Genomic DNA, 144,179 nt, shown 5'->3' on the forward strand with positions numbered 1-144,179 from the left:
AATGAGTGTCAAGGAAAGCAGGACCTATACACTTCCACATTTTTCCCTGTGTTTGCAATAGGAATGAAACCGTAGATACCACCTGCACCATCTACAACTTGACTTCAAGTCCTTGACAGACACAACCACCACTTGCGCTTCGCTTTTCCCATCACCATTTTTCGTTCTTAACCAAGTCACTCTGCTCCAAGATTATTTCGTTAGGCCACACATTCAGTCTTCGAAACCCACTCCTCTCACTCTGCCTTGAAATTACCAAATCTTGTCCCTGACCCCAAAACCACACTGGCACTGCTCAACTTCTCAGTTTTCACCCTGCTGTGCACAGGGAAATGAGTTTGCAGCTTTGGTGTTGCCTAGACCTAGTTATACACATTAACATGAAACATTTCTTATTTCAATGCTTTTCCAGTAGTTAAAAAAGGTAGCCTAAACCATGCAACATTCAAGGAAGCCCAACAGGGCCTGATTCTACTTGTGGAATGGTAAAACATCAGTAATTCCTCTCAACTCAACTAATCAAGACATGCTACTTGCCACACCTAAAGTGCCATCAACTCACAATGGTGACAGGGAGTTCAGGGTATTAAACATTTGAGGGACTATGCAGTAAACAGAAATCTCCCCAAAGTCATAGTACCTCCTTACAATGGTAATTCTGTAAATTCAGAAAGGAAAAATAGACACCCAGTTAATTGTTTCAGATTTTTCCTGAAATTTGTTATTAGTAACTGAAGGTCCATTTTCTAATGGTTGGGAACAAAAGTCTTATCTTGCTAAGCCAAATTCTCCAGTGTAACTACCAGAGAGTAGGTGGGTGTGAAGTTGGTCAGACAATTTGTTAGCAGTTGGAAATGTGATGTGATGGTGGAAATGCTGGGAGGGAGCATAAGCATAACAGAACACATCTAGATAAGTCTGTAGAGCTCTGAACCCTCAAAGGGAAGCCTAAGGTGAATGCACACTGAAGTAAGTACACTTAGAAAAGAGTAAACGTTGGACAGCGTTCCTGTAAATACTCATTAGCAGGAGAATCTTGGAGCTGCAACTGTATGACAAGTAAAGTGAGCTTCTGTTTGAGGAAAATATATTTGAAGACATGTTTTTTAGCATGGTGAGGAAAAAATTCCTCATGAAAAAATGAGGATGTGAAAAAAAATCTGCAACCACTGGCCTCCTCCAGTTACGAGCTGAAAAAAGCAGTAGTAATTTGTCTTGTTCTTTTAATATTAACTAATAAAGTGATTTCATTTGCTAGAAATGATAATGAATTATAAATAACAGATATTACAAAGCATGAGATGTTTTGGATGAAGAGATGTTATTCTTTCACCAGGAAGGTGCCTGTTACACTGATTTCCTCTGTAGTGGATCCTGCAGCCTTGACTGCTATGATCAAGCCAATAGAAAACAAAGGGCTACTTATTTGAATAGCGCCAGCAGCAGCAGGCACCAGGTTTGGCAGTTTTGCTTTATCCCTTTCTAAACTCACTCAGCTTTTTAAACTCAGCACATAAATTTTATTTCCATGATTTAGCTTTAAAAAAGGGGCAGGGAGTGGGTGGGGTGGGACAGAAATCCAATCAAGTAGAAAAAAAGGAGGACCACAGAACCAGGGTCCTTGTTTCCATTTAGTGGGGTGGGCAACAGTAAGAATAAATAAGAATACAAAGACAGGATAAATCGACTATGCTACAGATGTGGCAATACACTTTATTTTACTCACTCGTTATCAAGACGACATGCAGTCTAGAATTTCATGGCAAACACACTGGCAAAAGCCATAAACCATGAGAATAACAAGGCTCGAAGGGACTAGGCTTACAAAAACAACCCCAAGGGTGACTTTCTTAGATACCAGTAAATAAATCCCTAAAGGCAAGGAACTAAAGTACAGCAACCCTAGCAACCACACTAGCACCCGAATTGAGGTCTGGAAGAGCAAAGATGTGCAGTTCCACACTGTCCAGTTGTGGGACACAGTTGCAACAGAGTCAAAACTTGAAGGCCTGTAAAATTCCACCACGGGGGTTGAGTTCAGAGTCTGGGGACTTTCTCTTTGTACTTCCATGATTGTTATAACCAGACAATTAGAAGAGGTGTGAGAAGGGCTAACCAGAGATGCCAACCTTTTGGGAGTCAGCAACAGTTCCGTTGGGTTGTCTGGTAGGCACTTCTTACCCTTTCCTCCACAAGCTAAATTCAGAAGGATGTTGTTGTCATCAGGAAGACTACTAACCTCATTGTCTGGCAAGCATGTTTCAAACCTGCAGAACGGGCACACTATGACTCCTTGAGGGGAATCACCGAAGTCTATGATCTTGCAGAGGCATTTAGCACATACCCTGTGACAACATTCCAGCACTTTGGGTTTTCTCTGTCGCAGATTGTAGCGGTTGTAACAGATCTTGCACTCAAGCTCATCTGAGCTCTGGGTCTCCACAGACTCCTCTGGCAGTTGACTGGTCATATCTTCTGATGGTTTATAGACTTGCAGAAAGAGGAGTCAAGGAACAAAGAGGTCACTCAGGCTTATATTAGAACTTTTCCCTGATGTTTGTATCACCCATCTCAATCAGGAAAAGAAACGATGCTGTCAAAAAGCATCAGTAGACATCATCCATTTCCAGCTTCTGCTAGGGACTGTGCACTGCATATCCCTTCATCTGAGCCAGGCATCCATCTGAAAGAGACAATGTGAAAAATTTGTGGAAGGAAAAAAAGAAAGAAAAAAAAAAGTAGCAGGTGAAATATGAAAGTTCCACTTTTTACAAGCTGAGTTTCCTTTGCTAAAATTACCTCTATGGTATTCTTTTTTCCTGTGGCATATGGGGTCAATATAGCAGTCATGCTGATAAGACCTAGCATCACACTGCACACATTTGTGTTAGACTTGGATCTTTCCCTGGCTAAGCCCATGAAGTTCTCAGCAGAAGCTGCAATCGAACCACTGATCTGTGATCATTTCTATAAACCCTGGTTTCTGACGGTAATGAAACCTGATTCCTGGAGCTTTTCGTCTCTCTTGATAACTTGTGAAGCTGCTGTCCAATTTCAAACAAACTAGCAGAAGGAAAGTACTACTGAAGTTAACTAAATTCCTAGAAAAGTGGCAGAAGGACAGAAGAGAGGGAGAGGTATTTATAACAACTACCATTTATCCAGGATGGCAATGGTCAGTGACCTTGCACCCAGGCACTGCTCCAACAGGTGGCATGTAGCCTCTTGCTCAGCCTGAGAGAAGGGCAGGACAAGGAGAAGCTGTTGATAGTCTGGGGAAATAAGGAGTTCTGGGGAGTGGGGTAGGTATGGAAGAGGGCTGGGGTTCCTATAAAGAGTTAAATGGTGACTTAGGTCAAATTTGGAAAAGATCAGGCTTTATTAATTTTGGTGCTTGAGGAACAGCTCAATTCTCTGTCTCCACCTCACTGCTGAACACAGATGATGAAGATAAGAATACTTTAGCTTGCAATGGGTGTCTCCTTTAATGTGTGTATGCCAGCGTGAAGGCCAGCATGCCTCTCAAGGGCATCTGCCAGATGCACTGGCTTTCAAGTGTTTCATGGCTGTGACAGCTGTGTCACACCTCGGCTAAGGAGAGGCCCATGTCACACTTGCACTGCTGCACTCCCAGTCTGTGTAGCTTTTTTGCCACCAGACCAATCAGCCTCTTTCAACAAATGTATTGTTGTATTTTGTAACTCTGCATTTTCACCACTGCAGGCAACAGTCCATATAGTATAAACAAAACATTAACTAGGACTGTGTACTCTGGGGACTAATAACTACCAGCATTTACAAAACCAGCTCAGTCTGCCAAAAGATAAAATCTTCCTGATTTGGGCACATGCTTGTTCACAGAGACGGGCGTGCCATTGCATTTTGCAGGCTTTCAAACAATCCCTTCACTGCTAGAGTAACAAAGACCTTGCTGCAGCCAAGTGAGGGGGGGTCAGCATTATCAATAAATATCAGGCACACAGAATATGAAAAGCATAGCCTATTTCAATAAACTTGATTCTCTACTATCAGTTATAGGAAACATTTGATTCCTTTTCCTTGGGGATTTCTTTACCCACCCCCAGCATTCAGATCTTTGTCCTTTTTTTGAGAACAAGGCAGGAAGTTCTCTCTTTTAAGCAGCGTGCTCCTTTCTATCAATACATTTTACCTGCCAGCCATCATGGACAGTAAAGCCTCTTTCACAGGCCTCTTGTTCCTACTGTGCTTTAAGGATGTTCCGTTCTCTTAACTTTCTGCACAATTTAGCTTCCATAAGTAACGATTTCTAAAATCCACAACCTGGATTTTAAAACAAAGATGTTCTACTTCAGACAATGCAATAGTGCACAAAAAACCCCATGACAACACAGTGAAGAAAAACACCCTTATTTCTCTAAGAATTTGTAACAAACATGACCCCCTCTCCGTTCAATTTTCTTAACTTTTTTCCTGCCTGTTCCAACTTACATCTTTAGAGCTTCAGAAGTCCTCATCTTTGCCTTACTTAGGCTTTTAGTATTTGTACTGTGACTATATTTGTGACGTGCTCCATTTCAGGCAAGGCAAACACAAGAAGGCTGATCTGTAATTTTTAGAGTACACAAGCTAAATATCTTATAAGAGACAAAAAGTACACCCTTTACAGATCTTACAAACTATCATTTATCCTTTGTTACACTGCTACTTTTTCTGTTTCATTCCAAGTAGCCTCCAGATGACTTTTAGGCATGTAAAAACGTCATGAGATGCCAGTCTACAGGAAGGCAAAGCAGTGCTAAGAAGGTAAGAAGTCAAACAAAAATGCAGTGGTTGTGAACCTTCACCTCTAGAGTATCATTCATCTTCTCTGCCTGAGGCGAATTAGGATTACTAACATGTTTGTGCCTCACAGCTAGGGCTGGAAGATGATGTCCTATGACATGAAGCTAGACTTCCAAATTAACCAAAAATCTTCCAGGAAATGTGTCTCCTTCTCATGGAAAATTGTACACCAACTAGGAAACCTTTGTATTTTACTGTTTATCTTTCTAATGAATATTTCCATGTTTTCACAGAAACAGCTCACTTTCCAATCAGTTCTATTCAGACAAGGATCGCTTCTGCCTGAATCCATTTTCGTGTTGGAAGTGTTTTCCTGATTCTACCTCCTTTAAGTGGCCAAATTTAGCATTAATACAAGGAGTAACAAAGCCCTGGGACTAGTAATGTTCCAATTGCTAAATTGGGACCATTAGCTTCATTTCCAGAACACAACGATCCCCTCTTGTAGTTTCTGTCATGAGTTAGTCTACTAATTATCTTCTAACTTAAAAAAACCCAAACCTATTTTTTTAATATACTGTACGAAAAACAGCTACTTTCAGCATCTTTCTCTCTTGACAAAGTCTCTTTAAAAGAATGGGCTGCCCAGGGAGGTGGTGGAGTCACCATCCCTGGAGGTGTTCAAGAGGGGATTGGACGTGGCACTTGGTGCCATGGTCTAGTCATGAGGTCTGTGGTGACAGGTTGGACTCGATGATCTTTGAGGTCTCTTCCAACCTTGGTGATACTGTAGATATCCATCAGTAATAAAACATAGGTTGTTTTTTCTTTGGCTAGGCTTAGACACTGACTTTCTCCCTGTGTTCTAGTGTGATTAGTGCTTACTACTACCTTTGAAAATGAAAATTTAATCACTAAGTCCTATTAATGCTGTTCATACATATTTTACCTTCTCATCTCTATGGTGGCTTTAGATGCTTCCTCTGTCCTTTCTTTGTTTTCCTGATTTCTTAGGGAAATTTCTATTTTTCCTTCTTGATACCCTCTCTCCTGCTCATTTTTTCTCTGCTGAGAACTGACAACCTTTTCAGTTTAATTAATGCTGCCCTGCTATTGTATATGCTACCTATGCTAAAATAGTTCTCTGCTCAAAGACATAAAAAAATACAGGAAACTGGAGAAATTGAATGAAATTTTACTTCAGATCAGCCCTATTTCTTGAGAAAATGAGAAATTTCTTCAGAAGTTTGACCAGCTACTCCTTCAAGCAACTTCTACTCTGTATCAAAGGTTTTCTAGCTTGTCTTGTGCCTGACTCCCGGGTGGCTATTTACTGGAAGCAGATGGAATAAGGAATTAAAGTAGGGAACTGATTTACTGCTGCCCTCTGAATCCTGGTTCCCTACCAAAAAGGTGGAAAGTCCCACACTGCTGCTTTCTGTGTGTTGAAAATGAGAGAAGCTGCAATACTATGTAGAAAAAAAAGGGATTGTTCCTATGTGTTCACATTTTATCCATCTCTTTGAGCCACTTGTCTATGCCATGAGAATCTACGTCCCTATTATATGCTTCAATACTCCATTAATATCTAGGTTTTCTAAAATACTGGGGTGCCATCTACATGTTCTTTCTGACCTTGACATCCAAAGGGCAGTCACATAAAAAGAAGTGTACATCCTATCATGAGACTAACTTCTTTTGCTTTTGCACTTTAGTACAAAATTGAGATTGACTTGGGATCAAAGTGAGGTCCCATGTCTGTTTTTAAAGCACTGTGTTTATTTTTATGAATTAAGATATTTTAATGGCTTTAAATTCCTCCTTATGTCCAGTTTTCCACTTGAACCTATCTATTTTTATGTAGAGGTGTTTCACGTGCTTGTTCGATGCCAACAGACACTAGTTATTATCACAGGACATTTCAGTTAGTTATTAGGGAAAAAAGAATTCACAAGGTGTTCAAACCCTGGAACAGGTGCCCAGAGAAGCAGAAATGAAATCTCCAACCTTACAGATATGGAAAACTTGACAAAACAGTCAGGCCACTCTGCACTGGTATTTGGTCCTGCTCTGAGCAAAGGTGGCTAGACCCTTGCTGGAGATTCCTTCCAACCCAGATTATTCTATGATTTTGTGTTTCAGTATCCTGAGCTCACTTTATGTGGTTTGTTTAAGAAGCTTTGCTCATTGTCCATTTGTCCTCTCCTCCCAGGCAACTTGTGACAAGACGAGAGGGCATGGCCTGAAGCTGCACTGGGGAGGGTTAGGTTGGATGTCAGGAAGCACTTCCTCATGGAAAGGGCACTGGAATGGACTGCTCTGGGAAGTGGTGGAGTCGCCGTCCCTGGAGGTGTTTAAGGAAACATTGGATGTGGCACTTAGTGACATGGTCTAGTCAATGTGGTGGTGTTAGGTCATAGGCTGGACTTGATGATCTCAGAAGTCTATTCCAGCCTTGATAATTCTGTGATTACTGAATAAGGAGCTAGGCTGACAGTTGCTTGTGTAGCTAAACATCTAACCCAGATAATAACTCTTTTCATTTAATATATGAATTCCATGTACGAGAAAGCCTAGACACCTGCTATTCTGTCTTCCACAGAATCTGTTGGATGAAACTGATAACAATCCAATTGCAGAACTTTTCATCCCTGTATTATGCAGCACATAGCTGCTTTCTGAACAAAGTACAAATGACTGGACATGTACAATGATAACAGCATACACTGCAGTTTTTACAAGAACAAGCACGTCAGTTATTCTGTGACAAGGATTTGCCTTTTGTAAGATACTCTGCCTAAGCACTGCAGGACTGAATCCATCATTCTCGTTCACATCATGTTTCTGCTGCTGCTTGAGCTCTGACTGCCTCTCTTCCCCTTTCTGGGGAAGACTCTGAGGTCTGTACCTTAGAGTACCTCTTCCCCTTCCAGGAGGTACAGACCTCAGAGACTCCTCTACCTGACCCTTTGACTAGGAAGGGAGAAAAGCTGAAGACAGAGAGGCATCCTCTGCATGGCAAAAGTTTTGCAGCAGTCCCCACACTGCTCCAGCTAACTGCTGGAGGGCACTCTCAGAATCAAGGGGAACATCACCCCAAGAGCAAGCAAAAGCCACCACAGAACCAGACTGAATAAGTAACAGCAAGCTCTTGTGTGTGACCCCAGGCATGGCTGGACAGAGTGCAAGGAACTACAAGAGCCTGAACAGGCCACTGCCCATCGATCACTGATCACTGCTGGGTTGCAGCAGAATGCAGATCACAGGCTTTCAACCCAGGCAAGGAAAGAAAGGTGAATGGGTTGCACAACATGTAATGGCCTCTTTTTGCACTCATCTATCAAAACCACTGCATAGACAAAGTGTTCTTACGAGAGGCCAGAAGCAATTATTTGTAGATGAAACTCTCAATATTGGAGTTCAGTCATGCTGACAGGGCAAAGCAGATGGGAAATTTGTGCTTCTCCTCCCTAATGAAAGACCATCCTTGCCCAACCTTTTATCATTCATCTCCCTCACTTCTTTTTCTGTGAAGGGAATTTGGCAGTATTTAATATATAACCTAAAATGAATACATGAGATCAATAATTAACTTGCACAAGCTATCATCCATGGAGCTACCCAACATGCACTATTTTAAAAGGTTTTAAAACTTTTCCTCTAATTGCAAGTCAAGTGTATTTAGGGAATAAGAGAAGGAAAAATGTATATAGAGATAAATGAATGAAACTTAATAAATAAATGAAACTTACTTTCCAAGAAAAAGAACTTCTTGCAACGGTTCACTTGCAGAGAACACAAGAAATGCCTGTTCTTCTCAATACAGGCAAAAACTAGTGGAAAGGAGGGAAACAGAATTAGTAGAGCAGGAATACAACTGGGAGACTTTTCAGACTGTTTTCTCTGAAAGAGAGGATGTAGTCCAACTTCTCTAGTTTGGCTAGAAATACCTGTATGTTAAGATTTCTGTTTAGAGAAATATATTGGGCAAGCCCCATTTACTGAAACTCTGTGTAATAGTCCAGAGTTAGCTTTACAGCTCTGTCGTCGATTTTAAGCCTCCTTCAATATTATGTGCTAAACACTCTGAAGCGCTATGCCATATAGCAACCACATCTTTGCAAATATTAGCAGTTCGCTCAAAAGCACCCAAAACTCCAAAAGAAAAGCAGCAAAAGAGATAAATTGTGCTTTGAAAGAAGAGTTTTAAAGACATGACAAAATACTTTCCTTCACAAATCTCATGGAAGCCCTTTGATCACTTCTATTTTTCCAAACAAACTGCAGTCTCTTCTCCAGCACAGACCAGAAAGCAACCATCTCCTGTGGACCACTGCGTTCACATACGAGCAGCTTTGCTGCACTCTGACTCAGCAGGAAATGACCATCGCAGTAGATTTTTCCAGCTTGTGCTAAACACAATGCAAAAAACCCCACCCTGAACCCCTAACTGCTTTACTAATCTGACATTTGAATAGACTGCGTTCAAAGTGCCAGCAGCTATCACATGCTCAACCTGTTTCATGCCACATTTTTGCTAACACTGGATGGGTTTTAACAATGGGCATTTCCCTGTCAAATCAATGTGAGACTTTGCACAAGTGCTACAGAATGTGGTGTACTGATCCATGCTCAGCTTCTGGTCAGTCGTATAAACTGCTATGAAATATGCCTCAGTTCTTTTGACAAAAGCCATCATTCTCAATGGGATGGGTAATGAGGTGATTTCTCAGGTATCCAAGCACAGAAGTGAAATCCTGCAACATACACAGCAAACACTTGTGCATTATTGACTGAAGTTACTGTTACAGTATCTACTGTCCTTGCCTGATCCTTCCCAAATCTTCCACAATACTATAACAAAAAAACCCCAAAATACATAAAATCATAGCTTTTCATATTCCAAGCAGAGTCTCTGATCATTTAGAATGGAAGTCATGTAATATTAATGTGACACCATATATTTAAAACAATAAATAAAATCAACAGTTTGGGTTTTTTTTTTCATTATTATCACCCCCACACACTTATCAGGAGCAGGAATATTTTCATCTAACACAGGGCTCACTTTATTCACACTGTGACAATGGGTCTTAGGGTACTTTCAGCATCCTTTTGTATGTGCACATTCAGTATCACCAGACTCCATTTCCTCTTAACATATAATTTGCAATGCTCTTTTGTTATTGCAGTAACTCACATGATGTGCCAGGTAATAGTGTCAAATAGTATGAATAAACAGTGAATGCCTTATTGGAACTGTGCTCTCCTCAATGACTTTCTTTCCAGCCAGAGGCTACTACAGTATTGATATGAATCTTAAATCTGACCATGATGTAAAAAACCACAGTTTTATTAGTTAAGCTTGTAGACATAAGCAACATCTCTTCCAATATTTCTTAAGGAGGATTTTTTTCCTTCATATATAATTCATGAGCTATTTATATAGCAATATGCTGAATGACTACTTAATGTGACATATGGTTGTGGGTTGCTTTGTAGATGTTTTAAGAATAAAATTCATAAAGGACAAAGGAACTGATCATAACAGCTGTCTTGATTTAAACAGACTATTAGTTACACTACATCTATAACTTAAAGAGAGGTGGCTTGAAAATTGTGTCTAATATGGTAACATTTAATTTTGGCAAGGCTCCTGTTAAAGAGAGCTTGCTCCTTTAAAAATGATTATTAATTAATTCACAACCTGCATATTTGGGCTGTTTCAGCATTTTCTCTTGTACAATTTTCTCACTGCCAATGGCTTTTCCATTAAGACTCTGAAATTAGAATAGAATAGAATAGAATAGAATAGAATAGAATAGAAATAGAATAAATCAGGTTGGAAGAGACCTTCGAGATCATCTACTCCAGTAAGAATATATTCCATGGCAGAACTCACAACCTTGCTGTTACTTTAGGGAAAGGTTAGGCATTCTCCTCTTTGGTAGTGGGGGTGGGTTCTATCAGCTTCCTCATATAAAATGGAGTTCTCTTTCTCTGCTTTGCTGTTTGTGTCCTTTAGAAGCTCTTCTGGGAATTGAACAGACTGTAGGACACTGATCCTAGAATCTGACTTGAAAAGATACAAAATTCTAAATAAACAAAAGCTTCTGAGTAGGTCTTGATATAGACATAAATATGACACACAGATATGTCTAGCATTTACCTTTAAATTAGGATTTTTTAAAAGCCACTATGAATTTGTGTTAGGTTTCAGAATCCAGAAAGGTAACAGTAAAAATTACCTCCTTTTTTTGCTTGCTATTGTATGCTTGAATGTAAGTAATTAATGTAAGTCTAGAAATATAAGCTAATAATACTAATTATTTTTTTAAACAAGAATGGCTGCTGTACTGGTAGCTATTGAGTGACATACAGAAAATGTAAAAACCCCAAAATATGACAGAATTGTCTTTTTTCAGAACATTTTTTTCTACATTATATAATTTGGGAGAGACCAGGTACAACAAAATTACAGAAAATTAATCTTGATTACATCACTCAGTGAGAAATTCCTCTTCACACAGGGGAGTCATTTTAATGTATTATAATAAGTTCCAATTAACCTTCAAAATAAGATTTAAATAGAGTGTGTTGCATTAGCTTTATCCTAATGGGGCTGAAAATAATCCCAGAACAGACTAGAAATGAAGCTGTACTTCTTGAGTTTTCTATTGTCATTAAGAGCAATCCATCTCTTACTTAAGTATGTTTAACTTGGTTCACTCTGGTTCAGACATTTCTGAGGATATGACTAGACATGATTATTTTAATGTATTATCTATTTTATCTCATAGGTTAGGGCAAACAGAAAATAAAAAGTGTGGAGGATTTTACAAGGCAGTACTGAGACCAGAATTTGCATGTTATCCTGTTAAGGGATTGGAGCACTGCCTTATGAGGAAAGGTTGAGAGACGTGGATCTTTTTAGTCTGGAGAGGACAAGACTGAGAGGGGATCTAATAAATGTATATAAATGTCTGAGGGCTGGGTGTCAAGAAGGAAGGGACAGTCTCTTCTCAGTTGCATCCTGTGACAGGACAAGGGGCAATGGATGTAAACCACAGCACAGAAGTTCCACCTCATCATGAGGAAGAATTGCTTTAAGGGTCACAGAGCACTAGAACAGGCTCCCCAGAGAGGTTGTGGAGTCTCTTCCTCTGGAGACTTTCAAGACCCATCTGTATGCGTTCCTGTACGACCTGTGATAGATTCTATGGGCCTGCTCTGGCACAGGGGTTGGACTCAAGATCTCCAGAGGTCCCTTCCAATCCCTAACATCCTGTGATCCTGTGCAGAAATGAAAATAGTGAAAAGGAACTGCAGTTACTTCAGTCACAGAATGTTTGAAAACCATGTTGAAATAACCCAAATCCAATAGTGATTTCCACTTATAAACAACTGTTTCAGACCTGTTTTTCTACCAGCATATCCTTTTTGAAAAGCTGGCTGATATTGCAGATAGTAACAATATGGGCTGGAGAAACAATACTTTAACCTGGATATACTAAACTGTAACTTGAGTATTTGATTTGGTTCACACAAAGCACACATCTGAACTCAGCTACTGCTGGGATAAAATATAATTTTATTTTTACAACATACAAATAGTTGGCCTATGTTCCCTCTTCACCCTGACGTTTGTATAGAGGTGCAATGATGGAACTGAGAAATTGGTGTAAAAGTCATCTGATGTATTTAAGAGTAAATGTAACAAAAGCTGTACGTTATGAAAATGAAAAGATTAGTAGTTCTAGCTGACATGTGGTGAAGCTAAGTTTTATGCTATCAGCTGCATTCATGGGAACTCAATGATCCCAAGGGACAAGTGTCAATGAGGCATTAACTTTGACTGTAATGTATGTTGTCCCTCTAAAGAATTTTGGCAGGACAGAAGTTCATTTGATCTGACTTACACACAAATACAAATATCTAAAGGGTGGCTGGCAGGAGAACGAAGCCAGTCTCTTTTCAGTGATACCCAGTGATAGGATGAGGGCCAATGGATGTAAACACTATCACAGGAAATTCCATCTCAACATGAGAAAAAATTTGTTTTAATGTGAGAGTGATGGAGCACTCACTGGAACAGGATGCCCAGAGAGGTTATGGAGTGTCCTTGGGAGGCCTTCAAAACCCACCTGGACACATTCCTGTGTGACCTACCCTATGTGGTCCTGCTTTGCAGGGGGTTTGGACTTGATCTCTGTAGGTCCCTTCCATCCTCTAGAATTTTGTGATTCTAAGGGAAATAATTTTAGCAGCTGTTTCAAGCTCCAATGAACCTGGCTCTCCCACCTTTAGCCACTAACCTTCACAATGTGCTGTATTAGTGCTCAAAAGAAGCCTAGCTTCAAATCCAAAAATGTCCAGCTACTGATCCCTCGGAGAAAGTGCCGGCATTGAATGCCGTTGTTGGTCCTCACATTCCTTGGCAGCCATTTCACAGCCCAAACAAACCTGGATTTCCCACCTCTACTCTAGACACTAAGTCCCTAGCCTTCACAATAAGTGTACCAAACTTGGTTTTATGTGTGGATTTATTTTCCCAAGCTTTTGTTATTACTCTGCACCAAACCACCTTATTTTTAGCTAATTTTTAGAAAGATTTTTCTTTGGCAATGAAAGTTCTCTCAAATAATGTAACAGAAAATTTTATTGATAGCTTTTTATACTATTGGTAAATTACACTCTCTGATCTCTGTGGTCTGAAGAAAATACAGCAGAAAATTATCTCTTAATAGCTCTCTTAGAGCCTAGACCAGAAGGACAGGTCTACACTCAAGCAAGAAATCTCCATGTGCCTATGTATGAAAAAGAGGGGTGTTCAAGAGGGGATTGGATATGGCACTTGGTGCCATGGTCTAGTAGTCATGAGGTCTTGGGTGACAGGTTGGACTTGATGATCTTTGAGGTCTTTTCCAACCTTATTGATTCTATGATTCTAAATTATATGCAATGCTTTTATTTTATTCCATTAGGGAATGCAGGAAACCTCTTAAACATGAGAAGCTTCTAAGTATTTGGATGTATTTTTGTAACTACTGTGTATGATCTGGGCATGTCAGGGCTCCATCAAGTGCTATACCGCTGGTCTCAGAATTGCTGACATGTTCTACTGCTGAGTTTTGCTTAACTCAGATTAATGCCTACAAAATACATTAACTTCAGGGACACTCATATGAATTGCTCTGCTTTTAACATGTTCTTCAGCAGTGAAAAGAGGGAATTAATTTATCCATTGTGAACTGTCAGTGAAAGAGCTCAAGTGCTACAGGATGGAGTATTTCACCGAATCACAGAATGGTTTGGGTTGGAAGTCACCTTGAGAAGTCACCAAGCGAAGAACAGAATCCTTATGGGCTGAGACTATATATAGCAATAATAGACACTACACTGTAAGGAACTACCTCAGTAGGATTGATGTCCCAAGAAAAATCCTCTCCACTGGTACTCTCAATTTCTCCTTGAGACTCAGCTTTGAAGAGTTAGCTCTTACCAGACTTTGGGTTAAGTTTTCCTCAGTGGCCAAAAGGAAAATTTGCTTTATGATGTATGTACTATCCCATCCTACATCATTCCTAAAGTGCACAGGAATCTGATGAGGATGGGCTGAATATGGTATCCATTGTGTGTTCCTGAAGGCACCATGGTCATCAGCAATTTCCCTGAGACTAGTGCTAGGCCTGGAAGGATTGGAGTGCCCTTCAGACTGGACAAGAGGAGCAGAAAGGAGCAAGCAATTTGTCCCTAACCTGTATCAAAATTCAGTTAAGAATACAGTGTATCTCCTTCACATATGTTTCTCATAGAAGTACACTGTCACAATGGCAGCTAATCCAATCAAGTCTAAATCTGATCAATATGAATCTGCAAAGCAGTAGGAAAATGTGTTTCAGCAAGATTCTGTTTTGGGGTGAAGACTTTCCAAGTTTTCCATTATCCAAAAGAGACTGGCCAAGTCTCACAAACTAAGTGGAGGGTAGGAAGTTGTCTTGGCTTTAGATTAAATTGTTTGAGGTGTGTCAATTAAGCATATTTAAAACAGAAACTGCAGGAGAGGAAGGCATTGCTTCAGAAATCTTGGAAGTAATCAAGGCATATTCAGAAACACAGCTTGTATATTAAACTAATTAGAAAAAGAAAAAACAACCACCAACCACCACAAAACAGAAAGAACATAAAATAGAATTCCAAAGGTTTAAAAAGCAATACAGGCCATAGAGAGTCATTACAACGAGGCTGGTGAGATGCCTCGAGCACAAGCCCTATGAGGAGAGGCTGAGGGAGCTGGGATTGTTTAGCCTGGAGTAAAGGAGGCTCAGGGCAGACCTTATTGCTGTCTACAACTACCTGAAGGGTGGTTGTAGCCAGGAGGGGGTTGGTCTCATCTCCCAAGCAACCAGCACCAGAACAAGAAGACACAGTCTCAAGCTGCATCAGGGGAAGTTTAGACTCAAGGTGAGGAGAAAGTTCTTCACTGAGCGAGTCATTCGCCATTGGAATGGGCTGCCCAGGGAGGTGGTGGAGTCACCGTCCCTGGAGGTGTTCAAGAGGGGATTGGACGTGCCACTTGGTGCCGTGGTTTAGTCATGAGGTCTGTGGTGATGGGTTGGACTTGATGATCTCTGAGGTCTCTTCCAACCTTGGTGATTCTGTGATTACATTTGCCTATTTACCTGAGTTAGTGTAAATTAATAACTGAGACCTAGTACTGGTATTTTCTGAACTGGTAATAACAAGTGGGGATTTTAGTTTTGCAACATCGAGTACAAAGCTAGAAAAACAGAACACTAACACATTCTGGATTTCACTTAATGTAATATAAATCCCAACATCAACACAGCAGCTTTTCAAGTGGATGTTCCCAAGGATATCAGGTTTTCTATGCAGTATCTCAAATGAGCAGCTTGGCCGAGGCTTATGGAATAAAGCAGGAAATTAGAAACATTTCTTGTCTTCTACTATGAAAAGAGGGGATTTTTTTATAGAACAGAAGCACAACCAAAAGCATCTTTAAATAACAGATGTTTCAAATGGCAGTTTTCTTTAAAGTATTTTAAATAATGAATCTCCTCTGCTCTGCTGTTACTTAAGCAAGTGTGTAGGTTTCTCAATGTTCTAGATACTAGAAACGTGCATCAGTAAGTGACTTTATTAACTAGACCTTAGGAGTTAACCTTTTTCCCTGTATGTTTATTTCCAGTGTGCTGAATGCTTACAATTTGCAAAGAACTGAAGATCTAGAAAAAAAGACTACAGGCAGCTAAGAGGGCCAATGGCATCCTGGCCTGCATCAGGAACAGTGTGGCCGGCAGGAGCAGGGAGGTCATTCTGCCCCTGTACACTGCACTGGTTAGGCCGCACCTCGAGTACTGTGTCCAGTTCTGGGCCCCTCAGTTTAGGAAGGATGTTGACTTGCTGGAACGAGTCCAGAGAAGAGCAACAAAGTTGGTGAGGGGTTTGGAACATAAGCCCTACGAGGAGAGGCTGAGGGAGCTGGGGTTGCTTAGCCTGGAGAAGAGGAGACTCAGGGGTGACCTTATTGCTCTCTACAACTACCTGAAGGGAGGTTGTGGACAGACGGATGTTGGTCTCTTCTCCCAGGCAAGCAGTACCAGAACAAGAGGACACAGTCTCAGGCGGCGCCAGGGGAGGTTCAGGCTGGATGTTAGAAAAAAGTTCTATACAGAAAGAGTGATTGCCCATTGGAATGGGCTGCCTGGGGAGGTGGTGGAGTCGCCATCACTGGAGGTTTTCAGGAGAAGACTTGATGGGGTGCTTGGTGCCGTGGGTTAGTTGTTTGGGCGGTGTTGGATTGGTTGATGGGTTGGATGCGATGATCTTGAAGGTCTCTTCCAACCTGGTTTATTCTATGTATTCTATGTATTCTAAAAGTAGTATTTGGAAGCTAAGAAACATTAGTTTGTATTTATACTGTTACTTTCCCACTGAAAGCTCCATGCCTGAAGCATGTGCTGTACAGCACATGTAACAGACAGCATAGCGCTGTTACCCTGCTTTGTTTATAAACAGTGCAAAAGGTGGCACATTTCACATCTCTGCAAATACAGACCACGTCATTTGTAGTAAGTTGAAATATACCTTTTTCCATGGCCTTGGCTTCCTGGCAGAAGGAGCTCACTGTGAAACTGAAAAAAACCCAGTTCTGTCTCTTCTCTGGAGTCCCATGATTACAGCATTCCTTGAGGACTTTCGAGCTTGTATTTTTCTGGAGGGCTCTCTCAGAAAGCGCACCCTAAGAAAATGCACCCTTAGGGGGATTTCACATTAATTGTGGGGGATATATTTTGCAACTTTGAGTACATCTACACTTTAAACTGCAGTGCAGTGTTGATTTAACTGAGACAGATAGGGTATTGGAAGCAACAATATGTAGTTCCCAGCCAAACGTATGCACCATTTCCCACTCTGTCATCTTGTGCTAATAATGGTTTGGTGGTGACTTGGCAGTGCTGGGTTAACAGTTGGACTTGATGATCTTAAGGATCTCCTATAACCAAACAATTCTATGATTCTAAAATGCTGACATCTGTCTACAACCTGTGCCAATATCTTGCCTATCTGTAACCGTTCACTGCACGGCGCTAAGCTACAGAAGACTATATTTTGAAATGGGATAGGAGATACCCTAGAAGACACTAAGTTTTACCTTTCAGTCTCAGTTTCCAAACTTAGAATGTCTCAGCTTGAACTGGGCATCTCAGAGGACCAGCAACCACAGAAAACTGAGACTTTCATCCCTACTTACTCAAAACTTTATTCAAGTGTTGCTATTCACATCATGCTTGGCAATGTTTCTCCATATGGATATCCTCTAAAGTTTTCTCAAGCCCATTCATGTCTTGGATGCTTGAAGCACCAAGGCTTATTGTAAAAAAATTGAAAATTAATTTAACTTTCAGGATTTTCCCCCTGAGAGACTCCTCTTTCTGAAGGAGAAAACACAGGACACTGCTACGTGGATGGATCATTAGACAAAGGTGGACCAAGGAAGAAGCAGCTGCCAAGTGAATTTTATTTTAAGTAGATTCGCCAGACTAAATGACTGCTGCAAAAAGGCCATCACACAGCAACAACCACCATGTTCTGTTGACACCAGATCAAGTCAAACAATGAAACTGTAGCAAGGAATTCAAACAGAAGCTTGCAGATCAGAGAGTAGCTGAACATGATAATAGTTACAGCTTTGAACAAACAGTTCCACATACACATCTAAAAATGATTTCCGAGGACGAAGTTGCTTTCTTGTACCAAATGCATAGTATGTACTCAGATAAAAGAGAGCTATCAGTGTAGTTCCAGTAGACTGAATGAGAGTATCTGGGAAAGGACTGACAGAATGTGCCTACCTCTTGGTGAAATTCTTCTGACTGAATGATTCAGACTGAAATTTCTGACCTACTTCAGCCAGTCCTAGTGGCAGTTCTGCCCTGATAATGAAGCATTCTTTTTCTGGAGCAATAGATGAAAGAATATCATGCTATGCCTAAGCCTCCAGCTTTCAATGACCCCACTCAACCGCATAAATGAAAAGCTCTGTACAGCATCAAGAGCAATTCAACCAAACAAGATGCAAACACTTACAAATCTAATGTAAGCAATTCTCATTGGCTTTTGTCTTTAAAAAGCCCTTTGTTTAGGAAAAAAAGTCTTCTTCCTGTTGTTTTCCTTATAGTAGAATCATAGAATTGTTTCAATCAGAAAATACCTCTAAGACCATAGAGTCCAACTGTCATCTAAGAGCACCACGGCCATTAAACCATGCCCCAAAATGCCACGTCCACATGGTCCTTGAATGTCTCCAGAGACAGTGACTCCACCAACAACTTGGACAACCCATTCCAATCCCTGACCACTGTTTCAGTAAAGAAATGTCTCCTAATATCCAATCTAAACCTCCCCTGACACAAGTTCAGGCCAGCAGTTCTAAAGATGTGTTTAAAAACACTTGAAGGAGGGGAGACCTTATTGCTGTCTACAACTACCTGAAGGGGGGTTGTAGCCAGGTGGGGGTTGGTCTCTTCTCCCAGGCAATAAGCATCAGAACAAGAGGACACAGTCTCAAACTGCACCAGGGAAGGTTTAAGCTGGATATTAGGAGGAAGTTCTTCATAGAAAGAGTGATGGGCCATTGGAATAGGCTGCCCAGGGAGGTGTTTAGGAAGAGGCTGCATGAGGCGCTCGGTGCCATGGTTTAGTTGATTATAGTGTTGGATGATAGGTTGGACTCAATGATCTGAAAGGTCTTTTCCAACCTGGTTCGGTTCTATTCTATTCTATTCTATTCTATTCTATTCTATTCTATTCTATTCTATTCCATTCACTGAGGTCAGCTTGGAAAATGACAGCAGGAATTTTATCTTGGGTGCAAGTCTTTTCTTATGACATGTATGCAAGCCTTTCTCAGGCAGCATTCCTGTTTGGGGGGGTAGGAGGGAGAAAGGTGGTAAAATCAGGCACTAAAAGAATATGGTATACTTTTCTTGGTTTCCATTTTGTAAAATGCACCCCTTTGTAATGCTTCTAAAATTTGCTACAGCCTCATTTACTCAGTTCCTAAATCTGTAATCCTTGCTAAGGCGAAAGTCAGATTGAACTGATTAGGAGACTTGCTGGGAGACACAAACAACCATTAATTTATCTTTTTTTTTTTTCTGTTAATGGAAATATGTATTTTTTTAAAAATTGTCATATTATTAAATCTTGGAAACAACTGTGCTTCACAATACATAATTCCAACCAGGGAATATCATCAGTAAAGAATTATGATGGCAATCTAGTAATTCATAAGGACTGCACAATACTCTTCCCTAACCCAAAAAGATAAACTTATTTTAATACACTGGGTTGTGCAGAAAGGAGCAGACAGGATCTCAAGGTCAGCATTTATGAATACAAGAATTGTGGCAGCCCCACTGGCAGGATATCAAGTCTGAAAGATATACTGATAAAACGTTATGTGAATGAAGTATTTGATACACACACAGACATGGTATGATGTGCAGATGAGACATTACAGCTTCAGATGTGTTACACATTCTGTAATCATACCAGGTGGTGTCACTGGCTTCCTAAACCAGTGGCTCTGAAAGAACTTTAGTTCCCATGGAGCATCAGTAGCAATCCTTAACCATTCAAGGTGTTAGGATTTTAACTTGGTGTGGTGGGTTGAAGTTTCCCCCCCAGCATTAACGTTGCCAGACCAACTCAGTTAGAAGCAAATGAAACTATATTTACAAGCAAAATCTACACTCTATGATGGAGTGCAATGAGTATGTACAAAATATTCTGTATTTACAATATTATACAGATATTTGCAATTAATAAAGAGCACAAGGACTCCCCTGGCCAAGGACTAGGGGAAGTTACTAGCTTCCCCCCGCTCCCTTACCCTCTTGTACAAAAGGGACAAGAGAAAGGAGCAGAGAAGTTAGACTTAGCCAAAGCCAGCTGATAAGCAGGTTATCTCTCCTGAGTGAAGCAAAACAGCCAGAAATGAGAAGAGAAAAAGGAAGAACTGAGAACTGTTATAGCACAGCTCATCTTATTCCAGATATTTATCCAATGAATTTGCTCAGAATAATCTTTTGTTTTCCTTTTCACACCCAATAGTGATTTATTTATATTTTTCTACTTTTCTGCTCGAAATCTGTAACTAAATTTTAAAGGCATAGCCTATAACCACCACACTTGGCTACTCAGAAAACTGAAGTACTAAGCATTATAATTGTCTGCAATGACTGGAAGACATCGTGCAGTGACACCTTAATAACATCATTAAGTACTAAATCTAAATGAAAGACAAAAGGACCTTTGAAGTAAATGCCCACTAATTCTTCTAAGTGCTCTGCAGTAAATCTTACTCTTGCTTACACCTGTGCAAAGCCAGTGAGCTGAATTCCATTGAGTTACTGATGTTGCATGAGCATAACTGAGCACGGAATACAAGATTGCTATCCCAGAGTCTTGGTGTTCTTAAAGTTTTTGAAATGGAGGTTAAAAAAAAACAACAGCCAAACCCAGAGATATCTGGAAGAGTTTTATGCCTAGAGTTGACAGAGGGAGATAAAGTGCAAGTAAAGAAAATTTAGGAAAAATTGGTTTCTAAATTGGCATCTTAAGGAGTATTGCTGGAAGCACATACTGAGGGAGAAGGTTTGAATGTTGCTAGACAAGGTGAACTTGTGAGGTGTTTCAAAGACACAGCATTATATTTTAGCCTGGAGAAGAGGAGACTCAGGGGTGACCTTATTGCTCTCTACAACTACCTAAAGGGAGGTTGTAGACAGACGGATGTTGGTCTCTTCTCCCAGGCAGCCAGTACCAGAACAAGAGGACACAGTCTCAGGCTGCGCCAGGGGAGGTTCAGGCTAGATGTTAGGAAAAAGTTCTATACAGAAAGAGTGATTGCACATTGGAATGGGCTGCCTGGGGAGGTGGTGGAGTCACCATCATTGGAGGTTTTCAGGAGAAGACTTGATGGGGTGCTTGGTGCCGTGGGTTAGATGTTTGGGTGGTGTTGGATTGGTTGATGGGTTGGATGCGATGATCTTGAAGGTCTCTTCCAACCTGGTTTATTCTAAGTATTCTATGTATTCTACGTATATGGTTTAGGATGACAGCCAAAGCAGACATGAGGGGGTTGGGTAAGGGAAGAAATGGAAGTGTCAAGTCAGTAGGAAAAACTAGGTTACAATACCAAAACTAAGGAAGTATTAAAGCACAGGCAAAGGTAGAAGGGGAGGAAAATGTTGTGTACTATACAAGAATAGATAATAGGAAAATTTGGTATTAATTGGATTATGAAAAGAACTTACATATGGCTTCTGTTGCCCACCATGCTGATGAGAATGAATGTGAAAAATAGTAACAGAATGATAAAGCAGGTGAGGATGTAGGAACAAAGCATGGAACTCATTTTGATACTGGAAATATCAGTAAAATCACTGAAGTGAAACATTAAGAGAACCAGCCAAAGCAAAATTCAGGAGAACACTCTTTTATTTTGTTGTATAATCAAATTCCTTTGCTATCACGACCAATCACAAGTGTTCACAGAATCACAGAATGTTAGGGGTTGGAAGTGACCTCCAGAGATCAAGTTCAACCTTCCTGGCCAAAGCAGGATCACCTAGGGCAGGCCACACTGGAATGCATCCAGGCAGGTTTTGAAAGTCTCCAGAGAAGATGACTAGTGTTAGTAAGCTGGTTAAAAAAATTCCAAACAAACAAAACACAAAATTCCCAAACAATTTGAAGAAACCCAAACAACAAAGAAACCCAAACAAACAAACTACAACAGGAGAGACTGGGGAGAGAGGAGAGTGATGCAGGAAAGAGATTAATTCACAATGTTTACTCCCTGAGTTGTTGCACAACCAACATGAAAGAAAATATAGAAGAGTAAGTCAGTACATTTCTTTGAGCACTGCATCAACAAATTAACGTTTTCATCTGCAAGTAGCCTATGTGTGCAATAATATTTAGCTAGATAATTTAATCCCACATTTCAAGAAAAATATTCAGTCATAGCCATGCTCTACCATCAGTACTGTGAAAGGACACTGATGGAGGGAGAAAAACACACATACAAACACATTCCATCCTGTAAGCCTACTCCAGCTAGAGGACACAAGATGTCTCTATTAAAATACTGATTCAAGACTGAAGAAAAAAAAAAAAAAGATTTCACAGAATTATCATGGAGTTACTTAAATAAAAGAGAAGCTTCATTTACACAGTTGAAAGCTGGGACACAATGCTTCGTATTAATTATTATGTTTGCTCTTTCCGGCCTGTCACAATGATGAACAATAATGATTGCATAGTGCGAGATAGTCACCATTTAGTTAATTCACTCAGTCTAGGCAGGGGATTAAAGATGTCTCTATCCTCTTCCATTCCTTAACAATGGCCCTTTCTGGTTCCAAATGTAGCTCAGAGAAACCCTGAAACTGGTGTGACCTGTGCACATCTTGCTTGACATATCCCAGAGCCTAAAAGCCAGCTGTGAGAATACAATGTCCACAACTCTTAACATCAGCCTTTCCGGGGCAGCTGGCACAGAGCTGACATACACCGCTTCCCTTCCTCTCAGACTTCCAGCAGACCAAGGGCCATCTCTGGTGTCTGTGGCAGTGCCATTCTTTGCTTATGTCAAATAAAAACCGGGGAAAAAAACGAGTTTCATGGACATCTGGAGCTGTAGATGGGAAGTGAGCTTTGTTAGTGTCCTTGCTGGAAGCAGTGGGTTTAATGGAACAAAATCCCCAGTCTTTGTCCATTTCCTATCAACACAATTCTCTGTGGTTTCCCCACTGGAACTTTGCTCATCAGTGAATGTATGATGCTTGCTGTTTGCTGCCTGGCACACTGCATTTCTTTTTTGCAGATGGGTGAATAACCATTCATATATCTGACTAGAGTCTTTCTTTTGCTAGAGATATGGAACTGCATTTGTGTGGGGCAGCTGCTCAGTATTTGTGCGCCAGTCTGAACGGCCTAGTATGTCACAGTGGACAAATGACGTCATTTCTGGAGCAGGCTTCACAGGAACTGTGCCACTGCTTAGTGCTATGAATGCTGATGAAATCACTTTCCCAGTATTTGTTTACTCTCTCTGAACAATACAGGTCTTGCAGTATATGTGCGGTTTGAGTTTTTCAGACTCAGGCTGTTATCTGAGCACTTCACTCTCCTCCAGTGTGTTCTCTAGAAAATTTGATCTAAGCATTGCAGTGTGTATTGGCAGTGAAAAGTTAGGTACTTTAACAGAAGTTAGTTAGGTACTTTAACAGGCATACTGCCAGGATAGAAATTGATAGAAGTCTTATTCCTAATCCATGGTTTTTCCGCAAAGACCCAAATCTTCTATCTTTCCTACCATGAAAAATTATCAAAACCAACCAACCAAAACTTCAGACAAACCCCAGCAAACCATTCCAATCCAATTCAGCTCAAAGCTGATGCCAAACTAATATTAATGTCCTTCTCTGGAACATTCTGACATACTCTACCTGCTGCCCTTCCGTCTGTTTAGACCCCAAATTCTGCACAGCAAAGGCTGTATTGCATCTTGTCCATCAAAGGTATTGCTAATGTTTTAACAATCATGAATCTGATCCATCAGCTATGAGCATTACTGTAACACACACATACACACTTGACTTTTAATTTTATGCATCTACAAACATTAAAGCAAATGCTGATTGAAGCTGCCCCTCAGCAGTGCTCCAAACGTCCCAAGACAAATGCAACATGATCAAACACGATCAAAAGAGCTCTGGACCAAAAATAATGGCATAATATTAGCCTTACTCTTCAATGCAGACAGTAACATGCTGAACTCTGTTTTGGGTGGTTGTTTTTTTTCAACTCCCAGGAGTTATAATTTGTCAGAGCACTATTTCATGCTTCTTTTTGCTCTTTATCAGTGCTTTACTTAACACTTCCAGTGTGTAAGCGGCAAAATAAAACATCCAGGATAACTCTCTGAAACACCTTTTAAAAAGATTATCTGTGTTCCATTGAGGTTGGGTTTTCTGTACTCAGGTAAGATCATAAATGAAAAAAGCTGTGACAGAACTAAATATAAAGATACAGCACTGCTATTCAAAGAGGTGCAGAGTAAAGCAGTAAAATGGAGGTGACATCAAATACGCAGCAGGATTGTTTGTTACAAGTTACTATTTTGCAGTCAGTGAAGAGAGACTTCTTTTTTGGACGTTTACATAGGATTATGTCCACAGCTACTCTCTAATGATCACAGTGTGTGAAATTGTTTTTCCTCCTGGGCAACAGGCAAACCAAAGGCAATAAGGATGAACTTGTTTATATAGTAATATATAGCAGTGTATGTAGGCAATTTCCACACATGTGTATGTAATGTCTGTTTACAGCTCTGGTGTATCTGACAAATATAAACATACATGTGTGCATATCTGCATAATTTAAAATACTCTAGCTCTCTTGAGAGGGTAGCATATATAAATGTGTCTGCATGTCTCTGGGTGTGTGGACTAGAACTACAGAAAAGCTGTTATCCCCTCAAGAGACTTACAGTATTTCAAATACACACACACTCTACGAGCTGTCTATATACCTGACAGTGAGTCAAGCATCATATTGTTATTAAAACTCAAAACAAATTATGAGACTGGCACAAGTGACATTTTTTAAATGAATAATTTTACTTTACTGAAACAGAAAAATAGGCAGATGACATAATTTTTAACAGGGAACCAAGTTCAGAAGGCTGTTCAAGTTACTCATAGCCATACCTGAAATAACAAAACTGCATTAAAAAGAAGACCCCAAAAAAGTTCTTTTTGATGGGTTTTTGTGACATGCCTCCCTCCTCCTCCAGAGTCAATGAGAATTCATATATTAATGAGATTATGTCAAGAAGCATTATTGAAGTCATACACTGATAAACACACTGAAAATTATTGTAATTCCCTAACCCCCAGACTTCAGCGTGAATCAGATGTTTTGGCCGTGTTACAATAAATTCATAGAAAGAAGCTTCATAATGGCAATACCACCAGATCTGTAAGTCCAGCACACTACTGTGGGACTTGCTATCTTGGGAGATACACCAGGGAAAGGCAGGCAGACACCATTTCACTCAATGTTCCTCCATTCAGGGGCACAGCAGTCATATAAGCACATTTCATTTATTCTTAAGAAATAGGCGTTAGATTTACTGGAAACTTAGTTAATTTGGGGGTTTGGGGATCACCTCCACACCATTAATTTTCATCTCTGCCTAACTCTAGGTCTTGTAACAGTTGTTTCCTTATTTTCCCATCCAAGTAAGCATGCTTCTTCAGATCCCTACTTGAGCACATACTCAAACATACACTTGTTTACATCACACTGAAAGCAGATGTATGCTTAAGTATGATCCTATTGCCTTAAGACACTTTATATTCTAGAATATAATTTGGCAAAATACAACATGTAAAATAGAGACGTGATGCTTGAGAAAACATTTTGGTGAGCTTCCAAGAACTTACCTGCCAGCTGCCAAGCTCTGGGCCCAATCTATTCATCCATCCATCCATCTCTCCATCACCCAAGTGTCTGAATGACTGATAAGAAAAACAGATGATTCATCACTGGTGTGTTCTCTGGTCTCTCTCTGTCCTGTTGGAAACATGATATTTTATGATTAAGTTGTTAATATTTCAAGCCAAGAGAAACTTACAGTATAAAAATGACAGTTTTTATCTTATTGGATATATATTCTTTCTAATTTTTAACAGAGAGGGCCAGAAATGAAAATTTTCATTGTTAGCTGATTTTTAACAGAGCAAGTACCCGTGCTTGTCTTCTCAAGTGTCAAATACCACCTTATAGCCAATGAAGAATAACATCAGCTGTGCAGTCAGAAGGTGCTCTCTCTCTTTCGGTCTTTTTGGAGTGATCTGACTTTTAAGATCATATTTCATTTCCATTTACTTTGCAAGCATTATTCAAGGTGTTGACCTCGAACTTAATAGCACAAACATCAAGAACTTATCTCAGAGACAAATAGGGGGGATAAGAGCTTCAGATCAGTCATGGAGGTGGCACAGAACAGAGAAATACCTTAGAATACTGAAAAATGCAAAGAGCACTTGCACTCAAGCAACTTTGCTTGAGTGATACACATCAAATGAGAAAGTAACAAAAGAAAACAGCATTCCTCTTTAACATTGAAGTATGTGCTAGATGCATTGTTACTGTATCAGATTGAGGCAGAGAAAAAGGTATGACTTTTCATGTAAGATGAGTACCTAACCTACACTGTAGGTTAAAGGTTCATAGACATTTTCCCACTAAACCCTGCCAGAAGGGATCATCAAATAGGCATGTTTTGAGGGGAGGGGCTGAGGACTAGGTGAAGAAGTGTTTTCACTAGTGGACTTGAAGGAAATGTAAAATAATGTCTGATAAATTGTACAGATTACACAAGAATTTGGCAGAAGAGTAAACAATTAAGAAGACAGAATTATATGGCAAACCAAGCTCATTCAAACAAAATGCATCTGAATACAATCAGATACAGATTCTGGTGTTACCAAACCAGTCTTTGGGAATGGGGCACTGACTAACAGAAAACAAATTATCTAAAAAAACATAGAGTCATATAATAGAATCATTTGGGTTGGAAGGAACCATTAAAGGTCCAGGTTCAGCTATGTGTAGGGACATAATGCTTCACCCTCTGTGACTCTCTGAGATCTTAGTAATATGGAGTTAACAAGGTGGGATGGGTGAGGAGGGAAATACAGCTGTTTTTTTACCTCTAGATACCACTACAATTTATATTTTGGTGAGAGTCAAACTAAAGTATTTGCACAGTTCTAATGTTCACATTTTATAAAGAATATTGAAGAACTGGTTAGTTTCTAACAGAAACAGTGAGGCCAGACCCCCTCTCCCCCCCTCAAAATCATCAGAAGATGAACAAAACTCCTTCAAGTGAAGGCTATAAAGAGCTCTATCTGTTTAGCTTATCTGAGAATGAGAGTCAACTTGATTACAGGAATAAAGCAATTAAGGATCAGGTACAAAAGCACTCTTTGATTTAGTGGATACAGCAAAATTTGTGCAATATGCTGAAAGCAAACACAAGTACTAGAACATTACAAAACACCAGCTTTTCATTGACTCCATGTTACAATACAATTTTAGTCACACAATCACACATCATTTTCCTCCACAGGAAGCTTCATTTGGTGTGCAGGAGAGTTGGTGGTTATTTAATGAATGCTTTGTTTTATTCTCTTTCTTAACTTGTGGCCCCACAACGCACTCACTGTACCATTTAAACCTAGCACCAAACACTACATGTCTGTCTGTGACTTTCATTTGGCTGTCACTTTAACAGCATATGAGTGTAATTCAGTGTACTGAAAAAGCTACAGGAAGATAAAAGCCCTCCTTACACATGGATGTTACACAACACTCCACCTGGACAGAGGGTGAGCCAAATGCTACTCAAAATTTCTGCTTAAGGTGTTTATAAAATTCTAGTTAAATAAGCTAAGTATTTTCAATAGTAGCAGAGGTACTGGTAAGCCATTTCAAGCTTTTTTGAGAATTACTTGTAGGAATTGTATAGAGTGAAAGGCCAGTATCAGCTTGAGGTTTGAGTAGGTTTGTTTCCATCACAGAATACTGCTGTGGAGATACTCTAGGTCCCCTGTCATGTATTAGGAAGCAAATGGCTTCTGCAGGTTCTTGGTAAACACCTGTAGGGTAGGCTCCTCAGGAGCCAAGCCATGCTTTCACAAAGCTATTTCACAGAAGAAGATTCAAGGTCAGACAATTTTTCAAGCAGACTCTGATCAGGTCACTGCTTGTGAGTCACCAAGGGATGTGTGCTTTACTTCCTGTTCACAGGAGCACATCTCCTGCCTGAGATTTCCAGATAAGCTATCCATCATCTGAAAGATGAGTTTTCTTCTTTGCCATGAACTGCTTGCCAAGGTAAGTTCCCCTGCCTGGAACACCACCTGCCCTGAAACTATTATGGAAAGGTTTGGGTTTCCTGATCAACACCTTTTGTCACAGATACTGCTGACGAAGCCTTCATGGTTTACAAAAGGGGGCCTAAAAGAAGCCTTCAGCCCCTAACTGTGCCATACACTGGGAGGATACAGAGCACACAGTCTAATATATACAGATATTCCTAGCCAGGTCTCCACCAGCCTGTCCTAGTTCCAGTGCCACCTCAACCTGACTCCTCATACCAGCCCCAGCTAGCCCTCCCATCACGCCCCTTGACTCCAGGGCAAGCTGCACATCAAACCCCACCTTGCTTCTCACTGCAGCCACATACATCTTCATCTGAGGTTTTCACACTATTTGGACTAAACTTAAATTGCTGCTGTGTAATTTGAACTTTTACTGACTGTTTGCATAGATCTTGTTTGAAGAGTTAATAAAGGTTTCTGCCTAGAGAGTTATTAAAGACCTCCATCCACTTGGAAATTTATCCAAGTTAGGCACTCGCATGTATACCCCTCCTTTCAAAATAATTTAGCTGTGGCACCATCAGATCTGAAAAAAAATGGGTTCATCTGTTGATAGTGACGAAGATAAAATGGGAGAAGTATGTTAAATCATGGCATTTATTATGCCTAAACTGCTGCACTGCATTATCCCTACAGGAAAACCAAGCTGGATGAAACTAGAGGACTGGGGTTTAAAAATTGCAGAGCTATAGAAGGCTAAAAGCTGTACATCTTGTTCTTGTTTATGTGTCCTTGCAAATGAATCTGAAACCTAAGGTAAGTTTTCAGGAGGCCTGAGCTCTTTGCAGCTTACCACAGCAGTCTCTCACTTGCAAAGGTTTTCTTTATACTAGAAAGACACAATTATCATATGTCACACTACACTAAGGTACACATCTGCTCATACTATGTTACTATCAGAAGAGTAGTTTATATTGGATAGGAAGCACTTCAGCACACACTGTGTGCAAAGGCCACAAGAGAATTTCCCCAGCTTGCTCTCTGAGGCTTCCTAACACTCCTTAGCAACCTTGCTGGAAGGACTGAAATCACAGCCCGTATACTTGAAATAGCTGCTGGCTACAGCAAGCACACATACATCTCCACAAAAACATTGAACAGAGTCATGAAACTGAGGACATAGACAAACAGGGTAAACTCGTAACAGCATGAGGAATACTGGCAAGCAGACTTCTGCAGTGGCCTTATTTCACTGTATAAACTGCAGAGTTTTAGAGGATGCTTTTGTGACAATTTGAGAACAGACTTCCAATAAACCTAGTCTGGACTGAGGAACATTAGAAAGGTGTGAAATGAGAGTCTGTGAAAACATGATCTAAGTGCTAGAACTGCTGGGACCAGTAGATACACATCTCAGGCTGTATTATGGGGCATACTGTCTACAGTGAGCTACTGCATTCATTGCTGGTACTGCCTCAACTACTATGTTGTTTTTCCTTCTGATAAACTTCATCAATTGAAGTTTGCAATTCTTCCACATGGAACAATTTTAAGAGTGAAATGTCACAGACTAACCATGAATATTTTTGCCTACGTCTTTAGCTTTTAAGGTGATGCCGAGTTCTGATGCTTCTCCTTGTCTGCCATCAAGCGAAGAGAACAGAAGTCACAGCTGACCTTTTCCTTCCTGCTAGCTGCATTCAGTTACAGATAGCCCAGGGTTTCTTCTCGAAATGCTATTTTCTATCATGCTAAGATAGTCTGAGGTCTCCATGTTTTACACATTAAATAAACTCAAGAGTGTGCTTTTCGGTGTGGCATAAAAACCAGAGGTCATTCATAAGAAGGCTATAACTTTTTCAACCAAACAACTGTGGTGACACTTCTGAAAGAAGCAAAGGACAAACACTGATAAACACTGAGCAAAACATTGCAAATAATAGAACAAAGAAATTCTGTCTTTGTGTTTTAACAAACCAGATCTGAATTCCACTGTATTGATTGCTGTATTTCTCATTTACATGTTACACTGAGAACTGTTTTAACCTTGATTAACCCTCATGTAAAACTTGCACATCTCTTGCAAGAGAAGCCTCTCCATTTCATATGCAACTCGTTTTCATCACTGTTGAAGAGAGCTGTATCTTTTCTTTCCAACCTATTAAATATTTTCACAGTTTGCTCAAATGGTATTGATAGTGCCACTTTTCATTTAACTATTTTATATACCTCTCAATCTTCCTCCAGTCAATACTTAGCCTCTGAGTTCTGCCACCCTGATATTACTCATCTACAGTGTTTTAAATCACATAATATGATATTTAGATTACACCTTACTTTTCAGGTTTTTTGTCCACCCACTCAATAACTATGATAGCCACACTCTCTTCATCTTGCAATCTCACATTCCATTTCCTTTTTTAATTTCTTGCTCATATCCAAGACTCCAATCTAGAGCATTCTCCTGGCTGCATACATGTCACAATTTTGATTGACCTATCAACTAGTTTATTTCCTAAATCACTCAGCAATGAACCATAGTGGCTGCTCCTAAGGACCTCATCATGCAGGGTCAGCCTTCTCTTATCACTGGGAAGTCGCTCTGAATTTTAAACTTCTTCTAAAAGGGATGGTGATTCACTACAGCTCAGACAGTACTCATTGAGCCTCTACAGAGCTCAGGCAACTGTCCTGCTCGTGACCTTCTCACTGACCCTCTCATTGACCCTCTGGCATGAGCATCTCAAGAGCTAAGAGTGGCTAATTCTTGACTAAGCTTGGTTGCCCAAGATAAGCAAACACTTACCACCTCTACCATTTTACCTCAGCTGTGTCTTCTAATGTACCAGGCTGACTTTGAAAGCTACAGGCTCGTGTCACGTTAAATTATTTCGGTACACTTACTCCTAAAAACAAGCAGTAATTTCATGATTACTTTTCAATACTGTCTTTCAGATTTATTTATTTTTTTTTAAACCTACGTAGTGTATTTTAAAGCTTCTCATCCTATTCAACATTATAAAGCTGAACAAATTAAACTTCGTAGCCCCAAAATTTCCGGGCGGGCGGGAAGCATATTTTTATAACAACAACAAATTATTACAATCAAGGAATAATCCTGAGGAGGGGATGGGCTGCTCCGGGAGGAAAGGCAAAGCCAAGCCCACCGGTTGCAGCCCGGGGCGCGGAGCCGGCCGGCACTCACTCCCCACCGGCCCGCCCCTAACGACGGCGCCAGCAGGGCGAGGGGAGCTGAGCTGAGCTGCCGAGCCCACCCCGCGAGCGCCGGTTCTTCCTCAGCCGGACGCGTTGCCCTTGTGCCCTCAGCCCTGCCGAGGCAAGTCGGAAAGGGGCCGCCGCGTGCATACCTGCAGTAACCCTCCCCGCTTTCCATCTGTTGCCACAGACGCGGACTGAGGGACGAACGGACGCGTCTCCCTAGTCCCCTCTGCCTCTCCTCAGCCGCCTCTTAGGCGGCGCCCGCCGCCCATCAGCCGCCCCGAGGCGCGCCTCAGGCGACGCCCGCCGCCGCCCGGCTCCCGGAGGAGCCTCTCCCGCAGCCGTTACCCGGCGGCAGGTCCCCGAGCCCTGCCGCCCGGCTCGCGAGGGAGCCTCTCCGCCATGGCGATCACCCAGCCCCGGCCGGGGCTGGCGGGGAGCCCCTCGCTCCATACCTGTCTGGGCCGCCGCGGGCGGGGTGTCTGCGGGAGAGGGAGCCTCGTCCCCCTTCAGCCCCAGCGCGGCAGCGGGCAGCCGGCTTTGTTACTACTCGGAAGAGCCGCGGATCAGAGCTGTCGCTATAGAAACTGGCTGCGCCTCGAAGCGAGTGGCGGGAGGGAGGCGGGAGGAGTTGTGGGGTGAGGAGGGAGCCGTTCATTCAGGAATATCCTGGCCTCTTCCTCCTCCTCCTCCGCCGCCTGCAGTCAGCCCTCGGCACCGCCCAGCCCGGCAAGGGGGTGGGCAGGCGTCTCGCCGCCCTCACCTCAACCTGATTGCCCGGCCACGATGGGGAACTCAGATTACCTCTTCTGCGAGACTTCCCCCCGAAAGCGCACAGAGCGATACACTCACATGAAGGACCCCTGGGCAGCGGCCACATCATGAAATGGCCGGGCTTGACCTGGCCTCCCACTCCTGCCCCCCTGCCTTTACTAGCCCATTTGGTCCCAGAGCATCGCACAGAAAAGCCCCACAAAACCAGGTTCAAACTTTTTTAGCAATAGTGTTTAATTTTGTAAAAGTGATTAAGATCCACATCCTCTGATGAGGAGCTGCTTCGGTGTGGGAACTTGCTGCTGGGACCTATCTGAACAGCAGCTCGTGGTTGCTGAAGCACAATCCAAGGTCACGGTGGGCTTTTGGTCTGCTGCACTGCATTTTGTTTGGTGCAGCAGACTCTAAGGATGAGGAGGAGCAGGGCTCGTTGTCCTGGATGCTGTGCAGGCAGAAAACAGGAGGGGAAGATGCGGGTGGTAGTGGGAAGGATGAGGAGGGAAAGGCTGAGAATGGATTAGGGTAAAGTGGCCCGGTGGTTAGGAGATACCATTGTGTCCCATCACTTAGGAGAGTCAAGGATGACATGCTCTCCTACAGCAACAGCCTATGGTGTGTATGTCACTGACACCCATCTTCAGGTCCTTCTCCCTGCTTGGCATGACTGACAAAAGCTGAGGCAGTACCTCCTTTTTTTCCTCTCCTCGTTGTCCACTGAAGGCTTAGTGGTATTGGTTTTTTGAATCTGTTATAATTTCTTGCCCTAAAACATTCTCTCAGTAGTAGTAAAGCTGACAAAACAGCCTGTGAAGTGCAAGATGGATTGCTGCTTTTCTCTTTTCCTGGTTTACGTTGATTAAATTTGCCAAATAGAAGAAACCAAACATGCAAGGTGCAGCTCAGAAGCCGCATTATCCATCTCAGCTACTGCCACTGCTAAGCTACAGGGGATGACTATTAAGTATCAGCACTGCAAGTCACTGTGAGCTGACGAATTGGTGCCAAGAGCTGTTGGCACACTGCAGAAAACACTCTTCAGGAAGAGTTTGCCAAAGACAAGAAAGACCCCCCACAGGAGCTCTTCACAAAACAGCACAGCTTACAGCAGAACTGCTGGCAGACCTCAGCACAGCCAAATGACAATGACAGCACAAACGAGGGAGACAGAAGGTTGGGTGTGAAAGACAGGGGGTCACCACATATTTATCTATCTAATTTGCATGCTAAGTACTAGTTCTAGAGGTAAAAAAAGAGAAATAAATCCAGTTAGAGCACAGCAGGGCTGAATTAATTTTTTTCTTTTGCCTCATAGCAAATTTGCTTGCTGTGAGATGGAGAGTAACATTAGAGAGTTGAAAGATGTGCCACATACTTGTAGCATAGTTCTCATTTTTCCTATATATACTTTCATCCTTTTAATCAAATGGAGTAAGAGTATTCTTAATAGATATAGCTCCTTTAAAACAAAAAGCAAGCTGGAGAGCAATTCATATTGTAAAACCTTTTGGAAAAAGGGGGATGCTTTTTAACTTGAGGGATTTGGAAAAGAGAATGTTTAGTGCTTGGTGCTAATAGAAATGGTTATTGTTTTGACAGCAAGAAACACAATGCTGCTGCTCTAATGCCTATTCATTTCTCTTACAAAAGAATTTCATATCACTTTCTCCTGGGTGGAAGTGTAGGAAAGGCTAGAAAAATTATAGGAAAGACTTACTATCTGGTCTTCACAAAGCACCTGAGTACAGATATTATTTCACATGTTACTGGGGCTTTGAATCTTCAATGCAGTTTTACACACAGACTTAGAAACAGATTTCCCTCTCTAGGCTGAAGGGCAATTCCAGAAGGTACAACTGAGACAATTGTGTGATATCTTGAAAGACTCACAGGTAGGCACAATTGGATGTGTCTTAGCACCGTGCAGATATCTGTGCCTTCTAGATAACTTTTCCTATCAAGGTTACAATAATATTTTACTAACAGAGATAAGCCATTTTTGTAGACGGGTATCACCTGTATCCTTAAGGCAGAGGCTCAGCCAGTTCACCATTCAAGTGCTTGTAAAGTGTTTTACTGTTGCTGCATTTTTGTTCAGTCTTTGCTTGAAATATATTTAATTTTATCTAGCTTAATGTCATTTGGATCCTAACTTTTCTAACAGCATTTACAAAGTAGGGCAGTAAATGCAAATGTGCCAATGCTTGGGGGGTTTACAGTCCTGATGTTTCTATAGGTATGGTGAAGGGAATGAACACAAAAGACAGTAAATTCTTGCATTGCAGTAGCAAGTCAATATTAAATCAGCAAAATATTTTGTGACATTTTAACACTAAGCTATCTTGCCTTCTCGTTTTGATAGTGTGTCCCTATTTCTCCCAGACAACACTTTTAAAAATCTACAACTGGAATGCCTTCTGGCAACATTTTTTTCGGCGCCTATACTTCTTTGGAATAAGGGGGTGCACACACACATACAGATAATAATAATAACAAATGAAATATGTGCTGATATGACCATTGCCAGCTTCTGACTCAGCAGTGACATGTGCGTCTTTCTCAGCATGAAGGATATTTCCCAGTAACTCAGTGTACTGAAGGAGTTCTTTGTGGAACATTGAACAAATCTTAACATTCCTGTGGAGCAGGAGAACAGCTCTTGGTGGTGTCCCCTCTCTTTTTGCTCTTTGTCCTTGCTCCAAAAACCATTCATCCCACCAAAAGCTTATTCCGTTGGACATTTTGCTCCCTGTAAGCAGAGCAAAGTATCCTCAGCACAGCACTGAAACATTAAGTAAAGAATGCTTCAAATGAAGGAATCGAACACGATTAGCACATGATGTTTAAACATCTCCCAAGCAACCAGTACCAGAACAAGAGGACACAGTCTCAGGCTGCGTCAGGGGAGGTTTAGGCTGGAGGTTAGGAGGAAGTTTTACACAGAGAGAGTGATTGCCCACTGGAATGGGCTGCCTGAGGAGGTGGTGGGGTCGCCGACGCTGGGGGTGTTCAGGGCGAGGCTTGACAGGATGCTTGGTTGTATGGTTTAGTTGATTAGGTGGTGTCGGATGATAGGTTGGACATGATGATCTCGAAGGTCTCTTCCAACCTGGTTAATTCTATTCTATTCTAAAGGTGGGGAGGGACCTGTGGTAAAACTGAGGTAACAATATTTAATACTAATATTAATTGTCATTACTATTATTATTATTAGGATTGAGGTGCAGACTAAAGGCTGCACCAGTGCCAGGCATTGTTTCACTACAATACAAAAATAGAGGTAATTTCTGCCCTGAAGAGTTTTCACTTGGAATTAACTGTGTTTCCAGAGGGCCTGGAATGCCTTCAGGAATTGTTAAACAATTGGGTAGTGGCAAGCACAGTGGGACCTAATTTAATTGTGGCCTTTTAGGTGTGTGTAATATAAATTTTAAATAATGTGATAATCATCATAATTCTGCCAGGAGACAGTGCAAAAACCAATTTCTCTATGTCTGTAGGCTAGCAGTCCTTTTGGAAATTAGAGATTTTTGAATCTGGAAAATTAGTTGAAATGGGAATTGAAGGAAGCAATAAAGTATGAATCTGCTAAAACAGGGGATGAACTCCTAGGCTCTCACTTTGTGAAAGGAAAATATACTTTCCCCAGGGCTATCTATCAATTGTATTTCCTGAGACATATCCTTTTTTTTTTCCCTTGGGCAGAAATGTGTATTTTATACCTTAGCCTGAGATTTCTGGATGCCCTGTGGAGACAAAGCTGCACCAGCACAAAAGAGAGTGCCAAACAGACACAGGGTCCTCCCCAGCTTTGTCAGGTGCTTCTAACAGGTGCCTGTGGTATCTGGGGTACACACTTGGATTCCCAGCCTTCCTAGTTCTCCTTTTTGACCACATTAAGTAGATACTGGCATTAAGAAAATCAAATGTGTATAAATATATTTGGATTTGCAGCTGATCATTTAACAAAATTGTTATCATCCAGACTTGTGGTGCTGAGCATTCAAAACCATCAGAAAGGAAACATTACTATCTGGTTGGCTTTCAGCATGACCAGGTTTGTCCCTACCCTCCACCATGTAGTGCTCTATTGAAATACCACAGCGACTCAGAACAAGGCAGTGAAGCAGCCTGCTGAGAAACAGGCAATATCTGAGCTGAAGTGCAGTGCCATTGTAGACATGCTTGACTGTGTTTGTACTCCTTCTGCGAGGCAGCATTTATATATTTTGAGTGTATAAGCTTACAGCCTCCTGTGACAACATGACATCTCAAGGAAGCACACGAGTTAAAAGATCATGTTTAAAGTATTATTTATCTGGAATGGGGTAAAATGATGTGGCAACATTCTAGGTGTATAATACTGCTTACTGAAGAGGATCCTCAGAGATGGTGAAGAGAAGCCTAACCTAAGTAGCTGAATAAACACCACAGTGGCTAAGGGGATTAGCACTAGGAAAGCATAACTCTGGATGGTGTAGTTTGTGCTATTCATACAACTTACTGGGATCTTATAGAGTGCAACTGCTCAGAAAAGCATTACTGTGGAAAGCCCAGTGGACAGCAGCATTGAACAAAATGCTAGTGGGAAAGAAAATCTCAGACAGAAAATACTGTAATTCCCACAGATTTGTTATTTGCTGCATCTGAAGTACTTTGTTCAGTTCTGGGAACTCAGCTGCAAAATAGATACAGCAGCTACAAAATGCACCTGGAGACAGGCAATGTAAATGGTTAGAGGCTGAGAGAGAAGATTTTGTTATCTGGAGAAACCGAAAAGATTAGACCTGCTTAGGGATGGCATGAAGAAAGGATATGATAGATCTTCATGAAAAATAATAAATGGCATGAAGAAGATAAGTCCTGATAGGAGGGGTTTTTTTTTTCATAATTTAAGAACATGAGTTCATCCAGTGGAATGAAAAAGATACAAACTTGAAAGGGCTGAAAGGAAACATTAGCTGCTAAAGTGAATGCATTCACTGTTGGATGAGATAAAATTTAAAGAAAGGATTAGATTGTATAAAACATGTGTAAAGGGATAGAAACCTTCATACTTCAATGCATAAGCCTTTCATTAAGCCAGAGGAGCAGGGAAAGGAGCATTAACACAAACTCTTCTTTGGGCAAATTATTAAACTTAAAACTTCTTCTGAAACATCTCCTGCTGGTCATTAGTGATAGGACTACAGATGATACTCGTTCTCATCTGATACATAGCTTCACTTTCTCATCCTGGAGGGACTAACATGCCCCCACCACAGCCACCCATTTGTGCCTGAATGAATGTCTCCAGTTGCATGGTAGTGAGTGCTTCTCATTCCACAGATCACCAAGAATTACATTGCTGGGAAATCTAAACCTTTCTTTAAAAGTAATTTGCAAATCTGACTTTTAGGGACTCAGGTATCTAAAGATGCATCCATGTGACAGGCGTACTCCTGTATGTGTATGGTCAGTGCTCTAAGTAGTCCTACCAAGCACCCTCTGATTCTGGTTTGAGAACCTCTTGTGTACTGGAGCTAGTAACCCAGCGTGGTTCATACTTCACACAATCACAGAGTCATGGTATAGCAGGGGTTGTAAGGAATGTGTGGAAATCATCTAGTCCAACTCCACTGCTAAATCAGGTTCACCTAGACCAGGTTGCACAGGAATGTGTTCAGGTGGGTTTTGAAATTCTCTGGAGGAGACTCCACTGCCTCTCTGGGCAGCCTGTTCCAGTGCTCTGGTACCTTTACAGAGGAGTAAAAAAGTTTCTCCTTATGTTCAGATGAAACGTCCAGTGTTACAGTTTGTGCCAGTTACCCTTGTACTGTTGCTGGGCACCACTGGGAAGAGTCTGGCTCCATCCTCTTGACATCCACCTTTTAGATATTTATAAGCATTGATACTTTACCCAACTCAGGGCAAGACTGAATATGGGACCACTGGAATTTCTCTGAATGCATTTTAGGTAGATATGATTCATACAGTGGGAGCTCAGTACAACAACATAGTAAATATGTCTGGCAAGAAAAGCAGGGACTTTGTACATCTTGGGAAAGATAATAATCATAGAAGACCAAACTACACATATCCCAAGATGTTCAGTCAGCTGAAAACCAGTTATTCCTACTTACATATTAGCTTGAATTATGCTTGTTTGATGGTGATTTATCATGCCAGTACTGCAGTGCACTATTATACCTATTACCTTCTTACTCTCCTAAAAGCCCTCAGGCTGAAGCTATCTATTCAGTACACAGGAATCACAGTTTTTCCATGCTGTTTGTGCATTAAACTAGCCTGGGATTGTTCAAGTAGATTGGCCAGCCTGTACTACACTTTAACAGATTCAAAATGTGCCCATCTTCTCTTGCCTCACATAAAAAAACCCCAATTACTGGCTCACAGCTGGAGTCAGCACAGCAATTTGGTACCAGAAATGGCTGTTTCCCCTTGCAGTTCACATCCACATCATGAAACATGATGGCACAGCTAAAGCAACAGAAGAAAAGTCTAGCAATTGCATTTCAGTAGTCGTTTGTCATCAACACTATCTTTACAATGCTGTGTCTGGTTTTGTTTCTTTGTTTTTTTAAGCTAGGATTAATTTCCAGTGAAACTGTTCATGAACTGTCGCGTCTCCAACCCCTGCCCCGCACGACAATAAGGAAGAAAGCCACTGATCTAACAGGAGTTCAGCTTTCCCTGGGATGTGATTCTGTGTCCATCAGTGGCATGACATTGGTAGAGTTCACATTATGCGTTACTGTCTTAGTTTCCTTGAGGTATACTAGTTCCCAGAGGAAGTGCATATTCTGTGGAATACAAAGGAGTAGGAAGGTTAATATCAATTGTGTTGTGCAAGAATATCAGAAGCCCTAATGCTTACAGTCTATCACATCACAGCTTGCTGCTTATTAAGCTTTAAAGAAATGAATCCAAGAAAACCAAACACTTGAGTTTTGAAGTTTAAAAACCTAAACCCAAGAAACCAAAGGAAGACACTATGGCTGTTTGTGTCAACTTCCTTTTTTACTTTGAATTTATTCTCTTCTTGTTTGTTGGTTAACTTCACATAAAGGAGTTAATGATGCGTATAGTGAGAAGGCCACTGCAGGCAAAATTATGTTGAATAAATGCTCCTGCATCACTACCATCTGCAAGCCCCAATAGTAATTTCAGTGTCTGAATCAATGATTTGTCATTAATTAATGATTTCTGTCCTAAAACCAGTTTGCATATAACAATTTTTAACTCTTGTGTTAAATGTTGCTTGCCTTGTGGAAAACCTTAAATTGTCTGTAGGTAAAACTAAATCGAAGGACCAAAGTGAAAAGTGAACACAGGACAAAAGTTTTGAAGAGGCATTAACTCCAGCATTTGAAATTAATTTCAGTATAAGGAAAGAGTTTCAGAAAGGCTTTGGTTACATAAAACCCCCCCAAACCAAAACAAAATAAAACAAAAAGCAAGCAAACCACCAAAACAATCCCCTCCTCTCACAAACCCAAACAAAAACAACTGAAGTTACAGTATAAACAGGGAATGGTGTGACTTCCTTTAGGTGAGTAAAAATGTTTGTCACCCTAACAGTGACAAATTGTTTCATTGCAAACATGAGCCAGTTTCATCTGGAAGATAATATGATTACAAAATAATGCCTGACCCTGTCTGAGAAAAAAAACCCAAACCAAAACTGGTAGCTGAGTGTTCTGAAAATTATTTTACTACGTGATACCTCATCTTAAAACATAACTTTGAGGCATCTGATGTGTCACTTGTGGTTTTCATGTTTCAGTGGCTGACTGAATAGACAAGACTATTTCTTAGAACTTCATGCCACTTTCAGCTTAAATGTGATGCAGTAGACTTTGATTACAGGACTGAATCAGAAGTTTCAGGGAACTTTTCTATTATTGATAGGAAAAAACTTTACTGAGGTGGATGAAAATAGGGGTGAGGAATGGCCAAAGAGTGAAGACTCCCACAGAGTTATACTGAAGAGTTAAAGAATGTATGAAGTTATCAATCTGTACAACTTTAATTCTCACTGCCTGTAGTCACATTGATTTTCCCCTTGTCAATACTGGATAAGACTGTGTTGAGCTGCTAGCACATGCCCTACCCAGCTGTATCTGGAAACCAGCTGGGCTTGCGGCAGGCAACATGTTTCCCCAGCTTTGCAGTAGGGACAGCTAGAATTTGTAATGCACTACTAAACTCCTGTTTTTCAAAGAGCTAGCTGGTAGCAGAAAAGTGTGTTAGTCTCAATACATTACTCATTTGGGTCCTATAACCCAATGGACTTCAAAATTGTTGGCAACTTGAAAGAGAAGGAAGAGAAAAGAATAAGAAATAGGAGGAGGGACAAACATTAGAACAGACATGCAAAACTTCTGGCATAGCATCATAGAATGTGCTGAGTTGCAAGGGACCTCTAAGAGTGATCTAATCCAACCCCTGTGCAGTAAGCAGGGATATCCCCAATTAGATGGATGGGACAAAATGTGAATTTCTAGTGTGGAGTTCTGCAGTGCAACACAGATCTGGCATGAAGGAGAAAGAAAACCACAACATGTGAAAGCACGAGAAGCATGGGTATGGAGAAGGGAGAAAGGCTTCATGTAGAAGCCTAATAGGAGAAATCTGACTAGGTAAAAAAACAGTGCAGAGGCTATTGGTACAGGCTAAGCTTTTGGGGAAAAGATGTGGAATGTGGCATGAAAATACTGGATCTAAGGAACCTGAGATGAGCCTACTCTGATGTGAGAATGGGGAGAATGGCACACTTTGTATAGGAAGGATAAAGACAATGATAAGCATGCAGGGTATATGATGATACTGATACGTGATACAGGATGATACTTTATCAAGAGACTCCTCAAGCTGTGCAGGAGATGAGTTGAGAAGGATCTCAGGGCATGTCCAAAATGAGTCTTTGGTGATGGTGTACTCAACCCTCAGCTTTCACGGGGGTATACATGTCTCCAAGTAAGGGACCTTGATACAAAGTATGGATGGCTCAGAATACAACTGAAAACATCTGTCCCATTTAGCAGCATTGTTTTTACACAAATATGCCTGTTTAACATAGGGGAATTTGAAACCCAACATATTACTTGTATTTGGACAAGATGTCACAGACATAACTGATTTTTCCATGAGTGTTTCCATTATTTTTGCCATTGTGTTCCAACATCTTGAAAGTCATATAGTAAAACTTCTGCTTAACTCAAAGAGAGGAAAACTCCCAAAATGTAAGTGTTAAACAAGGTATCTTGACATAAAGTACCTTAAAAGGTTACTGACTTTTATTATTCCTTTTTAGGGCACTTTCATCCCAGATAGGTTTACATATCTCTGGCAGGGATAAATCCTGATTAATTTATACATATTTTAAAAAATTAAAATCAGTCTATGGGATTTATAGAGAATTACAAGATACTGATTTAGAATACTATAAATCTGGAAACCTGACTCAGTCTTGTTGAAAGGGAAATGCCACACTTTGTAGGAAAGGAATAAATTGCTTTCAGGTGACACATTTTTACACTTTAAAGGACAGTTCTTCCTTTGAAAGCAGCTTAGAGGTTTGAAATACTGGAAATAGCCCCAGAGGAGATAAAGTGACAGCATGCAGGTGAATGGGTCAATTATACAAAGCAGCTGATTTAATCACAGGGTTTCACAACATTGTCACTTTGACAGAGTAATAAAGAAGTTTGTCATATCCTGTAGATGCTATCAGACACTTTGGCCTGCTAGAGACATAATGTCATCACACTTGAAAGATTTCTCTGTGGTGATTATTAGTATGTAGTATGGTTACAATGACAGTTCCTTGCTGCACAGAGTAATCAAAACTTGTGTTTTTTCCCCTTTGCTTCCTCCCTATGCCTGTGAACTCATCAATAACAGATTTAAGCATTTCAAGGGTCAGTGGACTTGAAAGAAAACTGACTTCTGAGAAAAATGTGAAAATGATGCAGTTCATCGTACTTTTAAACGTTTTTGTGTCATGCAGCCTGGATAGGTAGTAAAGAGGGAATGAAGTCACACATTACAAATCTCTTGGCAGATGGTAGTGTTTCACACAGAAGATCTGGCAAGCATTTCTTAGGTATGTGTGCAGCTGTTTTTTTTGATGAGGTGGTCAAGTGACATTTCAAGACCGTCTTTGGCAAATGTTACAGAGCTGCAATGGTTATGTACCCATCTGTGCACTTTTACAGGCATCATTACAAATCAGGATTATACACGAGCTTCTTAAGATTGCCATTCAAGCAGGATAACCAAAAGAGAACAATGTTCTACTTTTCCTCTGCCCACCTGCAGTATTATGCCTAAAAAAAATGAAAAACACACAGCATTGTCATCCAAATATGTGTTGAGAACCAGGTCCTCTATTACAATAAAAAGTGACAGAATCTGGAAATGTTTCTAGCAGTCCTGAAAATGCTTCCCCCCCTCTCCCCCCCTTCTGAGTGAGTGGGGAGCACTGAGCAGCCTGCTCGCCCAGCCTCCGGCGAGGCTCCACAGCGTGTTGTTGCCACCTAGCGTCGGTTCCTAGAAATGCTTCATGTCGGGTTTTTTCCACAGAATCGCAGAATGTTAAGGGTTGGGAGGGACCTCGAAAGATCATCTAGTCCATGCCCCCTGCCAGAGCAGGTTCACCTATAGCAGATCACACGGGAAAACGCATCCGGGCGGGTTTTGAATATCTCCAGAGAAGGAGACTGCACAATTCCCCCGGGCAGCCTGTCCCAGTGAATTTTTTTATGTCACCCACAGTGAATTTCCCCCCCCCTCAGTTTCCATGGAACTTCCTGTGCCTTAACTTCCACCCATTGCTCTTTGTCCTGTCATTGGGCATCACCGAGAAGAGTCGTGCTCCATCCCCTTGTCACTCACCCTTTTATATATTTACAAACACTAATGAGGTCACCCCTTAGGCTTCTCCTCTCCACGCTAAAGGGACCCAGCTCCCTCAGTCTCTCCTCATAAGGCAGATGTTTCACTCCCTTAACCATTTTTGTGGCTGTGCACTGGACTCTTCGAAGCAGTTCCCTGAGGTCCTTCTTGAACTGAGGGGCCCAGAACTGGACATGGTATTCCAGATGTGGCCTCAACAGGGCAGAGTAGAGAGGGAGGAGTACCTGTGGGAAAATAAGATCCTATTGAAGATTGAACAACCAGTGCAATTTCACAACTCCTTTGTATAGATGGAGTATCCAGTTCTACACTGGACAGTAAAACACTTGTAATAATTGTATCCACATTTTTTTAATTGTGTTTTTCCTACCCAGAGTAAGTGAAAAACAGAAGCTGAACAGAATTCGGACTAAGATCCCAATAAGGTTCTCACTGCTGTCTCTTGCATCAATTTCTATAAACATTTAGAATTTTGTACTCAAATATCAGCAAGGAAAGAAAAAAAAATATTTATCTGCAATACTCATTGTGAAGTGCAGTCATTCCTAAGACAGAGGACAAAGGTGATTCGAGGAGATAAGAGATGCTTTGCTCCTTTTCACTGACTACGTGGTCCCTCTCACCTCCCATTTCTACCAGATAAAGAGCTCCAAACATGAGCTTTTATAACTGACCAGACATTTCATAGAATCAGTCAGGGTTGGAAGGGACCACAAGGATCATCTAGTTCCAACCCCCCTGCCGTGGGCAGGGACACCCCACACTAGATCAGTCTGGCCAGAGCCTCATCCAGCCTGGTCTTAAACACCTCCAGGGATGGGGCCTCAACCACCTCCCTGGACAACCCATTCCAGGGCTTCACCAGTCTCATGGTGAAGAACTTCCTCCTCACGTTCAGCCTGATTCTCCCCACCTCCAGCTTCATTCCATTCCCCCTAGTCCTATCACTACCTGCTATCCTGAGAAGTCCCTCCCCAGCCTTCTTCATTTCATGAAGATAACTCCACGATTCAAAGCTTTAGCAAGGTAAAATAGCAGAACAGGTAGGTAAAGAGAGCGAAGGGTGAAGAGGTGGGTGAAGAAGTTAGGAAGTCATCTCAGGAGGAATTCAGGCCTGCCAGATGTGTTGGAAAAACTTTATAGATCTGCATTTAGAAACTGTAGATGAAAGCAGAAAACCAAAGGCTTCTGAAAAATAACAGTTCCATCAATTTCTTCAGGTTGAATAAGCATCTTCAAAGCAGATTGGAACTAGAATAGATTTCCTTCTATGATCATTTATTTTGACATTTATCATTCAGAGCCATCAAGAATAATTTATAATATAAATATTCTGCTTCCACTATCAGTAAGAAATGTCTCAGTCTCCATGGCATATGTAGCTACATACTGAAATGTTTGTGAGATTTTTAAATTCATCTGATTCTGCTTTTTTTTTGGCTGGAGGAAGCTGCCATTTTGGTTGGCCGCTTTAGACAGATTGGAGACAAATGTTATGTTCTCTCCTGGAAACATGGCCAAGCATCCTGTGACTTGTAATCCCCCATCTTCATTTAAGAAAATCACTCAGACTGACCAGCTAAAAATGGCTCTGTCTTTGAATGAACAGCAGTAAAAGGCTTTTCCTGAAAAAAAAAGAAAAAGAAGTATTACTTTGTCCCTTCATGCCTCTCCTGAAAACTGCCCAGGCCCTGTCTGAAAATGATCAAACTAGAGTTTTATCTTAAGATACAGTTTACAGAATAACCCGTGGACATAATCACAAACAAATGATGCCTCCACTGCTTGTTTGGTTAGCTTTGACATGTTAAACCCTCATGAAACACTGATTTCTCTTTTGCTTTTGAAATGCATTACCTGTAATACCTGGACTGATTCAGAGGGCAAAGAGGGAATGCAATGAACTTTTCAGTAATTCCTCCCAGCCATACATGGCAACAGATCACAGCTTTTATGTCACCAACCTGTTTTTACTACTCTGCTTAGGAGAGAGCTTTGAAGAGATTATTTTTCCCTAACAAAATTGGCACAACTCTCTGAGGTAATCAAGCCTCCCATAGAAGAAACAGAATGCTTGTCCTGGGCATGAACATTAACATTTTGAAGCCAACAGCAGTGAGATGAGTTGAACGAGGTGCTTCACAATCAGAGTACAGCGGTGCACAGATGTGACAAGGCCATTTCAGACTTTAATTGGAAAGAAGCTGAAGTCTTGTGAGAAATATACTTCTCAGAAGGGCAGAACTGTAGGCATGGGCGGTAGTGGAAACCACTCAGCTTGTAATTCTGCTGTGAAAGCTGCCAGACCAATGTATTGCAAGACCTGGAATTCTCCAAATTAAATAGTACTGTAGGTAGAAACCCAGATGCTATTCTCTGCAGGCCAGGAAAGCAACAGTTTTCAAAATGTATTTCAGTAGTTTGCAGAAGTTTAAATAAAACCAAATGCTTTACAATCTTCTTTGTAAGCCTTCATTACCAAAACTGGGAAACCATGCAGTAGTTTGTCTCTGGCTGGCTTGCTGAGTAAGATTGACCCTTGGCTCAGGTGTGCTCTCTAGAATGTGTTTAATCTGCCTTACAGGAAACATTCAAGCAGCATCTGTTCTTTTTTCAAAAATACAGGAATGAGTAAACAAAAGCTCACATCAATAGGAAGTGTAGATTTCGTCGTATTTTAAATAGTCCTAAGGAGAAACTACTTACAAATGTTTGTATCTACGACTTGAACAGCCCTGAGAAACAAATACTCACATGAAGCAATAAGACGTTTGAGCTATTAAGAAGCTCAGCATCAGCAAAAGCATCAACCTCCAGTCCCTCAAGTCTCAAGGTACAAGAAGGAAAAGTCTATCATGTGAAATATGATAACTGCACCTTTGAGAGACATGGAGTTTGGATATTTTCATCACTTAGCCTGTACTCAAGCACTAAACTATAGCAGTTGCTCTATCACCTGATGGCCCCTCCCCAGCAGAGAAAGGGAACTAGATCCATGGATTGAAATAAAAATGGTTTTGATGAAATAGCCAAGCTAATACCAATGCCAATATAAGGTATAATAAATAATAATCAGTGCAGCAAACATGCAGTTGCCACAATAAATGGGAAAGCAGTCTTCAGGAGTAGAACAGAGAATGAACCCCTCCAGAGATGGGAAGAACCAGGAGGAGAAAGACTAGGAAGAACCTACAACCTCAGCAAAGTTCTCCCTTTCTGCTGAGTATGGAATATACCTGCCCGGGCTGACTCCAACTTGCTAATGACCTGCAGCTTCTAGCTTGCCTAGGATTCTGTTCCAGCATATCCAGGACAGATACAAAAGAAACATTTTTAGTCTTTGATAGCATTTTTGCAAGCCCTCCTCACATGTCCTGACTGTGCAATTACTCCTTCCCGGAGAAAACCATCAAGGTATGAAGTATAAGCAGTGGCCACTTAGTGAGCTTCTTTTAGCTTCTCAGACTGTCAATGAGGCAGATGTGTAGAAATTAAACATAATCCTCATACCAGTAGCTATTTGCTGGCTATTAATGTGATTTAAAAATCTGCATTGCTATAAACTTGAGTGCTTTCTAAAGACAATAATGCTTTGTGTCTGCCTCTGTCAACATCGCTACAACCATCTAGCTGTTCCTAATAACTTTTGAATCTATTCAGCAAAGATCAATAGAGGAAGCATGGTTTCAAAAATACTAAACTATTACCAGTTTTGTGGAAATGAGTGGCTAAGGAGAGAGAGGAAAAATGATGCATTAATACTTCCCACAGAAGGGAAGAATAGAATAGAATAGAATAGAATAGAATAGAATAGAATAGAATAGAATAGAATAGAATTAACCAGGTTGGAAAAGACCTTCGAGATCTTCGAGTCCAACCTATCATCTAACACTGTCATCTCACCCTTTATAAAACAGCTGATTACCTAACTGAGCAGGAGCCACAAGTCATGATTGTCATTGAGAGTACTTGCCATTTATTAGCAGCTTCTGCTAGCACACACACTGATTGCTGTACTCAGAGCTAAACCAACTCTCCAGAAGCAGTGCAAAGCTGGCTTCAAGAGTCAGCCTGGCATTTCTTTGGTTCTGTGGTTTTCAGAGCATGTGACCAAGGTAACATTAATTTTTATTACAGTGGATTAAGCTTAGTTTTGTAATTCATTTGCTGGAGAAGGTTTTTCTCTGTGGTTCTTTAATATAAGCAGAGATGATCAAAAGTGTTGGTCTTGGTCAATGGCATTGTCAGGGCCCTGAGGGCTCTACCAGCCCTGTTTGTACCTGACCCAGCTGCCCGAGGGCTCCCCCAACTGTATGAAGGGACCAGAGCACCCATTTCAACCACCCAGGGCTCCCCACCTCTACCCTGACCAGAGCACAGGATCCCATTTCAGAATCTCTGCCCCAGTGCCATAACTGGGCTGGTCTCCAGCTCCCCACACCCCTGCCCTACCTGCCATGGACCCATTCTTGTGGAGATGCTGCATGCCTGGGGCTGAAGTTTCCTCTGCCCAGGCTGCCCTGACCAGGGTAGTGGGATGGGCACTGGCTGCCAGGTCCTGCCCTGACACTCTGGGATTTCTTCTGGAGCCTTGTTGCACCCTGACAACCATGCTAGATGACTATTAGTGCTCTTCTCTGAATCATGCAAGGGATTAAACCTTGCCTGGAACTCAGCTCCCTAGAGGAAAGATAACAGACCAAAAGAACAGCTTACAGTGCTTTTGTAAACCTTCTCTAATGCTTTCTGCAAGCTAATGCAACAAAGGAGTTTGTGAAACACAGAGAAAAGGACATCTAAAGGCAACCAAGTGGCTAAAATGGTATCAAGTCTCAATGACTTCTTGGCAGGTCTTGATGCATGGCAAGTTAGGCTATGATGGATCAGGAGGTTTCTGGTTTAATAAGATGGTCACTTATTAAACTAAACTTGATAGGGATCAAGAATGAAATCCCTTGACCCCACAGTCCACATCCTAGTGAACTGAATTAGCCACAGTCACCTCAGTTTATGTCAATGTATCAGTCTTGTGCCTATGGTATGTTCAGATGGTTATTTCAGACAAAGTCAGTGATGAGGCAATAGCCTGTGTCAGTGGGCGGGCAACTTGGACCTGCAGCTTCTCAAAATTATCTCAGTGTGAACCCCCAGAGCTTGAGCTATAGGTCAGTTTAATATCTTCACGTATTCGTCACTCCTTCCTCTTTTAAAAGGCCACCAAGTTGCCTCTGCCCACTCTGCCGTCTCGTTCCATTACACTTAGGAAAGCTTTGTCAAAGCCCTAGTGAAAACTTTCTATTTTTCATTTCTCCTTTTCTCACTGCACATCCTCCCACCACTTGTCACCTGTTTCCTTATCCTCCCCCTCAAGAAACAGTTGTTCCCCTTTCCATCTCTTACGAACATCAGCAAGGTTACTAAAGGCTTTGCTGACAAGAGCTTGTGTGCAGAGTCCTGGGCTGAAGGAATGTGGAGGCTGAGGTCTGGGAGAGCCTGGTATCCTACTGTTTTGAAGAAAGTATTTCCCAGGGACTTGATGGAAATTCAGATAAGCATGCTCTCTTGTCTAGTTGTCCTGATCTTTTGTCTCTAGGCAGGTTGAGCTCCATCCTAGGCTACCTCCTATGCAATTGCTGTTCCAGTGGCCATTTCACTACACACTTGGTGCTTCACTGTCCTCGTTGGGTGTTGCTGCTCTCTGTTTTGCTATTGCCTCTTAAGCCACAAAGTGTTCTGTGCCTGTGGAGCTCTCAGGCAGTAGATATTTGCTTTGAAACTTATGGGCAAATGAGAGTCCATCTGTCAGTATAGAGATGTAACCAAAGAGGCTGAACATGTCTCAATCCCAACACTGATTTTAGTGCAAGGTTTTTTGTTTCCAAGTCACCATTTCTGACTCCCTTGGAATGCCTCTGCTCAGGGCAATTGAACTGAATTTTTTGTAAAATGTCCTACCGGTTTACAAAAAGGAAGATCCAAAGTGTATCTGAGCACAAAGCAATGTAATAGTATACAGTTACCAACAGTGATTTATTTCAGTGTCCCTTATACTGTGGTTTTTTTCCTCACTTACCCTCCCTGGATGTGGGTGACAAGTAGTAAGACAGAAACCAAAAACTCACTGTGGGATCACAGCAGACCCAAACAGGTGGTAGTGGGTGATGTAGAACACCTGCCAGAGGGGGAGTTTGCCTGTCTCCTTGTTTTAGCATCCAAATGGGTCTACTTTCAAGGATCTGTGCTTGCAATGGGACAGAACCCATCAGAACCTTCCTAATCATAATCAAACTAAAGCAGCAGCTGGCTGTTTAAATAGTAAGTGGGTAAGCAGTGCTCAGTTTGCTCCTCTGAGCCCTGTAAATCATTATCTACTCATTTCATAGGTAATGACTATGCATATCCATTGCAATTGGCCCAGTATCCAATTCCTTGAGGCCATGAAATCTGAACTAAAAGATTTCAGGGCAACAGACAGATGACATATACACTGACAGTCTCTTTGCGATCATCACTGAGCAGTCCAACCTCCAGGCTTATACAGAGCCAATGCTGCTGAGGTGGGGGAAGGCTTTGCAGCTTGGAGTCTTGTCCTGGGAGCATGGGATAATGCATGGTGATTAGACTGCTGGATGCACTATCTACTTGCTGAATAGTGTGGAATATCTGGGCAGACTCCTGGGGAAAGCTTCAGGGAGCCTTTGGACACAGTGTTATGAAGCAGTAACCTTGGGAAGAGGGGAGAGGATTTCTGGAGGCAAAAATCAGGCAGTCATATGGTAAGCTGGAGGCCAGGAGCTCCACAGTAGTGTCAGCTGCCATGCTTCCAATAGCAATAATTTGGTGAAACTTAAAAAGAAAGAAAGAAGAAGAATAAACCAAGAAGAATCCTGTACCATCTAGAGAAATAAACAAAATATGCTACTTTTTAAATACTAGAAGTCTAACAAACAAGATGGGGAAGCAAGGATTCCTGACTTGAAAAAGGGATGTTCTCCTACTGTGTGTATCAGAAACTTGAAGGGAAGAAGGCAATTGATCAGGGTGCAAAGTATAAAATAAGACAGAGGAGACAGCAGCAGTAGAGAAGTGGTAATATGTGTCAGAGAAAGCTTTGTGCCTAGTCAAAGAAACAAGCTAACTGTGTTTACAAGCAGCTCAAAACCTAGTTAGCCTGACATTCCTGGCCCAAGTCAGAAATAATCCATATCAGGATTGGATCAAATGTCTATATCTTTTTCATGCTGAGGGAGATCAGAGTTGCTGACAGGGCAACAAGTGCAACAGCAACAGGAGATATCATTTCCCCATATGCATATTGGGCAAATGTCACATCAGGCAGGGACTGATGCTGCAGAAAAAGAAAATAGTGTTGCTGCATCAAAGAGCCTACAAGTGGAGAAGAAACTTTTATATAAGCCCTGAGAAGCATGCAGAACCTGGTTCAGAATGCCCCTGCTCAACATTCTTGCCTAGAAAACAAAAGCAAAACAAAAAATCCCCAACTACAATAAAATTGCATAGGAACAAGGAACTTTTTTGAAAGTATCTAAAATGGATTCTTTAAGGCTAAAACGTTTGCATGGTGGCTATTTAAACATAATGTGCAGGAGTACATTTGCTCTAAGCTGCTGCGTATGGACAAAGACTTTGGAAAGTCCAAAAGGAAAGCTGACATGACTAACAGCAGGACAAAGACATTTATTAGAAGCAGAAGACTTTCTTCAGAAAATAGAAGTTGTATCCAAGAATGGAAAATAGAAAGGATCATAGCAAGTGAAATGAAAACCACAAGGTCAACCATATAGATTCCCAGCAACAATTTCCAGAGACCTAAAGGTCCATCAGTGATGTTTCTGAAAGAAATTAAGGCACCACAGGACAAGAGAAAAATTCTTCATGTGAATGACCTATGAAAAGACTTGGTGAAAGCCAAATGATCATAGGGTACTCAAAGGAGAGAAGAGAGGAAGATCAAGGTCAAGGGGTCAGGAAAGTACAAACAGGTAGGGAATCAGAAGGGGACTCAGGACATGCCACCCTGAAGGCATCTGAGGAGCATTGGACAGTACCCACTGGTGCTGTGCCTGGAGACCTAAGAGGAAAAGGGAATGAATATAGGATCCTGCAGTGACCAGAACCCCATCACCAGGCTTCCTCTTTCGGCTGCTGGGGATGGTAGAGGAAGTTGGTCTGGAAGTCCCATGACTCAGTGGGACCTCAGATGGGGAAGGTGTAAGAAAACCACTCCACAGCAAGAGGTCTTGGAGAGGGGCTGCAACTTGGGACAGTTGGTCTCTGTATGGCCAGGTCCTGAAGTGGTACACAATGGTCAGAACACCCTGTAAGACCTGCTGTTAGCACAGGCTGCTTCCAGGAGCAGGACTTACATTCCTGGTAGGCCATTGGATCAGATAGGAGTACAAGGTGACCTACTGGGATGCTTCATTCTCTTCCAATGCAAAAAGTCCCATAGCGTGTGTGCCTAGAGAGGATATATAGGTACTATGAGGAATAAGTATTTCTACAGCATGATCTGGGGGCAGACTAGTTGAGCATTAGCTCTCTACTAAAACAGTGCCTTGCCAGGTGTGGTACAGAGATGTCCAAGAAGGATCTCTGCAAGGATGGGATTATGTAGGGACTACTGCTGCAGAATTCAGTAAAGACTGCAGGCAATAATCTGCTTCTTACATTCTTGAGAAGAATGACCCCACATGGAGGGTGGGAGACCGTCCACTGAAATCTGCAGATCTTAGTCCAAAACGAAACCAGCACCATCTAGCACACTGATAAAAGAAGAACCAGTTAAAAATGAGATTTCCATGTGCACCTCCAGCAGACACTGCAGTTTGAATGCAGGACCTTGGCCTGCTTGGCTGCTTGGTATGTCACTGCCCACTGTTGGAGGCAAGATGCTGGACTAGATGGAACTTCAGCACAGCCTTATTCCGATTCTTACAGACACATGTGTAGATGTGGGGTAAGTTCTTGCTCCCCTTTAATTAAAGACAACTCCTAAACTCCCAGGCCAACAGTTTCTAAAGAGGCTTCTAGTTTTGGATACCTCCACTTTGGATCTGTATTTTGGGTTTCATTTCAATTTCTATGTGAGTATGCTTAATCACTGCTTTGACAAACAGGGCTGGCATGTCTCAAACAGCTCACTCTTAAATCCAGGTGTTTCCGAGGAGTGGCCATTTGTGCTCAGTTAGTTGGGTGTTATTTGCTGAGCTGGCAGTAGGAGACAGTCTGTAGCACAAAACTCTGTGGCACCCAGCACATCCAGATTCACAGTGTTGCTGGATTGCCACTGTTTAAACAGTAAAGGCAGACACTGACCCAACATCTGCCATGAAGAGAACTTTGTCCATAAACTTTCATAACTCCAGTCTGTGAGCAATCTATATCCCTCTCATTAGCTGCAATCTGGAAACTTTCAGTTGGTTTTAATTGTTGGTTGGTGAGCATCAAGGTCCTAGCATGACAGGAAAGTAAATACTGTGGCTGCAGTTCTCCTGGGCCCCTCAAAATACGTGGCGACGCTGCATTTGTGACTGTGGATTCTTCTGTCACCATTCCTTTGGCTAGCAGTTCCACATTACACATGGCATATTCTTTAGAAAACAGTTGTCTACTGAAACATAAGACAAAAGACATCCTGGCTTTGCCAGCTGAGCTGAAGCAGACAGAGTTTATTGATCCACAGGAAATGAATAATAATAAAAATAAATAAGCAGCTCCCCTTGCCAGTGGATTCACTACAGACATGAGGCACATGGGTGCAACTTATTCGAAGCAGGAACCTAACTGGGGTGGACGAGTGGATATTTGATAGTCATATCCCGATGCAGAAAAATCTGTGCCTTGTTAGAAATTCAGTGTTGAAATCCCAGCACTGTTTTGACACCTCTGTGATTCTTCATTGTGAAGGGTATTGTACTCCTTGTGGAGACCTGAAGTTCGTTGGTTTAAAAAACACACACCTCTGTGCTTCCTGAAGAGCACTGGCAAATATATGAAATCAGAAGGAGTCTTACTTATCTTTTTTCAGCCACACACTGCAATAAAAAAATGAGAAAAATCCACTACTGGAGTATCTGAGGGAGCCAGTACCTACCTGGTGTTCAAGGAAAAGTGATACAGTTCCATGAACAGCATTCTCAAGGCTTTACCAACACTGAAAAAAAAAAATATACAGTCTTGACTTTTTAACCTTATTCCATTAATCCATCCCACATCCCTGTGCTTCTAGCCTCATTTCCCACAGAGAATGAAATTTCTGTGATCATGCCATCTGGCTGTCTATCAGCCAGTATGTTCTGAACCTGCTTTCTATCAAACTGACAGAGAGACCGAGGCTCAAAGAGAATTAAGTGCCTATGAAATTCATGAAAATCAGCAGCTGGGTCAAAGATGGAGATCCAAATGAATGCCCTTGCTAAGGGAAAGGTAGGCAGAATGCAGCCGCTCTACATGCTGCTTGCTAATGTCAGTCATCACGTGTGTGGCTCTGGACTCACCAGAGCAGATGGTGCTTCCTACTCAGTGAGACTGAGGGCTTATGGTTTTGGTGTAGTGAGTGAAAGAAAGGAAGAGGCAATAGGACACTCTTGTAGGAAAGCAGGTCTCCTTAGGTACACAGAACAAAGCTTTAAATGATAGATTTTTACTTATTCACATAACCATGCAGCTCCTGTGGTTCCTGAGGGCCCTGCAAAGATGTAGATCTGTTTCTCACTGAGAAGGCTGACAGGCAATCACTGCCTCTTCATTCCCACACTCAGACCTGTCCCACTGAGCTTCCACTGCTCAGGACCGGAGTGAAACTGGAAGCAGCTTCCCGGGCTCAGGAGAAAATAGCCTTGCTCTTTGAAACCATATAAAGGGTTTTAACAGTTAGGATGGAAAGTACAGCCTGGTTCAAAGTTTCCCTAAAGAAAAATTCCCAGGCAGGGAAGTTTAAAAGCAAAATGATTTCTCCTCCCCCAGCAAAGGGAGTTTCAGTTTTTGTTTTCATATCTTGCTCTCTTCCTTCACATACTGTGCTGTGGAAGGGCAGCTGAGCTTGCAAACACTTCTGGAGGAAAAGGGCTGCTTTGCTTGAGGCTTTGCTTGTCCTAGAGGAAAACCCTGTGCAATTTTAAGAGTCCTAACTCCTGTATTTTAAACAACTGAGGGAGAATGCTGTTTAACATTAGCTTGGCAAGTGTGTGTAGTATATACATTTCCCAGATCAAACTGGGGCCTGACCCTTCACGCTTTACTTTGAGTGCACTTCTGTGTGGGCAAACTTGTGACCTCAGCCTTAGACATGCCACAGCCCCTCCAGACTACATCTGCTCAAGCCATTTTGGGGAAGATTGCTGCAGACTGACCCACAGCAGGGGCAGGAGCTTGCTGTGGTTTGCTCGCTGTGGGTTTTCTCACAATGAAAGGGGAGGTAGAGAAGGTTTTAGCCTCTGGATTGGTTTATGAAAGGTAAATACGTAGCTCTGTGGGACTCACAGAAAGAGGCACTTGTGCGAATGCTCAGTGCCCTTCTTGGAGGTGGGCTGCTTGTGTGACTGACTCATAGGGGCAGAAGGGCCATCATTTTAGTGAAGAACAGATGTGAAATGTATTAACTGGAGCTCTCTTCTCTCCAAGATTTCTTTCAGCAACATCCCGCTCACTTCAGTCTTCTCAAGGACCCTATTATTTCACACAGAAGAAAGAAGTGAAAGTTCAGGATTTTCTCTCCCTCTAGAGAGATGCACTGGGATTTACATTTTACTTGTACTTGCTTTCTAAATTGTGGATTGAGGTCCTTGAAACTGGGAAACACAAAGAAAAAAATAAAGCTCAGAGTCTTTTGTATTTGCTCTACTAGTCAATGAAGACAGCAGCAAAGAGCTTTAAAATAAGTAGGCTAGTTCAATAGTGAGACTCCTGGTGAAACTGATGTCTGACTTCCTTCACAGAACAGACTGGAGTTTCCAAAAGCGTTGCCCACCCACAGCATTTTACCCATCTGAGTTGGACTTTTGCATGCTGAGAACTTGGCAAACTGTCTTCTCTTCACAAAACTTTCTAGAGGTACTTTGGCTTTAGGGCGCCCGGACTGATGCGGCTCCCAGGAACCTGATTTTCAAAGCAGCTGACCATACACACTTCACCCATCAAACCTTAGACAAACTTCCTCCTAAATGGCTTCTCTCAATTGTGATCTCAGTAGCCTAAAGACAGCAGACAGAACTGTTTTTCAAAAATAACATGTCAGCAGCTTTCAGAGTTTCATGATTCATAAATGCTCCTGTAATCAACCTCATACTTCCTCAAAAATTCTCCACAAAGAAGCAGCACTTACAGATCGCAAAGAAAGGACTCGCCTTTCCCCACTTTTTTTTATCTTTCTTTAGTTTTCAGATCTCCAGGGGGGATGTCCAAATGATTCTTCTTCCAGGAGTTCCCTTTATTTTATTTTAATGTATTTTATTTTATGATTACATTTTGCTGTATATTATTTGGCAGCATTATGTCACTGTAGCTACCTTAGCTTGTCTTGAAAATACAAAAGTACATTAAGAAGAGATGCTGCTTCTACACCATGAGTACCTGCATGGGGAGCTACACATGTTAACACTGCAGAAATATCATTTGTGTTGGTCAACAATACTGTGAATTCCTACCCTAGACCTAAATTGCAGTGTCCTTGTGGTATTACAACCCAAAGGCTTCAGTGTGGTTTCGGAACCATCGCTCCATATGGCCAGCATTAGCACGGACAGTGTTCTGTTAGAGCTGTAGAGAAAAGGTTGAGAGGGGATTTTGGAAGGGTGACAACCCTGTTCACCTGCCATTTTGTCACTCCAGAGAGAGGTTCTTTCAGTGCTGATTTTTATATCTTTCACATTGACCTACTGTGCCCCACAGTCAACCTCATTTCTGTTCAGATCCAAACGGAGGTGGGGAGGGGGACAAAATAAAAAAAGGGAGGTGAGATCCTACCAATGCAGGCAGTTACAGAAGTGGGAGTGCCCTAATAGATTTAATGGGAGGAGCACTGGCTTCTAAACGTAGGGATTTTCCCTGTGATGCAGAATGTCAAGATAAGCTGTCTGGGGGATTCCCCAGTGTGTCTCCAGAAATACCACTCCAGAAGCAGTAGCAGTTTCACTCTGCTCTCGCATCCATCCTGCAAAGAGACACACTTGCTGTTCTGTGATTTGCAGCAGTAAAAGCCATGTCTCTGGTAGTCCACACTCTGCTTATCATCCTCTGCAATGGTAAGTGGGGAGCCTTGCATTTCTCCTTTCTGGTCTTCCACGTTTATTTTGTTGTGATATGTTTTGGAAAGCTAGGAACGTTTACTTAGGCAATGTCTTTTAAGTCATGTGTACCTTTGCTTTGCAGTTTGGTGCTTGATCCATGGAGCTTCTGTGGTTGTCCCAGACATGGCTGTGAGATGTGCTGAAGAAGCGCTGCTGCCCTGTACAGTTCTTCATGACTCCTCAGTCACCTACCAGACAGTGTCCTGGTATAAAGTAAGAAAAAAGTCCAAGTTACTTGAGCAGTCTTCTTTCCTTTCCTACCTGATAGTGGCTTGTCTTATACAAAATGGTTTATTTTATGAAGAGGCATCCTCCTGTCAGTGCAACAGATATAAGGCAGCAGTGGAAGCATCTGAGTTAATCACAGAGGGTCTTGCAATGTGAATGATATTGCTCCTGGGCTCCCCTCAAACAGAAGCTAATTTTTCCTTTGAAATAGAGCTAAACAACTACTTGCTATTCTAGGCTAGTGGAACTGAGCATGAAGGCAGGGTATGCAGAAGGCAGATAGAGAGCTAATTCTGAGTTCTCTATTCAGAAAGGAAATGTCATATCTTGACTGCCCTGATTCAGAATTCTTGTCTCCAAAGCAGGAGAGCCCTGCTGACCACCTATTTGGAGGAGGGTCTACAAGGATCATTGGGTTAATGAGCAGAAAATTCTTCCTGAACACTTTCAAGATTAAATTTATCATATAAAGAGAGGCAAAGTTGCCCAGTGGTTGAAGAAGTGACTGCTGACTTGCTGTATGGCACCATGTATTTGTGATGGGATAGTGGAAGGGAAAACACCCTGGTTTTGGTTGGTGAAAACTGTTAATTTATCTCTGCCTGAACATAAAGCCACAGCCTTGGTTTCCCCAGTAGTCTGGTCAGATATAGGTTTAAAATTATTCCCTACAGTAAACCAACAAGCAGTGTTGTTAGATAGGGCTTCTGTGGTTGAAACTTGCAGAGTATCTCAGTTTCAGTGCTGCTACAAGCATCTGTCTACTGACTGGATGACAACTGCAACCCAAAAGTACCTAACTCTGATAGAGCTGTTTGGAACATCTGGCTATGAGCCCATCAGTAAGTGCAGTATCTATCATCACCTCTTTCTTCCAAAATGCTGAACTAAGCATGTGTGAGGGACAGAGAGGAGAAAATGAGGCATTTAGTTGAACACTAGTATGGGAACTAGGATAGGTATCAACTTATTATTTTTCACTTTCTGCTTTAAAAGCTGAATAAGGATATGTATTTTCCATACAGATACAAAGCCCCTATGTTTCCCACAGAGCCTAGGCAGGGCAGAGATCTCACTGCAGGCAAACCAGGCAGTGTGGTAGACCTGGAGGAGTTGAACATAAGTGATAAGGGGTGTAGGAGGCAGAAACAGAGACTGACTAGACTCCTGAAAATTCTTCCCCAAACCAGTGTTCAACAAATATGAAAATAATTTCACCAGGCTGAAGTTTGAGGAACCTCCAGAAGCATGTTGTCCTGATTTCAGTGGCAGCTGGGAGGGCCAAGCAGCAAATAGAAGCCAAAGGCCATTGCTTTGAAGGAGCGTAAGGAAGAGTGTAAGGTGAGGGGTCTGGAGCACAGGCCCTAATGAAGAGTGGCTGAGGGAGCTGGGGTTGTTTAGCCTGGAGAAGAGGAGGCTCAGGGGAGACCTCATTGCTGTCTACAACTACCTGAAGGGTGATTGTAGCGAGGTGGGGGTTGGTCTCTTCTTTCAAGCAACCAGCAACAGAACAAGAGTCTCAGGCTGTGCAGGGGAAGGTTTAGGCTTGATCTTAGAAGGAAGCTCTTCACAGAAAGAGTGATTGGCCATTGGAATGGGCTATCCAGGGAGGTGGTGGGGTCGATGTCTCTGGAGGTGTTTAAGAAAAGACTGGATGAAGCACTTGGCACCGTGGTCTAGTTGATTAGTTAGGGTTGGATGATTGGTTGGACTTGAAGATCTTGAAGGTGTCTTCCAACCTGGTTGGTTCTGTGATTCTGTGAAACCCTGTAGACTCAATTCTGCGTTGTCTTGTAGCTCTTTACAGTTCCATCCTGGCACAGAATGCCTACACATGCAAGGAAGGGTGATATTTTATGATACTCCTTGTGTGTGCCTCTTCCTCAGTAGCCCTCATTAGTGCTGCTTTGCTTTGCAGCAAGTCAAGCTGTTACAGTCAAGACTGCTACTGCATCTCCCCTGCCCTGTACCACCAATCTCTTCTCCCTCCATGGTCTCCTTCCTCTTCCTGCTTGATCCATTTCACTCAGGAAAAGACCATTTTTCCAGTGCCCAGTATGATAGGACTTTTCCCCCCCCACTCTGTTGGCACTGCCAAATCTACAAAGAGTAACAAAATATAGCTATCTTCAGCTCTTGCCACCATCTTCAGGGGCTGATGATGCTGACCATGATACATCAGTCTTCTGATTACTTGTCCCAGGAGAGAGGTGGTAAGCGGAGACAGGCAGTTAATGCACTCTTGGTGCTGCTGGCCCAAGCGGCAGTCACAGCCATATTAGCAGAAGCACAGCACCAAAGCTAAAAAGCCTGATTGTAGGCCAGTAATTTAGGCTCAGTGCTTTATACTGAGTAAGCAACATTCCTGATTGTGGGACTAGCTAAATAGGCAGCAGCTTGCAGCTCTCTTCTTGTTGCTTTGTCTGTGTGCTGCCATCCCCACCCTGCACAAGGAGGGTGGGGAAAAGGTGGAGCATGACTGGACTACCCAAAGCAGAGAATTAATCTGTTATTTAAAAACCAGCTCCTGAAGGATTAATCAATAAACACCACGTATTCCCCCAAGGGGCTAATTAAAAGGTAATTCCAACAAATGATATGAAATTCCATACTGTAAAGTTCAAGCAGCTGTTAGGCAAAATCTTTTGTATGAGGTCACTTTGAACTGTGCAGTAAATACAAGCAATTAACCTTTGCTTCTGCTGCTGTACAGCGATGGTGGCGGTGCTGCCTGTGTAGCTGTTGGCAGAGGGTGAGCGCTCAGCGAGCAGACCCCTCCTTCCCACCGGCATCGCTGCCTGCTCTGACCAGCTGAGGGGTACTTCCAAATTGTTCAGCATATTTTGCTTAAAAATAAGTGAAAACATCCCATTTATTTTCCAATTCTATATGGAGAAATGTTTAAAGGAGTTAATACTCTGGTGGCAAAATCCAACTGGATGTGAAAAAAAAGAAGGACTGCATTCAACATTTCCTTCGTGTGGCCCTGGTGAGACCACATCTGAAATACCGTGTCCAGTTCTGGGCCCCTCAGTTCAAGAAGGACAGGGAGCTACTTGAAAGAGTCCTGCACAGAGCCACAGAAATGATTAAGGGTGTGGAACATCTGCCTTAAGAGGAGAGACTGAGGGACCTGGGGCCCTTCCGCTTGGAGAAGAGGAGACTAAGGGGTGACCTCATTAATGTTTATAAATATGTAAAGGGTGAGTGCCAAGAGGATGGAGCCAGGCTCTTCTTGGCAATGCCTGATGACAGGGCAATGGGCAATAGGTGGAAGTTGAGGCATAGGAAGTTCCATGGAAACAGGAGGAAGAATTATTTCACTGTGAGGGTGATGGAACACTGGAACAGGTTCCCCAGGGGGGTTGTGGAGTCTCTCTCTCTCTGGAGATATTCAAGACCCACCTGATCAAGTTCCTGTGTGATCTGGTATAGGTGAACCTGCTCTGGCAGGGTGGGTGGACTAGATGATCTCTTGGGGTCCCTTCCAGCCCCTAACATTCTGTGATTCTGTGACTTGCTAAAGCTGTGTGCCCAATATCCTTGGAGCTAATTGGATTATTTGTGTGCATGAAGTCATGCAGGCAAGCAGTTATGTGCAGACTCAGGAACACCGTCAGTCAGCCCAGACAGAATGATTTTTACTTAGAAACACCTGAAGCAGTGATAGGACAAGAGGAGGTGGCCTCAAATTGTGCCAAGGGAGGTTTAATTTGGATATTAAGAAAAATTTCTTTGCTGAAAGAGCTGTGAGGCGTGGGAGCAGGCTGCCCAGGGAGGTGGTGAATCCCCATCCTTGGAGGTACTTAAAAGGTGTGGGAATGTGGTACTTAGTGGCATGGTTTAGTGGTGGACTTGACACTGCAGGACTAATGGTTGGACTTGATGATTTTAAGGGTCTCTTCCACCCAAAACAATTTTAAGTAGGCAGGCCTTGCACACTGGGGAGACTAGAGAACCAAGCCCTCTTCCAGCCTAGTGCAGTTCTCATTCTATTTGCCATATGGTCATGAGTAAGTTAGAGTTCATAATGATGGTACTCTGTAAGTGTGGTTCATTTTTAGGACCTACATGCCATAAAACCATATATGAGCAGCATGGAAGTTTGCCAGCTGAGAGGTGAAAACTAGGCCCTTTTTCATAAGCATCCAGGCACTGGAAAATGTATATGGAAATACTGGTTTGTACCTGGCCCACCTATGAAACAAGAATCTGTGTAATGAAACTTTACTTACCTTTCTGCCTTGTAGAGCTATTGAAAACTGAACAGAGGACCACTTCATAAAACCTCATAATTATCACTTTATATCCAGTTTGAACACCAAGTTTAAACACACACAAATGAAGTCCCAGTGGATATTTAGCTATTTTTTTTTCATGTGATAGCCAGAAAAGTCTTAATCTAAAACAAATCTCGAGGAAGAGGAGAGAAGTCTGTACTTCAGTGGAGAGAAGTCTGTTAACTTTATAGCAACACTTCCCTGAAAAATCCAAAATTGGGGTGGAATTAGAGGGGGAAGTTATGCTACAAAATAAGAGTAAGCCTTATTGGAATTTAAAGTTGATTTAATATTAATTGCACCTTTGTTCAAAGGAAATTACTTTTGCTAAATGTGCATAGCCATTTCCTATTAGCATAGGTAAACAGTTGCTAAGTTACTTCAGTCTGATGTCTAACATATCCAAAGAAATGCAGTCAAAAGCTCTTCAGACATCCTGTCCCTCTAAGAAGTTGGACACCAGGGGAAGTCTATGCTTCAGGTGAGGAAAAAGTTCTTCACAGAGAGAGTGGTTAGCCATTGGAATGGGCTGCCCAGGGAGGTGGTGGAGTAACCATCCCTGGAGGTGTTCAAGAGGGGATTGGACGAGGCACTTGGTGCCATGGTTTAGTCAAGGGGGTCTGTGGTGATAGGTTGGACTTGATGATCTTTGAGGTCTCTTCCAACCTTGGTGATTCTGTGATTTGGTGATTCTGTGATCTATTCAGTTCCAGGTAGTTCCAACACATTGACAAGAAGGAAGCAGTAGAAATGGTTTCTTGACCAAAACAATTTTTTTGCCTGACATGAGCTAGTGCTGGATGCCCTTAACTGAAAAAAACCCCAAACAACAAAAAGGTTATGTGACTGAGTCAGAAGGCTTTTCCAGCTGTCCCATGTGTCACATGTAGTTCCTTTGCTGCTGCTTTGTTTTGGGGTTGGGTGTGGGTTTTCTTTTCTTCTTCTTTTTTTGTTGTTGTTTCCCTTCTAAAGCACAGTCAGAGTTCATTCACATGTGCCCACAATTTATGTCTGTTTTTCTTCTAATTTAACACTGGTAGCTCTACATGACACTGTATAGGAACCATATGGATGCACCTTCAGCACTAATCAAATGTGAAAGTGCCTTTGTGCTGAAAAATACACCTATTAAGCGGTTTCAGCTCAGTTGTGATTCATTACATGTTGGCTGTCAGGCATTGCCAGAATTGTAGATATTTTGCTTCAGAAAATGAATTCCTTCTGGCTGTATATAGGTTTTAGATCTCTTTAGCAGTTAGAAATTTCAGCTTGGCCATTATTCCTGGTGTTATTTTAAACAAACCCGTTTTTACAATCATCCCACCCTCAGAAGAAAATAAATGAATGTTAATACATTCCAGTTTTAAACTGACATGAATTTTGGATCTGAACTGTTTTGTTGGATATAAAAAAAATGCTTTTTGAGGGAGAAGTGGATTATATTAGCACTTTGATTTACCTGGGTACCACCTTAGTCTGTGGAAAGTATGATAAGATATTTAATGAGAGCAGAGAACGTGAGCTAACAACTGCTTGGTCTTTGATGTACATGATAGTTGTACATTACTTGGGTGTAAGTACTACAATGTGGGTGAATTGCCTTTGTTTAGTAGCACTATTGTGTAATGCTGCAACACTTTTCAAACTGTAAATGATAAAATAAGGTTTTAATTCATTACTTGGGTGTAAGTACTACAATGTGGGTGAATTGCCTTTGTTTAGTAGCACTATTGTGTAATGCTGCAACAGTTTTCAAACTGCAGCTAAGATCCAGCTACTTAGGACTGAGACAAGTGTTCCTCCCCCTCCTTACACTTTGTTTTAAATTCTCTGAAAAAGGAATATTTGCTGAAAAGCATTCAAATTTTGGGAGCCTAATAATTTCTCATAATTCAGCCAGTCAGAGAGCAAAAATGTATCAGCTCAGCAGTATTTTCAATTAAACTTATCCCATTTTAATATCCACTCTATCACCACCACTATTCTTACCCAGAAGCTCCAGGCTATGAGAAACTTAACAGGAATCAGTCAGTTGATTAGAGAATACATGTGGGAGAATTACAGCCTCTTTAGACCAACTGTTGCCAAGCTTTTGGGAACTAGAATAGCTTTCAATTAAACTCACTGAAATAAGGGATCTAGAGCTTGTTGCTGAGGGCTATGTCCAGTCAGGATTTGAACATCTCCAAGGGTATATCCCCTCCCTCTCTGGGCAGGCTGTTTCAGTGTTCAGCCACCCCCACTCTAAAAGCGTTTTTCTTATGTTTAAATGGAATATCCCAAATTGCAGTTTGTGCTCATTCCCTCTCCAGAGGCCACTGAGAAGAGCCTGGTTTCAGCATCTTTATCCCTTTGCAATCAGGTACACATTGATACCTGTGAGCCTTGTCTCCCCCAGGCTGAGCAATTTCAGCTCTCACAGCCTCACCTCATGTGTCAAAATGCTCCAAATCTCTAATCATCTTCGTGATGCTTTGCTAGAGTCTCTTCAGTAAGTCCATGTCTCTTTTGTACTGAGGAACTCATTTCTGGAACCAACATGCCATATGGGTCTCACTAGGACTGAGCAGAGGGGAAGGATTCTTCTCCTCCCATTTGCTGAACATGTTCTGTCTAGTGCAGCCCAGGAAGCTCTTGATCTGCTTGGCCACAAAAGCTCATCACTGGCCCGTAGTCATCTTAGTGTTCACAAGGACCCTTAGGGCCTTTCCAGCTGGTCAGCCCTATCCTGGTCTAGTGCCTGGGTTATTCCTCCTCAGGGAAAGGATTTGGCATTTCCACTTGCTGAACTTCAGGAGGGCCCTATCAGCCCATGTCCCTAGATTTATGGAAAATAAAGTTATTTTTAAACCCCCTTCTTTCACCACCACCTCCCCTTTCCCACCATATATGCTGCTTTTCTGCCCCACCCTTTTCCCCCCCTCAAATCCCAGAGCACCTGGGCTCTGATGGAGTCTCCTCCCACCCCAGGTGCGGCCACTTGGCCCTCCCTGCCCACTCCCCTTTTTAATCCCCCCAGGAAAGGCAGAAGCCCTAAGCTGAGCCCATCTGGGCTGAGGGATCCTCCTCTCATCATTGGTGAGCACCCACGGTGCACACTGGGTGATGGTGGTGGTGACAACAAAGGCCGGGGGGCCTGGTGGCCCCCCGGTTAGATAGGAAGAATTTTGGTGGCTCCTCCAATATCCTTCACGGGTGCTGGCTGGGCTTTCTTGCTGGGGCTGAGCTCCTCTGTGTGGTATCTTGGCTGGTTGAGGGTCTTGCCCCTAGCGCTGGGGTGGTGGAGGAGCAGGAGCTTTTAGGCAGGATGGAGGATGCTGTAGATGCTTTGGGAAGATGAAGGGGAAGTTAAGCTAGTATTGTAGAAACATAAAAATAAAATCATAGAATCAACCAGGTTGGAACAGACCTCAGGGATCATTAAGTCCACCCTATGTTGGACAGTACCAACCCGTGGGGGTAGCGTTTCCTCTCATTGCTATGGAAGTAGTGGAGAACAACAGACTTAGGCCCCCAGCTGGTTCCTGAGAAAGCTTGTCACAGACATTGCCACTGGCCAATGTATATGTAACACTAAACACGAACTGACACTTCTGTTGCTTAATTTTCTTGATGGTTCATTTTATGCAGATAGGCAGAATGATGCTGCCAGCCTGTGGGTCCCTGTTTCCCAGCAAAATTCCTGCTTCAGTAACTCCCAGCAGCCAGCATGGCAACAAGACCCTTTTTATGCAAATGGAACCAGTAGCATTTCTGCATGTCCCTGCACGAGTCATGAATTGCCTTTTGAATTTTGTAAAGCCATTAACAGCAAACAGGGGAGCAGGAAAAGACCACCTTCCTTTCTTCCTCCCGTTGGTGGTGGGGAGCCAGGGGAGTCACTGTGCTGCAGCTCACTCACCAGCACGGCAGAAGGGAAATGAAATGCAAACGAAATGCAGGCGGAAAATACTTTGTCACTGATTAAAGAAAAGCATGGTCCCTACACAAGTGAATTGCTGACACCAACAACATTCACTTCCCTCCCTCTAAGCTTGTGTGGAATTAATTAGGTAAACCCCCTAGCATTTACCTTGGGCTGTGGTATCACCTGGAGGACACTTGGCATGAATTAGCACTGGATTATCATAGGAGCTTGAGCTGCAAAATGATCTGTCTAGTGAGAGTCTGCCAAGTAATTCACAGGAGGTGGCAAACAAAGTGGCACTTTTGTAATTTTAATTAGGTTTGGGGGGGAAAAGAGGTTAGCTTGATTAGAGCAAAAAGCAGAATGATGACCTTACTGAATATCTCATGGACTTCCTTTACAGAGATCGCATATAGAGATACACTCTCTGCATTTGCTCAGATGTTTCCTTGCCACCTAGAGAATTTAAAAAGGGAGGGGTTGACTTCATTTTTCATAAGATAACAGGAAATGAGATTGCAATGGAAAAGGCTTGGTTCAGACATCAGAGAAAGGGTTGCTGTGACCTCCGAGTGGGGATGAATTGTGCTGCATGTAGAGACTGGAGAAGTGCCACCAGATGTCTCTGTAGCCTAAAAAATGCAGAGACGCCCCTGCACCACCCAAACTGCTGGTCTTCTGTGAAGTGGGGTGATTCGATGGAGAGAGGCATGCAAACCCCAAGTTAGACCCACACATCTGAACTGTTCCTCGCCCTCCCCAAATGCGAGGGTTTGCTACTCCCATCCAGATCATGACTGGTTTCTCCACAAGTGAAGCAGAGAGGCCACAATATGACTTTTTCCTCTGTTTTGGGGAAAGCCACGTTGCTAGTGCAGCTTCGTGGGCACTGCTTTGCCTTACACAGAATGGCTCTGTCTTAATGCAAAGTTCTGATGTGCTGTCAAAAGTACAGTGACAATGGCCCTGGAGACAAGCAGCTGAGAAGCTTGAACATCTATGGAGGCAACAATTAATCCTATTTTTCGAAGTCCCCATAAAATAGGGAAGTTAAATCATTTACCAAAAATCCCACTGGGAATTAAGCACATGGTCAGGCACAGGATGCACAGGCTTGATCGACTTCTTCCTTACGCTAGCAGTGGTAATTACAATTGCACACAGAATGATCAAAGTGTTTTCTGGTTCTCAGGTGCCTCTGACAAAAATAACAGCACCATTTATTGGCCAAGATAACAATAATTTATGCTACCAACGAATTTAAAAAAAAGAAAAGAAAAAGGATTATTTTCTGTATATAGCTCAGAACTCCTGTCTGCCTTTTAGGGCAATGAGAAGGTCAGGGAGCCAGGCTGATTCTCTTTATTGCCCTGTGGGCAGTTTTAAATTTCACTGAGGAAGGGGGTGGGAAGGGAAGGGAGAGTGGCAAAAATTAGATCTGAGGGAGGTCAACTCTATCCACTTAACTGCTATTGACCCACTTGTAACCAGAGCTGAGCCCAGCCTTTCTATTGGAATTCCTCTGGCTGCATCTCCGACAGTGTGCAGGGCCCAAAAATAACTAAATCTCTGTAGCACAGTGAAGTCCTTACAGAGTGAAACCCACCACAGATACTGATTGTTTTGTAGCAGCTTGGGGCTGAGCAGAGTAAGAAAAAGAAATGTTGGGGGGGATTAAGAGGAAGAAGGTACTCTCTTCCTTCTTTCTGGGCAAAGTGTGGAAAGCCCCAGGGAATTACTGCTCTTTGTTTCATCTGATGCACTGAAATTCCCCAGGCCTTTCTGAGAAAGGATCTTTACAACGATGAAAACTTTGTGCTTTAGTCCAGTTCCCCAGTTCATGAAAAGCTTGTTTGACACCATTTTAGGTCTGCAAAAGTAGCAAAGTATAATGGAGCATAAGACCCATATTTTGCTCCAGGCTTGTGAGTACAATTACCTTGTGCAATGTATGAACGGGAAACCTGATACTCCCAGCCTCAATATGAGAAAATTATGTTAATTTTGATAAGTTGGAGTGAAGCTGTTATACCCTGATGCAGCAGCTGTGCAGAAAGTAAGCACTAACTTGCAACCCAAAAATGTGTCTATTAAAATAAAAAAGTAATAATAAAAGCGCCTTGGCTTACATTAGTGATAGCTTTGGCTGAAAAGCTGAGCCTTGGACTCTATGAATTTGCTCTGGCACTGCTGGTCCACAGAAAGCCTGAATTCATTACTCAGGAAAGCTTCACGGAGGGCACGCTGCCTCAAATCCCAGGGAACAATGTCGATGAATAAGAATGGACACGGGCTAATTCAAACCCTTCTCTCATCTTTCAAATCAAGTTAGTGATTTCTCTCTTTGTGGTTCCCAGCCAATTGTCATTTTCAGTGCATCCTATCGTCCTGCAGTGCAGACTGTTCTGGGAATACACTTAATTCCTTCAGCAGCCTCTCAGCAATGTGAAGGAATGTAGCTCTTCTGGTTACAATTAAGGAATTCAACATACAAGTGCTCCCCAAGTGCACCAGAACCTGCTTGTGACCTTCACACAACCCAGTCTGAAGGAGCTGAAGCTATGTTTTGTTCTTTGGTTCCTATAAAAGGTGGAGTGGAGGGAGGGGAAACCCTCACTCCTCCAGAAAGGCTCTGTGGTTTCAGGGGTCAGCTGCACAGAAACTGGCACAGGGAAGTGCAGTTTCCAGGGCTGTGTTCCCACAAGGAGCTCTGGGCTGCGGAGTTGCTGGGGGGATGCCAGACCATGCTGGCAGAGCCAGTGTGCTGTGGCATGCCAGCCTGGTAGGCAGGCTTAATTCCCACCACATTGTAGAATGTGTGCTGTCAGGGTGATCACAAGCAGCAGTGGAGCCTACCTGCTTGCTACCATGCTCTCCTGGGGACATCTGGTCTGCAGAGCCACCAATAAGTAACTGGGTAGGGCTGCCTCAGCTCCATCCCCATGGACTCTCTCTCTGAACTCTGCATAGACACTTTGAGAATGAACTCTACTGCTGCTTTTTGTCATGTTACACCTCTACCAGGATTATGTCTGTGTGAGGCAAATTAAGACCCATGTGTTGAAATGTAAACAGATTTAATTGAACAGCCAACCCAGTGTCAGTATAAAGCATACAAAGTTATACTCAGCCTAGTGAATGTGTGGTGGTCACAATACATAGGAAGGCAGTCCACAGAAGCAGAATAAGTAAGTCACTCCAGGGATAAGGAGAAGCAGCAGGAGCAAGATCAGGAGAAGCCTCCATCCTCATCAAATTTACCCCTGTATACTGTGTGATCTTTATGACCCGGGATACACCTGTAGCTGGCCTGGCTGACTCCAAATTCCTAACAGCCTACAAACCATGGCTAGCCTGAGATTCTGTTTCAGAGAAACCAAGACAATGTATTAGATGTTTCGAGGGGTGTCATCCCCCCCACCTCTCTTCAGCTTCTGCATTTTCAGCTATAGGGTGGCTTTAGAGCTCTTTCCCCTGAAACTAAGGATGACACTGTTCCCCAAGATGAGAAATATATTTGTGATTTCCAGATGGATGGAAAAGGTGAAGGAATATCATGGAAAGTCCTGGAAGTGGAATCTCATTATCCAAAAGAACTTGGAGGGTCTCTGGAGCTCTCCAACAACGCCACCTTTTCACTGAGGATCAAAAATGCAACCAGCCAGAACAGTGGGACATATAAGTGCATTTTGGAGGAGCAGAGTGGAAAACACAATCTGAGCAGCACTGTCACATTAAAAGTAACAGGTACAGTAGAGACTCAACTGCTCCATGCTCTATGTGGCATTTCATGCACTTAACAGTTTAAAAACCCTGCACAACAGCAGAACAGTGTAACATCTTGCTTTACATTTTAGGTTGCCCTGGAACAGAAGTTGAAAAATTGAAAAAATACAAAGCTGAACTTTTCATGCTGACTTGCCTTGGAATTTTTTATTTACTGCTCATCTTTTTTACCTGTGTGAGTAATTCTCTTTCTCATTATCAAATTAACCGAAACCAAAAGAAAACCAACCCGTTCGTTTTCTTTGCTAGCACCATGATAACACAGCTGGCTCCCCAGAAAGGTGGTGGAGTCTCCTTCTCTGGAGACTTTCAAGACCCATCTGGATGTGTTCCTGTACAACCTGTGCTAGATTCTATGGTCCTGCTCTGGCAGGGGCATTGGACTCAACGATCTTTGGAGGTCCCTTCCAACCCCTAACATCCTCTGATCCTGTGAAAAGTCAGTGTTCATTCTTAATTTCTGATCAAATCCATTAAGTACACACACTATTTTCAAAGTCAGAGGAAACTTGGGTGCACAAGGAACGCAGGGTGGAGTCCCAGAGAGATTAAACATTTCACTGCACCCTGATCTAACCAAACGAGATGGTTATTTTTCTGCACCCCCTGCCCATTTCAGACTCAAGTCACTCTGAGTGCAAACTACCCTTCAGTTTAAGGGCACATCAACAGCTCTTCTGGTTTGGTACTTGGAAACAACATTTGCCTGAGGTGAAGGCCTAAGCCCCTGGGATCTCTTCCCCACCTATGCTGTTACTTTGTGTGGTGGTTTGATGGACAAGTTCAAGCTCACCTATTTTTTGCCCTAGTTTCCACACCTGTAAATTGATGACAGACCTATTAAATGGGCATTTCTGTGAAGCTTTCCTGTTAAACAGACATTTAAAGATCCTTGGAAGATAACCTCTCTGGGGTTTTATCCATACCCTTAATGCTGGCTGTAATTCTGGGAAAGGTGGGGAGAGCAGGTAATTGTGAAGCTTGCTTGACGAAAGCAAACCCAGGCTTTGTCTGTGGTAGCGGTGAAGTTACCCCCTCATGCAGAGGTCTGAGTTTCTTGTTTTGCGGCAGCAGGAGCCTTTGGTGTCAGTGTGGTGCAACACTGGCTGCATTTCTAATTAAAATGAAAACAAAACCTACCCCAGCATTTTGGGAGGTCAGATTTAACACTTGCTGCCTATTTAATATTTCTTCTTGTTTTGTTCCTCAGCAGATGAATCATAACTGTTGATTGGAGAATATCTAATTAGATGCAGCTAAATGTAGCTTTTCATGTATCTTCAGGGAACAATTAAATTTATGCCTGTCTCTTCTTTGGATTGACAATTCTTCCAGTAATTTGTGCCATTCAGACTAAAGTTTGACAAGATGAGTCTTGTAGGAATTTGTTAGGATGAAAGTATGAAAGCAAGGATATCACTCAGAAGAGACAGATGCCCCTGTTCTGCTCAGTGTCCTGAAAGAATGTCAGAGCTCTAACGAAATCTCTCCTTCCCTTATGTAAAAAAAAGTCTCAGTTATAGTGGTGCAGTTAAACAAAAGCAGAGCCATGTAGTGAAGATAACCACACTGATGGAATATGTGTATCTTACTCCTGAGGAAGGTGCAGTCTCAGGCATCAACCTAGCTTTCATTGAAGTTTAATATTGCCCTGATCTCACAAGTGAGCTTCATTATTCAGAATGCCTGTTAAGTTCTTACAGGTTGCCTTGTCCTCATCTCCAGTGGAGATTGTTTCTAATCCCTGCTAGACTCAAGAGTGACGTTAAGTTTAAGACTGGTGTCAGGACTAGGGTTTTACTTTGACAACTTGATGAAATATTTTGAGCACTGACCTGTCTTGAAGGCAGGTGGAGAAACACTTGATGCAAAGCCTGTACATATGAAAACTTAAATTAAATACAAATTCCCTTCTGTGACTAAGTCTTTTGTCCTAGAGGGCCCCTTGACTGAGTAGGGAACAACAGGGTTTTTTTGTAGCAGGGCCTTTCACTGACTAACAAATGGAAAAGGTGTCATGTATGGTTAGCAAGAGGAAGACCAACTTGCAAACATAAAAAAATTTGCCTTTCATAGGAACCCTCATTTTTAAGCTTTACCTTTTTGTTTTTAATTTTAGACATGTCTGAGAAAAGAGAACATGTCTCCCAGTTATCAAAAAAGCAGATCAAGTATGAAACACATGATCACTCTCATCAATGTACGTGAAATGGCAACTTTCCGGGATTTTAACAGTGACAACACTTGCAAAAATGGACTGACTTTAAGTTCTGTCTAGGCTGGGCTCATCAGTAAACACCACACAAGCTGGATAGCTGAGTAGTGTGGAGAAGAAATAAATGATAACATATGGACTCTTGAGAACAGTCTGGAAGTATAGGCAACCTGACAGTGATCTGCTTGCACTGGACAAATATTCATAAAGCACTGTTACACACTACAGTCACTTTGGGGAATTAGCATGCTAAGAAATACCACTACAGCTACACAGTGGTGTTACGATGATGTTGTGAAACTTGATTTCACTCTGCCGTGCAGCCCTTTTGTTCTCAGCAAGAATACTCCTGTGATACGAAGACCAGGTGATGAAGAGGCTATGGCAGTGCAAAGCTGGGTAATTAACTCTTTGCTGAACTAATAGGGCTCATTTTTCAATAGCAAACACAATCAGTGATGCAGTATGGAAAGAAAAGTGTGCGGGGCTGTCTCTGCTCTGAGCCTGGATGGAGTTCTTTTACTGCAAGTGGGATGTAACTTGTCATGTGATGTTCAAGTAAGCTCTTGTCTAGCATTCACTTTTAAATCTCAGAGTGACAGATGGGCTTTAACCTAAGATGAGTGAAAATATTTTGGAAGTCTTTCTGCAGTGAAAAGAACTTTCTTTCTCTGCAAGAGAAGGAAGGACAGAATTAAGGATGCCCTAGAGGCATCCCTAAACAGGTCAGTCCATAAGAAGTTCCACTGAGGTTCCAATTTGTTGCTCTCACAGCAACAAAAATGAGAATGAAGCGGCCAGTGATATTAAGGACATATGACTTATTTTGTAGTTAATAAAACAAGAAGCTAAATGTATGTGACACCTATGTCAGTCCAGTTACACAAATGGTAACCACAGCCGTGGCTTGGAAGAAATCAGTCACTGTGTCTCTGGGATTTACCGAGTCAGCTGTGAGGTGAGACATGAGCACCTGCTTTTGGTGTTGGCAGCATGTAGGATGTCTAGAACATGAATGTGAGAAAAGCTGAACTCAGGCACACATTAAGAACATGAGAAGACTCATCCTCTTGGACCAAAGAAAGCAAGAGAGACTCTGGAGTCTGGAATCAAGGAACCTCCCTTATTGGGCAGCTGGTGCAGAAGGTGAAGAAAGAGGAGTGACTGTGGGTGTTTATGTCCCAACATAAGAATTTGAGCCAAAATGTAAATTTGCAAACACTGAAGAACACAATCTTAACAGTAAAATGAAATAATTAAATCCTTCAGGAATTAAACAGTAGGATTTTTAAAGCAGTTTGAAATTCCAAGTTGTGAGAAGGAGGCTCGCTCTATCATCCTTTGACTTATTTTGAAGCACTGGTGGGAGGAAAGCGCTGTGCATCACTCGGTAGTATTTCCATGAGCAGGGTCAATCGATGTCTCCATTGATAGAGTCCAAGGGGCTCCCAGCTAGAAGAATTGTTACAAGAGAGATGCAATTCACTTAGAGAATGGTAAATTAAGGCCACATTTGCTTTTTTGTAATCAATTTTTACATGTAAATGTGTGTAACATACTCAAAATAAAAAATCAGAGGTGACTTACCATTTATCTTTGCGTGTCATACATGGCAAATAAACCCAGAAATACTCCGTATCAATTGCATTTTATGTTACAACCAACATAATTGCAACAAATAATGTAGATACCTGATCCAGCCTCTTCTGTGGGAGAGGGCTTGTGTGTGTGTAATTGATTAAGCAATGGATAATTTTATGCATTTCTAAGGAATGAAGACAATTTAAATTTTCCTCAACATTTCACTTGGTGTCCAAAGTATGTGCCAGCACCTGCTCCCTGCTGACAGACAAGTCATTAGGGAAAATAAAAGGGTGTTTCAGTTTACCCATTCCTAAATATGGTGCCCCAGCATGGGTGACCTGTGCGTTTCAGATGGTAGTAATAGGAACTGAATGTGCATGTATAATAATTGGCCCTAGGGTGCATGAAGTTTCTCTACATGGCCAGGAAGACTTAATACCTGACAGTCATAGCTTTTTGTTTATTTTCAAATGGTTATTTTTTATTATTATTTTTTTTTAACAGAGAGGAAAAGAGGAAGAGAAAATTCAGTTGAAAGGCATTGATGATTAAACATCAGCAAAGGTTGAAACATTTTTGTAATTATTTCTTCAGCTGTAGAGAGAACAGGATGAAAAAAAGGGACTTTGCTTAAGCCACTCTACCTGTTAATTTTTCCCCAAGTCAGGCTCATGAAATTCAACAAGACCAAGTGCAGGGTCCTATATTTGGGTCAGGGCAATCCTAAGCACTGATATAGGCTGGGCAGTAACTGGCTTGAGAGCAGCCCTGAAAAAAAAACGACTTGGGGTGCTGGTGGATGAGAAGGTCCCTCAACCAACACAAAACAAATGAACTAACCAACCACAACCCCCCCAACCCAACAACAACTAACGAAAATCCAACCAAAAAACCAAACCCCAACACCTGGAAACTGGAAAGCTCCCAAAGAAGTCTGGATCAGAACTTGAAAGAGAACAGTAGTTTCCTGACTGTCCTCTGAGTACCTTAATCACAGGAGCTTCCTTGGTAATGTCTCTTGTGAGTTTTGTAACTCTTTAGTTGAATTTTTCCCCCCCTCTGAAACCTGAATTTCTCTTTTGCTTTGCCCAAAGGTGAAGCATCTGCTTTCAAAGGTAGCAATAAGCGTTATACATAAAATTACACAGAGTGAGTTTGTGTGCCTATGATTAAGGAACATACATCCAAACACTGCACCGTGTGGGGAAATTACCCCAAAGAGAAAGTGCAGTAGTCAAGGCTATATGACTATTCAAAATGGCAATGAAGGAAAGCTAAAGGACATAGTCCAGAAAATGCTGAGTGTATGAATTGTAGCCCTTAGCTAAGCCTGATTTGTGTGGCTAACACTTACATAGCAGATAACCCCTGCAGACAGTGACCTTGACAGCATTGCAACACTAATATTTCCTGTAAAGGCTGAACAGTTTTTCACTCATTTCTCCTGAGCTGGAGTTACAAAGAGGCTTGTACTCAACACTGTGGAGCAAAGTAGTCCTCAGTATGTGCCTGTGAGTGACACAAACAGACTATGGCTCTGTGGGCATGCCAAATGTCTGCCTCACTTCTTTCTTCTGCCCTTGATAAGGTAATTTTTGAGAGCATAAAGAGCATTTCCCCAGCACACACATTCCCTTTCGAATCCCTTTCAGCACTGGGCAACCATGCATTACAGAGAGATTTGGTTCCGAGTCCAGTGAGCAACTGTATTTAGTGACCTTCCCAACCAATACTTCTGCCCCTTGGGAGCAGTAATTGATCGTCCTCATCTCTGTACATGAAGCAACACTCTATGCTATGTTACAGCTACACAGTTGAAGGTAAATTGGAAGTGATTCCCCCCCATGCCTTCTTTTGAAGTAAATATGAGTGAAACTAATTCTTAGTCACTTGTGGAACAAACCGCTGGGGAGATTAAAGAGTTACAGTACCAAATTTTTCAGTTGATGGTCTGTTCTCACTTCACTTTACTGCCAAGGTCTGTGTTTGCAGCACTCTGGTTTTTGCTGACTACAGCTGATATTACTTGTGTGTAAAGCTGTGAGAAGAGTGCTGTTAGCTCTCTGGAGCAATGATGTAAATCATGAAAAATCCACCATGGGAATGGGTGGTGGCAAGACCGACATGGGTCGCTGCAAGGAGTGGTGGGTCCTTTGAAGGCTTCATGTTTCATCCAAGCCATATGAGTGCTCTCACCCTTTGATGGGGAAAGCTTGCTACATCCTTGTGGCTGAGTTACAAGTTCATCTATTAAACTGCAAATGGGCAGCCTGCAGAGATTTTCAATGTTTGCTCTGTTACAAGGCAGACATCACAGCCCGTGTAAAAAGTATAAACATAGTCCCACAAAGTTCAGGGACAAACTTAAGGCAAGGAGCAGCATCTAAGAGAAGAGAGAGGTCTTAGGGGGAGGAAGGCTTGAGCAAGCCCCATGAAAACATGGGCTTTGCTTTCTACAGTCCTTCAGGTACTTCTGTGAATGGAGCAAGAACAGCCTGGTTGGTTGGGGTTTTTTTGTTTGTTTTTAAAACCATTTGCATTGTGTGCCTCACTTTCCCTGTCTATAGACGGGAGTGAATGAGTTCAAGTGTTGTCTTGTGTGAGAGGCGGGGAAACTGACAATATTTACACTTTGTTGCCGACTTAGAGCTGAAAGAAACTTTTTAGCCTGTATCTGGGGTTAAGCTACAGTAGTTGTTCTATCACTTGATAGCCACTCCCCAGCAGAGAAGGAGAATCAGGGAAAGGGGAGAAAAGAAAATAGATCTAATGAAACAACCAAACTAATACAAATGCCCCTATAAAGCATACAAATTTATACTCAGTCCAGCAAAGATTCAGCAGAGGCCCTAAACAGGAAAGCAGTGCTTGGGAGCAAGAAGAGAAGCATGGCCAGGAACATCCCAGGCAAGAGCAGGAGCTGAAGTGGGAGGCCCTCCATCCTCAGCAAACTTCCCCCTGTACACAGAGTGTGACATTTCTCATCTGAAATACACCTGTAGGCAGCCTGGGTCAGCTGTTCTCGCTGCCTCCAAGCTGCTAATGGTCTGCACCCCATAGCTGGCCCTTATGTCCTTCAGGGGAGAATAGCAGGCTGGAAACTAACACTAAGGGGAAAAGGCTCTGCTGACAAGAGAAACTGCATTAATAAGAACTGATTAGAAGAAAAATACAGGAGCCTCTTCAAATGCTGGGGACTAGACCAAGCACCTGTAACACAAATGTGTGACAGTTGCCACCCACTCCTTTTTGCTATTTTCATCCCATCTGAATTCCAACTCTGCCAATTCACTCTCACATCTGTTCTTAAACTTGGTATCGACATCGATTTAATCACATTCCTTCCATCTACTGAGCTGGAAGTGTAGGGTTATGTACAAGCTAGGAGAAATTAACCCCTTCATTAGCACCAGTTAGAACAAGTCTTCTGTGATATGGCTGCTGGTGTTCAGCTGGGAAGCAGAGCTGACAGGACTGCACCAGCTCCCTGAACCAAGAGTGTGCTGAGCACAATACTGCTGAAATAACTTTGCGGATACAGACTGAGCAGAAGAGATCTGGAAAGCCAAGAGCATCTGGGGCTCTGTGAACAGAAGCACAGACAGGGGATCATGTAGATCCCCCTATTCAACTCAGTACTTCTTTGACCACACCAAGGTACCTTGTCCAATTGTGAGCCCCCAGAACTGCACCCAAGGCAGTAAGAGCTGGGGCACTAGGTCTGTGATGAGAGGCTGAGGGACTTGGTCTTGCTCAGCCTGGAGAAGAGATGGGTTTGTGGACACCTAAAAGCAGTCTCCCTCAGTACCTATAAAGATTAAAGGCAATGAGTGTAAGTTGAAATAAGAGTAGTTCAGACAGGTTTCTGACAGTAGTTCAGTAGTTTCTCAGTTTCCTGCAAGAGCAGCCAAGCAGTGGAACAGGCTGTTCACAGAGGCCATGTAGCCTCCACCTTTGAAAGTTTTCAAGAGCTGATTGAATAAAACCTTGAGCAACCTGGTGTGATTCTATAGTTGACCCTGTTTTGAGCAAAGGTTGGTTAAGAGAGCTGATGCCCCTTTCCCCCTCAGTTGTCCTGTGAATCTAGACAATGTAGCTTTGGGATAGAAGAAACACAAACTATGGCCAGTTTGTGACTCAAAAATGAAATCTAGTTCTTGTTTGTGGGTTAAAAATTCATTAAGGTAGTTGTAGACAGCAATAAGGTCTCCCCTGAGCCTCCTTTTCTCCAGGCTAAGCAAGCCCAGCTCCCTCAGCCTCTCCTCATAGGGCTTGTGCTCCAAACCCCTCACCAGCTTTGTTGCCCTTCTCTGGACACCTTCCAGCAAGTCAACATCTTTCCTAAACTGAGGGGCCCAGAACTGGACACAGGACTCAAGGTGTGGCTTAACCAGTGCTGAATACAGGGGCGGAATGATCTCCCTGCTCCTATTGACCACACTGTTCCTGATACAGGCCAGGATGCCACTGGCCTTCTTGGCCACCTAGGCACACTGCTGGCTCATGTTCAGCCTACTATCAACCAGTACCACCAGGTCCTTTTCTGCCTGGCTGGAAAACAGGACAAGTAAAATAGGACAAGCAACACTCCTACATTGAATGCTGTTCCTAAAGAACCAAATTTGGCAAAGTTTGCAGTGACCATAGAATAAGGGATTCTCCCCTCAGTTCATGCTTCTTGTCACCTAAGCAGGTGTCAAATCCCCCCGGGTTTGTCTTTTCACAGCTTCTTTCCATTTCACTCCATCTTAACAGCTGTAAATGTCACCAGTAAATTGTGCTAGTACATTTCCATTAACATTAGCAAAAAAACTGCTGACAACAACTGTCGGCGTATGAAGATTAATCTTTATATAGCACACCAAACATGGATCTGTTCTACATCTTCCAGTACAGTCTGTACTTTGTTTCTACTCCTTCCCAACAATAGCTTTCATGAAGGGAAGGGAAAAAAAAGTCACTGTATTTTAGCTTTAATATGTTCGCAGTGCTATTCTCTCAGGCTTCGCACTTTATGCTTTAGTTGGCAAACTATTTCTTTCTGCTAGCAGCAAAGGGGATAAGTAGAGTTACTCACCCCAGATTCCTGGGAAAGGGAAAGTACAGCTTTGTTTCGCTCTTAAGAAACTCTCACAGACTTATTAGCTTATTTATCGCTCATAGCATAGAGAGAGTTAAAGCTTTTGTGACATTAAAGCTGAACACGTCGGAGGCCTACCCTGACATAAACATGACGGCATAGCAAGTGTTAAAGCTTTGTCTGTGGAAAATTAAGGCTTTGAAAAACATCTCAGTTGGGAGCAATTTTGGTAAATTTTGAAACATGATTTACTGACTCTCCTCCTCCTCTCCCCTGCAAAGTGCTCTTTCAAAATTGGTCAGTTTGGAGGGAGGGGAAAAAAAAAAGTGTCAACACTTGACATAGTCAATCCATCCATAAATGTAAACATGCCTGAACTGCAGTTGGACTTTGCTTTTACTAAAGAGCATGTGGAAGCAGTTACCTGAATGTAAATGTGATAAAGACTGGATAAAATGCAAACCAAATGATGCCTTATTACTTAATATAAAGAGACTGTTCTGCAAGATCAAAGTCATACAGCACAAAATGTAATGGGCTTCACTGGAGAGACAGGCTTCAGAGATTGGTTTGAAACGTGGCTGCATTTTGATGAAATGCTAAGTAGACAAAATTGGGGTAAGTTTAAAGAGTTTCCCAGGACCTGCCCTATGACCTTCAAAACCATCTTTTCTCTCCTCCTGCCTTCTCCCACTTTGTGCCGTTCCCAAATGCCACAAGGGTGGCAGTGAGAAACTTCCCTGGCTTCATCAGGGCAGAGGGATGACAATTACTTTATTCCAAGGCATGAAAGAAGTGTCACCTTTAAGTGCACACCCTGCAGACACCAGAAAGGGATCGATCTTACTGCACTTGCATTGCACACTTTGCACTGGGACCTCTGTGTGCCCAACTGTCCCTGCATGCCCAGTTGCTACCTCAGTCCTTTGAGTCAATAAAATCAGGAAAGGCAATGATACAACTTATCCATGAACAAAAGAACTGGAGGAAACCTCAAGAGTAGTTTTGGTATCACAGGACACTTAATAAAATACAGTTCCAAATAAACCTGCTTTATCCTCCACCACCTTCTCCAATTTCATCCTCTGCTATGTTTCAGTGATTTAGAATGGGCAGAAGTTGTGTTTGGAAAGTAGGTTAGTGGTTTCTCCAAAACTCCACAACAACGTCTTGGCCTTGCCTGCCTTTGTACCCCTGGTCTGAGAGCTGCTGCTTATTGCTTTTGCTCAACTATTGTTTCTGATCATGTATTTTGGGCCATCATCTTTGTCAGACGTCTGTAGAGTATCTGGTTGTGGCAGTTTGAGGCTGTGGGTGCCTTTAAGAACCACACCTCCTGAGGGGCCAGGATGTCCAAGAGGTGGACTGGAAGATGTGTTTCATACCTGTAAGTCCTGCATCCCTATAAATCTGGCTGCAGTATCAGTAGTTCCGCCACTCACCGCCCCCCCCACCCCTGCCCAGGAAGGATGCCAGGGCTCTTATCTCTCTTGGCAGGGGAATGAAGCCTGGTGTTGGCCTTGCCAATGCTGCCAACTAGGGTTGGAGTGGCTTAACTGGGGCCTGGAGCTGCCAAGCTGAATTTTGTGGTGTGTCACAATGGTGTGGTACGGAGGATAGAGGGGCTTGGTAGAGAGGGGACATGAAGGCTTGGGTTTTGTTAGTCTGGTTTAAAGGGAGGCTTGTGTAAAGGTTTGGCTTAACAAGCTTCTGTGTTAAGCCCAGACTATGGATCTGGGTGTATTATATATGCCATGTACTGTTGTATATATATTTGTGAATAGTATTTGCATTTAAACTTTCTGATCCTATCCAATCCTTTGTGTGAATGATTTTCTTTTGCCCCTTTGGAAGAGGTAAAAGAGCAACCTGTCTTGCTCTAGACCACAGCACTGGTACAATGATTGACAATGCTGGGTCCCACCTTAACATAAATCAACAAGTGATAAAATTAAGTATCTGTATTATGCATAGAGAAAGTGATGTGATGTTGGACTGTAAGCATTAATTAAAAACACAAAAGGTGCATTTAACTAAGAAAGTTGGCTCTTGAGTTACTGAGGACTGAAAACAATACTGCAAATTAAAAAGAGCATTCACAGAATTAATGCTGCCTATCTCCCACAGCAGTAGCTCTTTGAAAGAAATTATATATGTTAAATGCCCAAAGAGACTATTTTCTTTTGATTCTCAAATACATACAATAATAGGGAGCATTTTGTGAATGAGTCTGATGCTTACGCCTCCAATAACCCCCTGTACCTCATTCATGCTTATTTAACAATCTTGTAAAGAAAAAAAAAAAAAGAGTAAAAAACCATGATTGAATCAGGCATTTTTCCTTCTCACCAGTGATGATTTGTTAGGCATTCCTATTGAAAAGCTCATTGTTATGCATAATTTTTTGCAGTAGCCACGGTGTTCAAAGCGGCTTAGGGAGCAAATATCAAACACACTTGCCACCTCAGAGAACAGTTTACAGTTGCTTTGATCATGCAAACACTAATTCTTTCATTTTAGAGGGGTTCGTGGCAATAAACATTTAACTGATAGCAGGCATTTGCACTGCACAGATTGTAATTAGATATGAACCTGACAACGTTGTAAGGCAGAAGAAAGATGGAAAAATGTAATGATTGAGCACAGCTCACCTGAGCTGTGTGAGCTGAGTGCTCACCCTGGTGTTGTGGCAGCTTTTCTGGTTTCCCTTCTTCTCCTCTCCAGCTTGCTTTGAGACAGAAGCTCTCTCAAGTCAGAAACTCTCCAGAGTGAGCCAGGAAGAATGGGATGGAGGCTGGGGTCAATGTTAAATAGGCAGCACAGTGCAATTCAGAATAATGGCAATGTGACAAAAATACCAGCTGAGAGATTCTCTTTCTTACGCTAGTAATTCAGCTTGCAAACGTGACCTTAAACCCATTTTTAATTGTTCCTTTCCACCATTATTTATGCACCTTACAAAAATCTGTCTTTGAAGCAGACAGATGAAGAATTTGAGGCTGTTCCCGTGCTAACAGCCAAGCTGCTCATCATTCACTGCACCAGGAACGGGTTTGGACCGACATCTCCCACTGGAGACCAACACGGGGTTGGCAGCTCCTCATTAGCTCATTAGCTTCATCACCTGTGGGTAATGGTCAAGTCAGAATAATTTGTTGTTATGTGGGTCGTATGCTTTGGAGCTCTTTTTGTGCCCTCCAGAGCATCAGCAGTCCATCATTTCACTGACTACTCAGTTGTAAAATGAAAACCTACTACCGCCAGCACAAGGGAAGGCTCTGAGAGATGTGCCTCAATCAAAACATGCTGCATGGTCACTCTTTTACTAGAGTGGCCTGGTCTTTTCCTGGCTTTTTCAGCCACAAAAAAGTGGATCATTATCCCTAAGGATTTTTATTTATTTATTTTAAATTTATTTGGACATTTCCTTTAAGCTTTATGTGTTTTTTTTTTTTTTTCTGAGTTAATACCTGAGCTGAGAGATTTTTATTACTCTTCCAGGATTGAGATGGCAGCAATTTTAGTGACAGGGTAAGATATTAGTTGTGGAGGCGTTTAGGATGCTGCTTATAAGCTTAGTGGGCTTGTTCTGATGGATTCTGTAGAGCAGGACACCTCTGTCACTGAACAAGCCCAAACACACATAGCCAGATTTGTCATGCTGTTGCCCTTAAACATGTAAATGTGCCTCCCTGTGGGATTAATTCACAGCTTCAGATCCATAAAGCCAAAGCCTGCTCAGAGCATGAAGGACCTAGTAACTGCCTTGACTTCACATAGATGTAGCCATGAGCAGAATCTGGTCCCAGTCTCTGAATTTCTTAAGAAAATGAATTACTGAAAAGCCCCTAATGCAGGAGCTGAAAGATTCCACATTTCCAAGACTCCATGTTTGAGTATGTCTGGTTCAGATGCCCAAATTCCTTCACCCAGGAAAGAGATTCCAAGTGTTGTCTCATGACACCTGGCATTTCCTGACAGGGGGACCGATATCAGCTGATGGACAGTTTTCATGTTATGTTAATGGTTATGCTGACAGTCCAGGAGCCAAGGCAAGGTCTGCCTGCCCTAGAGAGGAGCACTATGCTGGAAGCAGACCTGCTTCTCCAGCCCCTGGCACATGTTAATTAGAATCCTGGTGTTTTCTGTGGCCCGTGTGGACTGATGGTGCTTCAAGCACCCAAAGAATGGTCCAGGTGGCCACTTTGACACTGTGTTTAATTCCTGAGCCTGGATTCAAGAGGTTGCTGGCATGGGTGTGTGCAGATGGGAAGGTCCATATCTGGGCACCATTCGGGAGACAGGTTTTTTGAGCCTCTGCTCCCAGTTAAATAGAAAACAGCAGGTTGATGAGGCAGCTGGAGAGGGTACTCTGTCCTCTTCTGACGTTGCATGCTTTTTGCTACTCTCAAAACAGCTCCTGTGCCTGGCAACTACAGTCAATTCAAGTATTAGACCCTCTTCTGCAACCAGCTGCTTGTCAATCCCACATGCGCCAAGGGGAGAAGGGGAGCTGCAGTATCAGTCCTCCACAGCCATGTAAATGCAATTGTATTGTGGAGAGGCAATCTTTAGTCACTTGGAAATTCAGTTTCATTTCCTTTTGAAAGCATTTTCAGGACTTTTTTTGTTTTTTCTTGGATGATGAGTGCTTTCTCTAAAATAAAATAAAAGGAAACAGGTTCATCTCCTAGGAGATATGGGAAGCAGTTTGGGGGGGAAACTAACACTGAAAAGAGGTCTCAGTTGACAACACAAACATACAACAGAAGGCTCTGATGGCACACAGGCCATCTCAACCATGTGCAGGGTTTGAGGGTGCCCCAGGCTCCAGAGCACCCCTGGTTGTCCTTTTGGGCCTCTTCACTGTTCTTATCCCCTTTCTGTGGCCACATCCCAGTGTCAGAAAGCAGACTTCATCCTCTTTTAAACTCAGTCTGTACTGCCTAGTTACTTGAGGACACAGCCCTGTGTCTGCAGCATCACAGCCACTTCCATGTTTCATTAGTTTTTGGGCTACTATATTATTACGTTTCTTTGCCTTGTGTTGCCAGCTACTGGAATAAACTCTTTGTCTTCATTAGAAAGAGTCCCTAGCTTTATTGAGTTACATAATTCACAGCCAATAGGGTAATCTATAAAACATTAACAAACACGTAAGCTTAGACAAGCCTTACCTATTGATTTCTCTAAACTTCTCACAAAGCCTGGCTTTGGCTGAAAAAACATTCAGTCCCAGTGGCAACCCTAAAAAACACTTAATGCATTAAGGTGTGGGCACTGGAGAACAAATAGATTTGGCTCCCTTGGAAATAAAGCTGGCTGTCTGCTGGTCTCTGTGGATCTAGATCAGAAAGGTTATTTTTTTGCATCTCGGAAGGAAGCTCCTGTTGACTTTTTTGTGCCTCATCATTGCAAGGAAAAGACAGGGATATTGCAAAACACAGCAGTTGTGATACAATTAAAAATTAACAGGATGGACAAAGAAGGGTACTGCAAATCCTGTATTAGATGATGATGATAAAGCCTGGGGTTTCTCAGGTGAACTTTAGGTGTGCTAGTATCAAGCGTGACCTAGCCCTGTGTCTGCATTAGGTGGGAAGTTACGTTTAACATCAAGTAAATGACTCATTTTTCTAACACAACACCTCATGTAAATGTATTTTCCAACCATAAAAAAACCCCTCTGATGTCTCCTGAGTGCTGTTTAGTGGATGATACTGATAAACCTGCAGTTATGTTTTTGATGCAATCAGGAAAGCTAGTCTTTTATTATCCCTCTCTCTCTGTTTTCAAGACTGTGAAAAAAAAAACAACAAACCACCATCAGATACTGTCTGCCAGGGAACCTACGGGCATTATCACACGACAAAATTGCACCAATGATAATTTCACAGGTAATTTAGGACTAGAATGGTGGAAGTAGCAGAAAAAAGCATCACAGGGAACATTCCTGCACAATCAAGGAAGTAGAGCAGACGTGCATCTGCTCCATCTTCAGTTTCAGCGATTTGGTGAAGACATAGAGATAATTTTGGGAATAATTAAGGGCTTAATCTCTTTGTAACCTATATCCTCGAGCACTACATTTATGTATGGAAATTTTGTGGACCTTGCTTTACTTTAAACACAGAACAATCTATTCATTTTGCAAGACTTTGAAAGGTTTCCTTTTCAAAAGGCGTGCAGGCACGATGGAGAAATAAAGCTTCCCAGCAAATGTTGGGGACTAGCGTGCAGAGTTCCCACGTCCCCTTTGGAGACTTTATCATTTAACAGTCACAACTCCCCTTTATTAGATCACTATAAAACAAGTGCCTGGAGGGAGTCAGAAATGAATTGAATTTTGTAGATTTAAATGATTGTGTGGGACCTTTTTGGTTTAATATATACCCTGGAGAGGTTTGCTACTAGAACTTGGGAACTTTATAATAAGAATAATTCCTTAGCTAGAGATCTCTATCTTGTTACATTAATGATTCACTGGGGGGTTAGGCTGGAAAATGAAGGGAAATTCTTAAAAGGGCTATTAGATCAAATGTGCTTATGGAGACACGTACAGAGACGGTCAACAAAGATTTACAGGCTGGTGAGATAAGGAGTTTACTGCCTTTGTGCTGCTTGTACAAGGCAACCAGCAGTTTCAGAATAAGGTCCTCATGCAGTGTTACTCCGTGCTGTCTCCAGCTCACGATCAGCATGCACCAAAGTAAGGCTTTGCAGGCTACCTCCTGCTTGTGCACTGCAAAATAGGCATGCAGCAAGGGAGTTCACATAATAGTGGTTGTAACTACCTAGCTTCAAGAGTATGGGCCAAACTCTACACTCAGACCTACATTTTTGCAACTCTGCCTTTATCCCAGTGGCTTTGCAGCACTATTGCTGAGCTCCAGCACTGCCACATCAGTCCCAGAACGTACTATTTATAGTGCCCACAGTTCCTGATGGATTTGGTGACCGTTCAAGGTATCTAAATAGCAACCATGTGGTCTCCAAGGATGTGCCATTTGGACAATGGCACTTTGCCCATGCAAAGCATTTACTGTGTTTCTGCCATTTATAGTTTCCACTGTATGGGGTTTTGAAAGCCTGTCTCCTGTATCACATAGTTTTACCTGTGATCATGAGCCACCAATTTTGACGATAATATCAAAGAATCGAAGGATCAACTGCAATCTCCATAGCTGGAGCTAAGCATCCAAAAATAACAAGGCAATTAGGAACATGCAGTGTGGCATTTTAGGCCTGAGGAGGGTGAATTTTCATCCAGCCAGGATGAATCCCCACTGACAGTCAACAGAAATTAAAATTGGACAGCACTGTAGCCTTTGCAAATCCAAACAGAAGTGGGAAGAAATGAGGAATGAAGGAACATTCACTTGCACTTTGCTATCAAGTACCAGGATTTGAGAAGAAATTGCTGATAGTGGATATATTTATGGTCATAGCCAGTGTCTGGACCTTAAATGTGTTAGCAGAGAAAGAGAAAGCATGCTGTCTTTTGCTTGACAGGTGCTACAGAGAGACTGGTAGCCAGCAATGATGTCCAAGAAGCCCTGCTTGACCCATTCAATAACAGCATCTTTCCTACATCTGCCAAACTGTGAATGTTGTGCCCAGTGCCATACACCAAGCACACTTTGGTTCCTTCTCTGCTGTTGTTGCCTCATATCCATGTCTAGGACAGGTGAAAGGTAATTCTCCTGGCCACTTCCTCTCTCCTGTACAATAATGTCCCAAGGTGGCTGTAAAGTTGGAGATAGGAATTCTGGGGAAACATGTGGAGGAAAAACACCCAAGGCTAAACTCTGTTGCAACAGATATAAGGAAAAGAAAATCTATACTGCTTCTCTGTAGCTTTGTGGAAGCTGAGGAAATCCCATCCCTCCTGGGATCAAGTCTCCTGAGAATGATTTTGGGATAATCCTGGACAAAGAGCCCTCCACACTTAATGTTTTTATGAAGGCAGAATGAGAGCATTGTGAAGAGCGTCACAAGCACTTTACTCAGTATAGATCTGGAAGAAAATGTCAAAGGAAGTGAATTTAAATTCCTCTAAAAGCAATTAGAGGTGACAAGATTTCTCATGGTGAGAGACTGCGTTACAGGAAAAGCTCAAAGTTCCCATCCAGTTCATAAAGCCTTAGGTAGCTATTGATAATATGAATTAAATTAATCAAAATGGGTAAAAGCTAATGATCCTCTTGGGAACAAAATTAGCTCCTTAATGAAAGGAATGGAGTTCAGAAATTATAATAGAATATTAGCAGATGTGCCCTTTGGAAATTATAAATTTGCAAAATCCCCTTATGTAGATATTAGTTTGAGCTGAATTATCACTAAATCTGACCCTGGAGATGAGATGTGAATACGAGCACTATGATCTGTTCAGGAGGACCTGAAATCATCTGTCAGCACTTCTGCTGGGCTGGGTGCCACAGAACACTTTCTCAAGTTAGCAACAGGGCACAGTCAAACCCCAAAACTTCTACTTGCAATCTGTTAAGACTTTGCTATGGAGTTCTACTTGCCTCTTGTGGTCTCTGGGCTGCTAAGAATCGTTATCCTACAAGAGGGATTTTCACATTTCTGTAGGACATAAGTGGTTCTTGTTCTTGTCCACTCCAGGCAGTGGATGTTCTGTTCTTCATGTGGGTCACTACCTTGAAATAGAATCACAGAATCACAAGATGTTAGAAGTTTGAAGGGGCCTCCAGAGATCACCATGTCAAATCCCCTTGCCAAAAGCAGGATCACCCAGGGTAGTCCACACAGGAATGCATCCAGGTGGATTTTGAAAGTCTCCAGAGAAGGAGACTCCACCCCCCCCCTGGGCAGCCTGTGGCAGCACTCCATTGCCCTTACTGTACAGAAGTTTCTCCTCATGTTGAGGTGAAATCTTCTATCTTCAAGTTTGTATCCATTGTTCCTTGTCTTATTACTGTGCACCACCGAAAAGAGCTTGGCCCCCACTGCTTGACACCCACCCCTCAGATATTTATACACATTGATGAGATCCCCTCTCAGTCTTCTCTTCTCAAGACTAAACAGTCCCAGGTCTCTCAGTCTCTCTTCATAGGGGAAATAAGCTCAAGTGCCCGAATCATGCTCATGACTATCTGGTGAATTCTCTCTAGCAGATCCCTGTCTCTTGTAAACTGGATAGCCCAAAACTGGACACAGTATTCCAGGTGTGGTCTCACCAGGGCAGAGTAGAGGGGAAGAAGAACCTCCCTAGACTTGCTAAACACACTTGATACCATTGTCTCTCTTGACCACAAGGGCATGTTGCTCTCCCATGAAGAACTTGCTGTCCACTTGGACTCCAAGGTCTTTCTCTGTGGAGCTGCTCTCCAGGAGGGCAACCCCTAACCTGTACTGGTGCCTGTTGTTATTCCTCCCTAGGTTCAGGACCCTGCACTTGTCCTTATTGAACTTTATGAGGTTTGCCTGCATCCAGATCTTCAGCCTGTCCAGATCTCATGGGATGGCTGCACAGACTGATGGGGTGTCAGCCACCCCCCCTAGTATTGTATCATCAGTGAACTTGCTGAGGGTACACTCAGTCCCCTCATCATGGTCATTAATAAAAGATAGTGAAAAAAACTGAGCCCAGTATTGATCCTTGGGGAACACCACTGGGTGCAGGTGTCCAAGTTGACTCTTTGCCACTGATGACAGTCCTCTGAACTCTGTTGTCGAGCCAGTTTACAATCCACCTCAGAGACCAACCATCTATGCCACATTTCCTGAGCTTTTCTATGAGGATGTTATGGGAGACAGTATCAAAAGCCTTACTGAAGTCAAGGTATATGACACCCACTGCTCTTTCCTCGTCTACCCATTTGGTCATGGTTTCATGGAAGGGTATCAGATTAGTCAGGCAGGATCTCCCCTTGGCAAATCCATGTTGGCTACTCCTGATGACCCTCTTTTTTCCCATGTGGTTAGGGATGACTTCCTGGATGAGCTGCTCCATCATCTTTCCAGGGATGGAGGTGAGCCTGACTGGTCTGTAGTTCCCTGGGTCCTCCTTCTTGCCTTTTTTGAAGACTGGAGTGACATTTGCTTTCTTTCAGTCAACAGGCAGCTCTCCTGTACTCCATGACTTTTCAAAGATGATGGAGAGAGGCTCAGCAACAGTATCAGCCATCTCTCTCAGCACATGTGGGTGCACCCCATTGGGCCCCCTGGATTTGTGTGCATAAAGGACAGTTTATCAGTGTGGATTAGAGTGTAGTCAGGAACAAGAGACTCATCAGAGATCCAAGGCATGTCAAAGTCACAGAAAGCAAACAGAACCCCAGAAACCAAACAAAATTCTGAAAGCAAACAAACAAAAATATGACAAATTGCTCATGTTGAGACTACAAAGAACTTACTACATGCTTTTATGGCTCTTTCCAGCCAAGAACTTTTTCTCAGCCGTTTGTGGAAAACATAAAAGCCACTGGGAGTTAAATAGGATAAAAACTAGATTTAAATCATCCTTACACATGCTGCTTGCATCAGCATACAGCTGTTTTTCAGCATTTGGAGTCCTTGAAACTTTTAAGCCATTTAGAACAGCATGTGATTGGTATGAAAAATAGCACAGGCTTTCCTTTTATAAAAAGGAATCACGCTCCAGGGTGCTGGTTGCAGGGAGTCCAGAAGCCAAGAAACATGTTTGAAGTGCTTATTGGCATTCCAGGACCCAGAAAACTCTTCCTGCCTCACGCTATCTCATAGCAATCCTGATGCCTCCATCCTGGGAACAAAACAGGGAATACATTCCCTCTGCTGCAGATGGCTAATGCAGAGCACAAAGAGTGTTTGAGTCCCTAGTTTGAGGACGTAATGTGCATAGTTTAGTGAATGAGGTCTTCCATTTATTTTTGTATTTGTAGCACAAGCAGCAGCACTGTGAGCTCCCTCGTATCATCCCACCAAAGCTGATTCAGCTCTGCTCAGGCTGTCAGGAGTTTGCTTGTTCCAATCAATAAGCCTCTAATCATAAACAGATCTCGGACAAGGGGAAATCCAAGAGCCCTGAGGAACGTAACACAGAACCACAGAATGATAGGGGTTAGAGGGGACCTCTGGAGATCATCTAGTCCAGCCCCCTGTCAGAGAAGGTTCACCCAGATCAGGTTGCTTGTCACCCCACACCAGAAGAGAACAAATCCAAGTTTGCACAAATAAAAAGGCAAATCAAAAACACTGGACAGCAAGAAAAAAAAAGGAGAGGGAAGAAAAAAACCCAAAACACATCACAGGCAGTTCTTGTAGAAGAAGTATGCCATATATTATGGTCTTGAACTTTATGAACAGATGACCAGAAGAAAGAGAAGCACAGCTGAAAGCAGTGGGAGTGGGATGGTGCTTGAGACTGCACAATGTTGTCATCATGTTAGCATGAGACAGAAATGTGTGATTCTTTGGTGCTCAGTCTGAAAGGGCTTTGCAAAGATGGATCCACCCCATTGTTATTTCAGCTGGGAAGACTGAAAGAGAAAGAAAGACAGAATGACTTTGACCAACTCTTAAAGAAGAGGACTCCTGGGTTTTAAAGGTCTTTCAGATTGCAAAAGTTGACTTTATACTGAATTGCAATTAGAATAGAATAGAATAGAATAGAATAGAATAGAATAGAATAGAATAGACCAGGTTGGAAGAGACCTTCAAGATCATCGTGTCCAACCTATCATCCAACACCACCTAATCAACTAAACCATGGCACCAAGCATCCTGTCAAGCCTTGCCCTGAACACCCACTGCCACAGCAACCCCACCACCTCCTCAGGCAGCCCATTCCAGTGGGCAATCACTTTCTCTGTGTAAAACTTCCTCCTAACCTCCAGCCTAAACCTCCCCTGGCACAGCCTGAGACTGTGTCCTCTTGTTCTGGTACTGGTTGCCTGGGAGAAGAGACTAACCTCTGCCTCATTACAACCCCCCTTCAGGTAGTTGTAGAGAGCAATAAGAGCAATAAGGTCAACCCTCAAAATCTGAAAATCTCAGCAGAGGAGAATAAAAAAATAAAAAAGCCTCAACATATTTCAGGCTGATTGGCAGGTTTTATTGGAGTGGACACTGAAACATTCTGCTTTGATTGAGCTTTTAAAGTTAATGTTATGCTGTAGCAAAAAAAGCTAATACAAAGTAAAAGAAAAAAAAAATCAATGCAGAAAGTTGCTTTAAAATAAGAAATAGGATGAGATGTTCCAACCCTACTGGTTAGGCTACACCTTGAGTCCTGTGTCCAGTTCTGGGCCTCTCAGTTTAGGAAAGATGTTGGTTTGATGGAACATGTTCAGAGAAGGGCAACAAAGCTGGTGAGGGGTTTGGAGCACAAGCCCCATAAGGAGAGGCTGAGGGAGCTGGGGTTGCTTAGCCTGGAGAAAAGGAGGCTCAGGGGAGACCTTACTACTTTCAACAACTACCTGAAGGGAGGTTGTGGACAAGTGGGGGCTGGTCTCTTCTCCCAGGCAACCAGCACCAGAACAAGAGGACACAGTCTCAAGCTGTGCCAGAGGGGGCTGGATGTTAGGAAGAAATTCTTCATAGAGAGAGTGGTTGGCCATTGGAATGGGCTGCCCAGGGCAGTGGTGGAGTCACCATCATTGGAGGTGTTTAGGAAGAGATTTGATGGGGTGCTTGGTGCCATGGTTCAGTTGATTAGATGGTGTTGGGTGATGGGTTGGACACGATGATCTCAGAGGTCTCTTCCAACCTGGTTTATTCTATTTATTTATTCCAGCCAGTTCCTAACCCAGCACAGAGTGCTTCTGTCCAAGCCAAAAACATAACCAGATCCAGGGTGAAGCAGATCTTTCAGGCAACTGAGCCAGTAAATAGAAAATGCAATTTAAGTTAGACAAATGTTACGTAATAAAATCTTGAGGCAGTGAGCCAGAACAGCAAGAGTACATTTTAAGCAGACGAGTAATTCAGAATGAGCTGACCAGGAAAGGAATTTTCTCCAGGGTTGGTTCAGTGGAGCCCTCTGAGCCATCCTGCTGCAGTTCAACTCCAGCACAAAAGGCAAGGAGAGATTGGGTGAATCAGAGAAGAGGCTATAAATCAGGAGAAGGGATAACGTTTCTGCATGAGACCGGGCACTTTTCCATTTGAAGCACTGTGCTCAGTCACCTTTTCACACAAAAAAGGGCATTGCTGCCTTGGAGCAGGCACAGTCTCAGCCAGCCAGACTGGCATTTTTTGACTTATGAAGGGTGCTTAGAGTGGGGGATCTGCTCAGAAGAGAAGCAAACCCTTTCCAGCAATCAAATTAAATCACCCAGATGATGAAAGAGTGGGGCTGTCCTAACTGCCCTGTGGCATGTAACCTGTAACCAGAGCCGAAGACCTTCAGCTCCAGGCACTGTGAAGCTTGCTGCAAGGCAACTTTCTGGGTGAGGATTTGCAGCCTCTAATTTCCAGGGTCTGGTGTCTCAGATCCCCCAGAGAGCAGCATTTGTACGTCTCTTGAAATCCATGAATCCCTTAGCTCAATGTTTCACTAGCTGATCCCAGGAAGCAGATAGCTGAGAAAATGAGAAGACCAGACACCATGACCCGCCTCAGTCTTTGCTTTTCTCTAAAGCCTCTGTCACGACACTCTCCAATTGGGCAGCCAGACTCTAAATGCAGGCACCATCCTTCTCCTCTGCATGCACAATCAGACACTTTAACGTCTACAACTGTAGCACAGTCTGCAGTTGGGATGTAAGGGAGAATAGCTGCTCCTAGTTGCTGTAAGCTAATTGCTCATCTTAGTCGAGGTAGTGGAGACTGGGCTAGACAGCCAGGGTGCAGCTGAGCATTATACTTTCAGCATATGGACCACTTAGATTCCTAGCAAAAAGAGCAGTTTAAACCACTTGGTGCTCGGGTAGGATTTCTGCCATCTGGTACCCCATATCTTCTGCTGGCAGAAGCCCGAGGTTGGATGCATCTCTAGGATGGTAATTGTAGTGTCATTTCCATACAAATGGCTTGTAAGTGGTGAGTTTGGGGCAGGCCTATCAGAAAGTATTTGCCTTGCAAACGTTTCCTCTGCCTTTTGCTCTGCAAGAGGACACCAAAGGAAATACAAGCCCTTTGCAAGAATATTACTGGTGCCTCGACAATGTAAATCTGGAAGGGATGAGACAAAGATGCTGATGCTTATTTTGTTCATTCTTACTGCAGACTGAACCAGGGATGCTGAAAGAATCCTCCTCTCTGGTGGGAGCAACAGCCAGTGAGACCTGAGACAAGATTACTGATTTGTTCAGTAATGGAGTTTAAGGCTCAGAAGTAGACTTGGACTGCCATGAAATGGACCTTTAAGACAACCATGAGATCACAAATGGAACATCATAGCTGATGTACTTCTTAACAAGCAAATGGAACTCCTGCTTCATAACAGCAGCACCTGCTTTCTCTAGAGTAAAGCCTCTAAATGTGGTCCAAAACCACCCTCAGACACAGATCCCCACTTGACATGAACCTGAGCCCCAGCACACATGATCAGCAGACATACGTTCACCCTCTGGAGTCCTTCTTGAACAAGGGTCCTTTAATTCTTCATGGCTATAGAACAAAATAAAAAGATAGTCTTGCCCTCCTGATGTCAGGGGACCTGTGTAACTTGGTCATCAAATAATTTACATAGATAAAATGGAACTCCTAAATTTTCCACTTTTTAGGTACAACAGCACATATTGCATTCCCTCCTTCCCATTCTAGAAAGGATTTCTGTGTAAGCTTGATGTTACTAGCTGCATACAGCAGCACTTCCTGGGAACTGTGTTGGGGGTTGCCAGGTGAGCATGAGAGATGTTGTCTTGCACAGAATGGGGGCAGCTCATGTCTTTCAGATACATCAAGGGTCTCAGTAAGCCACATCCTCAAGTGATGCCTGTCTAAACGCTGCTCTGTAAATGGCTACATATACCTCTGAGGGTAATTTTGGTCTTACAACCTTCATCAGCCGAAGAGAGTGCACCACCTCTCATGGGATAGTCACTCTTACTCCACATGTAAATGTGTCTTGCTCAAAATGCAGATTGTTCCAATGTAGCTTAGTAAGTGTTGAACCCAATTATCAAGAATCAACATAAGCATATTTTGCAAGCTCATTTTGCTTGGGTACATCTTCCTGGAGGTCCAGTGCTAACCTTTAAATGATGTGATACATTGTTCTTTTGGCAGGGAGACTGAGGGCAGCTAATTGCTGGAGCCTTTTTTGACTGTAACACTTGCTAGAAAGCCAGTGTGACAAACCCATCATTATTTAACAAGTGATTGTTGCTTTGGCTGTTCAGAAACCAGAGATGAGATTTATTCCACTTTATAAAACTTCATCTGCCTCATCTGTTCATCTGCAACTAGTCAGCACCAGCACAATGTCCAAAGGGAGGGCAACCTGTAGGGAGGGAGTCACACTGCCCTAAGATGGGTATTTAACAAAATAGGGACATGTATTAATGTCAGGGTGAGCAGCTCCTTTCCACTGAACAGGTGGAGCCAGGACACTAGTTTGATCTTGATGTCTGTCATGGGGATTGAATTTGATGAACCAAAGTAGATGCAATTAATGCTTTTTCCAACCACTACCATCTTTCTACAGACCTCTATGCTTCTATCTTTGTGCTCTAGAAGTGGGCTATAGGGAGACCACTGGAGAGGCTTATCTCTTCATTATGATCTGAGAAACCCTAGCCAACTGTGGACAAAGGCACTTTTGGTGTAGGTGGACAGAGAGGACTGCTAGGCATGTTGTCTACAGCAAAAGATTCTGATAAAATCTTCTGCCTGTTCTAGTATCTATACAGTCATTAAAGCTCCAGGTTTTTGTGAAGTATTGTTTTATTGACAGGTATGAGGGAAAGGAGCCTTTATTCAGGGGCTAAAACACTCAGGTAAAACCTGAAGGACCTTCACTGTTGATGCTCGCAAGAAGTTTTCCACCAGACAGCTGAACAACAAAACTGACACAGATAATATTGCTCATGGTAGAGAAGCAGGGAGAGAACATAATCCTGAAAGCAAGATCTTTCGTGATTCTTTACACCTAAAGCCCAAACAAGTGGCAAAAAGCACAGAAACTAGGTTGTTGGGGTTTTTTTCCTCCCATTTATCTTTTGTGTCCCATATAATGCTAGGTGTAAACCTGTCACCTGAGCAACTACAGATACATCTGCATGCCAGATGATTGTCACATGCATTTCACCTCCAGCAAGATACCACTTGAACCGCAGTAAGAGAGCAGAAAGGGCTGAGGCTTTTACAAAACCATTCACTGGGCTTTTCTATTTGCTTTTTCATCTGCTGCCTTTCCACTGAGGCACAGCAGTGTCACTTATAATTCTCTGAGGATATGTTAGATAAATATACAGCAGCACTACCATCCATTTGGAGCAGATGAAAGCTTCCTGCCACCTGGAAGGTGTTTGCTGTAACCCTCTCTCTCTGCCCTTCGGAGTCTCAGGCAGGCTGCTGGAGTGGTGCCTGCCAACACAGGAGAGGGTTTTCATGAGACATGTGGTGTGGTCCTTGCATGACAGGCTGATTCAAGGAAGGACCTGTACCTTGGGTGGTGGTTGTAATAAGAGCATCTGTGGTTCTGTACTTCCCTAACATATACTTTAAAACAAGTGTTTGTCTATTTGCTTCCAATGAACTTCTTGTTTTGTGGCTTTAGTATATTTAAAAATCCCATTAATGGTCCCAAGATGCTTTCCTTTTTCTGTGATAAGTCTAAATAAAATAGATGGTCTTCAAGCCTCCCCATCTCAAGTCCTTGCATTCAAATGACCTTAGAGATCTTCCTTCATCTTCAAGTATCCTAGAATATGGTGTTTCTGACCTGGATCTTGTTATATTTGGTGTTCTTCCTTGGAACCCATGCTACTGGCAAATCTCAAGTTACATTAAAAATATTGTTGAAGTAGATAAGTGATTTTTGGAGCACAGCTTGAAGGTACAATTTGAGTGCAAGCTATGAGATCAGCAGCCAGGTCTTGAAGTCCCATACAGCTTTAGCTATTCAGGTGAGCTTTGCAGAAGCTTCTTCACTGCTGAACACTCACTGACAGAGCAGCTGCAACTGCCCCTGTGCTTTGAGAAGCAGCTGCGGTCCTCTGCCCCTTCCCCAGCATTTCTGGGACACAGGCAGTGGCTTGTCTGTGCTTCCTTGAGCCACCAGATCAGAACCCAAGCGACAGAAGCTGAGAAGGCATTTGTGGCCAAAGAAGGACAATTTTGCTCTGTGCTGACAATGCTCAGCCATTTCACTGGTGCTGGAGAAGTCTGTGAGAGCTGTGCTGCATAACTTGGGAACAGCAGTTGTGTTGCTAATAATAAAAGACATTTTGTAGACTGGTCTGTCAACTCCCACACACAAAGGGAGTGTGGGGAGTGGGGCAGAGGGCAACCACTTCATTTTCCAGAATAATTTGGAGACAGAGCTTCCTATTTGTGGGAGATAACAGTGTTCTCTAAAAGGTGAAGCTTGCAAGAGAGAAAGTGGCAAAAGTCCTGGCCTAAGGAAAACTGGGATGTTTGACTCAAGATTGGGGCAGTATTGATAAAGTGATTGTCATAATATCCTTTGTGTAATAAATGTTTATGCACCTGTGTGCATAAACAGAGGTGTTATCAAAGTATTTCTGGCTATGAATTTTTATTTTCTAGAAATCTGTGGGTTTCCACTTAATTTAACAGGGAAATAAAAGAAAAATCCTATCCCCAGCCTTGGTTTGCTCATAGAATGGTAGGGGTTGGAAGTGACCTTTGGAAATCATCTACTCTGACCCCACTGCTCATGCAGGTATACCTAGGTCAGGTTGCACAGGAATGCATCCTGGCAGGTTTCAAAAGTCTTCATAGATGGACACTCCACAATCTTTCTGGGCAGCCTGTTGGAGTGCTTTGTCACCCTAAAAGTAAAGATTTCCCCCTTAATTCAGGTTCCCTATTAAATGCCATACATTCAAAGCAGCATCTGTGGAGCACTGCTGACTTTCTGCAGCCTTCAGCCTGACCTTGATTCATTTTGGAAAAGCACACAGCTGTCTCACTACCTTTCCAATGGTGCTCCTTCCCCAAAAGCCCAGGCTGCTCGGCCTGGGCTTGTCAACAACCTTATCACTGGTTATTGGATTTGGTGGTTTGGTTGAGTTTTGCCCCCCTGTCTTTTCTGTTTTTCTTTTTTTCTCTCTCCTTCTGTCAGAGTGACAGTCACCATCTCGAGGATCTGGCACAACAGGCTGGAGCAGCATGATGCAGCTGATACAGGCAAGAAGCCAGAACATTTTGTGTAGGTTAACTGTCCTCCTAGACAGAGAGCATCTCCCAGCTCAGACATAAGCCAGCAGCCAGCCATTCCTTTGCTCCTCCTCTACTCCCCAGCTATTCCTCCCACTCAGACTTTCGTGCTCAGCCCAAGTTGATTAAAACATTGCTGTCACTAAAAAAACCAAACCAAAAACAGGTTGGGGGGTGAGGAGTGGAGAATCTCCTTGCAGCTGCTGCTTCTGCCAGCCAGCAAGTTGCTTTCAAACTCTCCCTGATAGAAAGCAGCAGTGTGTTCCAGCTTTACTCTCCCTGCTGCTGAAGGGCTCCTGCATGCAGACATTTCCACATCAGAGCCGTTCAAAGGACCCTGCTCATGCTGGCAAGCAGGATGTCTGCCAGCATCCTTCCCTGCTATCTCCTGCTGGTTGCCCATGGCTGAACACAAGGTCCTGGTCCTCCAGCAGAATCCAGCCTGAGGACACCAGGACAAATCATGGTGGGATGTGCCAAGATGTGGCCAGAAAGATGAGGTGGTGGTGTCCTACCTGTTCATGGTATCACCATAGAAAAATCATGTATGGAAGGCTGTCATCCTGCTCCTATGCCATTTCTGAGATGAGTGGAATCAAAGCCTGCCATTGGGAACATCCAGCTCCAGGCAGAACTTCTTGGAGAGTGTGGACTTGAATCCAGATGTGGAGCATACAGCTGTCAGATGGCTCTGGCCAAGCCCAGAGCACAGATCTGTATCATACCTCACCATTCCAAGGGCCTGCAGAACTCAACTGCAGCTTCACAGCCTGAGCAGTCTGCTCTTCAGTGTTTGTAATGAGCCGAAGAAAGAGATTCAACAAGTGCAGGGTTCTGCACCTGGCCTGGAAAAATCCTCACTGTCAATACAGACTAGGGGGTGAGATGATAGAAAGTGGGGGGTGAGGTGATAGAAAGCAGCCCTGAGGCAAAGGGCTTGAGGGTGCTGATGGATATGAAACTGTACCTGAGCAGACAGTGTGCACTTCCAGCCCAGAAGACAAATCACTCTTGGGCTGCATCACAAGAAGGATTCCCAGCAGATCCTGGTCTGGTCTATTCTATTCTATTCTATTCTATTCTATTCTATTCTATTCTATTCTATTCTATTCTATTCTATTCTATTCTATTCTATTCTATTCTATTCTATCCTATCCTATCCTATCCTATCCTATCCTATCCTATCCTATCCTATCCTATCCTATTCTGTGTTTAAGACCAGAAACTTTATAGGATGCAGTACATACAAAAAGGAATGAGCCATTTAATTACTGGAACAAGACTAACAAAACATTTTCCATCTTTTCATTAATCTACTGATAAAACACGTATTTCAATAGATCTGTTGCATGATATCTTGCCATCTGAAAGTTGAACTTCTACACTTTTCAAACCATGGAAATTCCTCTTAGTTCAGTATCAATTTCTGTCCTCTATCAAAATGACAATCCATTCAAAATTCCTCCTGAGCAAGATCTCCAGGAGAAAACAATTCAAATCAAATGACAAATTTATTCTGCTAAAAGCATCCTGCATTTTACTTTCAACTTTAAGAACAACAACAAAAAAATCTCCAACCTTCTAAAGGACAAGAAAATGAAAATGAGGGGCATGCTATTCTGAAATACTATGAAATAAAATGTTCTTACATATTCAAGGCAATTTTTCTTTCATTATTTTCCAAAACAAAGTATTGCCAACCTGTGCTGAAAAAAGTATTGCTGCTCAGGTTTGGCTTTTTGATACAGCAGCTCTTTGCAGGCAATCAAGATTGCTTTGGGCAGTGGTGGGCTGGCTACACATGGGACAGGTGCCTCTTGACTAACATGTTGCAGGACAAACTTTGTCCTTGTAGGATCTAAAGGGATAGACCCATATGACCACCAGAAAAGTGGTTAATGCGATTACCAGCTGACCCAGCTGATGCAGGAAGCATCCAAATGACTGCATGATGAAAGAATGCATTTGTCCAAAGCACATTTGCCTGGCTCACTAATCTCTGTAGACATCCTGTTGAGGAAATCCTTTGAATTCAATACCTGATAAATGATTTTGGCAAGTGAATAAACATCCAACAAGCCTATTACTGAAAGACTGTGCACCTGTTACAGGAATGCTGCTGGGCATTCATTTTCACTCAGCATTGTTGCTCTTTAAAAATGTTTTTTGGTGATGGAGGGAGAAAAGCTGTTACCAAAACTCAGGATGGCAGTTACAAGCCAAGTGCTTGGGTGCATCTCAAGAAAAAACAGGGGCTGGGCATGTTGTGGCATCCTTTTTCTCAGAGCAGAAGTCCACTGGAGACAATGACCCTGCCCTATACCCAGACAATTATATGAATTCAATTACCTGTGTCCAAGATCTCTGTAAATTGAATTTATCCTAGGGGATCTTATCAATATCTAAAGGGCAGATGTCAAGAGGATGAGGCCAGACTCTTTTCAGTGGAGCCCAGGGACAGGACAAGGCGCAATGTGCACAAATAAGAGCACAGGAGGTGCTTCCATCTGAACATAAGTAAAAACTTTACTTAGAGGGTGACAGAGCACTGGAGCAGGTTGCCTAGAGAAGTTGTGGAGTTGCTTTCTCTGGAGAGATTCCAAACCTGCTTGGACATAATCCTAGACAATCTGCTCTAGGTGAACCTGCTTTAGCAGGGGAGTTGGATTAGATGTTCCCCAGAGGTGCCCTTTCAAATCCTGCCATTCGGTGGAAATCAGAGAAAGGGAATTCTGCAAGGCTAAGGAGTGAGGCTGTCTGCTGCTTGGTGGTGGAGGGGCATTACAGGTGTGATTTAGAATTTTGTGCTGCTTGAAGTATTCTTTAATCTTTATTGTGAAAACCAGTAAGCATTACGAATGCTTCCTGGCGAATAAATATCCATCTTGCTGACAAGGACTTCAGCAAGTAGGTTTCAGATTATTTGTGATGAATTTTATGTCTTTGACTTTAACAACTGTGCTTCATGGCTGCTTTGATCAGACAATTGATATTCTGGAGAAGTTGCCTCAACACGGAGATGAGCTTAAACAAAGGGCTCTGCACAAGTCTGGCAAAGGAGAAAGAGTGCAAGTTTCCCGAGCACTCCAGAAGGGAAGACTCACAAAGACACACCACACAGGAGGGGAAATGCTGGTCAGACTTTCCAGATCACTGTTCTAGCAAATGGGATCGTCGGCAGAGCTGTTCCTATGCCACGGCTAATAATATTCATGGAAGGTCACCTCTATATTTGTAACAATGAATATGAGTTTTTTTCCAGGCACATATTAAAAGCAAGCTCTTTAATCAGGGAAGGACACCAACTCCAGTACCTCTGTCCACTGGAAAACTAAAAGCCAGAGCTCACCTTTCAAATAGTGTGAAGGTCAACTACATGCAGAGAAATAACTTGTTATCTTAGCAGCTGAATGCAATAAAATTGTACACTTTTGGTAATTTGCAAAAGAAAGAGAGGCTAAATTAATTGAATAAATTATTTCCTAGGAATCATTCTCTCTGCTCTAATTAACAGAAGCTTGTGTACTCAGCTCCTTCTGCAGTATCTCCATGGCTGCCCCTAAGGGTCAAAGTCCCTGAGAAATCCATCATTTTACTTTCAAATGTGTTTTCATTAAGTTATAGTAGGAAACAACAACAAAAGAGACAGTTTAAGGAAGAATAGAGGAGAAATATCAGGGGGACGTGGTAGTGGTTGAACTTCAGTTAGAGACTGCAGTCCAGTTCTTCACAGAAATATCTGGGTGCTTTTCTGAACTCCTGCAAACACCATCTGGATGAAGGGTTTCTGAAGAGCTCCCCACTTCCTGACGCCACATCTCCCCTAATTAATCCCCCTTTGGACCCTATAACCCCACAGCTAGCCTGCACACTGGCATCTCTCAGGATTGCTGCAAACATTATTAGCCTGCACATTAGAACAGTTGCCAGGAAATTAGAGGACAGGCAGAGATTAGTTGGCAGGGGAGGGATGGAGGAATAAGGGAACATTAGTTCCCTCATGGGTACCAGCAGATGAATGTCTGCTTATGCAGCACATCAGTCACTGCAGTGCAGCACCTTCCCTGTCCCCACTTTCAGTTAGGTTAGAGATGCCTGTGTCTAGATGCCATCATTTTAAGGGTTTTAGCTATGGGGTTTTGTATTTGCTGATTGGTTTTTTTGGGGTGCTTTGTTGTTGGGGTTTTTTTGTTTTCTTTTCTTCTCTTTCTTTTTCTCCCTCCCTTCCAAAAAGTTTGCATCCAATACAGAAATCATTGACATTACAGTGAAGCAAATGCTTTATTGGCTAAATAACACTCTTGCTTCACTGTTATCCTCTAGGGTGGTGGACCAGAGGATTACAGTGGAGAAGTGGACAACCCAGTTCCTTTTGCTGGAGATGAGACAGCCCTGCAAGCCAAAACCCTATCCCATGTAGAAAATTTGTCAATGGGTAAGGAGAGAGGGGAAGAGAAGGGGGAGGCAAAAGGGCTGACTAAAGCCATCGATTCTCATTCAGGCAAAAGCAGCAACATCAAAGAGTTAAGCCAAGTTCTTAAATTTCAAAGAGCAGCTTGAAGATCAAGCCAATAAGTGTTTGGGAATTCTCAGGGTTTTGCTCATTCTCCATCCTTACCACAAGCTTCAACATATTTTTCTTGACCTATTAATGACTTCCACTACATTTAGTGCTCCAGGGCCCTAACCCACATCAGAGCTCCACTGTGCCAGGCATACAGTGGCAGATACTGCCCTGAAGAGCTCACATAGTAATTAGGCAAGGCAGAACGAAGGTGGGAAGGGGACTGGCAATGCAGGGAAGGCCTGGATGTGCCTCTGCCCTGCTGCAGAAGGAAGCAGCAGGTCTCCTGGCACAGCATCAACTGGCCTCCTCTGCGTTACGCTTAGATGTGGATGCTATTCCATGTTAAATGTTGACACACATTGTAAGTCAGCAGCAGTTAAATCCTGTGCAGAAAGGGGTACCATGCAACCTCCTTTTCCTGCCTGCTCTGAGGTAAAGCCAGGCAGTCATATTGTTCAATGGCGGATTGCAGTTTGACACTTGCATGAATCTGGGGGTTTGCTGGGTTTCAGCGTGCCGGTGTTTCTTTCCTGAGTGCTGAAAGAGAGAGGGTATGAGGGGAGATTGTAAAGGAAAACTGCTCACACATTTAATCTTATAAAAGGACCCTGGGAGCAAGACAAGTGTCACAGTGTTTGGAGAGAAACAAAATTAAACCAAAATTAATCTCTCTGGAAAAATGAGAAGGATTATGTTCCCAGAAAAAGCCTCATCACAGAATCACAGAAATGTTCAGGTTGGAAAAGACCCACGAGATCACCAAGTCCAAATGATAACCATACTCTACAAGGTTCACCCCTAAATCATGTCCCCAGGCACCACATCCAAATGACCTTTAAACACATTAAGGACAGTCCTGGGCAGCCCATTCTGATGCCTGACCACTCCTGTGAAATTTTTCTTTTTCCCCTAATGTCCAGTCTAATCCTACCCAGTTAGCTTGAGACAGTTCTTGTTCTATCACTAATTACCTGTGAGAAGAGACCAGAACCAACCTCTCCACAATGTCCTTTCCTTTCAGGTAGATGAGATCTCCCCTCAGTCTCCTCTTTTTCCACACTAAACAGCCCCAGTTCCTTCAGTCATTCATAAGATTTATTCTCCAGGCCCTTATCCAGCCTCGTTGCCTTCCTCCGCTCTTGCTCCAGCACCTCAGTGTCTCTCTTGTATTGAGGTGCCCAGAACTGAACACAGTACTTGAGGTATGGCCTCACCAGAGCTGAGTACAATGGAACAATCACCTCCCTACTCCTGCTGGACGTAGTGATTCTAATACAAGCCAGGATGCCACTGGCTTTCTTGGCCACCTGGGCACATTGCTTACCCCTATTCAGCTGCTTGTCTATTAGAACCAGCCCTTTATGCAGTAATCAAACACAGGTCAAAGTAATTAATATTAAAATATTCATATAATGGGTTGTGTAGAATCCAGTTACAAGTTCAGACTGCTTTATAAAAACATCTTCTGACAAGTGACAAAATTATAGGTACAGGGATTCAGAACTACTCTTCCAGAGAGTCTGCACTATTACATTTAACCTGGGCAAGCAGTTGAATTAATGTGTTGGTAGCAGGTTAATTACAACTAGCCCAATTTGTTTCCTCACTTCCTCTGGTATTGCTTTGTTTTCTATGGAGACTTCTCATACCTACATAGGCACAAAATAAGAATCAGGCCATATGTTATGCAACAAATACATGAGCATACAAGCAAAGTAAAAGCAACTTCGCTCACTAGCTCTCTTCTGGCTGTAGTTTGTGTTGCTCTGACCTCATTCTGAACCACAACCCCGCTAAGCTCAGTGCTACATAAACACACAAGATGACCTGGATTCTTTATTTACCTTAAAAGCTTTGAGGTTAAGGTGTTTGGTGTTTTTTTTTAAACCAAAATCCATAGAGTGACTCAGTGGTCATCCAAGATTTAAAAGGCTGGTATGTGTGCACACACAAGTATCCAGCATCAAAAAAATACTTTAGAAGGAACCAGTAAAGTTTGACCCAACTGCCCCAAGTGATGGTTTAATAGCAAGTGTGATCTGAGCTTTCAGCTTTGGAAGTAAGATCAAATCTATCCACTTGCCTTTGCTTAGACAGCTCCCTATATTCTCAAGTCTCCACTTTGCTAGAGGCTTGTCAGTGCTGATATTGAAGATCATATTCTTAAGGATAACACTGTAACAGGTATTATTCTCCTGAATCAAGTGATGTAGGAGAATCATGCCCTGCATCTGTCAATGAGCATCATTTTACATGAATGTTTTCCCTTGAAAATTGAGATGGAAGGTGCAAAGATCAAAACCAAGGAGTAGGTAGAAATGTCTTGACTTGCATTACAAATAACACTTGTAGATATTAGATGGAGGAGTGCTCAAGAAGGAGGGGATCTGACTTTCTGAAGTGCCAGGCTTAGTGGTCCTTTATTATTGTAAATGCTACTGCTACACTCCAAGTATTCCTTCAGTCTGCACAAAGGTACATGAAAAATTGTACAGAAGCCTGATTTCAGACATTTTTCAGATAGCTTCTCAAGACAAAGGTTTCAAAAATCCACATTTTTCTCTTTCCTATTGGCTTTTCATTTCTTATTGTAATAGGTACACCAGACTATCCCATTCTATTTTTTGTCCATAATTTCTTTTGCTGGGCTCAAAAATTAATAATATGCTACAGGGGACTGTTTCTATTCTCTTTCCAACTGCTCTTTCTTTCTCTATCATGCAATTGAATGCAAGAGCCATGGAAATATTTCTAGCTCACATTTGGGTTTGGAGAATTCAAGCTGTGTATATATGAAAGTGGCTTTTCATACAATTTACTAATAAATACTGAGTTTGATTCAGTAAATGCTCTAGAGACCTGAGATGTTCTTAATACCTGCATAAAGTTATATAATATGCATAAGTGCTTTCCTCATTGCAAATGACCTAAAGTTATTTGAGCATTTTCTTCAGTACTAATCTAAATGCATGGTACAAAAATAATAACATCCATTATGCTAATACTCTTCCTATAAGTCTTTGTGTATGCTTCTTCTCAGCTATGGAACAACCTATTTTCATTAAAGTGCTGTTTATTACTTTCTTTTCAGAGCTAAAACATCTTTCTAGGCTTGGTAATTAAGTGTATGTTAAATGGCTTTTGTGGCTGCCCACAACATTTCATGTTTGTTCTTAACACTCACAGAGATGAAATTCAGTCTTGCTAGATGCAGATGACTGAGAGGCATATCCAAGTCAAAACTCCTGTTACTGTGTTAACATGTTTCTACTTACTTTTAATCTCATCAGCTTGATCAAAGTGTCATTATCCTACCCTTGACCTGTGTGAATCTGTACTCAGACATCTCTCTCTTTGACCTTATTGCTGTCTACAACTACCTGAAGGGAGGTTGTAGCCAGGTGGGGGCTGGTCTCTTGTCCCAGGCAACCAGCACCAGACCAAGAGGACACAGTCTCAAGACGCACCAGGGGAGGTTTATGCTGGATGTTAGGAAGAAGTTCTTCAGAGAGAGAGTGATTGGCCCAGGGAGGTGGTGGAGTCACCATCACTGGAGGTGGTTAGGAAGAGACTTGATGGGGTGCTTGGTGCCATGGTTTAGTTGATTAGATAGTGTTGGATGATAGGTTGGACTTGATGATCTCAAAGGTCTCTTCCAACCTGGTTAATTCTAATTCTAATTCCAAAATACAATTTCCAAGGCAACAAGCAAACAAAAACTCACCACATTAGTGAGTATGTCTGAAAAAGATTATTCAGATTCATATAGTAAAATATTTCATCTCAATTTCATAGGCTGAGGCCAGGGTCAAATCTGCCCCTCCCATTTAGAAATGGTACAAAAAGAGTAACCAGAATTTAGGACTGATGATTATTTCCTTGCCTTCTTTACTATCCTGTTTTCATCCTGTGGCAACTGATCGAAGTAAATGGTCCAGTTATATGCTGATATGAGCTATGGTGGAAAAAAGTTATCAAAGAAGTTCAGACAGTACTTAGGAACTGTATTAATAGAAATTATAAAGTTCCTTATGTTAATTAACCAAGAATTCAACAATTTTTGTACCATCATCAGCCACTTCCAGCAATAGCAATTACACAGCACAAGAAAGAAGAAAAGCATATGAAATCACACACTCTTTTCTTGACTTGTCTTTCTCTCACCTCTCCCCAATGAAGCAAGTAAAACAGCTGTAATGTTGTATCTGCTGGCATCATCTACCTTGACAAAATACTTGGAATAAAGTACCAAAGTGTAGAACTGCCTCTTAAAACATCAAGAGGCAACAGCAAGACCTTGCAAAGCTAATTCCTAGCATCAGGAACAGAAGTAGGTAGGCAGCTGAAGAAGCAGAGTTCGAGCTGTAAGCCTTCCTAGGATGTACTGCTGTTTATTTAAAAGCCGAACTTTACATATAAACTTAACAAGATGTAGGCAGGTTGATATAAGAAGAATCAGAGGTGACATTCCTCCCCTTGAACGATAGTGATCCCATCAGGCATCAAAACCAAACCAAAGGGTCTTTTAGTTGAACCTGCAAGGTGTCAGAGCTGTCTCTGCCAGTCCCTGGGGCTCTTGCAGCTGACAGTCTGAGGAGCATGTTGTTTTCTGGAGGTCCTCTTTGAGCAAGGCCAGCTGTGGTGCAAAGCCTCACTTAAGGACATCAGTGACCCAGGAAGTTCTGACACAGGTCTCCCCTACAAATATGAAGGCCACTCTTTCCTAATGAGTCTGGCCTTTTATACTGACAAGGTTTATTCATCCTAGCTGCTCTGCATTCTTGTAACTGAGCTCTGAGGCTTTGTGTCTCTCCCCATCATTTACCTGCAAAGTACAATTTCTGGGCCACTTCTGAACAAAATTTACACCTAAAATTTAGCAGGGCTAAAGTCACTCATTCTTAGCTTAATTTATTTATTTCTCAGGCTTGTGGTGGAAACAAATCCAGTGATGATCTTCTGCCCTTAGTCACCTTTTCCTTGCAAAAAACCCCACCCAAACCCAACAGCTGAGCCATTTCCATGGAGTTGTTCTCTCTTCTCCCAGCCCCTCTCAGCATCTTTCTATTTAATGTCTGCCCTGCTAATGTGATTATATGAAATCCTGAAAGGGAAACTTCATTGAAACAGAAATGCTTGACAAGTAGCCAAAAAGCACCACTGATACAAAATGTGGAGATGAACAAACCATATTAACACTCTTGCTAGATTGTGTAGAAAGCATCCCTTTGATAGGCACACATGGCATGCTAAGAAGATTAAAATGAGAGACGAAAATAAATGACAGGGAGCAGAGAAAACAAAGTAGAGGGGGCCTGGGTGTCTCAGGGGGTGTATAATGGGATAGAGAGATTTCCACCTCGAGGTCAGCTGCCTGAATCCTTTGCAGTCTCACAGCAGCAGAGCTCTCACAGCCCCTCAAGATGCCACAAGTGATTGGCACTAACTGATATGAAACAAGTTGTTAGCCTGGGTTTATCCCTTAAGGAATAATGGTTGGATCTCTTCATCCAGAAACACAGCCTCAGGTGCCTCCTTCTTTACCTTTCAGGGGTGAGACAAGCTGCCCAAACCAACTACCCAAGCTGCCACTGTTATTGATTGGGTTGGTGTATAATCCCAGAAAGTGAGAACCTGCCAAGAAGTTTATGAGAGATGAGTCCAGAGCCAGTCAGTAACCAGGTGAAATGGAGCCAGGATCCTTCATGCAGCAGTGTGAGGATGATACTTTGCAGACACTAGATAGGGACACATTACCTGAGCCATCTGAAACAGGGAAATTCTGGGGTTTGAGCAAAGAAGGTGGAAAAAAAAAGTAAAACTGAGAAACTAATTTCCTCAAAATTGGGAGCAAAGAAATGCTGAGCATTTCTTGCATTGCACAGAGGCTGAATGATTCCATTTTGGCTGTAGTGAAGTGGAGTACATAATGTTGAAAAGCTGAGACGACATGTTTTTGTTCTGACCTTTTCAACTCAGTTGTCCTTACAGTCACTCAGGAAAGCAGGAGGAAGTTCAGGTGTTCTTATAGCAAAAGGCAACAAAATGTCCACTTTATTTTGACTTGTTCTTGAAGGAATATGCTGACACATTACCTTCACAATTAAGATGAGAGCAAAAAGCTTTTTATTTCTACGAAGTATGCCTTTTCTTCTTTTTTTTTTTCCAGAAAAGAGACACGTTTTAAACAGATTTCTGCCCCCCTCCCCAACCTGTGTTTAATCCCATAATACACCACAGCCTTTCTGTGTGATGGATCACATGAGTCATTTTAGGTGAAACCCAAGCCCTGCCAAGGTCAGGCTAGGGAGTTCATCTGTGGATTTCAGTGTAGCCTGGATTCCTCTTTAAATCCATGCACTGTAAATCCCTGGCTGTGAAGAAAGGATAATGGTATCTTCTGTAGTGGACAGGGTGCTGCTCTACAGCAATTAAGGAAAACTGACAAATGAGAAACTCTGCCTTTAGCTTATATTGTCTGTATAGGCTGGTATTGCCCATAGTGTTCTAGGGTAAAAGGCACACCCTTGCCAGTATAGCTTTCCAGCCTAGGTGTGCTTCAGTGCTAATGTCTGTATCTACATTGCTGAGGGGCCCTCACCTGCTGTTGAGGGGGACACTGCAAATTTAGGGGCTGACAGCAGCAGGAGTGCTCCCACTAGCATACCAGCAGCTGGGAGGCAGCAGATATTGCCAGAATTTGGTCTGGATGCAGCTGGGTTTTAGCAGCATGCTTTCCTGGCTACCTTGTCAGTTGCAACAAGATGAATACTGAAAGTTACTGCCTGACAATAAAAGCAAACAGACAGGAAAGAAAGATAACAAAGCAGAGACCTGAAATGTCTAGCATTGGCTGTGGGCACTTTGCCCTGCAGCACTGTGGAGAGGTTCTGGGAACAGCCTGGAGCAATGAGTGAACTTGCATTCTCCTGGAGAGCTTGGCTGTGGGCTGCTTGCTGAGAGGGTCAGGGCCGAGGTAACCCCTGGAGCACATCAGTACCCAGCTAAGCTAACTCAAGAATAAACCTCCCCTTGTCCTGGAAAACCTCCAGAAGTGGTGCTAGTCATTGTCATGGAGGGAAAATCAAGTGGCATGATTACCTCTGAGTTTCACTTGTGTACAGTTGGGGTGAGGGCTGGCTAAGACAGCCCCTGCTGTAGATTACAGTGTGGCTGATTTTCTGTGTGGTTTGAGCTTTGGTTTACTGGAACCATGAGAAACCACAAAGTAAGGAAATCAGGCTTTTTTTGTTGTGTGCAGTTATGCTATCATACCTGTTTTCATAAATGTTCCCTATATGTGTGATACAAATCAGAGAAGAGACCATACTGTTGTTAAGAAATGGTGCCTGGGTGTGCTCAGGCATGCACATGCACACATGTGTATGTGTACTTTATCACACAGAATCACAGAATTAACCAGGTTGGAAAAGACCTTTGAGATCAAGTCCAACCTGTCACCAACACCATATAATCAACTAAACCATGGCACTCAGTGCCTCAGCCAGTCTTATTTTAAACACTTCCAGTGATGGTGACTCCATCACCTCCCTGGGCAGCCCATTCCAATGGCCAATCACTCTTTTTGTGAAGAATTTCTTCCTAACATCCAGCTTAAACCTCTCTTGGCACAGTTTGAAACGGTTGCCTGGGAGAAGAGACCAACCCCCACCTGTCTACAACCACCCTTCAGGTAGTTGTAGACAGCAATAAGGTCTCCTCTGAGCCTCCTCCAGGATAAGCAACCCCAGCTCCCTCAGCCGCTGCTCATAGGGCTTGTGCTCCAGACCCCTCACCAGCTTTATTGCCCTTCTCTGGACACGTTCCAGCAACTCAACATCTTTCTTGATTTTAAGGGGCCCAGAACTGGACACAGTACTCAAGGTGTAGCCTAACCAGTGCCTAACCAGTTTTCATATGTCCATGTGAGAATGAGCTGTGTTACTGCTACTCTTAATTCTCATTTGTTGAAGCACTGTAAATCATTTCAACATAAACAAAGTCTGTGTGTTGAAATCCTCCAAGATTTCAGAAAATAAATGTACTGATGCAGATATTGTGATGCTTGAACTCCCTGTTGTAATCAGCTCTGGTGAGGCCACATCTGGAGTATTCTGTCCAGTTTTGGGCACCTCAATACAAGAGGGATGTAGCGGTACTGCAAGTGAGTGCAGAGGAGGGCAACAAAGCTGTGAAGGTCCTGGAGAAGAAATCCTATGAAGAATGACTGAGGGAGCTGGGGCTCTTTAGTTTGAGAAAGAGGAGGCTGAGGGGAGACCTCATTGCTGTCTACAACTACCTGAAAGGACATTGTGGAGAGGCTGGTGCTGGTCTCTTGTCACAGGTAATCAGTGATAGAACAAGAGGGAATGGCCTCAAGCTATGACTGGATAGGTTTAGACTGGACATTAGGGAAAAAAATTCACAGAGAGAGTGGTCAGACACTGGAATGTGCTGCCCAGGGAGGTGGTTGAGTCACCAACCCTGGATGTGTTTAAAGGTTGTTTGGATGTGGTGCTTGGGGATACGGTTTAGGGTTGACTTTTATAGTGTAGGGTTATTGGTTGGACTTGGTGATCCTGAGGGTCTTTTCCAACCTGAATGTTTCTGTGATTCTGTGAAAGGGAGCTGCTTACTTGTTGGAAGGACAGCAGAATCCTTGTAATGAAAAGCTTACATTAAACACTATGGTGTGCAAATCCAACCCACACCAGGTAATCTAGCGGGTGTTGTCAACTCTCGCTGCTGTTACATCGCTGATGTAACCCCTGATGGATAACTGCACAAGGCACTGAGACTTTTTGTGGATTTTGAAAAAGCCAATCTGGATGGTGCAGCTGGAGTGTTTGCAAATGTTGTGGGGTTTTTTAATGGGAAATTCCTTTGCACTTTCCATTTATTTTATTTTTTTATTCAATGTGTCAGTAAAAAATACTCAGGTCACTAGTGTAAAACAAAGTACATTTTTCAACAGGTAACAAATTTTGATGATACAGATGAGAAACAAAGCCCAAACCAAGCCAAATTCGTATCATTTAAGACAAGACACTTGCTACAAAACTAGTTTGGGATTTATCAAACAGCAAATCTATGCCATATTTAGTATCCACATCAGCCTCCCTGTGTCACACACAATTTCAGCAAGATGATAAAAGCAATTGCTTTGCTTAAGGATTTTTCAGGACCTGGCTGTAAGTGATTTTAATCAAGATTCAGTGTTCCTGAGTAGAGCACAGGCCCTTGTAAGGACGGCATCAGTGACTACGTGCCCCTATCTGAATTCACAGCTCATAATCAAAAGCTGGCTGGAGACTGACAGCTCCATTTCCCAGTAGCTTTCGTGGCCCTGAAATTGTTTTTCACCCTCCCTGGGAACAAAAAAATCAACCCCAAACCCACAAACATTCCAACTTTTTTTAATGTAACAGCATCCGAACAGCCATTTGGGAGTCAAAATGTTGGTCTTCTGTTTCAGAAAAGCAGGAGGTGAGGACAAGGAGAAAGGTCATCAGAAACTGGGTTCTTGCACTCCTGTGTTCAGAGCAACACTTTTCTTATCTGATGCAGCGAGGAACCCAGCTTCCCACATCCACAGCTATTACCCAAAGCTCCAGTCTAGCAAGAAAGTCACTTGCAGTCTTTTGTCTGTTTCTTTTCCTTCAGCCACTAAAAGAGAAATTTAATCAAATCCAGTTAATTGCAGGAAAATTTCACCCAGCTGCATGTGTTCAGAGCTGCTTTGCCGTCAGCCTGGTCCCGGATGATGGGATTATCCATGCTTATTAGTATGATTCCATTTAATTTTGCTGCTGCTTGATATTCTGAGGCATAAAAATTTGTGCAGCAAAGCCTGTTTCTGGGTGAAAAAAATGCCTCTCTCCCATAAAGTCTTTTGTGAGCTTTATTACCCTTAAGTGCAGGCCCAAGCCCTTGGAGGATAGGAGCCAACATGCACTGAATTCCTGTTCTGTTTGTTGATGTTGCTGACACACAACATGCTTCAGGCTGCTGCTCTCTATGCCCCCACTTACCCTGTTGTTAAGACCCCATGGACCCAGACTCTTAATTCCTCTGGGCATTTGCCAACTAGGAATTGCATCTCCAGGTCATGCCTGGATGGGTATCTTTTTTCCTTATTTGTGTGACAGCACTGATCTGCTTGATTTCTTAACCATTCACTACCCAGAGATAGAGGAAAAAAATGTAACATTTGCCTAGGAAAGTAAGTACTCTTGAAAAGATAATCAGATAGATTAGGAAACAAAGATAAGCTTCAAAACAGTAAGTTTAGAGCCCAACCTTTCATTTCTCTATATTGGTTAACTCTCCCTAACCACGACATCTTTATCATATGCATTTGCAGTGTGCCCTGAGCCTGTGATATGGTGCAAAGCTAGCACATCCTTCAGAGGCATCCCTTTTCAAATGGGGATAATTCAGCCCAGCTCCTATTGAAAATCTGGTAGGAAAAGAGGAACCTGGCATTGGATTATTCTACAGTCTTTACATGGCAATAACTAGAGCTCAAGCTGTTTCCTGTGAACCTGTGACCAGCTGAATGTCCCATGCGGACTCCTAATTCCACAGGGGAAGAGCTGTATGAGTGCCTTTTCCACTCCCTTTTCTGTCAAGTGCAGCTCTTTAGTGACCTGCATTGTGTGTACTTTGGCTGCCACTAGGGCCCTCAAATTTATGCCAGTAACTGCAAACCTCCTTTTCATGTCTAATTTTAATAGAATCTGTTTCAGATACAGTAAAACCTCCAATTAGCCCAGGTACTTCTGGGAAGATAATGGACAGGAAGTATTCTTGTAAGAGCTGAAGAACAGCCCTAGTGGGAATAGAATTGGTAGGATACTAGATTTAGTGAATGATTGCCCTGATCTCCTCTACCATATAGCTAAATAAGGAATTATGGAGACATGTCAATTCAAAGGAGAGGATAGAAGAGTTGAGGAGCTTGGGATCTGAAACATTCCCATGCTCCCTGCTCTTTGCCCAGGAAAAAGTCACATTTAGTATCTCAGCATTCCTATTTATATAATAGAGAGGGTTACACAGGCTCATGTTTGCTAAACCCTGAGATTAGAAAGGAAAGGTAGTAAATATGGGCAATCTACTTTGATTTAAATTGAGCTTTAATAAAAACCTTTTAAATAATAACCCAATGCACATTGTGTGTCTTTCTATATATTTCATCACAGCTTTTAGAAATACATGTCATGGCCTTTATTTATGATTTCATTGTGTTGGTGTCACTGTGACGTGATTCATTTGAATTATAACTGCAGTGGGAAAGTGGCATTGCAGCTCAAAGACAGGCCAGGTCTTTGGGGGACAATATAAGACAGAGAGGCAATACGGGAAGGAGGTTTAGAGTTGTGATAAAATTCATGTGGTTTGATATAGTGGCTGGAGCTAAGAGACATATTTGACTTCCAGCACTGCTCAGTAATGATCTATGTTGACCCAGTTTTGAAACTTCGTGGGTTTTTTCTCCTCTCCTCCTATGATGTGGCTTGACCTCCAACTGTCTCATCTGTTACCCCATGTGAATCTCCAACCTAATTTTCACTACCACTACTTTTATTGTACAGTTTGTTAACCTCTTAGCTAAAAACTAAGCTTGCAAGAAGGAAGTTAAGTAAGTATTTCTGTGCATCTCTGAGAAAGAGTGAAATAGGGACAAAAAGAGTCAGAGCCAGTCTACTGTTACTCAGGCAACTAACAGACAATCAGAAGTAGACAATGGAACTAAAATGTCTTTCATACTACATCAAGATTCTAAATAAGTACAGAAATGTGGTTTTTATCCCCCATATATCTTTTTACTTCTCCCCCCCCATTTTTCTTTCCAGGCATTCAAGAAGTACAAAGGGAAAAAAATAATTAGCAAGAGCTCAAAGACATTAAACAGGCACAATTTTGGGTAGCACTGGTTGCCAGATACAGCTACTGTATTATTCTCCCTCTTACTGCTGCTCATTTGTCTATAAATTCTGTAAGAATTAAAACTTTCAGAAAGGGAGTTAGCCTAAATATAGCTAAAATGCCAAATGACTGGAAGTGAGCCCGGGCAAAGCAGTCTTTGCTTCATTTCTCCTTGAATGGGTCACTCAAGACAAAGGTTGGCAAAGGACGCAGCTGCAGCATGCAAGGCTCTTTTTGTTCATGATTCCATTATTTGTTCTATCATTACACATTTATAAAATGTATTCTTTACAGGATATCTGGGGACACATAAAAAATTTAAATCTACAAGCATTATAAACCTCTTTAGACTACTTCCTTGGAAGAAAACTCTTCACACTCCTCACAATAGCTCCTCTGTGAGGGAGACAGGCTTCATATCACAGGCTTGTACTTTTTCCAGACCAATGGAAAATGGTAATTCCAACAATTGGGTCCACCACACCCCAGAAATGCCTCTTCTACAGCAGCAGATTTTAAGCTTAAATTAGGATAATTATTATAGGCGCTTCCAGCTCTTGCCATAGTGCACTGCCAAAGCAATATGGATTACAAGGAGACACCATCCACAGCCTGAACTGCCAGAGAGATAAGGAGCCTAGTGCAGGCACTGGTCATAGAATCATACAGTCATTTGGTTGGAAGAGGCTTTTAGGATCAGCAAGTCCAACCACTAGCTCAGCACTTCCAAATCTGTCACTAAACCATATTGCTAAGCACCACATCTACACATCTTTTAAGTACCTCCAGGGATGGTGAGTCCATTGCTTCCTGGGCAGGCTGTTCCAGGGCTTGGCCACCCTTCCTGTAAAAATTTTTTTCCTGATATCCAATCTAAACCTCCCCTGGTGCCACTTCAGGCTGTTTTCTTTTGTCCTATTGCTTGTTACCTGGGAGAACAGACTGACCCCCACTTCACTGCAGCCTCCTTTCAGATAGTTGTAGAGAGCAAGGTCTCCCCTCAGCCTCCTTTTCCCCAAGCTTAACTACCCTGGTTCCCTCAGCTGCTCCTCATAAGACCCCTCTGTGCTCTAGACCCCTCACCAGCTTTGTTGCCTTTCTTTGGACGTGCTTCAGCAACTCAATACTCTTCTTGTAGTGAGTCCAAAACTGAACACAATGTTTGGGATGCAGCCCCACCAGTGCCAAGTACAGGGGCACAATCACTTCCCTACTCATGCTGGCCACACTATTGCTGGTCCAGGTCAGGATGCTGTTGGATTTGTTGACCACCAGGGCACAGTGCTGGCTCAGGTTCAGCTGGCTGTTGACCACCACCCCCAGGTCCTTTTCTGCCAGGCAAATTTCCAGCCACTCTCCCCCAAAATGTAAAGCATTGCATGGGGTTGTTGTGACCCAAGTGAAGGACCTGGCACTTGGCCTTATTGCAGTATAACTTTTCTATTTCTAAATAACTTTAGGAAAATATTGGAATAAAAGAATTGTTACAAAATAGTAGAATAACTCAAAAATTAGCAGATTACTATGTTGACATCTTGGAATGACGGGTATTTTAAACAATTTAAACCATGTTTGTTATGCCTGTAATGTCTTGACATCTATTAATCATCTATTAAAATTTTGCTTAAAAATCTGAGCAGAATAAGTCCCTGGGAACTACAAGGAATAGAGGGAAAGGGAAGAGGAAATGCACCAATTGAATCAGGAAGTATTTTTAATGTCTCCAGCAATTTCTTACAATAGTGAAGGTATTAAAAGAGGAACCAAGATAGGAACTCACTGACCAACTAAGGGCAGTGCCACACACCCACAGTGCTTGGTACTGGCAAGTCTGGAGATACATGTGTTTTATGAGAAGTACAAATACTTGTGACCTGGAAAATAGCACTTAGTCAGACAGTGTACTGGTGGATGAAGTGCAATGTGCTGTTCCTGCAAAAAACAGGAGGTGATCTCTCACACTGAAGCACAAGAACATGACTAATAGGCTGGATCAAAATATTTACATTTAAATATATTAATTTGCTTCTTCCCAAGAGGTTCTCTGAGCTTTAATGCATTGCTATTTTTATTTCTTTGATTCATATCCTGGTAACTCTAAACAAACACATGCTTGCGCATTTACAGCCAATGTAAACATCTATTAAAACCATGTACCATGTAACCCCCTGAGCCCTTTTTTTCTCCACCTTATTATTTGGGTCTGTGAGCTGGGGTCATATTTGACCTACTTGGTGGTGGAGAACCTAATTCAAATCCATGGAATAACACATAGTATTTCTACAAGTTATTTCTACCCAAGAAGGGTGGCACACAGTTGTACTTGGAGACACACACTGCTGTTTGCAAGTAGCTGGGGGAGAAGGAGAAAATATGGAGAAGGCAGGGAACACATGCTCCCCTTTTGTGACTATCCTCCAGCCATGCTGGGTTTTTGGTGATCCCAAAATAAGATAATCATAGAATCATAGAATACCTGAGGATATTTCCCCATGAAAAGACTACTGAATTTGTAGCTTTCTCATTGGGTTACATGGATACTGCTGCAAGCAAATTCCTGAGGCTGGCAACTGCAGGTTGACCTGGGGCTATTTCAATGTGTTTGTTCATTCTCCATCACCATGTCTGCTCTCTTTTCAGTCAGCTAAAGCTTGGCATCTCTGTGTGCCAACTCAGTACCATCCAATAGACAAGAGCTGTACTGCCAGTGACCTTTTTAGCCTCTGATACCACTCTGAATAATGTCCTCGGGAAAGGGACCAAATCCAGAGGGCAATGGTATAAAACGTACTTAGAGATTTTAAAATCCTCTCATTCAAATTAAAAGTGGATTAAGCACTATCCTGGGCAGTTACTAATCTGGTTGATATTAATTCTAAAATTATTCACAGAATTACCACAGATGCAACTAGATCATGTACAAGATAGCATTTCCAGATCAAGTGACATGCTAAAATCAAATCACGTCAGAACCTAGATTTAAACATTTCGACAAGAGGGAACCCTGTAATGGGAAACCAGCAGCCCACTTTGGCAGCAGTTTATGAGAGACTCTTCCCAGAAAATTGTCACCAAGAGGCCCCAGAAATAAAACCTCCAGAAGCTTAGGAAAGGTTACTGATCCCATTTCTGTGAGATCAAACTCATCCCACCAATGTCAGTGTAGCAGAGACACACAATGGACCCAAGAACTAAAGAAATTATTTACATGCCAGGTTTGAGAGCTGCTGTATATCTACTGCACACCTAAATCTTGAATGTGTTGATTTTATTGTGTTACTCAAATCATATATTTTTTTGGCTAGTAAGGGGAAAAAATATATTGATGTATTAATTCAGATTTATTTTTCTCACACAGTCATCTGAGGTTTACATGAATATCATTACATGCTTGTTTTATCTTCCGTTTTTGGTGTCTGCTCCTAACAGGGTTACTTTGGGCTCCACTTCCCAGGGCAATGAGAACAAACAATCCCTCTGAAGTCTCCAAGTTTGCCACAGCACTGGTGTGGCCAAGCCTGCTGGCAGGGTTTCGGGGCAATGATGTACACCACAGCTTGATAAATGATGCACAACCAGGGCTCTGGATGAGGGCCTGCAGAAGCTTTTCTTTCCCACTCCTGAACCTGAGTGGCAGAATGATGGAAACAGCTCTGCTCTGTACCACATGTAACTCACTGAGCTGGGGGACAACTGATGGTAAAGGCTTAAAAAAATGCCTTTTTCCCTCCAATTGCTTCCTCTTTCCTGATGGCAAGCTTGCCCTGGAGGTCTACACCACCAAATGCAAGGGAGTGCCATGCCTGCGCCCACCACCCCTGCTCCCAGAAGTGGCCTAAGGGAATAATAAAGTCCATCTGCAAGATCCTTAGCATTTGTATGAGGTATAAAGATACACAAAGGGATCTGTTCCTGATCTGCTAGATTGTAAAGATTTAATAAATGTATTTAGAACCAGTGCCTTTTGGAAACAAAACATAGCACCTAGTGTGACAAAAACGTATGGACTTGGCTTACCTGCCCAGGGTTGCACAAGGTGCAGCATCACTAACTGATGCTGATCTCACTGGTGCAAAGTGAGCTGTGTCAAGGTCTTCAAGCAGAAAAGCCTCTGGGAAACTGCAGTGTTGACAGTCTACTTAGAAAGAGCATTAGAAATTGGGTTAATTATGAAAATACTTGAAGCTGTCTCCACCTTGCAAAATTTAGTCCTTACTTTTTATGACAAAAAACTTACTCAGCTCAAGTCTCAGCAATGTGTTCCTCACTCCAGGTATTTATCTAGTATAATGAAGTGTGGAGTGGGGTATAACATTGCTGAAATGCAATATACATTAATTCTGCATTCATAATGTATACTCACAAGAGCATATATTTATCACTACTCAGTTTTTAAAACATATTTTTGGCACTTCTGCAGCAACCTCTTATTTCGCTGGTTCTTTGCCTGAAAACTAGTGTCTAACTAGCCATTTATAAATGTTTTCTATCTATAGTGTCTTTATATCCCTATATATCTTCCCCATTTCCATGCTGCATACAGTATATATTTTCCACTTGGTAGCAAAACAGATGAATGATGCTTTTGCTCCTGCAGCTGTTGATTATGCAGAGGGGAAGCTGATGCAATTTTCCCAAAGGGAGCTTAGCAAGGTTTCTTTTAATTTCTTTTTTTTTTTTCCCCCTTTTTTGTCTCCTGCCTCTTCAGCCAGCAATTCACTCAGCACCTTGACTGTGAATCCCTTGTAAATGAGCATTTGCTCAGCCTTATTTTAGGCACAGTACTTAACGCTGGTCTTAGGACGTTTCTAATTACAGAACGAGAGGCACCATGTGAAAGGTTTATAGTTTATTATACTGGGGTGGGCCAAGTTGCAACAACATTTTGGGTCAGGCCACGGTCTCAGGAGATCATTAAAATCTGAAGTAGGCCACTTGACGGTAAATACCAGCACAGAACTGGATTTGATTCCCGTAGTTCTTGAAGAACTCATTACCTAACTGCCCAGGCTGATTTCCTATGGTATTACTACTTTGTTCTTTTATCTGTCACAACAATATGTTCAGCTATTTACTGGTTGTTAGAAAAGACCAAGGCAAGAAAATCTTCACGTGCTGTTGAAAATCATGCTCTAGGTGGTGATAAAGAATTTATCTTATATTTTGTGTTTTTATTGAACAGAAAAAAAAAAGAAGGAAAAAAAAAAGGAAAAAAAAGGACATTTGCTTCATGAAAGATAAGGATTGATGAGCTGGCTTCCATAAAACCAGAATCTTTGATCCTTTGCTCAGATTTGTACCAGATTTGCTGAGATCAGTGTTTTCACTTCCCCTTTCCACACAGCTCTTCTGAATTACAGGAGGTGTTAGTAGGCATGGATTCACAGCATCTCCAAAGACATTAAGTAAACACACCTTGGGGCTCATCACTGCTGCTTCTGTGCTTTACCATCACTGTGTTAAAAATCAGGGCAGTTAAAAATTATACCTCTCCTGAGTACAAAGAGACTGGTTTAGAGGTATGTGGAGAAATGTGGCTTATTTTCATTTATGTGTTCATGCTTGCAAACTTTTTTCTGTAAGTTTCTAAATCAAAACAAGTATGTGCAAACATGTTTTTGAAGAGTACTCTACAGGAAGACAGCTGAAATGGGCCTAAGTTACCAGAACAACTTTTGCCTGCATCTGAGAGCTATAAATTGGAAACTAAATACATGGAGAGAGGGTCAGGAAGGAATGGGCCAAGCTACAAAGTCTGCATCTAGATATAAATTCTCTACAAGCTGCTGAAAGCAAATTGAGGATGGATTTTTTAAATTCAATATATAGAAAGAAGGCTAGGAACTCTTGCCAGGCTCATACACTGGTGAGCTACTTACTGAAAACAAAAGTGCCCCTTCTAATGCATCCTCTCCTGAGTCTTCCCTCTCCTCATAGGCATTTCTGCATTTCAATCTGTACCTTCACCTCCCAGCTGTCCTGGTAGTACATGCCCTGGGAGCTACTTTTTCTGTAGATGATTTCTACCCATCAGTGAGCCTGTGACCACCTCTTGCTTCCTGATGTCAGCTCTCTGGGGCAAGGACCTCCTCCATCACTGTGCACAACAGTGACTCCATTCATGGATAGGCTGAGTGGACACAAATGATTGCCACGTGATAAGTCATTAATGTTGCAGGGGATGGCTCTGATGGTATCACCTAACCCAATACCTCACTAGTACCACACCGGGAAGTTCAATCCCCCTCTCCCAGTTCTTCTCTCCCTCCCTGCTACCACTGCCTGTCTGGTGTCTCTGGTACCCATTTGGCCTGTGCTTTATCTGAGAAGGGAAACAGGAGTGAGTGGCTGAAGGCAGGTGGGAGGGGAGGAGAGAGGAGAGAAAGCTGACCCACGAGATGGGCAGAACTGTAACCTTGCAGTGGAAAATAGACACTGAGAAGTCAGAGAGTTGTTTTTATTCTCAGAGGCCTAAAATTAAAGGATTTAGAAACACAGGAATCATTGTCTTAGTGAGAAACCAACCAAGTCAATGGAACAAAGCCAATTTAAAATAAGTAGGTTTGGTCCCTAAAGCTCGTGCTTTGTTGGCACAAAGTCTCCCTCTCTCCATCCCTTTGATTTTCCTGAAGATCACTTCCACTGCCTTGTTCTGCACCACTTTTGCAGCAGTGCACTCCAAAGGTCCCCTTACAGAGTAAGACCTGACAGACACAACTCTTTACCCTCACAGTTTATGTTTCAAGTGGAGCTGCAGGCTCTTTTGGTGCCAGAATGGGAATATCAAATTAATCCAGGAATGCACTGAAGCGCTCAGTACATTTACCACAAACCTGGCTGAGCTCAGTCACAAATCACATAGCTGCCTTTTTTTTTTGACTGCTCACAAATAAAATACTGTGATTTAGACACTGTGTATTTTCCTGTTACAGCTGATAGAGTACCCAACATGTCCTAAGCCTGCAAAGAGTTAACCTTGGCTAGAAACAGGAGAGGGAGAAAGCAAAAGATGGCTTATAGGGTGGAATTAAATCCCTGTGCTATTAAAACCAGTAAGGTCAGTATCGCAGCTTGTTGAGCTCATAACAAGCCCTAGATTTTCCAAGCATTTTCCATGACCTTGTCTAATCCAAGCAAGGTGCTCTGGTAGTTGGTCACACTTGTATAGAAAGAGACTGGGAGTGAAAGGGAGGAGAGGGAGGGAGAAGAGGGAGTGAGAGCTTGAGCCTCACCCTGAAAAGGATTACAGCACGTGCAGTTTTATTTCATGGTCTGCCAAATGCCCCTTGCTGTGTCTCTGAATGGAAAATAGTATAGAAAAGTGAGCTGGAATTTACAGAGCCTTTGAAAAGCAACTGGTGTCAGCATGTGCTCCAATATGCCAAGTACTTCTTTCAATAGAGAGAAGGCCTCTTTCGGCTTTTATGGGGCACATGACAGTAGGCAGAAGACAACAAACATTGCACTGCTGCGACCCCATCAGAGAGAAATCTTCCCACATGTCCCCACCTACAATGCAAACAGGAAGAAATATGATCACAGCTATTTTTGTCCTGTGTGCATCTCACGGCAATGCTGTAGTCAACATTTGCTAAAAACAGCTTAAAATCCACACCTTTCTTGGACAAGATGAGAACATGATGTAGTCTGCTGGTTTTTTACTGGATGCTTACTGGATGCCTCCTCCAAGGCCAGGGGTCTGGGTTGTGATTCAATTTTATTGCCCCCTCCCGCCCCCCCTCAACTGGGAAGGATAGAATTTCTTTTTGTTTCTTAAAGTGAAATATTTGTCTCATAACCCTCAACTTGGGGTTTCCAGTACCAGCCCCAAGAGGTGAGAGCTGGAGGCAAAACCACCACATCCAAAGTATTCGCATCCTACATGGCAGGGCTGTGATCTTAGCTGGATCACATGGGTGGAAAGTGTCTTGTCAGTTAAAAACACTAGTAGCTGAGCAAAGCCACATACAAGGTAGTGTAGAAGGGCATGTACAAGTACCCACTGTTTTCTACTGGAAGACAAAGCCCAGTCTAATGGAAGTGCCATGAGCTGTAAGAGGAAGTGAGCTCTAGGGTGGCTGCTAGGCAGAAGGAGAATTCAGGCAGAGTGATACCCATGTTTATGTGGAGGTTAAACATTATTATTACTTCTCCTAGTGAGCTTAGTTTATTGTTTTTGGAATGGGATAAAGAGAAGAATATTTGGACTTAAAAATAACTTGTGTGGTCTGATGTACAAAGATAATATACATGACAGCTTAAGACACAGATTACAGGAACACACAAATGTATATTTACTTATGTACTATTTTTGGACACATAAGAAATATGGAGAGCTTGCTCCTCCAAGCAAGGTAGTAACTGTGCTCAGGAGAGATTTACTCACGTCAGTAAAAACACTGCTGTTAATGAGGGGCCCTTTGCGTAAGGCTTTGTGCACTCCCTTTTTGCTTGAAGGAAAATCAAGCGCAGGCTTACAAGGCTTGGCTGGATGGTGGCCCAGATAGTTTCAAGATCTAGCCCTGAGTAAAGCCTGTGCTTCTTCCTACAGGTCTAAAAGATGCATGTGGTCAGAAACTCTCCTTTGTGTAGTGGCTCCCTGTTTCTATGGCAGTTGCCGAGCTGTTGAGATCTTTAAAGAATGCCACTTCAGATGATTCACTTTCAGTCACAGTGGGCCTAAATGCAAAGTTAAAAGGGACGTACCTGTGTGTGTGTGTGCACAGATTTGTGATCCATGGCAGCCTTGATGAACACATTGTTTCACAGAATAACATGTGAAAAAAAATCACAGAATCATGGAATCAAACAGTTACCCAATACCTAACACCTCATGACAACTAAACCATGGCTCCAAGTGCCACATCCAATCCTTTTTTGAACACCTCCAGAGATGGTGACTCCACCACCTCCCTGGACAGCCCATTCCAATGGCCATTTACTCTTTCTGTGAAGAACTTTCTCCTCACCTCAAGCCTAAACTTCCCCTGGTGCAGCTTGAGACTGTGTCCTCTTGTTCTTCCACTGGTTGCCTGGGAGAAGAGACCAATCCCCACCTGTCTACAACATCAATTCAGGTAGTTGTAGTCCCATTGACAGAGTTTAAGTTCCTAAAATCATAGAGAGGGGGAGAAATAACATTTCAAACTAGCAGGGAGTTGCAGTATTTTTCACATTGAAAATTGCCTATAAGTAAGTAATTATTTTCCTTTGGATAGAGGCATGAAATTATTAGCTTCACTAAGAAGCAAAGCCAGGATGGTGTGTTCAATTGAGTAGCTATGTTGTTATCATTGGAAACAAATACTGGTGAAAATGGAGCTAAAGAGTCTTGTGTTTCATTTGGCTGAACTTTGACTTCAATGAAATCTAATATCATAGACAGGACAAGAGTTAGAGCATGAAAGCGTGGAATGGCAGGGTGGACACGCCTGAAGGTGATTTTCATACATTACATGCTGACATTTTCCTTGTCTGTCCCCTTCTGTATTTAAAATACTCTTTCATTATGAAATGGGATCGTGACAAAAAACTATCGATACTCTCACACTGCTTGTTTGAAATACTGTGCACAAAGTGACAAAATTTCAAGTGAAAGTAAATGCTGCTGCTGCTGCTGGACAGACTCAGCAGTTAAATGTGCAACAGCATTCTGCAAGGGCTTTGCTGTCTGGTCTCCCAGAGCCAAGCACTATCAGCATATTTTAAACGTTAAGTTTTTGCATATAGTGCATGGGCAGGGTATAAGAAACTGCTCACCGTGCCCTCCACACTGTACAGTGCATCCCTCATGTTTAACTCTGTTCTGTATGAGCATGTTGCATGGGCACAGCTATACCAATATACATGTATATTAATTTCATATCTACTTCTCCCACTCTGTTATATGGAGCTGGACACATCAGTTTGGACTCAGAGAGAAAATACGTTTTTCTTACAGCTACCTCTTTGCTTTTCACCTTAATGCAGCCTTGAAACTCTCAAGTCTGAAGAAGAAAAATGAAATCTAGTGTGTTTTAATATCTTACTGCCAGCAGTCTGCCTGAATTCAGGTTACAAGCTTCTCACAGCCCACTGGAAGACTGCTCTCCAGTTATTTTCATCAGCTTTAGTGGGGATCTGACTCCAGGCTTGCACTTCAGGTGTGTTTAGAGTCCCCCCATGACAGCAGTACCAAGCAGAGCAATCCCACAGTCCCCCTTTTGTGGCTTTCTCTCCATAACAAATCCTGGTCTAGACAATACTGGGCTAGGAATTCCTGTATTGTTGCTCTAGCCAGACAGCATTTATGAGCACCTTGAATGTAATACTAGCTTGAGACCTCTAAATAAATGAACTGGTGTGGTTAAAGCTCTGCTGAGAGCCTACTATGCTTTGGTCAGGCTTTGTCAGCTTCTGGAAAATAACCTTGCTTTCCAGAAAAGTCTTAATTTGTCAAGAGAAAATAAAGTCTAAGTCATAAACCATGCCAGACAGGGCTAGGTTGGAGGATGTTTGATGGGGCATTGGAGAATTGCCTGCCTGCTAGCATTCCTCCTGCCAGGCTTTTTGCTGACCTTGCTTGAATTTGGGAGGGGAGGGACAGGGAGGAAGAAGGTTGTGGCAGGAAGGGCACTGCAGAGTCAAGCTGCCTAAATAGGAAATCCAGTCTGAGCAAAACAAAACCACAACCAGGCAGCTTTTCCTCATTTGAAGGAGATCAGATTGTTTTGAAACAAGATCTAGCTTTTCTTGTAAAACCCAGGCATGGGTAGCATTTCTTTCTGCTAGCCAGTCCTGTCCCTTGTGTTGGTTAGGGAAACGTTGCCCTACCTTCTCACTCCATCCTTAGAAGGCACAAGTGTGGAGCCCAGGCCCATTATTTCAGCATCCCAAAGGGACTATTCTGACTGCACAGAAGATGAAAGTTTGACCAATTGGACTTAACAACTGGGAGCCCAAATTCTCCCTCCGTCTCCTCACCCCTCCCCTCCCTTATTTCTTTATTTCTGGAAGCTTCCTGGAAGCAGGGATTAGTACAGTAGAATTTTGGGAGGCACCTGACATACAATAACTTTTACAACCCAAGCCTGGGCTGATGACCAGCACTGTCCTACTGCTTGGGCTGTACAAACACTTCCAAATAAAAGTAAACCACTCATGCCAATAAACAGTTTGACCTTTCAGAGCCCTTACCCTTAAACCTAAGGGGTCTCTGGGACTAAGGGAGAGCTTGACTGCATGATGCTGAGAAGTCATTTGTGGCCAGAGAACGCTCAGCACCTCGTGGAGTCAGACCTTTCCCACCCTGGGCACAGCTGAGCCCCGAGTATTATGACATCTCCACTGTGACAGGCATCATGGCTGGTGGCAGGGGCTCAGCTGATCACAGCAATGGTAGGTTGTATTCAGAAATAAACCAGATCCCAGGGTTCATTATCTTTTCCATATCGCAGGGTGGGGGTGAGGGGAAAAAAGAAAGCACAGGAATCTTGACCACTTTATCAGCAGCAGGGCAGTATTTAATTTTCAATGGAGTACCTAAAAGAGACTTCAAAGGGCATTTAAGCTGACAGTTTTATTTTCTCAGGGAGTAAGAGAAAAGATGAATAAGCAGAGTCAGATCTTTCTCAAAATAATTGCAGCCTTGACATATCTAAATTAGTTTGTAAAAGAAAATTCAGGGGCAGTTGATCTTATTAATTAGAGATGCACCAGGATTGTTATACCCAGTTATTCAAAGGCAGCCCGGAGCTACTGAAATAAAATAAAACAAATCTCCCTTCTTCTCCAGTGAATTCAGAGCATACTCCCCTCCCTCTCCCCTTTCCCCATTTTAAGTAAAAGTCATAATGGATACCTTCAGTTTGAAGGGGGAAGGGAAGAAATGTCTATTAAAAACATGTCATGAGTTCCTCCTCCCACCTTACATGTTTCATTGCGTTTATGATGGATTGCACTGTCGTACATGTAATAGGTTTTGTTACAAATGAGTGAGAAAACAACTATCTTCGCATTTTAAAAAGCATTACTTAAACACTATTAAAATCCTTTGATGTTGGGGTGTTGGTTTTTTTTTTATTTCCAGAGGAAAATAAGGAATATTCTTTTTTTTTTGACTATGCTTTCAGGTACTCCTTCTCCACTGCAATAATTTTAGCTTGTGGTACTAAAGCCACCTCTGCGCAGAGCACTCTGTATGCTTGGAAGAGGAGCCCCTCAGTTTAGGAAGGATGTTGACTTGCTGGAGCGTGTCCAGAAAAGGGCAACAAGGTTGGTGAGGGGCTTGGAGCACAAGCCCTATGAGGAGAGATTGAGGGAGCTGGGGTTGCTTAGTCTGGAGAAGAGGAGACTCAGGGGTGACCTTATTGCTCTCTACAACTACCTGAAGGGAGGTTGTAGTGAGGCAGAGGTTGGTCTCTTCTCCCAGGCAACCAGTACCAGAACAAGAGGACACAGTCTCAGGCTGCGTCAGGGGAGGTTTAGGCTGGAGGTTAGGAGGAAGTTTTACACAGAGAGAGAGATTGCCCACTGGAATGGGCTGCCTGAGGAGGTGGTGGGGTCGCCGTCACTGGGGGTGTTCAGGGCGAGGCTTGACAGGATGCTTGGTTGTATGGTTTAGCTGATTAGGTGTTGTCGGATGATAGGTTGGACATGATGATCTCGAAGGTCTCTTCCAACCTGGTTAATTCTATTCTATTCTATTATTCTATTCTCTGCCTTGGAGAACCCAGAGCCCAAATAAGTGGGTGAAGAAACCCAAAGGTCAGGAGATGAAAAGTGCAGGGCTGAGCCTCAGGTGGCCCAAGATCACACAGAACATCGTTGCTCTTCATGTGCCCACACTGTCAGTCTGTGGCAGCTCTTTACATTTAAGCGGCAGACAGGCAGAAGAACAACTCTGCCCAAAAGAGCTACACCAGGTTTGATCTGAGCTGGGGCTGCAGGGACCCCAGGGTTTCAGCACCTGCATGGGATTTAAAAGGATGTGTCATGACTGCACAGCACTTCTGACACGTCCCCAGAGTTTTGAAGGGCACTGTCTTCTCCACACCCCTGTTTTTGTTGGGTTTTTTAAACTTGTATTCAGAGAAAACATTCCCCATTTCCCCCCACACTGAAATTCTTCAGGGAAGTAACAGGGCTAGAATAGAAAATAAACTCATTTGTCCTTTCCTGCCTTAACTCATGATGGATGACTGGTAATGGATAGACAAATAAAGCTGTCTGTAGGCTTGTTTGGGCTTAGATAGCCATGCAATCCTCCTTGGTTTTTGGAGCTTAAGGAGGAGACACTAGGAATGGAGTAGCCATGTCTTTTTCTTTTCCTAAAAGCTAGGCAGGAGGCAGTAAAGTTTCTTCTCCCCATACTGACTATATCAGAGAGATGAAGATTCAACAGACAAGGCAAACAACAGCTCTTTCTAAAACAGAGACAACCTTTTCAGAGGGGGATCCTTTGCATGGCTGTGCAGACAACAAACTAGCTGGAACAGGGAAGAGTCAGCGATGTGTCGAATCCACTTCTGCAGCTCCTTTGCTCAAATATTTAGGACTAGAACTATAGTTAAAATTATTCCAACTGAAGTTTCTTGGTTTGTCCTTTTCTTCCTTAACTGGCTTGTGGATGATTTTTCTCCTTCATTAACATAAAGACTTCCAAACTATCCTGATTTGAAACAGACAAGAACTGCAGACCTGACCCTGAAGAAAATAAAAACGAGTATTCAGGAATAGAGGGGAATAAAGCACATCCCATGCCCTGGAATTTTTGTGATCCCCCAAGGAAAACAGTGCACTACATTTCCCAACTGATGTGGCATCTTTGGTGACTTTTGAACAAAATGTTTAAGCAGTGCTGCAGGACCTAAGAGAATAGATTTCTGATAAACCAACCATCCTGGCGCAAGAAAGAGCTTTCTAGCTGCGAAGGCATCTGAGACTACTGAAGGAAGAGATAAAACAGCCAAGCCATCATCCCATGAAGAGAAAAAGAGGTTTTTCCCATGAACCTTAGCTAATGCTTTCACAGCAGCTGACAAAGTCCTTTGAAACCCAGCACAGATTTCCCCCCTTCCAGCTGGGGTCAAAGGCAGACCAGACTTGATCAGGCTACAAGGGACAGTGCTTACATATTTCTCCTTACATTTTAGCAGTGTGTATATATATGTGGTTGTAGTAAAGACAGCTAATTTGTCAAGAATCTGCCATAATCCTGAATATAAATTAATGATTACATAGTATTGCTGAGTTTTGGGGTATTAAACATCACCTCAATTAGACTAACAGAAAGGCACTGGTACAGGAGGCACAAAAAAAGCATTTCCCTAGTCGCTGAGATGCTGAAGGGTATGTAGCCCTCCTGTTGGCTCACTGTCACCCCAGCATTTTAGCAGGAGCTGCCCATAATGAAGAAGAGCAAATAGCTCTTAGTGCTCATGGCTCAAGTCATTCTTCTTAATAAGAACACTGGTGATCTTTAGATTTTAATCCTCATTCGTGCAGAGTTAAACTCCACTCATGCAAACCTGAGAAATTCAAAGTGTAGGTTTGTTCGGTTTGTTGTTTCTTGCTTCATTTTGGGGGGTTTTTTTGGATTTATTTATTTCTTAATAGCAGAATTCAAACTCAGACTCTAAAATCATCCTGTTATTTATTTTCTAAATAAATATCTGTGAATTTTAAGCAAATGCATGTGTTTGCAGGGAGGGTTTCTGACATGGTGTTTGAATGCTGGCATTACTAAAACTGATCTGGAGAGGACATCAAACAGGAGCAAAGAATGATTGTGGCTACAGCATATTTTTGTGATGACTCATGCTGTATCTGACCAGCTGTGGAAAGGTATACATATGCATACACACATAAACCTACAAATAAACCTTCAGATTAACTATATTGTAATTGTCAGAGCTATTAAAAGCACCGAGTTTTCATACATTTTGCCTGGTACTGGACACTGTAATCGTAAAAACTGTTCACTCTCTATGGAAAGCCCAGACAAGTTTAACAGAAACAATAAGACAAAAGGCAAACCTTTCTGCACAGCCACAGTGCTTTTCTTGGATTTTGTTCAAATGCAAAATGAAAACAAATTCCCATACCCAGGAAGCTGCGGCAAACTGTGGATGTCAACTCTGAGCCCATCCCTGTGTGTTTTTTATGGAAGCTTCAATGCAGGAGACTCTCAGCATGTGCTCAAGCTCCTTTCCAAATGTTTTCTTGCAATAGAGTTGTGGACCCTTTGGGGTTAGAAACCCTGAGACTAAAGAAGGACAAAAGTATGTGGAAAAAAGAATTGCAAACAGAATTTTTCTTGCACAACACTTTACCACAAAAGGAGAAAAAACACAGTCCCTACACATAGACCCTTACTGTAGTACAGAACTGTAGTTTATGGGAATTGCTCTGGAAGGAACTGCCTTGGAGAAGAAACTGGAGGACAAAAATGGTGATTGTCATTTTTGTCTCTTTCACAGTGTTCTCAGGTTTTTCACACTGAAGGTGGACCAGCCACGGTGAGATGTACCCTGTGACCCTTTGCAGCCACCCTGGCAGCAGCAGTGGTGATGGACACAAGTCCCAGACAGAAGTTTTAAGACTTTCCTCACTGCACTGTGCCATTGTTCAGCACCCACTAACAAACAGGAACCAACCTTCTCACATTCTTGAGATGGTTCCCATTCATTTATGCTGAAAATTCAACTTTATCATATTTCTTCATGAGATTTCTGCTTGCATCTCACCCCAGCCAGTGTGATGCACGGTCATGCCACCCTTGGTCTGCTCAGGTTGAATCACCTTGTGCAGTGAGACCTGAGGTTACAAGCATCCTTCCCAGTTTGGGAACAGGCCAGGTCTCCTTCCCCTTCCTGTTCACTGTCAGGATGCAGCTACAGCCCAGTGAGGGGCTGATAGGGCCCAGGAGCTGGAAATAAATATGCCTCCTAAAATTGAGGTCCAAGGGATGTCCTCAACAAGCTGAAAGGAATCTGGCATGTCTCCCTGGTGATGGAGGCTGTTGCCATGGTAACTTAGGGATTGCACACATCAACAGATTTTAACATGTTGGCAGTTTGGAAAGTGACTCTTTAGGCATTCCAATTAGGCTGGATATTTGCATGTTTAAAAGGTATCACATGCTGAAAATAAAAATAACCCAGGAATATCTATCTGAGAGAGGCTAACCACTGCCAAATTAGAAAACAAGCCCTAAATATAGCCCTAACAGAGGCGCATGGTAAAAAACAACATCTAAACATGAAGAGGAAAGTGCATCAAAGAAGGAAAATGAAACTCTTCTCCAAACAAGAAGATGCTGTTGCCTGCAGCTCAGCAGTGGATGACACCTCTCTGCCACAGGTTCAGCCCTAACCCCAGCACAAGGGTGCAATCAGAACCAGGGCTGCCCCATGCAGCTCCCCCAGATCCCTGGAGGAACCATTGGAACCCTGCGTAGCTTTGGTTGTAACTGACTTTCACTTGTGAAATGCAACCAGTTCAGTGCTCTTCATTTGCTGCTGCTAGGTATCTGTAGCTGGAGTCCCTGTTTTTGACATGCCACAGGAGTTGTGACCTTCTGTACATGTGGAAAGAGTTGGGTGAAGATGGAGGTTGTGACAGTTGGACTGGAGCCGTTAAATATCAGGCTTTATCTCCTGAGATGGCAGCAGGAATTGGTGGGGCTCATGCTCTAACTGTGGTCTTCAGCTGAAAGTATCAACTTTTATACTAACAATGACTATTAAAATTGTGTTTTCAGTTTCAGGTTTAGCCACTCCTGAGAGAGCATGAAGCAGTTCACACCTCTCAGACCTTTTGTGTCACAGAAGGAGGGTGTACACCTCCAGTTCAGGTTTTCAAGGTGTTTATTTACAGCTGGCTAAAGCTTACTATGTGGAGACAGAACACCAGATTATAAAGTGACACTAATTAAAAAGGACCCTTGCAAGCTTTGATCCTGGAGCACCATGTGTTTTGAGAGGGTTCAAGCTCCATGCCTGCAGAGTATGACAGCCCTCCTGCTATAATTAGAGGCACGGCTGCGCGCACTGTTGCTGAGGAAGAGGAAACTGCCTCCAAATCAAAGAAATAATTTAATCACACTGAGTTAGCATCACCAGGCAGGGGAGAGGAAAGATCCATGGCCACAAGCATCAGTTTCAAATTTGTGACTGCTTTCCTTGAAGACTTGTCCATGTGCCAGCCCACATTTTGGCAGAGCCCCCTCTTGCCCTGACCAAACAACAGTTCCCACAAATCTGCTGTGTACTTCTCTGCAGACATTTTCCACCTTCCCTCCCACTACTGCCATTTTGCAGTATCTATTTGTGCCTGCCTTCCAGTTTCTGTCAAGTCCATATCCAGTATTCCACATCCCAAACCCACCATCCTCTGTTATTACTGGTACTCTTGCTGTTGCCCTCTCCCCTGCCCCAGATTCCCTTCTAGGTGACATCCTTCCCTCAAAGCCACCCAGCACCCTCTCCTCTTTTGATGTCAGTGATTTTCCCAACTAGATCACTCCACTGCTTTAGCTTGACATCTACTGCCTCTTCACCTCACATCTTGACTCACCTCTCAAACCCTCCCTTTGTCCTGTTTGCCTTTTTCTTTACATGCAGCATCTCATTCCCGCCCCCCTGGAGTAAACTGATAAAAACAGAGAGTTTTTCATCTGTTTGACCTTCCCATCTGTCTCCTCTTCTGCAACCTCTTGTCCTTGTAGAATGTGGGAGTATTTCATCCTCCCCTTTTAGTTCCTCCATCTCTCTCACCTATCCTCTTTCTTGGCTCTTTCTCTCCTTGCAGAAAGATGTCCAGTAACCCCACCTTAGGGAGCACCTTGACTCTTGGCTGCCCTTGCCTCTTCAAGTAGGGCCCCTCCTCCCCTCACAAAATGCAGTCACCAATACATCCAGTCAACCACTGTCAGGAGCTGTTTCCTTCTAATTGCATCTTGGATGCTATTCTGCCTTGCACTCAACAGAAACACTTCTTGCCAGAGTTTCTAATTACCTCATCTTGGCCAAAGACGGCTGCTCTATCCTGAGCTTCCTTGACCCATAAGCCATGTGTAAATCACATGACTGAAGACAATTCACAGGTTAGTATCAGCCTGCCAATCTCGCAGCCACAGCCACCCTGCCTCTCACATCCATCCTAGCTATCATCTCAAAGTCGATTGGTTAATAAAAAAATCTGTTCCTTAACTTTTTTGATAGCCTGCTTTGGTTCACTGTGTTATTGCTGTTAGCCTCTGCTGAGATCTGTATGCTGCTATCTGGGCAGCATCTCTGTCTACACCTCTCTTTGTATTCTTGTTCCCTTCCCATGGCCAAGTCATGTACATTGTCTTTACATCTGTTTCTGCTTCTCCTGTGTCTGCATCACTGTCACAGCCTTTCATCTAGCCTTCTCACTCATGTCCACCCAGGATGTTCCTAAAGAGCCTATGATCCTTGCCCTTTATTTTGATCCCATCCCTTTTTTCTTCCTCTGTTTTTGAGTTCCCTGTCACACAGAGTACAGGCTGGCTGTCTCAAACATTGAAGCTGACCATCCTCTCACTAATGCCTTGTGCTCAGTGTCAAAAGTCTGTAAATTTTCAAACCAGCACTCCTTCTGGGAGTTCCTTCTCCAATTAAAAATAATAATAATAATAATTTAAAAAAATCTATGTTGATACCTCATTACCCCCCTTCTAATCTTTAAAACTCTTCCTCATCACAATATTTATGCAAAGCTGGATAATTGTTAGATTACAGCTGAGTGCTCTGCCTGCCACGCTGACCGATACCCTGCAATGGTTTGTGTGGGCTCTGGCGTCTGCCTCGTCTCGTATTCACATTCTGACACTGTGAGCGTCTTGTGACACGACAGTGACAGTCTTTTGCCTGCGCTCAAACTGACCTTTGCTACTTCTTCATGTCACCTCTAAGTATTTACATTGTGATATCGGTGTCTAATTGGCCACCTTGACATAAAGCCACAAGTCTTGCCCTTAATATTGGTATGATGTATCTTGTTGGCGTGAAAATAATTCCATTAGCTTTGTGAAGAAAAGAGGATGTAGGATATAATTTGTACATTTATCAAGTATCTAGAAACACAGTAAACAGAAGAAATTGTTCATGAATGCCTTTATCCTCTAAAACAAGACCATTCTTTCCTTCCACATACCTTCACTGCTTAATTAACTACCCGTATCAATAAGCCAATGAAATTACAGCAAGCTGCATTTACATAATCAAATCTATTTAGAATCAATCTAATTAAATCGATGCATACCTCTGATGTAGACATTTGAACCAGTGTAATCCTTACATGCGCTGTTTTCAGCTTGCATTGATAAATCACTGTAAACTGATTTAAGCAAGGATAAAATTAGTCTATGTGCATCTAATTAAGATGTTTGTACTGGTTTAACCAGCTCCATGTTAAACTCATTTCTTGAAAGTGGTGCGAGTTATTTTGTGTAAACAAAGCTTTGGCTTCTTTTCCCTTCAGTTCCCTTTCACATCCCAAGTCATGGTCTGCAGGCCGTTCACTGATGGGGTCTGAGGAGCTGATAGATCACATGGTGCTAATGACCCACAGCTCCTTTCCAAGCGTTCAGTCTCTTTATTACCAGGAGGAACTTCAGGTCAGTAAAAACAGCAGGAGATATGGGGAAGTGGTCAGCCTAAGCTGACCTTTGTCTCACAAACTCACCGGTCTGGAGAGGCTGTGTGAACGACCCTAGTGAACACCCCTTCCAGCATCTTTTAGTGTGCTCATCAACCCACAGCTCTCAGATCCTCTCCCATGAAAATTTCTTATGAATAGGTAAAATTGTGAGATGGCTCATTTAGTACCAGAAATGGCACTGTGCTCTCATTCCCATGAGAGCCGTATAAGAACCTACTGTGCTCCTCCAGCTTCAGCGTGCATGAAGATCACCGTTGGGTGAGAAAAGAAAGGCTTTGCAATTTGTAGACTCTGCTTGCAGTGTTTCCCCATGAATTTTCGAAATACCTCTCTTTCACTCTAGGCTGCAGGTTCACTGGACACTTCTAAATGTATCTTTTTAATTCCCAGATCAATTCACTTGTAGTTCAATTCATTTTTCACAGGTTATTAAAAAAGAAAAGAAAAGAAGCAGTTTTGGGACGATATCTTCTTCTCACACTGTCTTACCTATTGTATTTCATCTGTATTATCCTGCATCCAAGGGCTTTGTTTGACTCAGCTGTAACCTTTCAGAGTTTCTGAATGAAGACAAGGGAAGTCAGGAATCAATCTTTATGCTAAAGCCATTTCAATTGCAACATTTCTTAACCTATAATTTGGCATAATATTGTGGGGTGCGTCATGCTGTGGAACTAACTGTTCTTAAATTGTTCTATTTTAATGAGTGAATTTTTCCATTTTAAGGTTGTGTCATGGTGAAAAACAGTCTTAATTTTAATGAAACAAATATTTTTCTCTCTGTGTTTCTATGGTGAATGTATCAGCCTAAAGCCTTGAGGGTGCCTCTCTTTTTTTGCAACTGAATGTCTCACCCATAATTTAATCATTCAGTTGCAGGGAGTAAATCCGCAGCCCAAATTACTCTGAAGTGGCTGCTTAGCAGGAGGGGCATTTATGTCCATTACACTTCCTTATCCAAGGAATGGCTATGTACAACTAGGGAATGCAACACAATTTTATAACTTCAGCTTTTGGGAAGGTGATTAAACTGGTCAAGGAACACAAAGGCGACAAAAAGGTGAGTGTTGGATCGCCTTCAAGCTTAACAAAATATGGCTGCCACTGTTATTTCCAGGAGAAAACCCACAAAACTGCAGGTTCCTAGGCCAGTTTCTAGGAAGGACTAAAACACCTGTGATCAGACTTAGAAACAATATTTTCTTTGCAATGCTATTGTCTTAATGTTAGCTTGCATGTTACTTCTAATCTGCTTGCCAGCATATGCTTAATTCAAAATGATCTGAAGAGCTATTTAACCTTGTCACTCTGCATGCAAGCCGAGATTTATGTCTGCAGAACAGGAAATTCACTGTAATGGCAAATGCCTTATGCTATTAAATGGGCTGTTGAACACTGCTGAACTTACTCAGAAGGAGTTAAAATCCCTAGGTTGCTTACTATGATTTGTTACAATGATTACTTCCTTCTTGTTTGACCTTTTTTTTGTTGTTGTTGCTGTTTTGCCAGGAGAGGGTATTCAGATTTAAAACCCAACAGGCATAGGACCTGGAATTCAGGTAATTAAAGCATGATGTTCACACTGCTATGAAGGAGCTGTGTTTGTTTAGCTTGGAGAAGAGGAGGCTCAGGTGGGACCTTATTCCTTATTGCCATCTACAACTACCCAAAGGGTGGTTGTAGCTAGGCAGGGGTTGGTCTCTTCTCCCAGACAACCTGTGACAGAATGAGAGGACACAGTCTCAAGCTGTGCCAGGGGAGGTTTAGGCTGGATGTTAGGAAGAAATTCTTCACAGAAAGAGTGATTTGCCATTGGAAAGGGCTGCCCAGGGAGGTATCATAGTATCAGTCAGGGTTGGAAGGGACCACAAGGATTATCTAGTTCCAACCCCCCTGCCATGGGCAGGGACACTCCAGACTAGATCAGGCTGGCCAGAGGTGGTGGAGTCACCATCACTGGAGGTGTTTAAAAAGAGACTGGATGAGGCTCTCTTAGTACCATGGTTTAGTTGATTGGTGTTGGGTGACAGGTTGGACTCGATGATCGCAAAGGTCTTTTCCAACCCGGTTAATTCTGTATTCTGTATTGCCTTTGTGAGTCTATCCATGGCAGCAATCATCGGCTCTAAACTCAAGCACACATTGCTAGCTGAACATTACTGCAAGTGTGATTAAATTGAGAGTAAATCATATGGTAAATGCTAGCCACATGCTTACGTACTTGAGTGGCCCAGTCAGCAAGACTGGAACAGACACTTCTGGAGGAATTCAGCTTGTATCTGCAGCACTCACACACATGCAACTGCCTGAGAACAGCACATGTACTTGTAAGTTGCACTTTAAAAAATTCCCCCAGCTGCACGCTAACAAATGTCATCAGATTCAACAGATGGCAAATCAGGTAGGCAAAACATAGAAACCTCTTTGAAGACCTGACAAAACAGAATCGTCTTGAGATCTAGCTCCATTTAGCACGCCGACTGTTCTGTGTGACAGGGATACAGACAAAACCGTGCAAAATGAACAGCTTCATCTGGATGTATTGCTAATCAATGCATCTTAATCCTTGGTGGGAGATGAAACCATGGTTAGCAGAGTCCTTGATGAAAGTAAATATAGATCAACAACCAATAAGTGAAATAAATCTTAGCAGGAATCAAGATCTATGGTAATCTGAGAGGGCTCCTTAGTGAGGAGGTTTTCCTATTTTTTTTGCTTCTTGTTTTAAGGGTGCATTTTATAATATCCCTTTAAGAAAGGGAAAGCTGAGTTCTGACCAAGAGTGCAGGAACGTGCTACTTGCCTCTGCTTCAGTGTAACTTCAGAGTTATATGCAGTTTACCAAACATGCTAACCTTAAGCCCATGATCTTATTTGAAGATTTGTATCTCTCAGCTAGAATAAAGTGTGCTTTCCAAAATTGTATTTAAGTACCATTTTAAACCTCAGATCTAGGCATCACCTTTTGATGTGATGCTGTGTAAACAACACATAACACACATAAGTAATACAGACATTTATGTCTATATAAATATAAATAGGTACATTTTCTAGATAAGCAACACACACACACACACATAGCCACATAAGTATCCATCATTAAAAACAACCCCAAATCTCCATCATTTTGGTGCACAACTATGCACTTTGTGTTCCAAGTGCTGCTCAAAGGTGTGAAACTTACTCACTGTGGTTTATTTGGGAAATAAACCCCACAATTCAGTGAGATTTCTTCCCTACTCTACTCACTTCTCAGTGCAGCCTTTAACCCATTAGGTATTATTTTAACCCATTAGATATTATTTTACTGTCCCCCTAACCTTCAAATCCCAAGATTTTCTAATAAATTGCCTTCTGGCTCAGTGCCGTATTCTCTGTGCAACCCAAGAACCCTATTTCACTGATACCTCTGAGAGTTTCACTGTGGACAGGGACACTGGAAATCTCCACAATAAGCTTTTACTTAGCTTTCATTCAAAGGTGGAGCATCTGAAATTCCAGTACCTTATCTCAAACCTAGAAATTTCCAGAACTAAAAGCCATTTGATTTGGTTGGTTGGTTGGTTTGGGTTGTTTTTGTTTTGTTTTGCCTTTTTAAAATTCTCCTTATGGCTCTTGCTTGATGCTTCAGTGGAAAAGGAGAAGGAAACCCTTATTATCTGATCCAGCCTCTATAAATATGTCATCCTGATTCTGGCTTGTTAGAGAACAGTTTAAGCGATGGAACCTTAAAGCTTTACATTCTTTCATGTGAGAATTAGCTTTCAATGTAACCTGTCTTGATAGACTTTTGCATATAAATGTGTGATCTCCATCTGAAGGTTACTGATTTAGTGATGGTGGCCTTAGTGACTTTCTCTTTCAATCAAGTTTCCACATTCTGTTTATAGAGAAAAGCTCTTTTACCACTTTTTAATTGGCCACCTTTTGATTTCAATTGCTGTTTCAGCATTTTTATTTTAGCAGATGTTCCCATTCAACTTTTATCTCTGCTGTTCATTCTTTCATAGACTTTTCTCTTGAGCCCTCTTGTCTACGTTCTTTCCAAGGGAAACAACCTCAGTCTTTTCAATTTCAAGCATGCAATGTTGCATTATGTAAGACCAGCAGCTATCTAAGCAGCAGCAGATAGAAAACATGAAAAAGAATCCTAAATTTAAGCACACAGTCTGCACCATCTGCCATAAACCATAAGAAGTCAATTAAAAAGTTCTTTAGCCTGTATCAGTAATATATAATGGAGGCATTTACTTGATTGCTCTTGTCTGGGTTTACATGGTGGCTCAAAGAGTCAGTCGGGAGAGCTGGCAGCAACACAGCATTAGGACTGCGATCATGGCTATAAATTAAGTTTATGTTGATATAATTAGCAATCACAAGCTAAAGCAATATTCATATTGATCCTAGTAAAATCAATGCTGCACCAGTGAAAACATACTCCGAAAGTTCATGCAGTCCGTGTCATGGGATTCCAGCTGTTTGCTTGTTTGAAAAGCCAAGAAGGTGGAGAAACCAAACAGTTTAGCTGGTGCTCAGGGCCTCCGTGAGGGCAAAGCTGGCCCCTTTGAGTCTTTTCTCTGGATGGGGAATGGGAAAAGCCCCAGAGGAATTCAGCCTCCAGTATGATGCCAGAGCTGTACAAATAGCAAGGTGTGATGTTTATGTGTGTTTGCTTTAATTCTTCCCTGGCATGCATTTACAGAGTGTTGACGACATTGATTATGGTGAGTTATTCTCTCTAAGCCAGTTATACAAGGATTAGGAAGAGGAGAGCCTGCAGCATCACCACTGGCTAGGAGCACACAAGACAAGATGGCCAAGTTCCTGTCTCTGGCTTGCACCTGTGTTTAATTAGTTCTGTCATGAGACAGAACTTCTTAAAAAAACAACATCATTTGCTATTTGGATTGCTTCACCTCTCTCAGAAAGCTGTCTCCTTGTTCAACAGGCATTTAACACTTTGTGTTTTTCGTTCTCCAAAATGTCTTACAAGATGCCCTTTCACATTGGTGCATACCCCAGTGCTGGCAGCCGTTTACATTAAACCTCAGCTTAATTGCACTGGATAAATTACATTTATACTGCAGGAATAGCTACAGGCCTCAGCTCCAGTGCCAACCCCTCTACAAAGAGTGAATTAATAATAGCCCTGGGAGCAAATAACTGCATGTCTTAATGCCAGGTACCTCAGGTACTGAACGTGCCCGAACAAGTCATGTTACATTTCTGTGACTCTTTGAGGGGCTGAGATGAGGGTTAATGGAGAGCTTGCTAGAAAGCCCAGCTGAGCACTCAGATCCTCCTGCAAGAACCAGCTGCAGGCCTATCCCTGAGTCCCTGAAGTCACCCATCAGCAGCACTGCTGCTTTCCTGGTCAGCAGGTCATGCCAAGCTGCACTTAGCCTGGGCTAAGCCTTGCCTTTGGACCAGACTTTGAGTTTCATATGTCCTGAACAAACAAGCGGATATGTAGCAACAGCATCTTTCTTTTTGTTTGTTTGTTTCTGATTACTACCAATAACGTGATGTATGAAGAAGAAATTACAGAAAAACCTCCAACCAACCCACAACACATAATTATTTTAAATTAAAACATCTAAAATATCAAAACAATGACAACAACAATTGGGCTGAGCACACTCTCCAAATTGGAACAAAAACAGGAAGCTAAAGTCTTTGCTGGCCAAACTCCATTAGAGTCAATGTTTTGCCAGCAAAGAATTTGTCTCTGAGTATCTCAACAGCAATAATAAAGCAATAGATTTATTGCCTAAGCAGAAGAGCAGACAATGCTTTACACATTTCAGTGATCTGCTCCCAAAGCCTTTCTCCAGGTGAGCCAGCGTGATTGTAATGATATGCTGCCAGTTCCTAAGGAACATTCTGATGATGGCCAAGAGAAACAAAGCAGTAAAATCAACTCCAGACAAACCAGAAAAAGAATCTACAATTAAAGTTCCAGGTAAATACATGACTATGACAGTGAGAGGACTTTCAATCATCCTGCCATTTTTTACTATGTGTGGCACAAAGAAGGGTGTGCTTTGGATGAAAGGATGCCATCTACCTCTAACTAAAGAATCAGAAATACTCACCTTCTCCATGATGTGCCTGCACAGACACAATTCACATCACACAGATAGAGCTTTGACAAGAGCCCCACATCCATGTCACCAACTCCACTGCACAGCCCACCTAATGAGTTATTTTTCCTGCATCTGCTCTTCTACTTGTCCGGGTGATCTGTTGTTTCACTGTTACTCTGCTTCGCTCAGGATCCTGAGGGTCTTGTGTTTGTTGATGAACTGCCAGAATGTGGGGCAAGGGGAGGTCTCTGGTGAAAATACAGCACATTTGATCTACTTTTGTCTAGAGAGATAGAGAGAATCAAAACACTAATTCCCAGCTCATGGAAGTTGGTGAACTTCCTGGAGACAGCAAAGGTGGTGCAAGTGTGGGCATGTGGGGCTTGGCTTAGGGTCATGGTCCCTGTGGCTGAGACAAAGCAGGAATAGCCAGTGTGTAATTTGACCATGGTTGGCTGGTGGCTGTATGCTCCTCTAGAGCATAGCAACCAGCAGTCTCTGCTGAGTCACCAGAGAAAGATGGTGAGGGTCTGCTGATCACAGCATCCACTTTTTCAGAACAACAAGGCTGCTGACAATGTTGGGAAATTAATATTTCAGCTATTTCAAGATCCATAGCATTTTAGTCTCTGTCTAAAACATAACCAGGAGAGCAATTCTGAGACTTCTTAATCAGCAAAGGCCTTTTAAAGTGTCACACTGTCAGTATAAAACTTTATGAAATTGCATTATAAATGCCAGTTTTAGACAAGTAACACATTTTAATAATGTTTTAAAATGCAATCTTACTTTTACCATTGCTAATGAAAGGCAGATAACCGAGGATGGACCTTGTCATAAAAAGATGCAGAGATGCGACCCTCTGTTACGGGGCTGAAGGTGCCTCGTCAGTACCAGTCCTCTCCTCCCCCCCTGCCAGCCTTAGCCAGGAGGTCTGGCTCCACACTGGCTGCCAGCTTCTGTGGCTCTGCTGAGAGAAGGGAGAGGGGTAATGGGCTACTTAATTGGTGTATAATCTTTCCACGAGAAAAAGGAATTTGCCAGCATTTAAAAGGGGCTTTTAGGTGTTATGGTCAATGCAAGGGTTTTTTGCTTGCTCAGGATCCTTTGCTACAATAAATAACTAAGATATTTCAGATCTCAAGCTGGCAGTTACGCAATGTCTCGTTTAGATGCTCTGTGGCTATAGCCTGGATTTAAAGGCTGTCTCCTAACACAGCAAACAAAACCTCTTCCTCTTCTAGTAAGCAAGGAGCAGCAAAAGGTGGCAAACACATTCTACTGTACAACAGTGCCTGGTGCTTTTGCATCCTTGTGAACCAGCCTTTCTCAGCACTCCTAACTGGGAACCACTTGGGTTTTGCCTACTGATGTGTTTCCTGCAATCCCAATATCTATCCGATATGCAACTCAGAAGTTACTGCACTTTGCACAGGGAAATACACAATCACAGAATGATGGAGGTTGGAAGGGACCTCTGGACATTGTTTAGTCCAGCTCCCTGCTAAGGCAAGTTTACCTACTGCAGGTTGCCCAGGATCATGTCCAGAGGAAACTGCACAACTTCTCTGGTCAGCCTGGTCCAGTACTCCACCAACCCCACAGAAAAGAAGCTTTTCCTTATGAGAAAAAGGGAAAGAGAAAAGGGAAGGGGAAGGGGAAGGGGAAAGAGAAGGGAGAAGGGAAGGGGAAGGGAACCTCCTCTGTTCCACTGTACCCATTACCACATGTCCTATCACTGGGCACCGCTGAAAAGACTCTGGCCCTGTCTTCTTGACTCTTGCTGTTTTAGATATCAGTAACATCCCCTCTCAGTCTTTCTTCTCTAGGCTAAACAGCCCCAGCTCTCTCTGCCTTTCCTTGTAAGAGAGCTGTTCCAGTCCCTTCATCATCTTTGTAGCCCTCTCCTGGGCCCTTCCCAGTTAGTTGCCTGTCTATCTACCACTGAGTGGAAGCAATAGGTCTCCACCATTCAGCTAATTATTCATGCCTAAAAAAACACATGATAAAAGCACTACACTACTATGAAAAAAATGGGGCTAATCACAAGCTGCTTCCTGCTTATGAAGAAGTTGGAAGGAAGTCTATAAACAGAGACCAGTGTGACCCCAGTGTCCTTTACTCTCCCTGAGTATCTCAGAAGTGAGATGTGATATGTTCCAGAGATGGGGGTGGGGGACACACGACACACACACATTCATCACATAGGAAACTTTTATGGTATAAAGCATTTTCTGTCCTTAAAGTGTGGAGGCCAATGTAGTTAAATTTAGGACTGAAATAGGTCTTGATTTCTGAATAGGATGCAGCTGAAAATGCCCAGCCCCATGGAGAGAACTGGTTCCTGCCTAAATGGGGACAAACAGAAATAACCACAACAAACTGCCAAGGACTTGGCATGCCAGCTGGTTCCCATCGTCAGAAGGAGGCTCTGCTGCCATGCAGGTATTTATCCAGAAGATGTTCATGAGCATCTCTGAGGATATGTTTGCCCTTAGAAGTTGTAATTTCTCATCTCTGATTTAAATCTGACTTTGTGTGAGGATAAAAAGCCTTTTCCTTTCAAATCACAAATACCCAGCTTTCTTCACCCATTTTGCCCTTCTCAAATGATGTGGCAATCTCAGCGTGGTCTAGCTAGCTGTTGGAAACAGATGTATCTTAGCTTGAAACAAGCTTCTCTGCAACAGGCTGGAGGCGGACCCTGCTCCTTTTTCTGCAAATGGCTTGGCTCGTAACAGTCATCCCTTCTCTGGTCTTGCACGCTGCTCTAGGTTTCCATAGCCTGCGTACCTGAAGCCACGGGGATGAGGAAAGGGTGTATGAGGAGGAAGAAATGGAGGGCTTGTGGGCTCATAGTGGATGCTGGGGGGCTTTTCCTTCAAGATCAGTGGAGTGTACAATTTCTACCCCTTACCAACCCCATCTGCCTTTACACAAAACCCTGCTTCCCAGGAGGGTGAATGGGCATTTTATAAATACAATTACAAAACTGTTGGGATCAATACCAAGAGGCAGATGGATAGCTCAGCAGAAACAGATAGATTAGATGGTGAGATAAAATAGATTAGTCAAATTGATCTGGGGCCAGTGAGATAAGGCACTTCCAGAGTGGGAAGCAGTGATGCACAAGAAGGATGCCTCCATGACCCCCACACCCCTCTGCTGCTTTCTCATCTCCTCTCCCTCCGTCCCGCTTCATGCTACACTGAACCAGAAGAAAAAAAGGAGAAAAAAAAAGAAAAGAAAAAAAAGAAGAGAAAGCAGAGATAAACACCACAAGGCGACTCAAAGTCCTCTCCTCCCCACCCATCCCCCCGCTTCCCAGCCGCTGAGCGGGAGCTTTCAGCCGGGTGCTTTTCTTCTCCTTTCTAAGTCAGGGTTCCAAAGTTTGCCACTGACAAGAGGAACAATAAAAGGAGTCAGGAGCTGCAGCTTTGAGTCGACAAAAAATGGGGCCTGCCGCCGAGCACTCCCCATCAAGCATGGTATAAAAATACTGCCTTGAATTATCTAGGCACATGCAGGAAAATTGCCTGAAAGCCTCCTTCAGTAGGAGGCTCGGCGGAGAGGTGTGCATTGTATACATACATTGCAAGCGTACTGCTCACACATTTCCTTCCAGCAAGACTGTTGGGAATGACGAATGTACCCAAACCCACACCTTTCCATCAAATCCCAAGGGTATAATAGCAAATATTCCCATTACAGGAGAAAACTTCCCTTTTGGAACACTTTTGAGTGCTAAATTTCACAATCTCTACAACTTTATATTTAAATTCCTTCTACTCTGTGGGTTCAGTGTTTTGTTCTGTTCTGTTTTGTTTTGCTTTCCCAAGGGAGGAAAAAAAAAACCAGAAGAGAAAATGAAAAATCCAGAGACATTCTGTTTTTATAAACTCAGCTCCATCAGCAGTGCTTGTAAGTTCTGTTACCTTTGGCTATTTGGCTCACATGACCGGTGTGCCTCATGTTACAGAAAAGCCACTCTTGAGAGCAGAACAAACGCACCACTTTTTTTGACCCCAAACTGCTCTGCCCTACGGCTTCTGCCACAGCCAGGAATTAATGGATGGGCATTCAGTGAGGCTGGGAGGAGACAGCCCAGCTTTGCTTTGTGCCCTGAAGGACTGAAATCTTTACGTGCAGATTTTGCCGAATGGTCAGGGCTCAATTTCTCTCACAGGCTTAATGAAGTGCCCTATTTTGTGTTGCAGTGGTGCATGGAGTTGCATCACTCTCTCCATCCTCCCACCTGCTTCTATCTGTGGGCTGCTAGCTCTTCTTTCTTTTGACCTTGTGCAAAGCTGGTTTTAGGGGTTCAGCTGAGAGAGAACTAACTGTGCCACAAGAAAAGTGGTATTCAGGGCAGGTTCAGCCCATTGGGGTGGGTCACTGCTGGCTCAGACAGAGACAGATGAGAGGGAATGGGTAGCCAGGGATAAGAGAGGTAAGGGAGGAGTAATGATGCCCCTTTGAGCAGCTCATAGGTGATTAGTTCAGCTTAACTGAAGCCTTAAATGGCACCCTAAGCCTTAAAGGCTCAAAAAAGGTGTCTGGAATGAGAAACAGATAAACTTGATCCCTGATCTTGCAATGAGATTCTTTTTTTTTGTTGTTATAAAAGAGAACCAGTTAGAAAAATGGAAGCTTTATTATGACTGATTTCCTTACAAAGAGAGACTGAACTTATCAGAGTTTTCCTTTGAAAGACTGGGCCAAAAAGTCCCAAGTCAAAATAGTTCTATCCAGAAATATTAAAACCCCAGAGTTTCACAGCACTTGAGAGACCCTGCTCCAAGGCAGGATCAGCAGTGCTTAAAATCTTCCCTGGCCTCCAGTGGTGAAGACATAGTTCTTGGAGAAAGTTAGCCAAAAGTCTCATGCTTGCATTCTCCCCTACAATTTAAGTTGTTCAGACAACATTTCCCAAAATATGTGCAGTTGCTGTGAGTAGGGATAGGAGCTGCTTTATCCAGAGAAATGCTGTGAAGAGCATTGCAGAAGATCTGGCACCTCTGGATTGTCAGTCTTTCAGCAGCACAGGCGCATAGAGGAATTTGCATCATGGCAGAACAGCCACAATGAAGTTCGTTTGGAGAACTGACCTAAATATGTTTAGATTTTGCCACCCAGCTCTACTTTTCCAGTCTTAACTATCTCAGCCATATCTAACAGGTAGGCACATGTAGGAAGCCTATGAAGGTCTCCTTCTATCACACATATGGATTGCCACAGTCTCCTGTTAGTGGAAAAGTTAATGCATCAGTAATGACTTGAGCAGCTGGTAGCCTAGAAGGTATGGAAAGTGGCTCTTGCCCCTGGGAAGAAGAGAAGTATGCAATGAGTCTCCACATGACCAGCAGACTTGTGTCTTGGCTGGTGTTGACTGGCAGAGCAGTGTTTTGTTCTTCAGAATTTAAGCTGCAGAGAAGCTGAGCCATTATATTAAAAATATTATTCATGTAGGCTTATATAATAATTGAAAGGCTCTCCCTCTGTGCGAGTATGGTTTCTGTCTGGTTCAGAGCAGTTAATACACAGAACACTTAAGTTAGGGGGGAAAAAAGCAAGTCAGATGGTCAAAGGTGTGAGGTCTATCAAGGAAGCCAAGACATTGAAGTGTGATTAAAGTGGCCAAGTTAAACAAGATACAATTAAAGCCACTGCTTCCCCACCATCTCCCCAAAACTTCCAAGTAAGGCTTTATGAGTCCTAGGGGACCAGGTTAACCCTAATTGTATCTTATTTAACTTGGCCAATTAAACAGCGAACTCTTCTCAGAGTTGGCCCTGCCTGCAGATATCACACCTTATTTGCTTCTGGCTGCTTGCTTCATTTTTAGTACACATATATACCATATATTTATATTAGCTCTTGTGAATGTGTTTCTAAAAATGCCCTTTGGTTAATACTAATCACAACTACATGAACAGCATGTTTGACTGCATGCCTTGAGCTGTGATACCCTCACATGTAGACTCTTTAAAGGGTGGACATAGATTGAGTTTGCAGAAGAATTTTGGGGAAATACAGAAACACCTCTTGCCTCAAGTCCAAATTTGCAGCAGGCT

General features: G+C 42.6%; 2 protein-coding genes across 6 annotated transcripts; one reads left to right on the forward strand and one right to left on the reverse strand.

Annotated features, from left to right (window-relative positions):
* Window positions 1–1,557: 1,557 nt before the first annotated feature.
* On the reverse strand, window positions 1,558–32,105 carry RNF182 (ring finger protein 182). 5 transcript variants are annotated; one of them, XM_054164189.1, is made up of 4 exons: window positions 31,931–32,105; window positions 25,809–25,938; window positions 8,517–8,597; window positions 1,558–2,683 (listed from the first exon to the last, which is right to left on the reverse strand). In XM_054164189.1, exon 4 carries the CDS (start codon window positions 2,468–2,470, stop codon window positions 1,733–1,735), a length of 738 nt encoding a protein of 245 aa, XP_054020164.1. In that variant the 5' UTR covers window positions 2,471–2,683; window positions 8,517–8,597; window positions 25,809–25,938; window positions 31,931–32,105; the 3' UTR covers window positions 1,558–1,732. The 5 variants fall into 5 exon arrangements, with proteins under 5 accessions (XP_054020164.1, XP_054020165.1, XP_009904935.1 ...); XM_054164190.1 differs by lacking the exon at window positions 8,517–8,597; XM_009906633.2 differs by lacking the exons at window positions 25,809–25,938; window positions 31,931–32,105 and having other exon boundaries at window positions 8,517–8,668.
* Window positions 32,106–56,388: 24,283 nt separating this feature from the next.
* On the forward strand, window positions 56,389–71,527 carry CD83 (CD83 molecule). Its single transcript, XM_009906644.2, has 5 exons — window positions 56,389–56,431; window positions 56,559–56,689; window positions 68,422–68,638; window positions 68,749–68,852; window positions 70,797–71,527. The coding sequence occupies exons 1-5, from the start codon at window positions 56,389–56,391 to the stop codon at window positions 70,953–70,955; spliced, it is 654 nt and encodes a 217-aa protein (XP_009904946.2). The 3' UTR covers window positions 70,956–71,527.
* The last annotated feature ends 72,652 nt before the right edge of the window (window positions 71,528–144,179 follow it).

Source organism: Dryobates pubescens, chromosome 9 (genome assembly GCF_014839835.1).
Source record: "Dryobates pubescens isolate bDryPub1 chromosome 9, bDryPub1.pri, whole genome shotgun sequence".
NCBI classification, from domain to species: Eukaryota; Metazoa; Chordata; class Aves; order Piciformes; family Picidae; genus Dryobates; species Dryobates pubescens.

What these genes read in the sequence shown, in the direction of transcription:
- RNF182 (XM_054164190.1), bottom strand. Translation starts at nt 2,470, where the DNA reads ATGACCAGTCAACTGCCAGAGGAGTCTGTGGAGACCCAGAGCTCAGAT.
- CD83 (XM_009906644.2), top strand. Translation starts at nt 56,389, where the DNA reads ATGTCTCTGGTAGTCCACACTCTGCTTATCATCCTCTGCAATG. An exon ending in GCTTATCATCCTCTGCAATG is followed by an intron (nt 56,432 to 56,558) that starts GTAAGTGGGGAG and finishes TTTGCTTTGCAG; the next exon opens with TTTGGTGCTTGATCCATGGA. An exon ending in AGACAGTGTCCTGGTATAAA is followed by an intron (nt 56,690 to 68,421) that starts GTAAGAAAAAAG and finishes TGTGATTTCCAG; the next exon opens with ATGGATGGAAAAGGTGAAGG.